The 117,744-nt window shown below is 46.9% G+C and overlaps 3 protein-coding genes across 6 annotated transcripts; 2 read left to right on the forward strand and 1 right to left on the reverse strand.

Annotated features, from left to right (window-relative positions):
• Window positions 1-27,930: 27,930 nt before the first annotated feature.
• GSC2 (goosecoid homeobox 2) lies at window positions 27,931-44,319 on the reverse strand. 3 transcript variants are annotated; one of them, XM_082203502.1, is made up of 5 exons: window positions 44,127-44,319; window positions 37,907-37,993; window positions 34,889-35,230; window positions 31,100-31,347; window positions 27,931-28,259 (listed from the first exon to the last, which is right to left on the reverse strand). In XM_082203502.1, the coding sequence occupies exons 3-5, from the start codon at window positions 35,199-35,201 to the stop codon at window positions 28,155-28,157; spliced, it is 666 nt and encodes a 221-aa protein (XP_082059628.1). In that variant the 5' UTR covers window positions 35,202-35,230; window positions 37,907-37,993; window positions 44,127-44,319; the 3' UTR covers window positions 27,931-28,154. The 3 variants fall into 3 exon arrangements, with proteins under 3 accessions (XP_082059628.1, XP_082059626.1, XP_082059627.1); XM_082203500.1 differs by having other exon boundaries at window positions 31,100-31,350; window positions 44,127-44,318; XM_082203501.1 differs by lacking the exon at window positions 37,907-37,993 and having other exon boundaries at window positions 31,100-31,350; window positions 44,127-44,318.
• Window positions 44,320-44,394: 75 nt separating this feature from the next.
• Window positions 44,395-102,972, forward strand: LOC309520967 (tRNA (32-2'-O)-methyltransferase regulator THADA-like). Of its 2 annotated transcripts, XM_082202991.1 has the most exons (31): window positions 44,395-44,636; window positions 47,073-47,247; window positions 48,387-48,476; window positions 50,747-50,774; window positions 54,065-54,213; window positions 57,132-57,254; window positions 60,270-60,441; window positions 62,060-62,202; window positions 64,246-64,321; window positions 65,592-65,728; window positions 66,875-67,072; window positions 68,721-69,429; window positions 72,011-72,163; window positions 73,231-73,340; window positions 74,123-74,283; window positions 76,113-76,279; window positions 77,247-77,432; window positions 79,731-79,879; window positions 81,506-81,634; window positions 83,204-83,308; window positions 84,460-84,660; window positions 86,536-86,686; window positions 88,152-88,401; window positions 89,560-89,799; window positions 91,083-91,308; window positions 94,194-94,400; window positions 95,928-96,169; window positions 97,916-98,092; window positions 98,703-98,981; window positions 100,701-100,906; window positions 101,656-102,972. In XM_082202991.1, exons 1-31 carry the CDS (start codon window positions 44,410-44,412, stop codon window positions 101,907-101,909), a joined length of 5,820 nt encoding a protein of 1,939 aa, XP_082059117.1. In that variant the 5' UTR covers window positions 44,395-44,409; the 3' UTR covers window positions 101,910-102,972. The 2 variants fall into 2 exon arrangements, with proteins under 2 accessions (XP_082059117.1, XP_082059118.1); XM_082202992.1 differs by lacking the exons at window positions 100,701-100,906; window positions 101,656-102,972 and having other exon boundaries at window positions 44,407-44,636; window positions 98,734-98,890.
• Window positions 102,973-105,955: 2,983 nt separating this feature from the next.
• Window positions 105,956-115,890, forward strand: LOC309521061 (uncharacterized protein). Its single transcript, XM_082203333.1, has 3 exons — window positions 105,956-106,782; window positions 110,044-110,988; window positions 114,598-115,890. Exons 1-3 carry the CDS (start codon window positions 106,662-106,664, stop codon window positions 114,801-114,803), a joined length of 1,272 nt encoding a protein of 423 aa, XP_082059459.1. The 5' UTR covers window positions 105,956-106,661; the 3' UTR covers window positions 114,804-115,890.
• The last annotated feature ends 1,854 nt before the right edge of the window (window positions 115,891-117,744 follow it).

The following is a 117,744-nucleotide window of genomic DNA, read 5'->3' on the forward strand; positions in this document are numbered from 1 at the left end:
TTATTGTTGTTGTGCCTGCCGCCCCTGCCTGCGAAATGTGATGGTTCTGCCTTGGTTTTTATTGTTGTTTTGCCTGCCGGCACTACCTGAGAAGTGTTATGCTTCCACCTTTGTTGTTGTTGTTGTGCCTGCCGCCCCTGACTGTGAATCGTGATGGTTTTGCCTTCGTTGTTATTGTTGTCTGCCTTCTGCCGCTGCCTGCGAATCGTTCTGTTTTTGCCTTGGTGGTGGAGTTGGTTGTTATGCCTGCTGACCCCTGCCTGCGCAGAGCGATGTTCCGCCTTTGTTGTTGTTGTTGTTCTTGTTGTTGTGCCTGCTGCCCCTGCCTGCGAATAATGATGGTTCTGCCTTGGTTGTTACTGTTGTTCTGCCTGCTGCTGCTGCCTGCAAAGCATTATGGTTCGGCCTTTGTTGTTGTTCTTGTTGTTGTGCCTGCTGCCACTGCCTGCGCAGAGCAACGTCCCGCCTTTGTTGTTGTTGTTGTTCTTGTTGTTGTGCCTGCTGCCCCTGTCTGCGAATTGTGATGGTTTTGCCTTGGTTGTTACTTGTTGTTGTGCCTGCTGCCCCTGCCTGCGAATTGTGATGGTTCTGCCTCGGTTGTTATTGCTGTTGTGTCTGCTGCCCCTGCCTGCGAATTGTGATGGTTTTGCCTTAGTTGTTATTGTTGTCTGCCTGCTGCCGCTGCCTGCGAATCGTTGTGGTTTTGCCTTGGTGGTGGTGGTTGTGCCTGCTGACCCCTGCCTGCGCATAGCAATGTCCCACCTTTGTTGTTGCTGTTGTTCTCGTTGTTGTGCCTGCTGCCCCTGCCTGCGAATTGTGATGGTTCTGCCTTGGTAGTTATTGTTGTCTGCCTGCTGCCACTGCCTGCGAATCGTTGTGGTTTTGCCTTGGTGGTGGTGGTGGTTGTGCCTGCTGACCCCTGCCTGCGCAGAGCGATGTCCCACCTTTGTTGTTGCTGTTGTTCTTGTTGTTGTGCCTGCTGCCCCTGCCTGCGAATTGTGATGGTTCTGCCTTGGTTATTGTTGTTCTGGCTGCCGCCGCTGCCTGCGAATCGTTGTGGTTTTTCACTTGGTGGTGTTGGTTGTTGTTGTGCCTGCCGCCCCTGCCTGCGAATTGTGATGGTTCTGCCTTGGTTGTTACTGTTGTTCTGCGTGCAGCCGCTGCCTACAAAGCGTTGTCGTTCTCCCTTGGTTGTTGTTGTGCCTCCTGCCCCTGCCTGCGAAATGTGATGGTTCTGCCGTTGTTTTTGTTCCTGCCGCCCCTGGCTACGCAGGGTGATAATCCGCCTGGTTGATTTTGTAGTTGTGCCTGCCGCCCCTGCCTGCGAAATGTGATGGTTCTGCCTTGGTTTTTATTGTTGTTTTGCCTGACGCCACTGCCTGCGAAGTGTTATGCTTCCACCTTTGTTGTTGTTGTTGTTGTGTCTGCCGCCCCTGCCTGCGAATCATGATGGTTCTGCCTTCGTTGTTCTTGTTGTTGTGCCTGCCGCCCCTGGCTGCACAGGGTGATGTTCCGCCTTGGTGGTGGTTGTTGTGAATTGTGATGGTTCTGCCTTGGTTGTTACTGTTGTTCTGTCTGCAGCCGCTACCTGCAAAGCGTTGTGGTTCTCCCTTGGTTGTTGTTGTGCCTCCTGCCCCTGCCTGCGAATCGTGATGGTTCTGCCTTCGTTGTTCTTGTTGTTGTGCCTGCCGCCCCTGCCTGCGAAGCATTATGGTTTGGCCTTTGTTGATGTTCTTGATGTTGTGCCTGCCGCCCCTGACTGCGAATCGTGAATTGTTTTGCCTTCGTTGTTGTTGTTGTCTGCCTGCTGCCAATGCTTGCGAAGCATTATGGTTTGGCTTTTGTTGATGTTCTTGTTGTAGTGCCTGCCGCCCCTGCCTGCGAATTGTGATGGTACTGCCTTGTTTGTTATTGTTGTTCTGGATGCCGCCGCTGCCTGCGAATCGTTGTGGTTTTCCCCTTGGTGGTGTTGGTTGTTGTTGTGCCTGCCGCCACTGCCTGCGAAGCGTTGTGGTTCTCCCTTGGTTGTTGTTGTGCCTCCTACCCCTGCCTGCGAAATGTGATGGTTCTGCCGTTGTTTTTGTTCCTGCCGCCCCTGGCTGCGCAGGGTGATAATCCGCCTGGTTGATTTTGTAGTTGTGCCTGCCACCCCTGCCTGCGAAATGTGATGGTTCTGCCTTGGTTTTCATTGTTGTTTTGCCTGCCGCCACTGCCTGCGAAGTGTTATGTCTCCACCTTTGTTGTTGTTGTTGTGTCTGCCGCCTCTGCCTGCAAATCATGATGGTTCTGCCTTCGTTGTTGTGCCTGCGCCTGCCGCCCCTGGCTGCAAATCATGATGGTTCTGCCTTCGTTGTTATTGTTGTTCTGCCTGCTGCCAATGCTTGCGAAGCATTATGGTTTGGCCTTTGTTGATGTTCTTGTTGTAGTGCCTGCCGCCCCTGCCTGCGAATTGTGATGGTTCTGCCTTGGTTGTTACTGTTGTTCTGCCTGCAGTCGCTGCCTGCAAAGCGTTGTGGTTGTCCCTTGGTTGTTGTTGTGCCTCCTGCCCCTGCCTACCAAATGTGATGGTTCTGCCGTTGTTTTTGTTCCTGCCGCCCCTGGCTGTGCAGGGTGATAATCCGCCTGGTTGATTTTGTAGTTGTGACTGCCGCCCCTGCCTGCGAAATGTGATGGTTCTGCCTTGGTTTTTATTGTTGTTTTGCCTGACGCCACTGCCTGCGAAGTGTTATGCTTCTGCCTTTGTTATTCTTGTTGTGTCTGCCGCCCCTGTCTTCAAATCATGATGGTTCTGCCTTCGTGGTTCTTGTTGTTGTGCCTGCCGCCCCTGGCTGCACAGGGAGATGTTCCGCCTTGGTGTTGGTTGTTGTTGTGCCTGCCGCCCCTGCCTGCGAATCGTTATGGTTCTGCCTTCGTTGTTATTGTTCTGCCTGCTGCCACGGCTTGCGAACCATTATGGTTTGGCCTTTGTTGATGTTCTTTATGTTGTGCCTCCTGCCCCTGCCTGCCAAATGTGATGCTTCTGCCTCGGTTGTTATTGTTGTGTCTGCTGCCCCTGCCTGCGAATTGTGATGGTTCTGCCTTGGTTGTTATTGTTGTTCTGCCTGCTGCCGCTGCCTGCGAATCGTCGTGGTTTTGCCTTGGTGGTGGTTGTGCCTGCTGACCCCTGCCTGCGCAGAGCGATGTTCCGCCTTTGTTGTTGTTGTTGTTCTTGTTGTTGTTGTGCCTGCTGCCCCTTCCTGCGAATTGTGATGGTTCTGCCTTGGTTGTTACTGTTTTTCTGCCTGCAGCCGCTGCCTGCAAAGCGTTGTGGTTCTCCCTTGGTTGTTGTTGTGCCTCCTGCCCCTGCCTGCCAAATGTGATGGTTCTGCCTTGGTTTTTATTGTTGTTTTGCCTGACGCCACTGCCTGCAAAGTGTTATGCTTCTCCCTTTGTTATTCTTGTTGTGTCTGCCGCCCCTGCCTGCGAATCATGATGGTTCTGCCTTCGTTGTTCTTGTTGTTGTGCCTGCTGCCCCTGGCTGCACAGGGTGATGTTCCGCCTTGGTGGTGGTTGAGGTTGTGCCTGCCGCCGCTGCCTTCGAATCGTGATGGTTCTGCCTTCGTTGTTATTGTTGTTCTGCCTGCTGCCGCTGCTTGTGAAGCATTGTGGTTTGGCCTTCGTTGATGTTCTTGTTGTTGTGCCTGCCGCCCCTGCCTGCGAAATGTGATGGTTCTGCCTTGGTTTTTATTGTTGTTTTGCCTGCCGGCACTACCTGAGAAGTGTTATGCTTCCACCTTTGTTGTTGTTGTTGTGCCTGCCGCCCCTGACTGCGAATCGTGATGGTTTTGCCTTCGTTGTTATTGTTGTCTGCCTTCTGCCGCTGCCTGCGAATCGTTGTGTTTTTGCCTTGGTGGTGGAGTTGGTTGTTATGCCTGCTGACCCCTGCCTGCGCAGAGCGATGTTCCGCCTTTGTTGTTGTTGTTGTTCTTGTTGTTGTGCCTGCTGCCCCTGCCTGCGAATAATGATGGTTCTGCCTTGGTTGTTACTGTTGTTCTGCCTGCTGCTGCTGCCTGCAAAGCATTATGGTTCGGCCTTTGTTGTTGTTCTTGTTGTTGTGCCTGCCGCCACTGCCTGCGCAGAGCAACGTCCCGCCTTTGTTGTTGTTGTTGTTCTTGTTGTTGTGCCTGCTGCCCCTGTCTGCGAATTGTGATGGTTTTGCCTTGGTTGTTACTTGTTGTTGTGCCTGCTGCCCCTGCCTGCGAATTGTGATGGTTCTGCCTCGGTTGTTATTGCTGTTGTGTCTGCTGCCCCTGCCTGCGAATTGTGATGGTTTTGCCTTAGTTGTTATTGTTGTCTGCCTGCTGCCGCTGCCTGCGAATCGTTGTGGTTTTGCCTTGGTGGTGGTGGTTGTGCCTGCTGACCCCTGCCTGCGCAGAGCGATGTCCCACCTTTGTTGTTGCTGTTGTTCTTGTTGTTGTGCCTGCTGCCCCTGCCTGCGAATTGTGATGGTTCTGCCTTGGTTATTGTTGTTCTGGCTGCCGCCGCTCCCTGCGAATCGTTGTGGTTTTTCCCTTGGTGGTGTTGGTTGTTGTTGTGCCTGCCGCCCCTGCCTGCGAATTGTGATGGTTCTGCCTTGGTTGTTACTGTTGTTCTGCGTGCAGCCACTGCCTACAAAGCGTTGTCGTTCTCCCTTGGTTGTTGTTGTGCCTCCTGCCCCTGCCTGCGAAATGTGATGGTTCTGCCGTTGTTTTTGTTCCTGCCGCCCCTGGCTACGCAGGGTGATAATCCGCCTGGTTGATTTTGTAGTTGTGCCTGCCGCCCCTGCCTGCGAAATGTGATGGTTCTGCCTTGGTTTTTATTGTTGTTTTGCCTGACGCCACTGCCTGCGAAGTGTTATGCTTCCACCTTTGTTGTTGTTGTTGTGTCTGCCGCCCCTGCCTGCCAATCATGATGGTTCTGCCTTCGTTGTTCTTGTTGTTGTGCCTGCCGCCCCTGGCTGCACAGGGTGATGTTCCGCCTTGGTGGTGGTTGTTGTGAATTGTGATGGTTCTGCCTTGGTTGTTACTGTTGTTCTGTCTGCAGCCGCTACCTGCAAAGCGTTGTGGTTCTCCCTTGGTTGTTCTTGTGCCTCCTGCCCCTGCCTGCGAATCGTGATGGTTCTGCCTTCGTTGTTCTTGTTGTTGTGCCTGCCGCCCCTGCCTGCGAAGCATTATGGTTTGGCCTTTGTTGATGTTCTTGATGTTGTGCCTGCCGCCCCTGACTGCGAATTGTGAATTGTTTTGCCTTCGTTGTTGTTGTTGTCTGCCTGCTGCCAATGCTTGCGAAGCATTATGGTTTGGCTTTTGTTGATGTTCTTGTTGTAGTGCCTGCCGCCCCTGCCTGCGAATTGTGATGGTACTGCCTTGTTTGTTATTGTTGTTCTGGATGCCGCCGCTGCCTGCGAATCGTTGTGGTTTTCCCCTTGGTGGTGTTGGTTGTTGTTGTGCCTGCCGCCACTGCCTGCGAAGCGTTGTGGTTCTCCCTTGGTTGTTGTTGTGCCTCCTACCCCTGCCTGCGAAATGTGATGGTTCTGCCGTTGTTTTTGTTCCTGCCGCCCCTGGCTGCGCAGGGTGATAATCCGCCTGGTTGATTTTGTAGTTGTGCCTGCCACCCCTGCCTGCGAAATGTGATGGTTCTGCCTTGGTTTTCATTGTTGTTTTGCCTGCCGCCACTGCCTGCGAAGTGTTATGTCTCCACCTTTGTTGTTGTTGTTGTTGTGTCTGCCGCCTCTGCCTGCAAATCATGATGGTTCTGCCTTCGTTGTTGTGCCTGCGCCTGCCGCCCCTGGCTGCAAATCATGATGGTTCTGCCTTCGTTGTTATTGTTGTTCTGCCTGCTGCCAATGCTTGCGAAGCATTATGGTTTGGCCTTTGTTGATGTTCTTGTTGTAGTGCCTGCCGCCCCTGCCTGCGAATTGTGATGGTTCTGCCTTGGTTGTTACTGTTATTCTGCCTGCAGCTGCTGCCTGCAAAGCGTTGTGGTTCTCCCTTGGTTGTTGTTGTGCCTCCTGCCCCTGCCTGCTAAATGTGATGGTTCTGCCGTTATTTTTGTTCCTGCCGCCCCTGGCTGCGCAGGGTGATAATCCGCCTTGGTTTTTATTGTTGTTTTGCCTGACGCCACTGCCTGCTAAGTGTTATGCTTCCACCTTTGTTGTTCTTGTTGTGCCTGCCGCCCCTGCCTGCGAATTGTGATGGTTCTGCCTCGGTTGTTATTGTTGTTGTGTCTGCTGCCCCTGCCTGTGAATTGTGATGGTTTTGCCTTGGTTGTTACTTGTTGTTGTGCCTGCCGCCCCTGCCTGCGAATTGTGATGGTTCTGCCTTGGTGGTGGCGGTGGTGGTGGTGCCTGCTGACCCCTGCCTGCGCAGAGCGATGTTCCGCCTTTGTTGTTGTTGTTCTTGTTGTTGTGCCTGCTGCGAATTGTGGTGGTTCTGCCTTCGTTGTTCTTGTTGTTGTGCCTGCCGCAACTGGCTGCGCAGGGTGATGTTCCACCTTGGTGGTGGTTGTTGTTGTGCCTGCCGCCCCTGCCTGCGAATTGTGATGGTTCTGCATTGGTTGTTATTGTTATTCTGCCTGCTGCTGCTGCCTGCAAAGCATTATGGTTCGGCCTTTGTTGTTGTTCTTGTTGTTGTGCCTGCCGCCCCTGCCTGCGAATTGTGATGGTTTTCCCTTGGTTGTTATTGTTGTCTGCCTGCTGCCGCTGCCTGCGAATCGTTGTGGTTTTGCCTTGGTGGTGGTGGTGGTTGTGCCTGCTGACCCCACCCTGCGAAGAGCAACGTCCCGCCTTTGTTGTTGTTGTTGTTGTTGTTGTTGTTGTTGTGCCTGCTGCCCCTGTCTGCGAATTGTGATGGTTTTGCCTTGGTTGTTACTCGCTGTTGTGCCTGCCGCCCCTGCCTGCGAATTGTGATGGTTCTGCCTCGGTTGTTATTGCTGTTGTGTCTGCTGCCCCTGCCTGCGAATTGTGATGGTTTTGCCTTAGTTGTTATTGTTGTCTGCCTGTTGCCGCTGCCTGCGAATCGTTTTGGTTTTGCCTTGGTGGTGGTGGTGGTGGTTGTGCCTGCTGACCCCTGCCTGCGCAGAGCGATGTCCCACCTTTGTTGTTGCTGTTGTTCTTGTTGTTGTGCCTGCTGCCCCTGCCTGCGAATTGTGATGGTTCTGCCTTGATTGTTACTGTTGTTCTGCCTGCAGCCGCTGCCTGCAAAGCATTGTGGTTGTCCCTTGGTTGTTGTTGTGCCTCCTGCCCCTGCCTACCAAATGTGATGGTTCTGCCGTTGTTTTTGTTCCTGCCGCCCCTGGCTGTGCAGGGTGATAATCCGCCTGGTTGATTTTGTAGTTGTGACTGCCGCCCCTGCCTGCGAAATGTGATGGTTCTGCCTTGGTTTTTATTGTTGTTTTGCCTGACGCCACTGCCTGCGAAGTGTTATGCTTCTGCCTTTGTTATTCTTGTTGTGTCTGCCGCCCCTGTCTTCAAATCATGATGGTTCTGCCTTCGTGGTTCTTGTTGTTGTGCCTGCCGCCCCTGGCTGCACAGGGAGATGTTCCGCCTTGGTGGTGGTTGTTGTTGTGCCTGCCGCCCCTGCCTGCGAATCGTTATGGTTCTGCCTTCGTTGTTATTGTTCTGCCTGCTGCCACGGCTTGCGAACCATTATGGTTTGGCCTTTGCTGATGTTCTTTATGTTGTGCCTCCTGCCCCTGCCTGCCAAATGTGATGCTTCTGCCTCGGTTGTTATTGTTGTGTCTGCTGCCCCTGCCTGCGAATTGTGATGGTTCTGCCTTGGTTGTTATTGTTGTTCTGCCTGCTGCCGCTGCCTGCGAATCGTCGTGGTTTTGCCTTGGTGGTGGTTGTGCCTGCTGACCCCTGCCTGCGCAGAGCGATGTTCCGCCTTTGTTGTTGTTGTTGTTCTTGTTGTTGTTGTGCCTGCTGCCCCTTCCTGCGAATTGTGATGGTTCTGCCTTGGTTGTTACTGTTGTTCTGCCTGCAGCCGCTGCCTGCAAAGCGTTGTGGTTCTCCCTTGGTTGTTGTTGTGCCTCCTGCCCCTGCCTGCCAAATGTGATGGTTCTGCCTTGGTTTTTATTGTTGTTTTGCCTGACGCCACTGCCTGCGAAGTGTTATGCTTCTCCCTTTGTTATTCTTGTTGTGTCTGCCGCCCCTGCCTGCGAATCATGATGGTTCTGCCTTCGTTGTTCTTGTTGTTGTGCCTGCTGCCCCTGGCTGCACAGGGTGATGTTCCGCCTTGGTTTTGGTTGAGGTTGTGCCTGCCGCCGCTGCCTTCGAATCGTGATGGTTCTGCCTTCGTTGTTATTGTTGTTCTGCCTGCTGCCGCTGCTTGTGAAGCATTGTGGTTTGGCCTTCGTTGATGTTCTTGTTGTTGTGCCTGCCGCCCCTGCCTGCGAATTGTGATGGTTCTGCCTTGGTTGTTATTGTTTTTCTGGCTGCCGCCGATGCCTGCGAATCGTTGTGGTTTTTCCCTTGGTGGTGTTGGTTGTTGTTGTGCCTGCTGCCTCTGCCTGCCAATTGTGATGGTTCTGCCTTGGTGGTTACTGTTGTTCTGCGTGCAGCTGCTGCCTGCAAAGCGTTGTGGTTCTCCCTTGGTTTTTGTTGTGCCTCCTGCCCCTGCCTACGAAATGTGATGGTTCTGCCTTGGTTGTTATTGTTTTTCTGGCTGCCGCCGATGCCTGCGAATCGTTGTGGTTTTGCCTTGGTGGTGGTGTTGGTTGTTGTGCCTGCTGACCCCTGCCTGCGCAGAGCGATGTTCCGCCTTGGTGGTGGTTGAGGTTGTGCCTGCCGCCCCTGCCTGCGAATCGTGATGGTTCTGCCTTCGTTGTTATTGTTGTTCTGTCTGCTGCCGCTGCTTGCGAAGCATTGTGGTTTGGCCTTTGTTGATGTTCTTGTTGTTGTGCCTGCCGCCCCTGCCTGCGAATTGTGATGGTTCTGCCTTGGTTGTTATTGTTTTTCTGGCTGCCGCTGATGCCTGCGAATCGTTGTGGTTTTTCCCTTGGTGGTGTTGGTTGTTGTTGTTCCTGCTGCCTCTGACTGTGAATCGTGATGGTTTTTCCTTTGTTGTTCTTGTAGTTGTGCCTGCTGCCCCTGCCTGCGAATTGTGATGTTTCTGCCTTGGTTGTTGTCAGGGAACTGCCATCGGAGGGACAGGTGGTGGAAGGGCTCACAGAGGTTGGGAGGGAGTCAGCAGCGAAAGCAGGGACCAGCAGGGGGAGAGATGGGTCTCTGGAGGAAGGTCTCATGAATGCGGAGAGAGACGCAGCAGCTAAAGCAGGAACTAGCAGGGAAGAGGGAGGGATCAGGGACACGTCCAGTGAGAACAGCGGGGAGGTGTCAGAAGCTCCCATAGGGAGACCCATTCTTCGCCGGAAGCTGCCACGTCGTGAGTCCAGAAGACGCGTTTCCGTTAAGGAGCTTCTTTGCTGGAAGCGCTTCCGCAAACAACCACTGTCGGAATCTACGAGTGACTAGGGCAGACATGTTTGAGGAGCTCTGTCACACACAGAGGTTTGTGGAGTGGCACAAACTCTGAGGGAGCACAATTTTACGCACAAGCAGCTAATCATCCCATCACAGTTGTTATTGTTGTTCTGCCTGCAGCCGCTGCCTGCAAAGCGTTGTGTTTCTCCCTTGGTTGTTGGTGTGCCTCCTGCCCCTGCCTGCCAAATGTGATGGTTCTGCCGTTGTTTTTGTTCCTGCCGCCCCTGGCTGCACAGGGTGATAATCCGCCTGGTTGATTTTGTAGTTTTGCCTGCCGCCCCTGCCTGCGAAATGTGATGGTTCTGCCTTGGTTTTTATTGTTGTTTTGCCTGCCGCCACTGCCTGCGAATTGTGATGGTTTTTCCTTGGTTTTTCCTTGTTGTTGTGCCTGCCGCCCCTGCCTGCGAATTGTGATGGTTCTGCCTTGGTTGTTATTGTTGCCTGCCTGCTGCCGCTGCCTGTGAATCGTTGTGGTTTTGCCTTGGTGGTGGTGGTTGTGCCTTCTGACCCCTGCCTGCGCAGAGCGATGTTCCGCCTTTGTTGTTGTTGTTGTTGTTGTTGTTGCTGTGCCTGCTGCCCCTGCCTGCGAATTGTGATGGTTCTGCCTTGGTTGTTACTGTTGTTCTGCCTGCAGCCGCTGCCTGCAAAGCGTTGTGGTTCTCCCTTGGTTGTTGTTGTGCCTCCTGCCCCTGCCTGCCAAATGTGATGGTTCTGCCATTGTTTTTGTTCCTGCCGCCCCTGGCTGCCCAGGGTGATAATCCGCCTGGTTGATTTTGTAGTTGTGCCTGCCGCCCCTGCCTGTGAAATGTGATGGTTCTGCCTTGGTTTTTATTGTTGTTTTGCCTGACGCCACTGCCTGCGAAGTGTTATGCTTCCACCTTAGTTTTTGTTGTTGTGTCTGCCGCCCCTGCCTGTGAATCGTGATGGTTCTGCCTTCGTTGTTATTGTTGTTCTACCTGCTGCCGTTGCTTGCGAAGCATTATGGTTTGGCCTTTGTTGATGTTCTTGATGTTGTGCCTGCCGCCCCTGCCTGCGAATTGTGATGGTTCTGCCTTGGTTGTTATTGTTGTCTGCCTGCTGCCGCTGCCTGCGAAGCATTATGGTTCAGCCTTTGTTGTTATTGTTGTTCTACCTGCTGCCGCTGCTTGCGAAGCATTATGGTTTGGCCTTTGTTGTTCTTGTTGTTGTGCCTGCCGCCCCTGCCTGCGAATTGTGATGGTTCTGCCTTGCTTGTTATTGTTGTTCTGCCTGCTGCCGCTGCCTGCGAAGCATTATGGTTCGGACTTTGTTGTTGTTCTTGTTGTTGTGCCTGCCGCCCCTGACTGTGAATTGTGATGGTTCTGCCTTGGTTGTTATTGTTGTCTGTCTGCTGCCACTGCCTGCGAATCGTTGTGGTTTTACCTTGGTGGTGGTGGTGGTGGTTGTTCTGCCTGCTGACCCCTGCCTGCGCAGAGCGATGTTCCGCCTTTGTTGTTGTTGTTGTGCCTGCTGCCCCTGCCTGCGAATCGTTATGTTTCTTCCTTCGTTGTTTTGTTGTTGTTGTGCCTGCCGCCCATGCCTGCACAGGGTGATGCTCCACCTTGTTTCTTGTTGTTCTTGTGCCTGCTGCCCTTGCCTGCGAATGGTTATGGTTCTGCCTTGGTTGTTGTTGTTGTTGTTGTTGTGCCTGTTGACCCCTGCCTGCGCAGGGTGATGTTTCGCCTTTGTTGTTGTTGTGCCTCCGCCCCTGCCTGCGAATCATGATGTGTCTGCCTTGGTTGTTATTGTTGTTCTGCCTGCCGCCGCTGCCTGTGAAGCGTCATGGTTCCGCCTTGGTTGTTGTTGTGCCTTCGAATCATGATGGTTCCGCCTTGGTGGTGGTGGTGGTGGTGGTTGTTGTGCCTGCCGACCCCTGCCTGCGAATTGTGATGGTTCTGCCTTGGTTGATGTTGTAGTTGTGCCTACCACCCCTGCCTGCAAATCATGATTGTTCTGCCTTCGTTGTTGTTGTTGTTGTTGTGCCTACCGCCCCTGGCTGCACACAGTGGTGTTTCCCCTTTGTAGTTGTTGTTGTGCCTGCCGCCCCTGCCTGTGAATTGTGATGGTTCTGCCTTGGTTGTTTTTGTTGTGCCTGCTGACCACTGCCTGCACAGGATGATGTTTCACCTTTGTTGTTGTTGTTGTTATTCAGTCTGCCGTCGCTGCCTGTGAATCATGATGGTTTTGCCCTGGTTTTTGTCATTGTTCTGCCTCCCACCCCTGCCTGCACATGATGATTTTCCGCCTTGGTGGTTGTTGTTGTTGTTCTACCTGCCGCTGCTGCCTGCAAATAGTGATGGTGCTACCACAAATAATTTTTATAGTCGTATCGACAGTATATGGATTACTAAGCATATGACAATTAAAGCAGAGAATGCCATAATATTACCAAAAACACTCACACATCACAATCCAGTATCATTAACTCTTAAAGGAAAACAGAAGAAAGGGGGGAGGTGGAGAATGAATGTTTTCCTATTAAAAAACCAAAAAGTAATACAAGGATCCAGAAAGTTGATGAAGGAATATTTTGAAAACAATTGGAGGAAAGGGACAGATGTAAAAACAGTGTGGGATGCTGGGAAGGCAGTTGTTAGGGCATATTTCATACAACAAAACTCAATAGCATATAAGAATAAATTAAAAAAGAAAAGGGAGCTTTTAGAAGAAATTAAAAGGAAAAATTTGCCTATGCAAGCAAAAATAAAGGGAGATTAAATCAAGAAATTAAATTATTGAGAGTACAATACAATAAAATTATAGAACAGGGGGCAGAACAAAAAAATCAAATTTTGGAAATATAAAAATTTTGAATGGGCAAATAAACCAGGAAGATCCTTGCCTGGCAATTAAAGAAACAAAGAAATGAAAAATTAATAAATAAGATAGAAGTAGGAGGACAATAGGGGATATTACAGAAATTTAAAAAGAATTTGAAAAGTATTATAAAAAATTATATCAAAAAGATGAAGTGTCCATAGAAGAAATAGAGGAATATATAAAGAAAAATAAATTAATAGAGATAGCAGAAAAAGACCATAAATGAACCAATATCAACCGTAGAAATTAAGGAATCAATTCAAAAATTAAAAATAGGGAAATCCCCAGGTCTAGACGGCATACCAGCAGAATACTATAAAGAAATGTTAAATGAATTAATTGACCCACTAAAAGAAGTAATAGAGGAAGCGGTAGAGAAGGGGAATATTCCAGACTCTTGGACTCAAGCATATATAACGCTCCTGCCAAAACAAGGTACGGACTTGGAATCTGTCTCTAATTATAGACCCATTTCGTTGTTAAATTCGGATTATAAAATTTATGCAGGATTATTGGCTAACAGGTTGAAAAAAATAATAGGAAAAATAGTACATAAAAATCAAGCTGGATTTGTGGAAGGAAAACAAATAAAGGATAATATTAGAAATATAATAGACATAATGGAATATCTACAAGTAAGAAGAGATAAACAAGCAGCCCTGATTTCAACTGATGCGGAGAAGGCGTTCGATAAAATCTCATGGGAATTTATGAAAAAACTATTAAAAGAATTGTGTCTAGGTGAAAAATTCCAAAAAGGTATAAATGCAATATATAACCAACAGAAAGCAAAAATTATTATTAATGGAGAGTTTGGAGAAGAAATCAATATCTTTAAAGGTACAAGACAAGGATGCCCCCTATCCCCAATGTTGTTTATAATAGTATTAGAGGTTCTATTAAAGAAAATAAGGCAGGACAACCAAATAAGAGGAATAGTAGTTGGTGAAAAAAGATACAAGTTAAGAGCCTTTGCAGACGATGTTATGATCACAACAGAAAATCCCCTACAATGCACACCTAGAATATTGGAATGTATAAACAAATATGGCAGATTAGCAGGATTCAAATTAAACTGTGGGAAAACCAAAATACTAGTGAAAAATATGGAAGAAAAAGATAAAGTGAAATTACAAGAAATTACAGGATTGGAAATTAAAAAGAAAATAAGGTATCTTGGAATAAATTTAACAACAAATACCATAGATTTAAGTAATGAGAACTATGGGAAAACATGGAATGAAATAAAAAAGGATTTGCTAGTATGGGGGAAATTAAATCTTTCCTTACTAGGGAAAATATCGAGGATAAAGATGAACATATTACCAAGGATGATGTTTTTATTTCAAAGTATCCCAATACTAGGAGGAGATAAATGTTTTAATAATTGGAAAAGAGATTTGGCCAAATTTGTGTGGTCAGGAAAGAAACCAAGAATAAAATACAAAATAATGATAGACAAGAGGGAGAGAGGAGGATTTGGCCTCCCTGACATGGAGTTATATCATGACGCGGTGGGTCTGACCTAGCTAAAAGAATGGATCAAATTAGATGAGTCGGATGTATTGGACTTAGAGGGAGTAGAGACGAGATTTGGATGGCACGCCTATCTAATAGATGAAAAAGTCAAAGTACATAAAGGCTTCCTAGGGCATATAGTCAGAAAGTCTATATATAAAATATGGGAGAAATATAAAAGACTCCTAGAACCGAAAACTCCTTGGTGGGCATCGCTGGCAGAAATTGTCACAGTGAAATAATTAAATATGAAAGAAAATTGGGCTACCTATAAAATTGTATTGAAGGAAGAAAACGGAGAATTGGAATTAAAGGATTCTACAGAAATTAAAACTCATATTAGTGACTGGTTCCAATATATTCATATATTCAAATTAAGTATAGATTAGCGAAAGACAAAAAGTTAGGATTTGAAAAATAAATATCAAAATTGATAAATAATACAAGAAAAATCAAAAGATATATCTAAATTGCATATTCTGATCTTAGAGTGGGAAACAAAGGATGAATTCGTTAAAGCATCCATGATTAAATGGGCGCAAGATATTGGGGAAAATATTATGTTTGAACAATGGGGAAAATTGTGGAAAGAAGATATGAAATTCACTATGTGTTATATATTGAAAGAAAATTACCTTAAAATACAACATAGATGGTATTTAACACCGGAAAGAATAGCAAAGATGAATAAAAATTGTAGCAATATCTGCTCGCGATGCAACACTGGAAATGGTACTATGATACATATATGGTGGAATTGTTTAAACATCAAATATTTTTTGGAAACAATATATAACGAAATGAAAAAAATGTTTAGATATTCATTTAGGAAAACACCAGAAGGTTTTCTATTGAGAATAGTACTAGGAAGTCTAAAATAAGAAGACAAGACATTATATTTGTACGCAACTGTAGCCGCTAGGCTATTGATTGCGAAAAATTGGAAAAGTGGTATTATACCGACAAAAATAGAGTGGCTTGCCAAATTATTGGAGTATTACAATACATCCAAAACAATGGGAGAAATTGGGAGGATCTCAAAAGAGAAGATAGACAGGATTGGAAGGTGTTTAAAGGATACTTGCAAAACCATATTGAAAAATCAGAACTCCTATTAGAATAAACAAGTTCCGTTTTAAATACTGAAATACTAAATAAGATGGATAACAATGTGTAATGGAAAAAGAAGCATGAAATTAGGTTAAAGGTGTGTGAAAGAAAGTAATAGAAGTGGAAAGAAATTGCAATTGAGTAGATTGGAAGTCTAACACAAAGGGGTGAGGAGTGGTGGATGGTGATGGGAAAAGGAATTATCTGTGGGACTGAATGTAGGTATGTTTGAATATATTTAAGGATTGTATGAAATGTATGTTTGTATGCTTGTATATTCACAATATGTGTGTATTAATGCTGAATTATTTTAACAATAAAATTTTTTTTTAAAAAAAATATTTTTTTAAAGTGATGGTTCCGCCTGGCTTTTTGTTGTTGTTGTTGTGCCTGCCGCTCCTGCCTGCGAATCATGATGGTTCTGCCTTGGTTGTTGTAGCCTATCCATTGCCAAATATAGGAGATTTATTGGTGAAGGTTAGGACAGGGAAAATCTTCACTAAATTGGACTTGAGGGGGGCGTATAATCTGATCAGAATCCGAGAGGGAGATGAGTGGAGAACCACTTTTACACCCTTCTTGGGTCATATGAGTTCGTAGTCATGCCCTATGGCTTACAGGCGGGCACGCCCACGTTTCAGTCCTTTATACAGCACGTATTGGGGTCACTGCTGTACAAAAACTGTGTGTGTTATTTGGATGATGTGCTAATTTTCTCGGAAATGGAGGAGGAACATGTGAAGCACGTGAAAGAGGTATTGGAGAGGTCAAAAAGGCGTAAGTTGTATGCCAAGTTAGAGAAATGCCAGTTCCATGTGCCAGAAGTGGATTTTTTGGGCTACCGCCTCTCAGCACATGGAAAAAGGAAAGGTGAAAAGTGTGCTGGAATGGAAGCCGCCCAAAAGTCAGTAGAGCATGAGGCTTGTAGGGATCAGATGGGATTACCCTGAGGAATTATAAAATATACATCAAGCCATCGTGTCCACGATGAATGCATTGTGTTGACTGGGTTTGATATATTGACATTAAGTTTCTTTGAAGTAGCTTTCTTATATATTAATCTTAGGATGTTAATCTTAGGGCCAGGAAACAGGTTTCACATTAAGGTGATAACGGTCACTGTCCTCCTGGCCATCCTTCGTATCATGTGTACAGTGGTGCCCCACAAGACGAATGCCTCGCAAGACGGAAAACTCGCTGGACGAAAAGTTTCCCGTTTTGGAGGTGCTTCGCAAAACGAATTTCCTATGGGCTTGCTTCGCAAGACGACAATGCCTTGCGAGTTCCTGCGGGGGTTTTTTCCTCCCCCCCTGTTTCTAAGCCGCTAAGCCGCTTATCAGCTGATCCGATAAGGCGCTAAAAGCCGCTAATAGCGCTAATAGCGCTAATCCGCTAATCCGTCAATGGGCTTGCTTCGCAAGACGAAAAAACCGCTAGATGAAGAGAATCACAGAACAGATTCTTTTCGTCTTGCGAGGCACCACTGTGCTGATTGTTTATGACCTCTGGGGTTGCTGTATTCGCTCCTTTGTTCTTTTCATTCATTTACTCCAAAGTATGCATGCCTAACTAGTGTTTGTAGTTTAACTTTGTCCCCACTTGAGGTTTGTTTGAATGCTCAAAGGAAATCTGATTGGTTCTTATGAGCACTGTGTAAAGGATTCTTTTCCTAATAAAATGGCCTGGTGAGGGGTGTGGTGAAATGCACTCCCTCCGAGAGCCTTGCTGGTCAAAGCCTCGTGTCTCATTTTAATCAGGGTCCAGTCCTTCCTTTGGCCTCAGAACGCAACAAGGCTCTTAATCTCAGAGTTGTGGGTTTGAGCCCCATGTTGGGCAAAGGATTCCTGCCTTGCAGGGGGCTGGACTAGATGACCCTTTTAAAAGACATAAATAATAAACAAATTGATCTTCCTTTCACAATCTAATTAACCTAATTTCATTGGCTATTGTATTTACTAGTTGTTGCCTATGAATTCTTATCTATATTTTGCCTGTAAGCAGTGTAAACGGTGCTGAACTAAGCTTGCTGGTCTATAGTGTATTCTTAAAAAATAAAAAACAAAACAAAAGCAAGAATAAAAAGAAAGAAAGAAAGAAAGGGGGTTGGTTTAGGAAAGGAAGGTGAAGGCCTGTGGTCTTTAACCTGCGTGCCTGGTCTTAACCTAGTTTCATTGGCCATTGGGGATCACTGGTTTTTGAATCTGATTTCTTTCCAAGTGTGGTCAGTTTAATCAATACTGAACTAGGCTGGCTGGGCTAAAATGTCATCTTGTAATGAAGGCTTAATTTTAAAAGGGAAAGACTCAGGCTTGCGGGTCTAAACAGTGCCCGGCCTGCTTGACCAATTTGCACAATTAAAGTTTGGAGTACAAGGGTTACTGTTGCGGCCGATATAATGGCTTCCAAGAGAACCCAACAGGAGCAATCTTCTGTTCCTCCCCAAGAACTCCCCAATATAAGTGGGTCCTGTGTTCAGGACGGGTCAGGGTAGCCTCCTGTGCCCTGCAACCCACAGGCTTTGTCGCAGTTTTTCTCTGCTTCGAAACCTTTTACCAACAATTCAGGCCCATGGTCACTGCGTCCTCTTCCCAAATAGTGGGTACACCTGATTGCATACCCGTTACCTGCGCTTCGGAGGCTTCGCGTTGCTTTCGCTGAAGCCAGGAGAGTCTGGTCTTTGAGGCTGGCGGTGGGGGAAAGCAGCGCTTCACCCCACTGCCAGCCCCACAAGCTTGGGGGGGCAGCGGAAAGGCGGCACGCTGCCTTTGCGCTGCTTGGTCGAAAAGCCCGCAGGAGCCGCGTGCTGTTTAAAGGGTGCGCGGCTCCTGTGGGCTTTTGCGGGAGATGGGGGAATTCCTCCACCTCCCGCAAAAGTACGCAAAAGCCGTGCGCTCTTTAAAGGCTGCGCGGCTTCTGTGGGCTTTTCTATGAGGTGGGGGAATTCCCCCACCTCGTAGAAAAGCCCGCAGGAGCCGCACAGCCTTTAAAGAGCGCGCCGCTCTTGGGGGCTTTTTCCCAAGGAGGGAGAAGGGACTGAGTGGCTGAGTCGGTCCCTTCTCCCTCCTGTGGCCTTTTGCAGGAGATGGGGGAATTCCCCCACCTCCCGCAAAAGCAGGGGGAAGGTCTGGGAGAAGCGCGCAGGCTGCATGCAGCCTGTCCGCTGCTCCCAGAGCTGGGGGGGGTGGTCATATTTTTTTCCTTGTTCCCCCTCTCTCTGAAAACTAGGTGCGCCCTATGGTCAGGTGCACCCTATAGAGCAAAAAATACGGTATAACCTTTCTGCCTCTCAGTATACCCCAGACTTTCCCAGTATTCTACAGGGTTCACAACCTCAACCTTTACCACGGAAGGGGCCTCCGAAACATCATCGGAGGAAGAGATGCAGGGGCAACAGGAAGTGTTGGCGGCTGCACAACAGCACCAGTCACCAATGATGGGCTAGGGAGAAAGAAGTCTAAGAAGAAGCATTTGGCCAAGAAGAGCAAGAGAAATAAGCCTTCTGATTCCGAGGAAAATTGAGAAATGCTTCCCTGCTGCCCACCACCTGCTGGGACTTGAGCGACCAGAATTACTGGATGGAGCACGGGGGTCTCTATGTGGAAAAGAAGCAGCCAGATCCCTCTAAGCTTGGAAATTTGAAGCTAAGCGAGTCCCTCACCATGAGGTTTGCTGGGAGTACAACAGGGGTGTGTGCCAGGGGCCAAATTGTAAGTATGTGCATGAATGTGAAAAGTGCCTAGGTAACCACCCAGCGACCTCATGTTTTAAAGGTAAACAGCTTACACAGGTGTAAGCGGCTCCTGTCTGGTTGGCTGCTTTAAAGCGAGTGTTCTCTGTCCCTCCCTCCTCCCCGCTCAGCTCGCTAAATAGCAGCAAAGCTTTTCAGCTCGCTAAGCCGGGGAGGAGGGAGAGAAGAAGAGCCTGCTTGTTTTAAAGGAGCAAAGCGGGAGAGGAGGGGAGCCTTCTCCCCTTATCTTCTGCATTATTAGCAGCATCCTTCTCCACACACCCCATGCGTGCTCCTTGTCCCTTGAGTGCTTTTCCTTCCCTCCCCACTTAAAATGTGGTTACAAAGCACGGATCCACATGGATACTCAGGATTTTTGCATTGGGTCACCCCAAATTCACCATCAGATCACATAGCATGTCCATGGCGACAGCCTGCACCAAAAAAATCAAGCACCCACAGTTTCATGGGGCCACAATGGCGAAAAAATGTGGTTTCAAAGCATGAATACACTTGGATCCACAGGATTTTTGCATTGGGCTACCCCAAACTCACCGTCAGATCACATGTCTGTGGCCACAGCATGAACCACAAAAATCATACATCCACTGTTTCGTTTCGAATATTTTTTTTCTTGTTTTACTCCTCTAAAAACTACGTGCGTGTTATGGTCAGGTGCGTGTTATAGAGCAAAAAAATCCAGTAATTCAGCTGCAAACCGGTATTAATTTGGCCCATGGTTTTGGCGTTCTCTTCTGTTAAGCTCTCACCTCTTAGATCCCTCCTAACTCAGGGGACCCCCTAAACAAACAAACCAAAAAAAACCAGTTAGAGAAATGCCAGCTATTGCAAAAAGAAAATAAACAAATAAATTCTGGCTGGGAGGGTGGCCGGCCCCTTCAGGGAGCCACCGATAGTGGGTTTACACATTTCACCTTTAGGCACCGTCCCTAAAAAGACTCCAGGAGAGTATCGTATGATCCACAACCTATCCTACCCTAGAGGTGGCTCAGTCAATGATGCAATGCCACAGGAGCCTTGTTCTGTGAAATATGCCTCCTTTGATCAGGCTTATAAAGCTTATTCGTAGGTTCAGCTAAGTGCGTCATTGAGTCGGCCTTCCACCTCCTGCCAATTCACCCAGAGGACTTTCTGTGGCCAGGTTTTAGGCTGAGGGCGCTTAGTTCATAGACAAATCTATGCCGATAGGGTGGTCAGTAGCTTGTGCAGCTTTTTTTAAAAAAATAATATATTTTTATTGCTTTTTTCCAGATATCATATCAAACAACAAAAGAAAGAGGGGGAAAAAACAGAAAACAGAAAACAAATGAAATCCAACTTTCAATTACTTTTTTCCATGACTTACTGGACTTCCCCACGTCTCCCTCACCCTGCTTTCTTAACAATAAAATGTCAGCAAATTAATATCTTGTTTCGTGTGTTATTAATACTTTCAAATAATTCTCTTTTAGGTTCAAAATACTTATTATCAATTTACTTTACTTTAAACTAAACACAATATTATTTTAAACTTTAATCCTCTCCTAATCATATCTTAATTTCCAATATACCAAATCTTATTGCTGGAGCTTAGTTTTTCAGTTCATGCAAATTATTGACAATCATATAACTTATAATGTTTTTGTAAATAGTCCTTGAATTTTTTCCAGTTCTCCTCCGTTGTCTCTTCTCCCAAATCCCGGATTCTGCCAGTCATTTCGTCCAGTTCCATATAGTCCATCAATTGCATATGCCACTCTTCCAGTGTGGGCAAATTTTGTGTCTTCCAGTGCTTTGCGATGAGTATTCTTGCTAGTAGCTTGTGCAGCTTTTGAGTCATTTAGTACAATTTTAGACTGGGCCCTTTGCTTTAGAACTGGTTCTGAAAGGGCGACCCATTACCTCGATAACTTTTCTCTCATCACTAGTAATAGCCCTGATTGCGCTTCTCTTTAGAGGCTTTCACCTCCCTGGCTGAGGAGCTTGGGGTACCTTTGGTGGCAGACAAAACAGAGGGTCCAGTTTCGACCATAACCTATTTTGGGTAATGAATTGGACACAATCGCACGGACATCAGCCTACTGAGGGAGAAGCTAGCAGCACTTAAGGAATTAATTCTGCAACTTCTTCCTCTCAAGGTCACCCTTGGGCAGAGTCAATCACTCTTGGGTCACCTCAACTTTGCATGCTGGGTAGTGCCCCCGGCTGCCCTTTTGTGGGTGATTGGCTAAGCTGTCACGGGACTGCATGCTCCTCAACACAGAGTGCGCCTCTCTAAAGTGATCAAGTCAGACCTGGAGGTCTGGTTAAAGTTCCTGGATAAGTACAAGGGCATTTCTTTGTGGCAGGACAATTTGATGCTGCCTTCAGACTTTCAGGTACAGTCTGATGCAGCTGGTTCCCTGGGGCTTGGTGTCTACTTTAGGGGGCGCTGGTGTGCTCAGCGTTGGCCTACCAGCTGGCAAGGAAAACCTATCACGCGTGACCTCACCTTCTTAGAATTTTCCTATCGTAGTTCCGGTGCACTTGTGGGCTGATGAGTTCAGGAATCACCAGGTATGCTTCTGGACTGACAATGGACTTGTCAGTGTCAAGCGGTCATCAGTGTCCTGTCTAAGTAATCATCGCACTCTCCTAGGGTGTCAAACCTGCTCCGGTCCTTTGTCCTTTTGGGCTTAGAATTAATCACCTATTTCTCTGCCAAATTTACACTTAGGGTTAACAATGACATCGCAGATGCTCTGTCTCGTTTCCAGATGGACTACTTCCGCCCATCAGCACCAGAGGCGCAGCAATTGCCACAGCCATTCCTGGAGCACTTTGGGAGCTTTGGGAACATGATGTCCTGAAGGGAGTATTGGCTTCAGTGGTCCCGTCCACGCTCAAACATTATAAAAAGGCTTGGTCGGACTTTATGGAGTTGTAAGGCAAATTAAAAAATGCTAGGCTTGACACACCCCCTACCAAGGCTGAAGTTCTGCAATACTTGGTACATTTGAGGGAGCTGGGTCGCGCAGCAAAGACTCTTAAACATCCAGTCAGCTGCAATCTCCATCTTCTGAAAGGCTATTTACTCCATAGACCCTTGGACGGATTTCTTAGTGTGAAGGGCACTGGGGGGCTGGCGCAGGCTGCAGCCTCCCAGCAGTGATGGTAGAAGGCCCATAACTCTATGCCAAATCCAAATAATAATAATAACAATAACAATAATAATATCAATAAAATCCAATAACAAATCCAAATAGTAATAGTAACATCAATAATAATAAATATATTAATAATAATAATAATAATAATAACAATAATAATAATAATAACAATAATAATAATAATAATAATAATAATAATAATAATAATAATAATAATAATAATAATAATAATTTAATTCGTATCTGTTGGTCCGAGCACAAGGCCCGGTTATTTCCTTTGGTGCTCTGCGCGTTGGCGAAGTGGTTTGTGAGGGCCAACAAGATTCCGTTGCCTGGGGAAGTTTATTGAGAGACCTGACTTTGTCCAGATCTAATTTAGTCCTGCATGTCTGATGTTCCAAAACTGATCAGCAGGGAAAGGAGGCCCTTACTCGGCTCCAAGCAACTACCGTATTTTTCACTCTATAGGACGCACTTTTCCCCCTCCAAAAATGAAGGGAAAATGTGTGTGCATCCTATGGAGTGAATTCAGGCTTCCGGAAGCTATCCGCAAGCCTTCAGAGCGCAGCCGGAAGCCGGAAGCCCGGGGAGCGCAGTGCTGCACACCCCGGGCTTGGGGCAGCTATCCGCAAGCCTTCGGAGCCCGGCAGGAGTTCCCGCCGGGCTCCGAAGGCTTGCGGATAGCAGCAAGCTCCAGGAGTGAAGGCAAGGTTGCGTGCCGCTCCCGGACCCGTTCTGGGGGCTGGGGTTGGAGGAAGGTCGGGCCTCCCCCGCCCCAGCCCCATGGCTAAAAAGGAAGCCGCTCGCTGTCTTGGCTTCTGCCAAAGCCGCATGCAGCCTCTCCTGGCTGGAGAGGTTGTGCGTGGCTAAAGAGGAAGTCTGTCTTGGCTTCTTTGCTCTTTGGGGCTGGGCGGGGAAATAATTTTTTTTCTTTATTCCCCCCCCCAAAAAAAACACCTAGGTGCACCCTATGGTCTGGTGCGTCCTATATAGAGCGAAAAATACGGTAGTCACAATGGGCCATGCCCAGTAAAGGGCACTAGACATTTCATGTACGTGAGACCAACTGTCTCAGGCCCATTCCTCATAAATTTGGATGGCTTCCGCCTTACATGGCATCAGTTCATGCGCGCTATGCAAAGGGTGATTGCTGCCTGTGGTTTACCCCCGGCTGAATTTGCAGCCAACTCCTTTCGGATTGAGGCCGCTACCACAGCAATGCATTTGGGACTCTCAGCTGAATGGATGGACTTGGGGCGTGGAAGTGTGATACTTTTAAGGGATATATTCGTAAGACCTTGTGATTGTTCACGGTATACCTGACCTGGCTTTGTTACCTTCTTTTGCTTTCAGGAAACGTTGTGGTGCACATTTGGATTACAGGCCACAGCATTGTCCACTGGGCTAGTAACCGTGCCATCAACTGTGGCCTGGGGTGCACTATAAAAATGAAGTTTCCCGAATCGCACGGAAGGGGATGCGCTGGGCGGAATTTATGCCTGCAGTGAAAGCCAGAGCCACTTTGGAAGGTCCCCTCATGCTCTGGTTATTCAGCTGGGGGGAAATGACTTGGCCTATCGGAAAGGCGTGGACTTGATGTGGCACATTTACAATGACTTCAATGAACTGATTGCCTCATTGCCAGATTCAACCCTAATTTGGTCACCACTACTGGCGAGGCATGTATGGAGGGACTGTCAGTGCCCATTGTGATAAACAAAGCCAGGAAGCTTTTGGTACATTTGGCGGTGCGTAGAGTGGCAGCCCTGGGGGATTGGGTCATTGACCACCCCAACATCCAGTTCAGCTAAGTGGCCCTCTATCAAGGGGATGGCGTACATCTTTCCGATGTGGGAAACGATGTGTGGTTGGCGGATATGATGGCTGGGATTAGGGATTGGTTGCAGGTTTGAGGGTATTGGTGGCGAGCTTTTGCTCGAGTGGCGGTTAGGCATTGGTAAGGGTATTGTTATGTAGATGGAAGGGGGAAGGAAGTGCCATCACCTCCCCCGCATATTGAAGGGTAGTCCGGTAAAGGATTCCGGGGGCGTGGCCCTGTCCGAAGCCTATGGAGGTGTGGGCCTAAGGCACGCCCCCAAGTGGTGACCCCGGGGGAGCTCCTAGTTGATGTGCATCAGCAGGACTCCCCCTACTGGTGGTTAACCCTTGCCGGTCTTCAAGCAATCAGGCTGAAGCTGGTTAGACGATAGGACCAATGCCTAAGCCAATACCGCTCAATTCCTGTAATCAATAAAGTTGTGTCCTATTTTCGCCCATTAACCTAAAATACTGGTGTCCTGTGTCTTTATTTCCAAGGGGGAGGTGGGAACTCGCCACGCAACTGCAAACCTTCCCTGGGGTCCGGCTCATTTATGACACGGGGCAATTGTTGAGCTTGTGTGACCTCACAACTCCCCTACCTCATTGTGACATGATGATGATGTATCAGTGATGTATCAATGATGGTTCTGGAAATGTACAGTGGTGCCCCGCAAGACGAATGCCTTGCAAGACGGAAAACTCGCTAGACGAAAGAGTTTTCCGTTTTGGAGGTGCTTCGCAAAACGAATCTCCTGTGGGCTTGCTTCGCAAGACGAAAATGTCTTGCAAGTTCCTGTGGGTTTTTTTCCCTTTCCCCCCTTTCTCTAAGACGCTAAGCTGCTTATCAGCTGATCCGATAAGCCGCTAAAAGCCTCTAATAGCGCTAATCCGCTAATCCGTCAATGGGCTTGCTTCGCAAGACAAAAAAACCGCTAGACGAAGAGAATCACAGAATGGATTCTTTTCGTCTTGCGAGGCACCACTGTATTCTGGTCAGGAGGGGAGGTCTTCAAAGAGCTTGCAACCTATGTTCGGGGTTCTTACTCTGTGTGGGGACCTGTTGCGCAACAATAAAGATTGTGGTCTACTCACCACTGTTCCATCGCCATCTTAGAACCGCCCCTCTCAGCTAGGCATTTCTTCTTGTGCCCTGGCAAAGCATTTCTTCCTGTAGCCTGCACTTAGGAAGGCCCCAGCCCTGCAAAGTCCTACTGGCCACAGGGCCTGGCTCCTGCACGCACTCCTGACACCCGGGATTCTTCACCCTGGCCGGGCCTTCTGCGCCCTGGCTAGATCCTCTCTCTTCCTGGCTGCTTCCTTCACTGCTAGCTGGCTGCAAACCTTCTCTGGAGTCTGGCTCATTTATGACACGGGGCAATTGTTGAGCTGAGCTTCAACCTCATTGTGACATGATGATGTATCAATCAGTGATGTATCAATGATGGTTCTGCACATGTATTCTGGTCAGGAGGGGAGGTATTCAAAGAGCTTGCAACCCATGTTCGGGGTTCTTACTCTGTGTGGGGGCCTGTTGCGCAACAGTAAAGATTGTGGTCTACTCACCACTGTTCCATCGCCATCTTAGAACCGCCCCTCTCAGCTAGGCATTTCTTCTTGTGCCCTGGCAAAGCATTTCTTCCTGTAGCCTGCACTTAGGAAGGCCCCAGCCCTGCAAAGTCCTACTGGCCACAGGGCCTGGCTCCTGCACGCACTCCTGACACCTGGGATTCTTCACCCTGGCCGGGCCTTCTGCGCCCTGGCTAGATCCTCTCTCTTCCTGGCTGCTTCCTTCACTGCTTGCTGGCTGCAAACCTTCTCTGGAGTCTGGCTCATTTATGACACGGGGCAATTGTTGAGCTGAGCTTCTGTAACCTCACGACTTCCCTACCTCATTGTGACATGATGATGTATCAGTGATGTATCAATGATGGTTCTGGACATGTTTTCTGGTGGGGAGGGAAGGTCTTCAAAGAGCTTGCAACCCATGTTTGGGGTTCTTACTCTGTGTGGGGGCCTGTTGTGCAACAATAAAGATTGTGGTTGTTGTAAACAAAAACTGCCCTTTTTCCCTTATGGGGTATCCAAGAGCCCATATAGAGTCCTTACATAGGTTCCCTATTGGTAGGAGAAAATAACAGAGGCCAACCAGAGAATATTGAGAAGCAAAGCAGCTAGTAAGCTTGATCTTTATTGATCTGTTGCAACAGGGTGCTCCCCTCACTCGCAGGAAAGGAGGAGGACCCAGAAAAATAGTGTGCAAGGCCTTATAAAGACTTTTGGAATTGCCACCCTGTAGATCAAGACCACCCCCAGAAACATCATACATACATCACAGAAGGGGTGTAACCTAAGACCACCCCCGGATACATCAAACCTACATCACAGAAAAGTCGGTCTAACACAGAAATTTGAATGTTGTTTTTTCCTGTTTGCCAGGTTACCTGACTGCCTTTCCTGATAGTCTGTCACCCATTAAAATGCTGATTACTCAATTCATGAGACAATAGGAAGGCTCCCTGACCCGCCCACTCCCCTCCCTCCTTGCAGGGAGAACATTTGGTCAGTTTGGGAATCAAAATGGTTTCAGGTTGGTCTTCCTACCTGGCTTGAGAGCAGTACATGTGAAAAGGATCTAGGAGTCTTGGTTGACCACAAACTTGACATGAGCCAACAGTGTGACGCGGCAGCTAAAAAAGCCAATGCAATTCTGGGCTGCATCAATAGGAGTATAGCATCTAGATCAAGGGAAGTAATAGTGCCACTGTATTCTGCTCTGGTCAGACCACACCTGGAGTACTGTGTCCAGTTCTGGGCACCACAATTCAAGAGGGACACTGACAAACTGGAACGTGTCCAGAGGAGGGCAACCAAAATGGTCAAAGGCCTGGAAACGATGCCTTATGAGGAATGGCTAAGGGAGCTGGGCATGTTTAGCCTGGAGAAGAGGAGGTTAAGGGGTGATATGATAGCCATGTTCAACTATATAAAAGGATGGCACATAGAGGAGGGAGAAAGGTGGTTTTCTGCTGCTCCAGAGAAGCGGACACGGAGCAATGGATCCAAACTACAAGAAAGAAGATTCCACCTAAACATTCGGAAGAACTTCCTGACAGTAAGAGCTGTTCGACAGTGGAATTTGCTGCCAAGGAGTGTGGTGGAGTCTCCTACTTTGGAGGTCTTTAAGCAGAGGCTTGACAACCATATGTCAGGAGTGCTCTGATGGTGTTTCCTGCTTGGCAGGGGGTTGGACTCGATGGCCCTTGTGGTCTCTTCCAACTCTATGATTCTATGATTCTATGATTCCTGTGCTGATCTATGTAAGTGCTTGGTTGGTACACCTATGAACATTACCATATATCAAGACCTAAAATTCCTACCACAATACCATATACAGTGGTACCTCGGGTTAAGTACTTAATTCGTTCCGGAGGTCCGTACTTAACCTGAAACTGTTCTTAACCTGAAGCACCACTTTAGCTAATGGGGCCTCCTGCTGCCGCCGCGCCGCCAGAGTATGATTTCTGTTCTCATCCTGAAGCAAAGTTTTGAACCTGAAGCACTATTTCTGGGCTAGCGGAGTCTGTAACCTGAAGCGTATGTAACCTGAAGTGTCTATAACCCGAGGTACCACTGTACTTTCTATGGGAAAGCGCACCTTGGTTTTGGAAGAGACTTCTGGAATTGATTAAGTTTGAGGACCAAAGTACCACTGTACTTTGAAAGGTGGGGAGGGGTCATGGTTTGGTGGCAAAGCACACAATTTGCACACAGAATGTCCCCAAGTTTGATATCTGGCATTCAGTTAGATGGGACCCTGGGCCAAGCACTTTCTCATAGGCCCCTCCTCTGACACTGGACCCTAGCAGTACCAGATTTCTGCAACGAGCTGCCCTTTGTGTTTCCCGCAATGCCCCCAATGTAGCCTCACTCCTGGGGCATTGTGGGAAATTAAAATGGCGGGGCTGTACGGCTGCCCAGTGCTGTTTGCTGTTTGGTCCCTTGTAACCCTACCTGGAGATGCCTGGGCTCAAAACAAAGGGCTGAATTAAATAGAAACAGGAGAGGTTGTTTTATATGGAGTCAGATATTGGCCCATTCAGCTCAAGATTGACAACACTGGCTGGCAGCTGCTGCTCTCCAGGATTTCAGACAGGGTGTCTTCCCAGCCCTACACCTGGAAGTGTCAGGGGTTGAACCTGGGCCTTCCGAATCCAAATCAGGTGCTCTAAGCCGCACCCTTACTTTATGCTTTCAAAGATCAAACATGTCTCGGGGATCATTTATTTTATTAATGTTTGGTTACAGTGGGTTAAGCACATTATATTCCGGCCCCCCCTTGAAAATATACCATCTCTTCTTTCTCCTCTTAATAAATTGTGAGGATTCCTCCCCGTTTCGCATCGCCGTTCCGTTTCTCCTCACTTTCTTCCGTCGAGATGCTCAGAAGCCAGTGGGACCTTCAGCACTTGTCAAATCCTGCCTTCACTCCCAGCCGTCAGCAGTTTCCCTCAGAAGACTTCTTGGCACCTTGAAGGACGAGCGCTGAAGTCGAAGCTCTCTTTTGATGCCGCCACTTGGCTCGCCGATTCTTAAACCAAACCTGTGCGTTTCGTAAAAAGTGCCCCCGCAACAAAGAGAGGAAAAATTGGTCCACAATCCAACACGTGATTTTCCTCTTTAAATGATGCTGTGGGTTTTATCCAGTGTTAGAGTGAACGGGCACAACTAACCTAGGTTCATTAATTTCAATGGGCCATAGCAAATGTTAGCACTGCTCAAAGTAGACTCAATAATAATAATAATAATAATAATAATAATAATAATAATAATAATTTATTTATTATTTATACCCCGCCCATCTGGCTGAATTTCCCCAGCCAATCTGGGCGGCTCCCAATCGAGTGTTAAAAACAATACAGCGTTAAATATTAAAAACGTCCCTAAACAGGGCTGCCTTCAGATGTCTTTTGAAGATAAGATAGCTGCTTATTTCCTTCACATCTGAAGGGAGGGTGTTCCACAGGGTGGGCGCCACTACCGAGAAGGCCCTCTGTCTGGTTCCCTGTAACCTTACTTCTCGCAATGAGGGAACCGTCAGAAGGCCCTCGGTGCTGGATCTCAGTGTCCGGGCTGAACGATGGGGGTGGAGATGCTCCTTCAGGCATACAGGACTGAGGCCGTTTAGGGCTTTAAAGGTCAGCACCAACACTTTGAATTGTGCTTGGAAACGGACTGGGAGCCAATGCAGATCTCTCAGAACTGGTGTTATGTGGTCCCGGTGGCCACTCCCAGTCACCAGTCTAGCTGCCGCATTCTGGATTAATTGCAGTTTCTGGGTCACCTTCAAAGGTAGCCCCACGTAGAGCGCATTGCAGTAGTCCAAGCAGGAGATAACTAGAGCATCCCTCTGGTGAGGGAGCTGGCACCACTCTGGTGAGACAGTCTGCTGGCGGGTAGGGTCTCAGCCTGTGTACCAGATGGAGCTGGTAGACAGCCGCCCTGGACACAGAATTGACCTGCGCCTCCATGGACAGCTGTGAGTCCAAAATGACTCCCAGGCTGCGCACCTGGTCCTTCAGGGGCACAGTTACCCCATTCAGGACCAGGGAATCCCCCACACCCGCCCGCCCCCTGTCCCCCAAAAACAGTACTTCTGTCTTGTCAGGATTCAACCTCAATCTGTTAGCCGCCATCCACTGAAATTGATGAACCTGGGTTGTATAATAATAATAATAATAATAATTTCCCCAGCCACTCTGGGCGGCTTCCAACAAAAGATTAAAAATACATTAGTTGTGCCCATTAATTTCAAAGGGCCATATGCAATGTTAGCCCTGCTCAGAGTAAGCCCATTGAAATTAAAAGACATGACTGGCTTAGGTTCATTCATTTCAATGGGCTGTCTCTGGGGCTAGCCTTACCCCGAGTAGACACATTGAAATTAATGGATGTGAGGTCTACTCTGGGCAGGCCTTGCATCAGAATATTACTCAGAGTAGCTGGATACAACCCTATTTGACCCCAAAATGCAAGTTGAAAATGCCCTCCCACCAGATGTCAAGGAAATAAACAACCATCTGACTTTTAGAAGACATCTAAAGGCAGCCCTGTTTAGGGAAGTTTTTAATGTCTGCTGTTTTATCATGTTTTTAATATTCTGTTTGTGGTGGCTGGGGAAACCCAGCCAGATGGGCAGGGTATAAATATTATTATTATTATTATTATTATGACATGAGAATATACCAAATAATATGAAATATGTACAAAACGAAGCCAGTAATGGCTATCAGTCATGAAGGCTATATATCAGTGGCTCCCAATTGGTAGTCCGCAAACCCCAGGGGGTCCGCGGCACCATTCACATAAAGCCATTTCCGAGCTCGGGAGGAGAGGGGGTTGCGGGCTACCCCCTCCCACACACGCGGGGGCTGGCCTTTTGCCCCCGCGAGATCCAGGGAATCCCCGGGCGTGTCTTCGAGGCTGGGAAGGCGTGGCCTAGCCTACTTAAGGCCAGGCACGCCCGGGGACCACCCTCTTTCCCCTTTCCAGCTGAGCGGTTTTCCCATCCCACCTTCCCTTAGGCTTAGCTAGTTATGACCTTGCTATGGACTCCGGTTGGTCGCCTCATGGGGCCTGGTAGGAATTTTTCCAACTTGGCGCACTTTTAGCCTTTTGGTTTTTTCGCCTACCTCGTAGCAAACGTCACAACTTCCGCGGTATTGGCGGTTAGGCATTGGCAGGGGTTAATGTTATGCAAATGAATGGGGGGGGAAGGAAGCGCCATCACCTTCCCCCAAGGAAAAGGGTAGTCCGGTAGAGGACTCCGGGGGGCGTTGCCTTGTCCGAAACCTAGGGAGGTAAGGGCCTCCGGCACACCCCCAAGCAGTGACACCCGTGGGATCCTAGTTGGCGTACTTCAACAGGACTCCCACGGCTTGTGGATAACCCTTCCCGGTCTCCATGCCAGGTAGTCGATAGGAGCCAATGCCTAAGGCCAATACCTTTCAATTCTGTAATCAATAAAGTTGTGGCCTTTTTATGCCCATTAACCTTAAATAGCATGTCCAGTGTCTTCATTTCACATGGGGGAGGGGACTTGCCACGCAACAAAAACTACCAAAGAGGTATCAAAATTTTCAAAAGTTTGGCTTGGCTTTTGAAAAACAGGGGGTCAGCATTACTTAGCCTATTGGGGACCTCTGCTATAAATTATGATGGATGCAGCAGAATGAGAGGCACAATGAATTTCCAGTCACTGGGGTCAACAGCTGGGCAGATTTATTGCTTTCATGCCCAGCATTTGGGCTCCGCAAAGCCATCTGGTTGTCCACCGTGGGAACAGAATGCTAAACTGGATGGACTTTTCCTTTCTGATGCAGCAAGGTTCTTGCATTCTTAAAAATTTATCCCCAATTGAAACCAAGTTACCACTTTAGTTACCTCCACTCTCTCTTCCTTCAGGTGAATCCGGTTAGCCAGGTGCTCTCTGGTAATGACATCTGGGTACTGGTTCTGGTGGAAGAGGGCTTCCAGGGCCTGCAGCTGGTCGTCCGTGAAGATGGTGCGGTGACGGCGGGTCCGGCGCTGAATCTGGTGGAAAGCTTGCAGCTCGCTCTGGCTCCCGCGAGGGTTCTTGCACGGCCTGCCGACGGGATGGAAAACCCGCATGGGCCAGGGAAACCTTGCGTCTGCTAAAGGGAAAGTTTGGGATTCAGCAGGTTTGACTTTTATCAGAGGCGTAGCAAGGGCAGGTGGTACCCGGTGCGGAATTTCTTTTGTCACCCCCCCCATTGACACTGGTGGCGCTGTGGGTTAAACCACAAGAGCCTAGGGCTTGCCGATCAGAAGGTCGGCAATTCGAATCCCCACGACGGGGTGAGCTCCCGTTGCTCGGTCCCTGCTCCTGCCCACCTAGCAGTTCAAAAGCATTTCAAAGTGCAAGTAAATAAATAGGTACCGCTCCGGCGGGAAGGTAAACGGTGTTTCCGTGCGCTGCTCTGGTTCGCCAGAAGCGGCTTAGTCATGCTGGCCACATGACCCGGAAGCTGTACGCCGGCTCCCTCGGCCAGTAAAGCGAGATGAGTGCTGCAACCCCAGAGTCGGCCACAACTGGACCTGGACTTTACCTTTACCCTCCATTGAAATTATTAAAAGAAGGAAAAACATCATACTTACAGCTGCAGGTGCTATTTTCTGGTTTATTTACTTAACATTGTGAGCATAAACACTTAATCCCCCCCCAACTTTGTTCTCACACCCCACCTCTCCTTCTATGTGTTCCAGGGTTTGGGTCCTGATTGAGGGAGCTTTTGCTTCTCTCCTTTTCTCCCCCTTCCTGCCTCCTTCCCTTCCTCCCTCTGCCTGCCTGCCAGCCTCCTCCAGCAGCCCGGGAATGCGGGGCAATGGCGCACCGCCCGCCCACGACGCCCAAGCCTCCCCCGAGCTGTCAAAACGAAGGGGGAAGGGGGGAAGGCCGCCAGCAAAGTGGTGCAGCTCCCCCCTTCCCCCCACAGCTCAGGGTAGGCTTGGGAGTCGCAGGCGGCCGGCGCGCCAAATGTCACCCCCCTCAGCGATGACACCCAGAGCAGTCCGCCTCCAACGCACCCCCCTTCCTACGCCTCTGCCTTTTTTGGAAAAAGCAAAATGTGTACATATTAATGACCTGGTCCATCGTGTTATGCCAGACAGGGCAGAGGCCCTGTGCTTGCCTGGCCTTAATTCCCTCTGGAAGGGGGTGGTTTATTGGCATTTTGCAACACTTGCAAATGGGCAAGTCGAGCAAAGGTAGAGATGCACGGCTTCAAAACTCCCCAAGAGAGAGGTGGAGTCCACCACCCACATTTCAGATCTCTAGGCTGGCGCTTGGGAACCTTTGACTTTCCAAATGTTTTTGGACCACATCTCCCATCATCCCTGGCTACTGGCCATGCTGGCTGGGGCAGATGTGAACTGGAGTTCATCAATATCTGGAGGACAACCAGTTCCCCATCCCTGCTGGAGTTAGCCAGCACCCTAAAACGTTTACAGAACCGAAATTCTGTTTGATGTATCTTCCCGTGCAGCTTAACTGCAGTTTCTCAGTAATACTTTCATCTTCATGGTTCATATTCACCAGCACCATGATGTATGTAATGATCCCAGTTCCTTTTCCACTTCTATATAAAGATTTTGACAATCAGTCCTTATTATTTCATCTAAGTGGTTCTGTCAGGGAACTGACATCGGAGCTAGAGGCGGAGGGAAGGCTCTCAAATGATGCTGGAGAAGGGCCCAGCAGGGAGAGAGGCAGTTCCGCAGATGGGGAAGCAAATCAGCGCAACACCAGGGATAAAGGGGGGCAGGTGGGGGAATCGGCGAGAGGGCTCCAGGACTCTTCACCGGACACCAGCGGGGAGAGCACGGGCCCTCCGCTACCCACGCCCACCCTGCGCAGGAGACTTCCGTGCAGAGAGAGTAGGAGGAGACTGGGTGTCAAACAACTTTTATGTTGGAAAAGATTTAATAAACGCCCACTGACTGATTCTGCTAGCGACTGGGGCAGCCACGAAGTGAAGGGCTGTCCAGACAGAAAGGTTTAGCAAGGCAACAAAGCCTGGAGAGGTGGCAACTTACGCACGAGCAACCCATACACATTACAGGTTCACAACCTATATTCCTAAATATTTTCCATTTTGCTTATGTATCCATGTGGTTTTCCTTGCTTCCATAAGATCTTTAAAAAAAAATTGTTTGTGATATTTACCCTGAGCCATTCTGATTCATCATCAATTATTTTATAGCCTGATACCTTGCTACACACCCTCGTAACTTCTCTATGAGATTTTTCAGGGGAAGATATTGTCAGTACTACGATATCTGCGTACAGCAATATTTTTTGTGTCTATGGGGCCACATTGCACCCCTTTTATATCTATATTCTACTTGGTAGCTATTGCCTCAAAAATGAACTGCAGTTTCTCTTCATTAACAGATACTGGGTGCCTCCAGGCTGTTGCTATTTTCAGGTGGGAGATTTAATCTCATACCAGCAAATGTAGCTTGCTTATTTATAGTTGATTGGGAGGTCTTGCACAACAAACCTACTTTCCCCAAGAGATCAGAGTATTTGTGATACGGAAAGTGAGGGAGAAATGCCCTGGAAAGTGTGGGATAACAACACAACATCTAACCTCTCTGTAAACAAATCAGAATGAATGCATATTAAACAGGCAACATCATCTAGTCTCCCTGCTAACAAATTGGGACGAATGCTCAACAAACAAGTCAAAGGCACTCTGTACCGAGAGAGCATTTTCCACCCAACTTTCCCCTCTCCCAGTAAATTCTACACATTTTGGACTGATTTTTGCCCATTCTAAAAAAAAAACCAGCTTCTCCCTGGTGGGTTATAAAGTATTGTCGGTTTCACAACCAGCCTTCCTCTGCCCTCCAGTGTGGCTGACAAATCCATTATTTGTGAGAGGTTTCCAACCTTGTCAGTTTTACCGGAGAGAAGAGGGAAAGGTTAGAATGATTTTATCGGATTGCAATATCCCCTGTACGTCAGCCTGCAGCGGATCCATGATAACATTTAAAGTAGGGGAAAAGAAAAGTTGTGAATTGCAGGAAAGAGCATTAACTGAAGTAGAGGAGGGGTCTTGACTGACAAAGAGCTCTAAAATGCACAGGCCATTTACACCCCATATGTGTGATGGATAAACCAGTTTATCTTTGTCTCTCCCTTTACCCATGACTCAAAGTTCCCACCTGCACTGTACATATGAAGCACTCTTGCGTGATGACTCCCCCCAAAGAATCTTGGGAGCTGTCTTTTGTGAAGGGTGCTGGGAGTCATCAGCAGGCCCCGATTCCCCTTTACAGGGCTACAATTCCCAGTGTGGCTTAATGATCAATCCCCTTTCCCAGGGACTCCGGGAGCTGTTATATAAACAAACACACTTCTATCCATTTTACAATGCAGTTCTCCTGAATTTCGAAGGGCTGCTGCGTTCCTGTTTGGGTATCGTTTCGGAAGCTGCACACTGGAGAGGTGCGAATTCAAACGCAAACTGAATGGAATTTCTCCCGCACCCTTAGCTGACCCTGTGACCCTCTCCCAAACCTCTCTCCCCCTCCCACTCTACTACACAGAGTAGGGCAAATGCATCCCAACAAAGACCAAAGTTCGGCTGACAGCTCCCAGCAGCAGCCAGCCTCAGGCTTTGATCACAAGCAAACAGGGATACTCACTGAGCCAGTTTGCAGCCTCCTGCCAGGAGTAGGGACCGCTGTGAACACAGCAGCAGCAGCCGCAAGGCGCAGCCTCCACCTCTGCCTCTTCCACCTCGTCCTCCTCCTGCTGCAGGGGGCCAGCAGCCATGCCCCCCAGGGAGCGCAGCCCCTTGGGTTCACAGTCCAGGATCCCTCGGAAGCAGAACGGGAGGAGGACAGGGGGTCTTCGCTCGGCCGAGCTGGAGAGGATGTTCTCGATGGTGAAGGAGCACGGTTTCTTGAGGGTCCTCTTCCCAAGGTCTACTACGCCTGAAGGAGCTTCGGCAGACATCCTGCTCAAGGGACCTCAGCCACGCCGTCCTGCAAGAGACAGACCTGACTTTTCAGGAATGGAACGGGGAAACTGGTTTTCAAAACGACGACAAAGGGGAAATATGGGGCAGAACTAAGGTTTTGGCTTCTTGGAGAGGTGTGTGTGTGTGTGTGTGTGTGTGTGTGTGTGTGTGTGTGTTTGTCTGGGGGGAGCTCAGCTTCTTATCCAACCTCCTGGGCCATTTTTTATTATATATGCTCACAGACAAACAAGATCACATGCATATATATCCCAGAACCAGCCCCCTGTCTGCCCACCTAAGCGAGCTTGCTTGATAACCGACGGCACCCTAAATATATATGTATATATCTATATAATCCTTCTTGGAAAGGAAGCCATAAACCCCCTGCTGGAATAAAATAAATTCTAACTAATCTTGACAGCTTTGTGAAGGGTTAGTGTGGATCTAAGATTTAGCTAATCCTACAGAAATGACTCTGGAAAGAAATCTGATTTCTCTATCTCAAGTGTAGATTTGAGGTGGTTATGAGGTCCATTGTGTCGGAATCCTCCCGTTCAAGTCAGGGGGAGAGAAAAGCTTTTTTCTCAGGCCCAGAAATGGCCCAGAAGGATTAAGTCCTTTTTTAAAAAGAGAGAGAGAAAAGCAAATTATCCTTTTCTTTGGCCAAATGAAAGCTTTCCCATCAAAAGGGAACTGTCATATCGCACAATATGGAGCGGGATTGGAAGCGAATGGCAGGACAGAGGGAGAGTTTAGCTTGACGATAGAAAATCGGCACCAGCAGCCAAAACACTTTGCAAGCCAAGGTATTTTCCCGAAAGCCAGTTTATTTCCCCATCCCGAGAACTAGAAAAGTTGTCAAGTTGTGGGACGTTTTCCCAAAATGATACAGGTTGTCTTTTTAATACATAAATATCCAGGCAGTCCCGGATAGATTTGAACAGTCTTTGCATCTAGCCGGGACCATCTGTGCTTTGGGGGACAGTATCAAAACGTCACAACTTTTCCTGACACCCTCAGGATACCTGGGACTTTTAAAATACTTTGCATTCTGGCGGTTCCCTCATTGTGAGAAGCAAAGCTACAGGGAACCAGGCAGAGGGCCTTCTTGGTAGTGGCGCCCGCCCTGTGGAACGCCCTCCCACCAGATGTCAAGGAAATAAACAACTATCTGACTTTTAGAAGACATCTGAAGCCAGCCCTGTTTAGGGAAGTCTTTCATGTTTGATGTTTTATTGTGCTTTTAATATTCTATTGGGAGCCGCCCAGAGTGGCTGGTTAAACCCAGCCAGATGGGCAGGGTATAAATAATACATTATTATTATTATTATTATTATTATTATTATTATTATTATTATTATCATCATCATCATCATCATCACCATCATCATCTTAACACCATGTGAAATGTAGAGCTATGCTTAGTCCCAGAATCGCTTTTAAGACGTTTAAAAAAAATAATCTGTTTGTGGGTTTGTCACACTGGGCTCCCACCGGGAGGAAGGGTGGGATATATATTGGAAAAATTGAAATAATCAACAAATGGTGGCATGTTGGCTGCCATGTGCATACATCTTCATGTCTTTTTTAGTGTTTGACAAGCTCTTTTTATTATGCCTTACCCAGAGATGTCTGCTGCAGGGGGAATAAATACAAAACTGGGGGAGTAAACAATTCAACCATGGCAATTGTTGGAAACTATGCCCCCAGACAACAAACATCCCCTTTGAACTATTTTTGTGTCCTAAATGAATGAATGAATGAATGGGGGGCAATCGTTGATAATCATGAGGGTCGTGTAGGGCTCTGCGCTGACAGATGGAGATCAGCAAACCACTGAGGCATAGCTGTCAACGTTTCCCTTTTTTAAAGGGAAATTCCCTTATTCAGAATAGGATTCCTCAAAAGAAAAGGGAAAAGTTGACAGCTATGCACCGAGGCTGTTGGGTATGAGGACCAGCAGAACCTTCAGGACCACTGGAGGGCTTCTGTGATCAGAGCCCAGACCCTCTCGTTCGCCTTCCCTTGAGGAACCAAGCACCTCCCATGAAATGAGGTAAGGTAGTCACCTCAGGTGGCAAATCTGGTCTCCTCCATGCCCACTGGCCACCTCCTCTACATCTGCCCACTGCTGCCACCCCCATTCCTGCATCTGGCTAGTGATAGGTAGCAATGGGTGTGTGTGAAGGAAGTGGCCTTCTGTGACAGGTGAGGTGGAGGAGGCTGCGATGGAGCCAGACACAGAGGAGAGAGGTGGCAGCAGGCAGCACACAAGGAGGAAAGAGATGGTGGCAGGGAAGAGTGGCAAAGCTGCAAAACATGTTGGCCTGGCCCTGGGTTATGGGATGGAGAAGTGCCCATCTTCAGGCCAGAAAGCTGGCCCTTTAAGGCTTTGAAGTCCTAGAAGAGGTAGTTGGAAGACAGAGGCTTAAAACATGGGTATGCAGACTAAGGACCAGGGGCCGGATCCGGCCCAATCACCTTCTAAATCTGGTCCACAGATGGTTCAGGAATCAGCATGTTTTTACATGAGTAGAATGTGTCCTTTTGTTTAAAATGCATAGGAATGCATAGGAATTCGTTCATCTCCCCCCCAAAAAAAATAGTACGCCCCCCCACAAGGTCTGAGGGACAGTGGACCGGCCCCCTGCTGAAAAATTTTGCTGACCCCTGGATTAAAAGGTCTCAGTCTGCACCTCACCTCTGCCAGAGCAACTTGTTTGTTTTGGAGCTGTCCGTGGTCCTGAAACTTCTATCCAGTCTTGCCCACCCATCCTTGCTGCTTTCTCTGTGGGACCAGAACAGGACAGTGGGGATAAGGGGCAACAGATGAGATAGGGTTGCCTAAAGGCTACCAGAAAAGCTGGATACAGTGGTACCTCGGGTTACATAAGCTTCAGGTTACAGACTCCGCTAACCCAGAAATATTACCTCGGGTTAAGAACTTTGCTTCAGGATGAGAACAAAAATCATGCTCCCACAGCACAGCAGCAGCGGGAGGCCCCATTAGCTAAAGTGGTGCTTCAGGTTAAGAACAGTTTCAGGTTAAGAACGGACCTTCAGAACGAATTAAGTTCTTAACCCGAGGTACCACTGTATTCAACAATAAACCAGTGTGGAGGGACTACAGCTCTCCAGGTATTGCTGGACTACAACTCCCATAATCCCTGGCCATTGATCATCAAGGTCTGGCTGACAGGAGCTGGAGTCCAACTGGTTTGCCATTTATCTCCTTGACATCTGATGGGAGGGCCTTAAAAAAGGATGGGGAGAATTCATGGAGGCAAAGGCTATGGATGGTTATTAGCCACCATGGCTGTGCTTTGCCTCCATGGTCGAACACAGTAATGCTTCCGGAGGGGGGCAGTTCCTGGGAGCTACAAAAGGGAAGAGTGCTTTTGTGCTTGGGTCCTGCTTGCGGTGTAGCCTTATTAGACTTCACCGATTGGTGGGCTCTCCGTTGATCCCGGACGGGAGGAAGGAAGTCAAATGACACCGAGGATTGGTTCAGAGAAAGAGTTCTTTAATTCTGCTCTTCAGAGCAGCAGAAAGGCACTTGCATGGGCAGTCCACAGCAAGTCCAAAGAAATGAGAAATTTCATGCAGTATATATATCCAGGCACCCTCTCCCCCCTTCTCCAGGAATCCAGCCACATCAGCTTGTACACGCAGGTTGACATCACAGATGTTCCTGCTCCGGTACTCTTAACCATAAAGGGGTTTTCCTTCCTGTACTTCCGACCATAAAAAGGTATTCCTGTTCCTATACTCTTATCTTGGAGCAAGAGGTCACCAACTCCAAGAACACACTCTGGCGCTGTTCCCGGACTAAGTCTGTGCGTCAGAGTGTGGTAAGATAAGACTCAGACATGTCAACCCTACTCCACTGGAACAGCCAAGGTCATCCATTGCCGTGACTGATAAAGGAGAGAGCTTTGTTTATACAGCTGTGTTCTTGTTATGCATTTGCTCAACAGCTTAAGTTAATGCATTTTAGAAATGCTCTCTCGGAGAAAGAAGAAAAGGGGGGTCTTGGGTCCCGTTTCAAACTGACTGCACAGAAACCCAATCCTTCAGCGGGTTTCCCACAGGCATCCGGCTGGCCACCGTGAAAACACTGGCCCGATCTAGCAGCCGCTTCTGAAGTTCTTCGTTGGGCCTCAGAATATGCCTGCAAGAAATGCCATTCTGGAGAGACCGCAATGAATTGAATAAATAGGGATGGAGAGGGAGAAAGGATACTTTGTTGAAAAGCAGCCTTATCATATATGGTGGAATTGTTTAAACATCAAACAATTTTGGGAAACAACATATAATTAAATGAAAAAAATGTTCAGACATTCATTTAGGAAAACATCAGAAGGTTTTCTATTGGGAATAGTACCAGGAAGTCTAAAGGAAGAAGACAAGACATTATATTTGTACGCAACAGTAGCCGCAAGGCTATTGATTTTGAAAAAATGGAAAAGCGGTATTATACGGACAAAAACAGAGTGGCTTGCCAAATTATTGGAGTATTACAATATATCCAAAACAATGGGAGAAATTGGAAGGCTCTCAAAAGAGAAGATAGACAGGGATTGGAAGGTGTTTAAAGGATACTTGCAAAAGCATATTGAAAAATCAGAACTCCTATTAGAATAAACAAGTTCCGTTTTAAATACTGAAATACTAAATAAGACGGATAACAATGTGTAACAGAAAAAGAAGTAGAAAATTGGTTTAAAAGTGTGTGAAAGAAAGTAATAGAAGTGAAAAGAAATTGCAATTGAGGAGATTGGAAGTCGAACACAAGGGTGGGGTGAGGGGTGAGGTATGGTGGTGGGAGAAGGAAGTATCTGTAGGACTGAGTGTGGGTATGTATGAATATTTTAAAGGATTGTATGAAATGTATGTTTGTATATTTGTAATATGTATGTATTAATGTTGAATTATTTTAATAATAAAATATTTGTGTTAAAAAAATTAAAAGAAAAGAAAAGAAAAGCAGCCTTATCACCCTACAAGTATGAAGGGGGAAATTGGGGGGGGGGAGCCGGCCCAGTTGGCGGGGGTTGTAGCAGCCGCAGTCATACAACCTGAAACAGATTGATTCCCCCCTCTGCACGCCTGCGCATACGCACATCACCTGCAACCAAGATTTTCTCCCGCACGCATGCCCCCAATCACTAGTTTGCCCTCCCCACCTCCCTAACCATACAAGGTCCTATACACTTAGCCTATTAGTCCTTCTGCTGATTGCTTTCTTTCATTCTCCCCATACCTTTCACTTTGGGCAAAATAGACTGGTAATGCTTCTTTTATCAAAGAATTATGGGATTTAAGACCCAGATTTCACAAAGAGGACTTTTGATAGCAGCCGGTAATCAAAACCCAATCGCCAGGCGCGTCTATGCAACCCCTGGTCCCTGGAAAAGGGCAAATAAGTAAGAGGGGATTTATATTGATGTTGTGTTTACCGAGATAAGATCTCCCGGGTTATTCCATATTAGAAAAAAAAAGAGAAAGAGAGGGGGAAATAAAACAAGGAGGGGGAGAGAGAAGGAGAACTGCAGACAAGCCGGAGACAATGCAGAGATATGGATAAAGAGAATAGAAAAGAGGGGCCTTTATCGTTTTCGTATTGGGGAAAAGAGATTCTAAAACCATTATAAGGATTAGCAAACATAAAAAAAGTTAATCTGCTTTAGCTGTTCGTTTGTCAAAAGTGAATTCACAGGGTTGGAAAATCCTTCCTGTGATGAAGCTCAAGTTGCCCCCCCCCCAAAAAAAATTCCATTCTTCAGCAACAGGGTCCTCTGAGCCTGAGGAAAAGAAAAAGACCTATGTATGTGTGTTTTCTCCAGAGGAGTCAATTCAGAATAAAGCAGAGCCTCGACCCTTAAAGAATAATTTGAAGAGCATTCACCTAACCCAGGGTTGGGGGACATTTTCCAGCCTGAGGGCCACACTCCCTTTTAGATAACTTTCCAGGGGCCACACAGAGTGGCTGCAGAAAGCCACTTAGATGGACAGGCTATTATTATTATTATTGAATAGGATGTCCCTATTTCCCTCAGAGAAATGTTGGCGGGTACGGCATCCATGCGTAGAAGAGGTGCATGAAGGAATCCTGACTTTTAAAAGACATCTGAATGCACCCATGTTTAGGGAAGTTTTTAATTTTTGATGTTTTATCGTGTTTTTAATATTCTGTTGGGAGCCACCCAGAGCGGCTGGTAAAATCCAGCCAGATGGACGGGGTATAAATAATAAAGCATTATTATTATTATTATTATTATTATTATTATTATTATTATTATTATTATTATTGGGACGTGGGTGGCACTGTGGGTTAAACCACAGAGCCTAGGACTTGCCGATCAGAAGGTTGGCGGTTCAAATCCCTGCGACAGGGTGAGCTCCCATTGCTCAGTCCCTGCTCCTGCCAACCTAGCAGTTTGAAAGCACGTCAAAGTGCAAGTAGATAAATAGGTACCGCTCCGGCGGGAAGGTAAACGGCGTTTCCGTGCGCTGCTCTGGTTCGCCAGAAGCGGCTTAGTCATGCTGGCCACATGACCCGGAAGCTGTACGCTGGCTCCCTTGGCCAATAAAGCGAGATGAGCGCCACAACCCCAGAGTCGGTCACGACTGGACCTAATGGTCAGGGGTCCCTTTACCTTTGTTGTTGTTGTTGTTATTCTCCTCTTTGCAAAAGTATGACTACTGGGCCAGGCAAAAGGCGTTCCTGTCAGTGTATAAAGCCCTTACATGTTCACCTTAAATGTTCACTTGCCTGCTTCGATCTGCTGAACTGGCACTATTGCAGGTGCTACATGATGCTCAACCCACGCTTGAAAAAAAGAAATATTTCAGTATGTCACCTTTGACTTTGGGCAGGCACCTTTGCCGTAACTCTTCTTCAGCACTTGCTTTAAAAAACGGTCATGACTTCAGAGGGATGTAACCATCAACCCCCTTTTCCCAGGGAACTCTGGGAATTGTAGCTCTGTGAAAGGAAGAGGGGCCTCTTAAGAACTCTCAGCACCCTGAACAAACTACAGTTCCCAGTATTCTTTGGGGGAAGTCATGGCTGTTTAAAGTGGTAGCATCCTGTTTTTAACGAATGGTACTGATGAAAACTTGTATTAATAGCAGCCAGGTTATAACAATAGCCAAACGATGGGGAAAACTTAAGAGGACAATCTAATGAATGAATGGTATCAGCAAATGTAGTCCATTACTTTAATGGAAAAATTATCACTGCAAATGAAAGACGGGAAAGCTTTAACAACAACTAAGAGGCCGTTCCCTGACAGCATGATTCAGTTTTATCATTTATGTTGCACAGAAGGAACGTGATCCTCCATCTACACATGGACTTCTGTGGCAGGATTTGTTGTTTAGTCGTTTAGTCGTGTCCGACTCTTCGTGACCCCATGGACCAGAGCACGCCAGGCACTCCTGTCTTCCACTGCCTCCCGCAGTTTGGTCAAACTCATGCTGGTAGCCTCGAGAACACTGTCCAACCATCTCGTCCTCTGTCGGCCCCTTCTCCTTGTGCCCTCCAACTTTCCCAGCATCAGGGTCTTTTCCAGGGAGTCTTCTCTTCTCATGAGGTAGCCAAAGTCTTGGAGCCTCAGCTTCTGGATCTGGCCTTCCAGTGAGCACTCAGGGCTGATTTCCTTCAGAATGGAGAGGTTTGATCTTCTTGCAGTCCATGGGACTCTCAAGAGTCAGGATATTATACGATAACTCCTATTAATAAGAAAGCCTGAGAGGTGCAGTGGTTTCACTGTCAGACAAGGACCTGGGAGACCAGGGTTGAAATCCCCACTTGGCCATGAAACTCGCTGACTGGCCTTAGGCAAGTCACTGCCTCTCAGACTAAACTACCTCACAGGATTAAACGAGGAGCGGGAGAACCATGGTGTGCTACCTCAATCTCCTTGGAGAAAGCACAATGAATAAAATAATAAGACTTGACTAATTAAGCCAAAATATAATATTTTCACGCAATATATTGCACGCTTTGGGCTTTCTATGTACGCTCAAAAGAAATGACAGCACAAAACCAACGACAATAATAATAATGGAAAGGTAAAAAGGTAAAGGTAAAGGACCCCTTGATGCTTAAGTCCCATCAAAGGCGACTATGGGGTGCGGCGCTCATCTTGCTTTCAGGTGGAGGGAGACGGCGTTTGTTCGCATGTGGCCAGCGTGACTAAACCACTTCTGGCGCAACAGGACACCGTGATGGAAACCAGAGCGCATGGAAACACCGTTTACCTTCCCACCGCAGTGGTACCTATTTATCTACTTGCACTGGTGGGCTCCTGAACTGCTAGGTTGGCAGGAGCTGAGATGGAGCAACGGGAGCTCACTCCATCGTGGGGATTCGAACCGGCGACTTTCTGATCGGCAAGCCCAAGTGGCTCAGATCACAGCGCCTCCCGCGCCCCAGAATTCATGTATACAATCCCAGCCAGGCAAAACTCTGCCAGGGAACCAGGTAGAGGGCCTTCTCGGTAGTGGCACCCGCCCTGTGCAACACCCTCCCATCAGATGTCAAAGAGATAAACAACTACCTGACATTCAGAAGACATCTTAAGGCAGCCCTGTTCAGGGAAGTTTTTAATGTGTGACATCTTAGTGTATTTTTGGTTTTTGTGGAAGCCGCCCAGAGTGGCTGGGGAAACCCAGCCAGATGGGCAGGGTACAAATAATAAATTATTGTTGTTGTTGTTGTTGTTGTTGTTGTTGTTGTTGTTGTTGTAAGGTGGAAAGCAGAGCTTGGGAGAGATGTGGCCTGCGGAGGCCAGATGTGTCTGGGGAAAGTTCCAAGGGCCAGATATAAATACTTGGAGGGCCAAATGTGGCCCTCGGGCCTGAGCTTCCCTGCCCACAGTGCCACCTGCGTCCATAATAAAGGAAAGGCTTACTTTGAAAATTGAGAAGGGTAGAAATTCTGCTTTGCATGCAGAAGGATCCCAAGTCTGGCCCTCGGTCTCACCAATATATTATTCTCCGCCTGAAACTCTGGGGAGCGGCTGCAGCTTCTGCTGCTGCCAGCCCGTGCAGGCAACACTGAACTAGGTGGACCATTCGTCTGACGGCAAGGCACCTTCCAACGGTAGGAAGAGCGGCCAGGAGCAGAGCTGCCGTGCGAGCGCTAGATGGCGCTGGAGAGCCCCCGAAGTGGCTCCGCTCTGTGCTGCGCGCTCTATGGCAGAAGCCTCTTCCTGCTTGCTGCATGCTGGAGTTTTTGCAGATGTGCCAAGGGGATTCCTGAGATCAGCCTTGGCTTTTCCCGGTCCCGCGAGGACCATGAGCGCAGAGCAGGAGCTGGAGAGCTGCTTGAGGCATTATAAGGCTCTGGGGCAGGAGGAAGGCGCCAGGAGCATCTGCCAGGCTTTGCTTTTGGTCGTGGAGAAACTCAAGCAGTTTGCAGGGTAAGTAAGGATGCACGTGGCTTTTTGCAGAATGTGTGTGTGTGTGTGTGTGTGTGTGTGTGTGTGTGTGTGTGACGTATAAGCATAGCTGTCAACTTTTCCCTTTTCTTGCGAGGAATCCTATTCGGAATAAGGGAATTTCCCTTTAAAAAAGGGAAAAGTTGACAATTATGCATATAAGCTAAACAAGCTATAGCTTCGGTCCCCACTCTCTAGCCCCCCCCCCAAAAAAAAGGTAAAGGAAAAAAACACCTGGATGTACATTTTCAAAATTTAAGATAAAAACCAAATAAAATAAAACCTACGTACAGTGTTGTAAACAAAACTTGCCCTTCTTTCCTAATGGGGTATCCAAGAGCCTGTATAGAGTCCTTAAGTGTGTTCCCTATCGGTAGGAGAAAATAACAGAGGCCAACCAGAGAATGGGACACAGGTAGCGCTGTGGGTTAAATCACAGAGCCTAGGACTTGCCGATCAGAAGGTTGGCAGTTCGAATCCCTGTGACAGCGTGAGCTCACGTTGTTTGGTCCCTGCTCCTGCCAACCTAGCAGTTTGAAAGCACCTCAGAGTGCAAGTAGATAAATAGGTACTGCTCCAGCGGGAAGGTAGATGGCGTTTCTGTGCGCTGCTCTGGTTCGCCAGAAGCGGCTTAGTCATGCTGGCCACATGACCCGGAAGCTGTACGCCGGCTCCCTCGGCCAATAAAGCGAGATGAGTGCCACAAGAGCTCAAGACCACCCCTCCATACATCATACATACATCACAGAAGGGGTGTAACCCAAGACCACTGCCCAGAAACATCATACCTACATCACAACAGTGTAGGTTGTGTGTGACGTATAAGCTTTACGTATAAGCTAAACAAGCTATAGCTTAGGGCCCCACACTCTTGGCCCCCCCCAAAAAAAAAATGTAAAGAAAAAAAACACACCTGGATGTACATTTCCAAAATTAAGATAAAAAACAAATAAAATAAAACCTACATACAACAGTGTAGGTTATGGCAAGTTTCTAGAGACTAGATTATGAGTCTTTGTAAATTGTGTTTGTTAAGGAACTTTTGTTATTGCCAAATGCCAATGTATTTGCATGATTAAGCTTGTTGTGAACTTAAAAATCATTTTAACTTAGATCTTAATAATGATTTCACTATTAATGTACTTCTTAATTGTATTTCAGATCAACAATTACTTTGATGAAATACATATTTTGTTATGTGCAAATGGCTTTAGATACCTATTAGGTGCATAAATTACCATATAGCATATATTCAACACAAAAAACAGCACCAATTTGTTGTTGGCGAAGGACAGCTGGGCCCCATTACCTTCAGTAGCTTAGGGCCTCATCAAGCCTAAATCTGGCCCTGTGTGTTTGTGTGCACGTGCAGTAACAACAACAACAAGCATATTAAAAATATATTTATTTTATTTTATTTTATTATAAACATCTTTACTGAAAGGTCAAAAAGTACTGTACATAATTACATGTGCACTAAACACGGTGAGACGTAAATAAAAGAGAAGAAGAAAAGAAACAGAACCCGTGTAGAAAGGAAAATAAAGGGAGGGGACGCCTAAACTGTATACTGTACTTTACAAGGAACAAGCATATTAAAAATGTTATTTACTGACCTTTTGCAGGGGATATGTCATCGTGTAACACTAATGTCTCACAATGAATGAAACTGATCTGTAGAAAACGCAACTTAAAAAAAGAGACAGTGCATGTGATTTTGTAAACTAAGAAATCTTTAATAAAAATATATTTTAAAAACATCATGTCATCAAACCGTGTAAGGGTTTTAAAACTAGAAATGAGCTTTTTATCATTATTTATGCTGATAGTTGCATATACGTATCAGAGTGGTTAGCAGCAGTTGTATGCAAACCCATACAATAAAAACCATACAAGAGTTATAAAATCAGCAATGAACTATTGTTTATGTATTGATTTACCACTGCTGATGAGAAACGTATCAGAGCGGCTTGCAACGGTCTATACATAAAGCCATAGAATAAAAATACCGGTAAATAAATTGGAAATTGGTTAACTGCTATGGAAAGATGTATTCTTTAGTTGCCTGCAGTTTTGAGCAGGCGTCTGAGAGCAGGAGGTGCTTGCTGAATCAAGTGGCAGGGAGTTCCACAAGACTGGGTTGACGACACTGGAAATTCAGCTTGTGGTTGTTCAGTGAGCCTTGCCAAATCGGAGAACGACCAGCAATCATGATGAGTATTATTGATTTGAACTTTTTAGTTGCTTGTTAAACTGACTTGCAACATATTTAAAAGCATAAAAACACAGGTAGAAAATGTGTCATCATAAGAACACATCACGCAAAGCGCACTTGTGTAAAATGCATGCCATTTATAAAGCTTGCGGACACACGCACACACACAGCTGCTAATCATGCTGGTCTTTGATATTTTTCAGAGGCTCTGTGAAGAGATGTCGAGAGAAAAACCTGGAGGAGGCTTTTCAGCAGTTGGTGCAAGCGAGCAAAGGACTGGGGGAACTGAGCTGTGAGGATTTTCTGCCTCTGCTCCGCTGCGTGCTCGCTTGTCAAATGGAGACGGCGGGCTCCAGCGCTTTCCATCGACTTGAGAAGGTGTGTTCATGTGCAAATCAAATTCATTGGCAGCACAACCCGTGGATGAATTGCGGAACCCCCTGTCATGAGAAGTTGGGATGGACTCCACGTTGAACAGCTTTAAAAGAAAGACCAGAAGAGCTGGCCGGATCAGGCCAATGGCCTATTTAGTCCAGAAGGCCAAGAGCCCTCTCTCATCCCATGGTTTCCAGCAACTCGGATTATGATTATTATGATTATTTTAGTCTCTTTATCTTGCCCAGAACCTAGTAGCCACTGATAGTCCTCTCCTCCAGGAATTTCCCCAGTCCTTTTAAAAGCCATCCTTCTTGGTGTCTGTCGCTGCTTCCAGTGGGAGGGAGTTCCACAGTTTATCTATACGCTGTGTGAAAAAGTCCTTTGTTTTATCTGTCCTGAAACTTCCAGCATTCAGGTGCATTGGATGTCTCTCAAGTTCCTAGTTTAAGAGAAGGAGAAATACTTTTCTTCTGTATACAGTGGTACCTCGGGTTACATACGCTTCAGGTTACATACGCTTCAGGTTACAGACTCCGCTAACCCAGAAATAGTACCTCGGGTTAAGAACTTTGCTTCAAGATGAGAACAGAAATTGCGCAGTGGCAGCAGGAGGCCCCATTAGCTAAAGTGGTACCTCAGGTTAAGAACAGTTTCAGGTTACAAACGGACCTCCGGAACGAATTAAATACGTAACCAGAGGTACCACTGTACTTTCTCCATGCCGGGCATAATTTTATAAACCACTGTATAGGTCGTTTTCTTGCTTTCAGCCAGCCATTGGACAGCGGACCCAGCTGTGCCTCTTGCCCTGCCGTCTTAAAATGGCCAACGAAGCGTCTAGGAACCTGGCAGCCCTAGATGATGGAGGGGGAGAGAGGAAGAGATAATGACCCTTGACCTCAAAGAAGCAGAAATGTCCCAAGACATTCCCCTCCCAGAACTAGAATTCCTCTTCCCAGGGAACTCTGGGAATTGTAGTTCTGTGAAGGGAACAGGGTTTGGTTTTTTTTATAGCAACTCCGTGCAATCAGAACAAACTACAGCTACCCTAATTCTTCTCATGGCTGTTTAAAGTGGTATTGTAGTGCGTGTGAATGTGGCTATAGTATGTGCACGACTGGTTCCCTCTTTTCCCTTAGATTGTTGCAAAACTGTCAGAAGGCAACAACGGATCCTTGGTCACAGAGCAGCTGAATAGGTGCATGGCCAGCCTGGCTGAAGACAAGGAGGTGAGAGAAAGTTTTGTTTCACCCTCTTAAAAATATCGCCTTCTTCGGGCGTTGTTTACTTCATCATCATCATCATCATTATTTATACCTCACCATCTGGCTGGGTTTCCCCAGCCAATCTGAGTGGCTCCCAACAGGATATTAAAAACACAATAAAACATCAAGCATTAAAAACTTCCCTAAACAGGGCTGCCTTCAGATGCCTTCTAAAAGTCAGATAGTTGTTTATCTCCTTGACAACTGATGGGAGCGCATTCCACAGGGAGGGCGCCACTACCGAGAAGGCCCTCTGTAGAGGAAGAAGAAGAGGAGTTTGGATTTGATATCCCGCCTATCACTCCCTTTAAGGAGTCTCAAAGCGGCTAACATTCTCCTTTCCCTTCCTCCCCCACAACAAACACTCTTTGTGGTGAGTGGGGCTGGTTCCCTGTAATCTCACTTCTCGCAAGAAGGGAACTGCCAGAAGGCCCTTGGTGCTGGACCTCAGCGTCCAGGCAGACTGATGGGGGTGGAGACACTCCTTCAGGTATACAGGACTGAGGCCGTTTAGGGCTTTAAAGGTCAGCACCAACGCTTTGAATTGTGCTCGGAAACGTACTGGGAGCCAATGTAGTTCTTTCAGGACTGGTGTTATATGGTCTCGGCAGCCACTCCCAGTCTCCAGTCTAGCTGCCGCATTCTTGATTAGTTGTATTTTCCGTGTCACCTTCAAAGGTAGCCCCACATAGAGCACATTGCAGTAGTCCAAGTGGGAGATATCTAGAGTAAGCACATACAGTGGTACCTCGGGTTAAGAACTTAATTCGTTCCGGAGGTCCGTTCTTAACCTGAAACTGTTCTTCACCTGAAGCACCACTTTAGATAATGGGGCCTCCTGCTGCCACCGTGCCACCGGAGCACAATTTCTGTTCTCATCCTGAAGCAAAGTTCTTAACCTGAGGTACTATTTCTGGGTTAGCAGAGTCTTTAACCTGAAGCGTCTGTAACCTGAAGCATATGTAACCCGAGGTACCACTGTACTTCACTTGATTAAGGTCACATGGAGAAAAAGCAGGTCTGTGGCTCTCTGGTCAGCCAAAGAGACTTGAGCCACCACAGGCCATGCAGGCAAGAATGCCAGTAAGAGAAGATCGGCCTGGCTCCAACTACAGGCTTCCCCAACCTGGTGCCCTCAGTATGCTCCAGCACCCATCAGGCCCAGCTAGCATGACCAATGGTCCAGGATGATGTTCTCCCATCGCTTGTTTGGGCAGGGCCATATTTCCCGAGCAGGACATCTGTTTTGCATGCAATTTGTCCAGGTTTGATCCCTGGCATCTCCAGGTAAAGGCTGGGTGAGAATTCTGGAAAGCTGCTTCCCATCAGCGTAGACAATATCTTCTTCTTCTTTGGCGATCACTCGTAGTCAAGTAAGATTGTCTTCTATGAACACGGTCTTAACAGCGAGTCCGTAAGTGACTGTGGAGGCCAATTCTGGATCCACATGTCTTTCTACAGTGAGGACATAGGTTTCCGGGCAGGAGTTGATCATGGTGGGGGTTTGCCAAGTGTGCCTTCCTCTTAGCACATTTCTCCCTTGCGTCCTGAGTTCGAGTGTATTCAAAGCCCATGACACCTTTGGTAAAGGCTGTTCTCCAATTGGAGCGCTCGCAGGCCAGTTTTTTCCTGTTGTCTGTGTTTATACTACTTTTTTTTTTTTAGATTTGCCTTAGAGAGTCTTTAAGCCTCTTTTATTGACCTCCAGCATTACGCTTTCCATTGTTAAGTTCAGAATACAGTACAGTGGTACCTCAGGTTACATACGCTTCGGGTTACAGATGCTTCAGGTTACAGACTCCACTAACCCAGAAATAGTGCTTCAGGTTAAGAACTTTGCTTCAGGATGAGAACAGAAATCGTGCTCCAGGGCGCAGTAGCAGCAGGAGGCCCCATTAGCTAAAGTGGTGCTTCAGGTTACGAACAGTTTCAGGTTAAGAACGGACCTCCGGAATGAATTAAGTACTTTACCCGAGGTACCACTGTAGTTGCTTTGGAAGACGATAATTGGGCATCTGCACAACATGACCAGTCCAACGAAGCTGATGTTGAAGAATCATTGCTTCGACACTGGTGATCTTTGCTTCTTCCAAGTATGTTGGCATTAGTTCGTCTGTCTTCCCAAGTGACGTGTAAAATTTTTAGGCAATATAAAGCTAGGTGGACCAGTGTTTTGACTTGGTTTAAGGCAGCTTCCTATGTTTTTGGGTAACATGCTTGTTTCCTTCTTTCAGCCAATGCCTCCCGGATCGCTTCAGACAGGTTAGTTTCCAAACTCCACCTACCCTGTGCTCACTGCTGCCCTGTTTTTTTGTACCAGAGGGACACAGCCAACTAGGGCATTTTGTCCCTGAAGTGCTCGATTTGCATGTGCCGGAAGCAATTCAACGGTCATGCCGGGATGTGGTACAGTCCCCCGCTCAGACTCGAGGACTGTACCACATTGTCTTATGTACAGTTTAAATTGGATGAATGAACAGACCAATATAATTCAGTGCAGGTGCTCCCAATTAAGGTTCCCTCTAGTCACTTCCGCCCTCTCGTCTCCTAGCCGCCTGATCCCTCAACCATTGAGCCTTTTGTGAATTCACATTATCTTATCTCCTAGTCTTGAGAGGCTGCACATCTTCCAGTGAGAGAGAGTCAGCTAGCTTACTCTCTTCTTCTTCTTCTTCTTCTTCTTCTTCTTGCTGTTCGCCTCCCAGTTCTGCCCAACTATTGCCTTCTGAACTGTGCCCCTCGGCAAACCATTGTTCCAAATCAACACTACTCCCCTGCTCCTGTGGAGTTTCAGGATCCTGGCCATGAACAGGTGGAGCGGGAGGCCGCCACCGTTCCTCATCAAAGTTGTACTCCTCAGCCTGGTCTCTGACAGTCGGCCACTGTGAGAACAGGATGCTGGACTAGATGGGTCGTTGGCCAGCCCCCTCAGGACTCTTGTTCTTAAAATCAGATGACTAGTTAAAACAATTAGAAACAGTGGTGCCTCGCAAGACGAAATTAATTCGTTCCGCGAGTTTTTTCGTCTAGCGAATTTTTCGTCTTGCAAAGCACGAAATCCCATAGGAATGCATTGAAATTCAATTAATGCGTTCCTATGGTCAAAAAAAGTCCAAACAAAGCCAAATGTGGTACAACAAGAGTTTATTGAGTGCTCTTTAAAGTCACACATACTGTAAAGAGCATTTCAAAAATTGAAGGAACAATAAATTAAGTTTCTAAACATGACAGAAAAACATTTAAAAATCAACAAAGTGTACAGTACATTTTCTAAGACTCTGGGGGACAACTCGAAGAAGGTTCCTCTTCCACTCTTTGCTTCTTGCTGAAGAACCCCCTCCCCAACTGTTCCCCCAGCCGCCCACCACACAGAAATTCAAATCCAGATTTTTTTTAAAAAAACAGCAGAGTGGCCCAATGGTCACAGAAAATCATAAAAATGCAGAAAAACACACACACAAGCTTCCAGATTCTTGCAAACCCCTCCCCAACACCGTCCTTGAATTCCAAACACCCCAACCCAAAATCCAAACCCCCCCAAAAAAAGTTTTAAAAGTTTAAAAGAAGTTTTGGAAAAGCTTCAAAAATCACCAAAGTCTTCAAAAACCTCAAAAAAGGCTACCACACCGCGTTTTATGAGTTGCTCCTCGAAGCCAAGTCGCAACTGTATTAACGGTGTTAAGAAAAAGGAAACAAACTTGCAAGACGTTTTCATTTTTCGTCTTGCAAAGCAAGCCCATAGGGAAATTCGTCTTGCGAAGCAGCTCAAAAAACGGAAAACCCTTTCGTCTAGCGAGTTTTCCGTCTTGCGAGGCATTCGTCTTGCGGGGCACCACTGTACACAAACGCCTTGGTACTCAAACACCTTGGTTCTCAAATGCCGGAAACCCGGAAGTAAGTGTTCCGGTTTTCAAACATTTTTTGGAAGCTGAATGTCTGATTCAGCTGTCAGGTATTGTTTCCGGGGCACCTGCACCAATCAGAAGCTGCGCCTTGGTTTTTGAACATTCCGGAAGTCAAACGGACTTCTGGAACAGATTAATTTCTGTTTTTGCTATTTATTTTGCATTTTTGTTTTTGAGGCTTTTTTAGTTAATTTGTTTTTGTGACTGTGTGGAACTCAGTTCAGCTACTGATTGATTGATTGATTGATTGATTGTGTGACTGTGGAAATGGATAAAAGCCCCCCATCCAAACAATGACTATCATCAGTGCAGGTACGAAAAAAAATATAATTTTAATTTTTATCATCTACAATACTGTCTTATTTATTTTATTTTGTTTTATTTTATTTTATAGTACAGTACATTGATTATTGCTTTCATTTTATGGATCAATGGTCTTGTTAGAGAGTAAAATTCATGTTAAATTGCTGTTTGAAGGGTTGTTCTTAAAAGTCTGGAATGGATCAATCCATTTTGCATTGCTTTCTATGGGAAAGCGTGCCTTGGTTTTGGAACGCTTTGGTTTTGGAACGGATTGAGTTTGAGAACCAAGGTACCACTGTATCTGGAGACTCCTAGAGCGATTATAACCACAGGAAGTGGCATAATTTAGGCCAATATTTCTTAGGCAGTTGTTAAGTCTTTGCCCCTAGCACACTCCTTTTTGTAGACTTTCTCTGGATTAATTTCGCCGGGTTTAATTTCCACCCCATTAACTTCTGCTGGTTGAGCCCCGACTGAACCGGGGCAAGGGACTTGCACATGCGTATCCCCAGCTGAGTCCCAGCTCAGCTGAGAAGGCCCAAGATCCACCAAACCCAAACTCTTTCATCCCGGCGTATCTTGGGCATGCTTGTGCCATTAACGTCTGCATGTGTGAAATTTCTTTAATTCAGGGGGGCACATTCAAAATCAAAATCAAATATCTTTAATACGGTCAGTGACCAGGAAGCAATTTATAAAATATGACATTAAGAGTAGTATTGTGCTACAAGTAGCAGTAAAAATATGGCCAATTCTCAGAATTGGTGCTTATATTTATGACCAGGTTTCGAGTTTTAAGTTTTTAAAATTCAATTCAGGAGTCGCTACTGTTTATTATCGTTCTTTCAATGTTTACAGTTTGAACTCCTTTGTAGACATCATTGCTCGTCTTATTCTTGTTGCAATGTAGCAGTACTTTGCCACGGACCTGTTAATTTCGGGCTCTTTGTCGGCTAAGAGGTGTCTGATATAGGTGTCGTCTGTGCTACGAGGTATTTTCCTCAGAATCGGTTCGATCAGCTCTTTTCTTGAGTCTCGATATAATGGGCAGTATAAGATGACATGCCCAATGGTTTCGATTTCATTGCTGTTACAGGGACATAATCTTTGTTTGATCAGTGTTTTATTGTATCTTCCCTCTAGAAGAGCTGAAGGGAGAGCGTTGAAGCGAGCCCTGGAAAATGCCCATCGGTGTTTAGCGTTGTCTAGAACTTTGAGATAGTTTGCTAGATGGGGCCTTTGGGAATTGTATAGAAGTTTATAAGTTATCGGAAGGGGGGCACATTTTAAATGGATTCTTCTAAACACCCAACCAAGCCATAGCGGTGGTTCCTTATTCTGCAGTGTGCATGTTTGTCGAGGGGAGTGTGGTGGGACGATGCTACTGGAGAAGCAACCTGGTGACTCTCCTGAGATGCGTCGCTGCCACGTTTGATGTGATCCTGCAGGACCAGGTAGCAGGGAATGAGGAGTGGCATTACGTCACCGTGAAGGTAAGGAATGGGGCTTCACTCCAGTGCTTTAAGCTGTCATCCTATATGTCAGGGTTTTTCCAGCTGTTGTTGGACTACAAATCCCATCATCCCTGACCGCTGGTCCTGCTAGACAGGGATGATGGGAATTGTAGTCCGACAACAGCTGGAGAACCAAGTTTGCATTTCTTAGTGCAGAAAGTATTGATCCGATGAGTAGAGATCTTTCCGATTCTAATTAATTCAAGAGGGTTCTGGAGGCTTCTCTGTGTGAAAGAATCAAGCAGAAGGTTTGTGATGTTTGGCTTATTCCTTCAGAGAAGCTGAGTACAGCTGGCTTAAACTGGTTCCGTTATCTCTTCTGTCAAGGTCACGCTGACTATAATAATAAGGCCAGGAGGAGCCTGGATTCCACATTATCTTTCTATCTCTTATTTCTGGTGTGGTGTTCTGTACCCAGTATGCTATAGTGTTAAGGTTTAGACTTGTTATAAGTTATTGTAAGTTTAAGTTAAGTCTTCTGTAACTGGATTTCTTATGGACTGTGCCCATCCTGAATGTATTGGATTTGGAAACCAAGTGACACGTGACAGGGGCAGAAAAACAAAAAAGTTAAAACTCGGAGAATCTGACTCATTGGGCACGAGGAACTTTTTCCAGCCAGGTTCCCCTGCAAACCTGTCCAGCCACGTTGCGAAGGAAGAGCCAAGTTGTTCCAGGCAGGGCTTGCTGTCGCTTTCAGCAGTGACAGCAAGCCCTGCTTGCCAATGAATATTTAGGAGCACGCTTTCAAGGCTCCCGATTCTGCCTTGGCAGTCACTTATGACGTCACGTGTTGGGTAGGTGGTGGAGGTTGAAATTGAAATATTAAAATCCTTTATTGTCACTTGTACAATTTGTATACAGTGAGATTACATGAGCACGCCCCACTCAGCTCTCTTAGTCTTAATTCCCCTCGTTTACTGATGCACACCCACCAAACCCAAAAGTCAGTGGCCCTGTTGTTATCTTTTCATTCAGCAGCCTAACAGCCCACGGATAGAAGCTGTTCTTTACCCTGTTGGTGTGACTAATCATGCTTCTATATCTTCTGCCTGAGGGCAGGAGATCAAGAAAGTGCCGGCCAGGGTGTGAATCATCCCTGAGAATTTCCCTCACTCTCCCATGGCAACGTTCTTCCACCATTTCATCCAGCAGTTTCACGGGACAGCCCATAATATCTTGTGCTGTATTCACCACCCTCTGTAGGCACTTCCTATCAGATTATGTCAAACCAGCATACCACACCGTGATGCAGTCTGAAAGGACACTTTCTATTGTTGACCGGTAGAAGATCAGCAGATGTTGATTGATATCATTCTTCCGCAATACTCTGAGGAGATGGAGTCTCTGTTGGGCTTTCTTCACTACCTGGGTTGTATTGATTTTCCAAGTAAGGTCTTCACTGAGATAAACTCCTAGGAATTTAAAGGAAGAGATCCTCTCCACACAGCCCTCCCCGATGTACAGCGGGGCTAGTTCTCCTCTCATCCTCCGATAGTCCAACGCCATCTCCTTTGTCTTGCTGATATTAAAGTGCAGGTTGTTCCCTAGGCACCATGTAGATATTTTTTGGACCTCCCCTCTATACAGTGGTGCCCCGCAAGACGAACGCCTCGCAAGACGGAAAACCCGCTAGACGAAAGGGTTTTCCGTTTTGGAGGTGCTTCGCAAAACGAATTTCCCTATGGGGTTGCTTCGCAAGACGAAAAAATCTTGCGCGCCCCCGCGGGTTTTTTTCGCTCCCCCCCTTTTCCTAAGCCGCCTATCAGCTGTTCTGCTGAAAAACCCGCTTAACAGCTGATCACGGAAAGCCGCTAGACCGCTGTAGCGCTAATCCACTAGGCTGTCAATGGGCTTGCTTCGCAAGACGAAAAAACCGCTAGACGAAGAGAATCGCGGTACGGATTCTTTTCGTCTTGCGAGGCACCACTGTACGCTGATTCGTCTCCATCTGTTATTAAACCCATTATGGTGGTGTCATCTGCAAACTTAATAATTGCAGTCGACGGGTCAGATGATACACAATCATACGTATACAATGAATACAGGTAGGGACTTAGCACACATCCCTGTGGTGTGCCAGTGCTGATTTTTAAGGAATTAGATCAGTGTTTCCCAACCGGTGTTCCGCGGCACACTAGTGTGCCATGAGACACCGGCTGGTGTGCCGTGGGAGGGAGGCGGGCGAGTCGGGCGGCGAGAGGCGGCGGCGGCGAGGATCCGCGTCGAGCCGGGGGCGGCTCCGCGGTGGTGGTGCCGAGCGGCGGGGCAGCGCACGCAAAAGGGAGGAGCGCGAGACAGCGGAGGAGGAGGAGGCCGGCATGTCCGGGCAGCAGCAGCAACAGCAGCAGCAGCAACTCCCGGCGACGGGTCCTCCTCCGCCCGCTATCGCCGCCACCACCACAACAGCCGCCGCCACCTCAGCTGCCGCCGTCCCTCAGTCCCTCGCTCTGCTGCCTCCTCCCACCCCGGCAAGGGGAAGGGAAAAAACTTTCACTTTTGTGCGTCCCTCCCGGCGTGACGCTGCGCGCTGACGTCACGGGGCGGGGCTTTAATGGTGGTGTGCCGCGAGATTTTTTTCCGGTAAACAGGTGTGCCGTTGCCCAAAAACATTTGGGAAACACTGAATTAGATGTTACATGTCCAATCCTCACTGTTTGTGTCTGATCTATCAGAAAGTCTGTTTTGGTGGGGAAACAGCCTCCCATGCCAAATTAGGGCTCGGGCCCACCCCTGCGAATAAGAAACCTAGCCTGTGATCTTATGCATCCCGTTACCTGGGTTCCAAGCCCCATTGAGCGCAGCAGGGCTGACTTCAGAGTTCAATATGGATTGGATTGAGCAGAAGCAAACAAGCCATCCTGATACGCTTTGTGCTCTCTGTTTGTGCTCTCTAGGTGTGCCTGCAGCTTTTCAAGTGGATGCCGGAAGAGATTTTGCCCCTTGTGTGGGAAGGAACCGAGAACAGCAAAACCCTTCAAAGGATTTTGAGCTCTCTGCTGCAGAGCATTGTGGGAAAGGTGCCTGTTTATGAACCGGTCTGGCTTTTAGTCCTGTGCGGTCTCCTTTTTTAAAAACCGAAACCCAAATAAAACGTTGTTGTTACTTGCCTTTCACACTCAGGTCGCAGGGTGGGTTAAAGGTAAAGGGACCCCTGACCATTAGGTCTACTTGTGACCAACTCTGGGGTTGCGGCACTCATCTTGCTTTATTGGCCAAGGGAGCCAGCGTACAGCTTCCGGGTTATGTGGCCAGCATGACTAAGCCGCTTCTGGCAAACCAGAGCAGCTTATGGAAACGCCATTTACCTTCCCGCCGGAGCGGTACCTATTTATCTACTTGCGCTGGCATGCTTTCGAACTGCTAGGTTGGCAGGAGCAGGGGCTGAGCAACGGGAGCTCACCCCGTCACGGGGATTTGGACCACTGACCTTCTGATCAGCAAGTCCTAGTCTCTGTGGTTTAACCCACAGCGCCAACTGCGTCCTTGTGTTACACCTGGATTACACCAGTTTAAAAATTCAGTTATTAAAAATAGTTAAACCTCAATCATGGGAACAGAGACCTGTCTTGCAAACCTAGATCTCAGTTGTCAACAGGCCAGAGTAAAGAGATAGACCACTCATTCTGCATTGAACATCCCCCTAGTCAATCAAGGCGTGCTTTACACACACGCTTCAATAGAACCGTGTCAAATGATTCATACAATAAAATACTTAAACACTAACCCATGTACATAAATATAAATAAAATCAGGGAGCATTACAAGGCAGCATAATGCAAAGCACCAGTGAAGAAGAGAAGAGTTTGGATTTGATATCCCGCTTTATCACTACCCTAAGGAGTCTCAAAGCAGCTAACATTCTCCTTTCCCTTCCTCCCCCACAACAAACACTCTGTGAGGTGAGTGGGGCTGAGAGACTTCAAAGAAGTGTGACTGGCCCAAGGTCACCCAGCAGCTGCATGTGGAGGAGCGGGGAATCGAACCCGGTTCACCAGATTATGAGTCCACCACTCTTAACCACTACACCACACTGGCTCTACAGCACCACACAGTCAATACAACACTACCTGCATGGTGCAGTGGTTCGAGTGTTAGATTAAGATCTGGGGGACCAGGGTTCAAATCCCCACTTGGCCATCAAGAAGGTCACTGGGTGACCTTGGGGCCAGTCACAGCCTCACAGGGTTGTTGTGGGAGAGAATTATGTATGCAGCGGTAAATGCATACTTGGGTCCGTTAATTGCATTGGGTCTACTCTATGAGTGGGATTTAGTTGGCTACAACCCCTTTATCTTTGCATCAAGTAAGTTCAGCATTAGCAAGCATTTTTAAATCCCCTCCCTCAAGTCTGCAATTCTAAAAGTTGTTTGGCTATATCTGTAAAAGGAGGAGTAGACAAGAAATTCTTGTTTTATGTACAGTGGCACCTCGGTTTTCGAACGTAATCCGTTTTGGAAGACCGTTCGGCTTCCGAAATGTTTGAAAATCAAGGTGCAAAGGCAGAATTTCAGTTTCAATGGAGAAAATTGAAAATCACGCAGCGGAAGCCATGTGACTTCCAAGGCATGCTCAAAAACGTAAGCATTTACTTCCAGGTTTTCAGCGTTCGAAAACCAAAACGTTAGGCTTCTGTGACTCTCGAAAACCAAGGTACCACTGTATATAATTTTTATTAATTTTTCTGTTTTACAATTTAGAATATTCATTTAAACAACCTTAAAATATCAACGACTTCCCTTTTTTTCTTTCCATGATTCATTTTGCATAACATAAATCCCTGCATATTTTACATAAACTAAATCATTCAGTATTCCATTATCACATCCATCAAAACTTATTTACATTGTTGAATTTATCTTACTGCTGCCAGCATTTTCAATGGTTATTCTGTGAACCACCCAGAGACCCCTGGGTATAGGGCGGTATATAAATTCAATAAATAAACTAAATTCCCCCCACCATATATTCAATAAACATTTTCCAATCTTCTTTAAATGCATCTTCTTCTTGTTCTCTTATTCTAGATGTTAGGTCCACAAGCTGCACATATTACATCAGTTTAAGTTGCCACTCTTTTTTGGTTGGGGCCTCGCTCTTTTTCCATTTTTGGGTTAACAAAACACAGGCCTCAGTAGTAGTATATATAAATAACCTTTTTTGACACCTGGGAATTTCCGTTCCAATGAAAAGGACTCTGTTGTTTTTTGGGGGGGAAAGTGCTTTTACACATTTTTTTTCAATTCATTATAAATTATTTCCCAATACTCTTTTGCCCTTTTGCAAGTCCACCACATATGAAAGAACCTCATTGCATCTCCAGCACTTATCTGATTCAGTCTTATACATCTGAGCAAGCCTACTTGGAGTTAAATACCATCTACAAATCATTTTCAAGTAGTTCACCTTCAAGGAATAACATGCTGTAAACTTCAGATTGCTCTTCCAAAGTTTTCCCCAGAAATTAAAATCTATATTATGTCCTATATCTATTGCACAGTGTGTCATAGAGCCTTTGAAAAGCTTTTCTTTTGTTTCCCAGTCTAATAACAGATCGTACATTTTAGATATTGGGATGCGGGTGGCGCTGTGGGTTAAACCACAGAGCTTAGGACTTGCCGATCAGAAGGTCAGCGGTTCAAATCCCCGCAACGGGGTGAGCTCCCGTTGCTCGGTCCTTGCTCCTGCCAATCTAGCAGTTCGAAAGCACATCAAAGTGCAAGTAGATCAATAGGTGCCACTCCGGTGGGAAGGTAAACGGCGTTTCTGTGCTTGTTCTGGTTCGCCAGAAGTGGCTTAGTCATGCTGGCCACATGACCTGGAAACTGTGTGCCGGCTCCCTCAGCCAGTAAAGCGAGATGAGCGGTGCAACCCCAGAGTCGGCCACAACTGGACCTAATGGTCAGGGGTCCCTTTACCTTTACCTTTACATTTTAGATAAAAAAGTTTTTCTTTATTTTGTATAAGCTCTTTTTCAAATTGTGAGCTTTGGTCCAAGAAACCATTCTTGCTCACGGGGCTTACCTTCGCCACAGGAAACCTGCAAGGATACTCGGCTGCTGGCTGCTACTGCTGTGAGCATGCTGGTCAACACAGCGCCAGAACCCCAGAGAGGAGCCATGGCCGTCCTGGGTCTCTATCAACTTCTGGACCTCAGTGGTTGCTCCGTTGCGCAGAGACAAGATCCCAAAGCAGCCGGCCACCAAGGTGCGTTCAGACGTCGCTTTCCTTGCTGCGCAAATCGCTCTGTGTTTCAACTTGTGCGCCTGCGAGCTTGTCTTGATCTGTTTGACTGCAAATGAATCTCCCAAGTGTCCTGTGTCTGTAAATAAAATGTGTTTAGCGCTCGTTTCTGCATTTTCTTCCAGAAAAGAAGAAATGTTTGCAATAAATGCAGAAAGGAGCAGTAAACTTGTGTCATATTCCACTAAGTGTTAGGGACCGGGCAGAGGAGGAGGAATGGCGGAGACCACCTCCGCATCCTGACCCTTCCTGGGAGTGGGAAGAGGAAGACGGTACAGTGGTACCTTGGGTTACAGATGCTTCAGGTTACAGACTCCACTAACCCAGAAATAGTATCTCGGGTTAAGAACTTTGCTTCAGGATGAGAACAGAAATTGCGGCGGCAGCGGGAGGCCCCATTAGCTAAAGTGGTGCTTCAGGCTAAGAACAGTTTCAGGTTAAGAACGGACCTCCAGAACAAATTAAATTCTTAACCCAAGGTACCACTGTATAAATTTACAACAGGGGTTTGAGGGGGGTCACAGCTCAGAGGCAGATGAGCGGAAAAGCTGGGAAATCATGGGAGAGTCGGAACAACACCTGGCTGACACATTATCACTAGAAAGCATTCCAGTCTCTTCATCTCCCAGAACCCGTCGAGCCTTAAAAGTAGGAGAGCAAAGAGCTCAGAGGGCTCATAGCAGCCCCCGTAGAGGAGATGAATGAGGAAGTGGGAGAGATGGGGAGTGGAGATTCACTCAGAACAACGGCATTATCCATGAGACTGGGTTCTATATCCTCTCTCTCTAATATTGAAATATAAAAGGATGGTAAGAAACTTTCCCTTGTCTTAATACTTTCCCTGGGCAACCATCCGGGATCCGCTGACAGCATCCTGACACGCTGTTTCCGGAAGTGGCTTTCAGATCGGTTAGTTAGGGGGATGTCAGGGGAACAGAACAGCCTGCCTTGTGAATGTAGCCTTGGTCAAATCACCTTGTTAATGGCGCAGGAACCCAGCACAGATAATGCTGGGGAGAGAGACTTTGTGCTGGACACCAGGCAATGGCTTTTTCCACCTTCCTTGCCCCAACCCTAGAAGCCTGTGCCAGACCATGACTCTAGAAATTGTAGAATTAGCTGGGAAGAGAGGAGTTAAGGGATATTTTAAAAAATAATAATAATAATTTTACTGCTCAGCTTGTATTGTGTTATTTCATGCGCTGCGACTCGATGTTATTTTTTATTGATTACACTTTAGAAAGTAGTGTAATTGTTAAGAGTGTGTTTCTGTTTTAATTTGCTGATATTTGATTTTAATTTTGTACTATTATATTCTGGTGGATTATTGAATATTACTCTATTTGATATAAGTTGTTTATTTTAAAGTTATGCTTTTTATTACGACGTTTCTGTCATGGGTCAGATCGTTCTGAGGCGCGTGACCTTTCTCGGTTCCTTCAGCTTGTAAAACGCCTTGTGTATACGGAAGGGCGGTGTGCAAATTAAAAGTGGAACGAGGTGGAAATGCCGCTCTGTGAATCTGAGCTGACGTGAGGACAGATTCCTTTGACTGACTGGAGAAATTTCTTTCTGTGACCAGGAGAAAGCTGGTTTGGCACGCTCCGTGTGCCCCGACCGCCTTGGAGCCCAGATGGACTGGAGAGGGTGGTACTCACCCGGGGCTTGTTAGCCTGTTGCAAGAAGGAGATCCTAAGCTGCCGGCTGGATGATACCACGCAAGAGGTAGGCTTGAAGAAAGAACTTCTGCTCTTCCATAAACCCAGAGGCAAAATTTGGTAAGCGTCAGGTGCTTGGGGCAAGAGTGGTCCGTCTTGGGAGAGTTAAGGCCAGCAACCCGTGCAGTGGCAAAGAAGAGTCTAGGGCAGGGAGGCCAGCGTTTGAATCCTCACTCGGCCATGAAGCTCACGGTGTGGTGGATTAGTCACTGCCTCTTTCTTTTTAGGGACGTGGGAGCCGCTGTGGGTTAAACCACAGCACCTAGGACTTGCCGATCAGAAGGTCGGCGGTTCAAATCCCCATGACGGGGTGACCTCCCGTTGTTCGGTCCCTGCTCCTGCCACCCTAGCAGTTCGAAAGCACATCAAAGTGCAAATAGATAAATAGGTACCGCACCGGCGGGAAGGTAAACGGCGTTTCCGTGCGCTGCTCTGGTTCGCCAGAAGTGGCTTAGTCATGCTGGCCACATGACCCGGAAGCTGTACTCCGGCTCCCTCGGCCAATAAAGCGAGATGAGCGCCGCAACCCCAGAGTCGGTCACGACTGGACCTAATGGTCAGGGGTTCCTTTACCTTTACCTTTCTTTTTTATGTAATAATTTTTATTAATTTTAAATTACCATCCAATAATAGCAATACCAAATTATAATAAAATTACTACCACCAATCATTCAAATACCGAATTGTATAATTTAGGTGACCTCCTGCATGCTAGAATTGATGGTTTGATTCCCCCCCCCCTTTATTTCTGCGTTCCAAAATCTTACTAATTTCAATTACATTCCGTGTAAAGATCCCTTATACAACAAATGCAATATTAATAACATCTATTTGTGTTGACACATTAAATTTCTAAAAACTACAAGTGAGGCACTCAAACTATATCCTTGTTCTTCCTGTGTTTGGCAATTATTCTGTCCGTGGTGTTTCTTCTTGTCCTTGTAAAATATTATGTTTCTCTTTTCCCGGTTGTTGCTGTTCTCCTTCATGCCTTGGGCGGAGCTGATATCCCATTGCTGTTTCAGAAATTTCTCCATCGCTCCGTCCCGTGCTTCGTTGTTTTGCAACTTTGACAACAGCTGCAAAAACCACTCTGTCCATAGACAGAACCTGTTTTCACCATTTTCCCTCTCAGCCTGGGAAGGAGAGTGCTCTGTCACTGCCTCTTAGCCTCAGGGTTCTTGTGAGGATCAAATACCAGAGAGGGAGAACTGTGTGGATGCCAGTTTGCAGGAACTGTATGTGGTGTAAATGTAACAATACAGTGGTACCTCAGGTTACATATGCTTCAGGTTACATACGCTTCAGGTTACAGACTCTGCTAACCAAGAAATAGTGCTTCAGGTTAAGAATTTTGCTTCAGGATGAGAACAGAAATCGTGCTCCGGCGGCGCGGCAGCAGCAGGAGGCCCCATTAGCTAAAGTGGTGCTTCAGGTTAAGAACAGTTTCAGGTTAAGAACGGACCTCCGGAACAAATTAAGTACTTAACCTGAGGTACCACTGTAATTAATATTTTTTTAAAAAAACAAGTGTCTTATTCTTAAAACGCCCTGTGTTTTTTCTCGTTTTGAGGCTTTTTTCTGCTTCCTTCCATGAGAGACATGCATGATTCTTGTTGGCTTTTCTTAATCCTGGGCCTGAAAAAATATACAGTGGTACCTTGGGTTACATACGCTTCAGGTTACATACGCTTCAGGTTACATACGCTTCAGGTTACAGACTCTGCTAACCCACAAATATTACCTCGGGCTAAGAACTTTGCTTCAGGATGAGAACAGAAATTGTGCAGCGGCAGCAGCGGGAGGCCCCATTAGCTAAAGTGGTGCTTCAGGTTAAGAACAGTTTCAGGTTAAGTACGGACCTCTGGAACGAATTAAGTACTTAACCTGAGGTACCACTGTACTGTGATTGCTTCCCCCCCCCGCCCCACACACCATTTCCCCCCTATAGAATCGCAGGAGTGTAGACTTGAGAAGGGACCCATCTCATCCTACTGCCTGCAGTGCAGGAAATGCAGCTAAATCACAGCCCTAATACCCTCTTCCGCAGGCTTGCCTGTTGCTGGATGTCCTGTTCCCAGCTCTTTTGGTCCTGATGGAGGAGCCGGATTGCTACTGCTTCCAAGGTAGGTGGTTTGCCCTGAAGTCCTCCATCCAATTCAGATGGTCGCAGCCAAAGGAGACCCAATTCTCAACCAGGAAAGAAGCATCTTAGTCTCATAATAATAATGATTATATTTTTTTATATAAATAATTTTTATTACATTTTCCATTTGAACAATCCAATCACATTAAATATTCCAAATTATACAAATACATACTATATAGTCCAAATATTCCGCCAAATTATAATTTTTTATTGGGACTTTCCATGCTTCAAGTTCTGTGGGGCTCTGATCATCTTATATCTCTACAGCCTTGAGTTACCAATATTTCCTTTAAATCTTCCTGTTGTTACCCTCTCTTCCTTCTTTCATGGCCTCTGAGTTGTTTCCACAGGCGAGTTGAAGTAAACAATGATATGCTCATAATAATAATTTATTTTATTTTTATTTATACCCCGCCCATCTGGCTGGATTTCCCCAGCCACTCTGGGCGGCTCCCAGCAGAATATTAAAAACACGCTAAAACATCAAACATTAAAAACTTCCCTAAACAGGGCTGTCTTCAGATGTCTTCTAAAAGTCAGATACGTAGTTGTTTATTTCCTTGACATCTGATGGGAGGGCGCCACCACTGAGAAGGCCCTCTGCCTGGTTCCCTGTAACCTCACTTCTCACAGTGAGGGAACCGCCAGAAGGCCCTCAGAGCTGGACCTCAATCAGTGGGCTGAGCGATGGGGGTGGAGACGCTCCTTCAGGTATACTGGGACGAGGCCATTGGAGAACCAGCGACCCGCCGGAGTTTTCTGGACTACAACTCCCATCCTCCACTGGCTCTGCCAACTGTGGCTGATGGGAACTGGAGTCGCAGCAACATCCAGAGGGTCACAGGTTACCACTTTTAAATGCTTTTAAAGCATTGCGAATTCAGAACGAGGAAGTGGTAGTCATTGGTGTGATTAGCCTGGACCTCCGTTTACAGTGTTTTCTCTCTTTTTTTTAAATATATTTATTAAGCTTTCAAAATTTATACAAAAAAGACAAAAAACAAAAATTAAAAACACATATAATTTCATTTCACTTATTTTCCTTTAACTCAATTCTCGGACCTCCTCATACCTCCCCTTTTTGTATTCCAGTTCAAATTATTCATTCAGCAAATCCTCACCCTCAATTTTCACTTAATTTTACACCTTTCTTTCTTCTTTCCCCCCCAGTTATCTTAATCATTACAGCTGATAACCACTTAGATTCAGTCCAACATCAATCTAACATTCACTAATTTCGTTTACAGTGTTTTCTCTATGGCTTCGACGCGTCCGAGAAAGTCTGGAGGAGATCTGGGAAGGGAAGAGGAGCCGGGTGCTGGCGGACCAGTCTAGACTTCTCGAAAGGCTGACCCAGTTCCTCTGGAACAATGCAGAGAGCCCGGTAATGGTACCTTTTTCATTTCACCTGGACCTTCTTGTATCCTCTCAAAGCTGCACCCGCAGAGGAGGCTTAACGTTAAGAAACCCAAACGCCTAGATTCCACAAAAACAACCTCGTGCAACAGCAAGAGCTAAGCAGACCAAAAGTCAAGGGTACCACTCAGATCAGAGGGTATTCAATGAAGGGCCCTCCAGATGTTTGACTGCAGCAGGGTGGATTTGATTAAATCAAATAGATTTAAATCACTATTTAAATCATGATTTAAATCACAAGTCAGTAAGACTTGATTTAAATCATTTTTCCCCAGAAGGACTCATTCTTGCTGGTATAATTTAATATTTACAACCAGATAAAGGTTTCATTTTTGGAGAAATAAATTTTCAGAGTAGTTTTTACAGTTATATCAAAACTACTGATTTGGTTATACTATTAGAAATACATAGACAGATAATTATGAAATTACTGTGAGGTTTAATAAGTTAATTGTTTATATTTGGACAACTTTTCTGCTGTACTTTATTCGAAGGAGAGAAATAATCATGTCCTTAATAGAAGTTTAACAGTTAATGTAACTAGAACAATAACATTACAGCATATGTATCCATGTTTGTTAACTGATGTGGGTAAACAATTATTATTTTTTTAAAAAACCTCAGACTGAGTTTTAGCACACATGAAAAACTTAAAACAAATCCTTATTTCCTGATGAATAGCCTTTGGACTATAATGTAACTTAACTAGAAAACTATAGAAAGATTTTTCCTCCAAAAGCATTTTATTTTAAAAATCCAATTTAAAAATTTAAAAATCTGATAAAAAAACTTATTTAAATTTTAAAAATCTGATTTAAATTTTTAAAAATCTAAGTAAAAAAATAATCCTATTTTTAATTTTTTAAATTAAAAAAAATCATTGATTTTTATCCACCCTGGACTGCAGCAGGGGATAGCTCAGTCAATAGAGCACAAGACTCTTAATCTCAGACTGTTAGAAAGTTGTGGCTTTGTGCCCCACGTTGGGCAGAAAGATTCCTGCATTGCAGGGGGTTGGACTAGATGACCCTCGTGGTCCCTTCCAACCCTACGATTCTATGATTTGTACATAATAACGTTACTTTCCCACCCCTCCTCTGCCCACACTGTTCAGGTGGAAGGGGTGTCTGATTTCATCCACAGCTCCTTCCAGCTCCTCTTGGAGATCTACAGCTTAGAGTGTGATCGCTTTGAGGACCTGGAGAGACCCCTCTATGGGCACTTCCTCCAGAGAGTCATCCTCATGCCCTGGCAGGCCAGAGCCCGGTATTTTCCTCTCATTTCGGTTCTGCCCTACCTGGGTCCTGAAAAGGTAAGGGGGGGACGGCGTTGGTGTGTGAGTGCGGAGCTCAGCCCATAATACTCTGAAAACAGATAGGGTCAGGTAGCTGGAGATGGAAATTGCCCTCTTTGTTAATTTCTTAAAAACAAAACCCACCAAAACCTTTTTCTTTTTTTACTGCTTTTGTACGTGCCATAATACGAGCCGATTTCACCTCTGTGTGTGTGTTTTTTAATTATTTTTATTAAGATTTAAGAACACCACCACCACCAACCAACAAAAACATCACATCTTATTACATATATCCCATTTTATGCTCCATAGAGCTGTTGACTTCCGTCCTTCCCTTCCGCAAGTTTTCTTATTCCCATCTTTAGTTCACAGTTTCATGGATTAAACATTACACCATGACGTAAGATTTAATTCAATCCTGCCAACGTTTTCATATTTCTACAGTTCTCACTTATATATACCATAAATTTACTCCATTCTTTTTGGTACTTCGTCTCCTCCTGATTGCGAATTCTGTGTGTCAATTTTGCCATTTCAGCGTATTCGACCAGCTTTATCTGCCATTCCCTTACATTCAGAATCTCCTGTAACTTCCACTTCTGGGCTATCAAAACTCTGGCTGCTGTTGTTGCATACAGATATAATCTTTGATCTGACTTCTTAATATCTTCCCCCACCAAACCTAGCAAAAATTCTTCTGGCTTTTTTGGAAAAGTGTATTTAAACATCTTTACCTGTGTGTTTCTATGCACCAGTGCTGTAACAGATTATACAGTCATACCTTGATTTTCAAACGCCTTGGGAGTCAAACGTTTCGGCTACCAAACGATCAAACACCAGAAGTGATTGTTCCGGTTCTTGAACGTTCTCTGGAACCCGGACGTCCGACACGACTTCCACAGCTTCCGATTGGCTGCAGGTGCGCACCAACCCCTCTCACTCTCCAGGCTTCAGGAAGCTATCCGCAAGCCTTGCGAGCCCGGCGGGGGTTGCCGCCAGGCTCCCTAGGCTTGCAGATAGCAGCCTGTTCTGGGGGCTGGGATCGGGGGAAGCTTGGGCTTCCACCGCCCCAGCCCAGTGCCTGGGGGGGGGGGGAATTAAAAAAAATTATTTATTTCCCCCACGAAAAACTAGGTGCACCCTATGGGCCGGTGCCCTATAGGGCAAAAAATACGGTACATGATAAGAAAGATGGCCAGGAAGACAGTGATCATTATCACCTTCAGGTGAGATCTGTTTCCTGGCCCTAAGATTAACATCCTAAGATTAACATATCAGAAAATCTACATCAAAGAAAATGCCCACTGTCTTTGATGACCCAGGATGCCTGCCTGGGCAACTGGCAGTGTAGGTGACTGGTCAAGAAAGAGAAATGGAACAGGGATGCGGAGGTGTGGATTGATCAAAAATCATATCAAAATAGTTCAAACCCAGTCAACGCAATGCTTTCATTGCTGACACAGATGGCTTACTCTATATTTGTTATACTTCCTCATAGCAATCCCACCTGATCACTACATCTTTTTTTGCCAGCACTGAGCAAGGGCCCGGCTCAGTAAAAGGCAACTTCCTGCGTTTCGTGCCGTTTGGTGACCTTCTCTTGTGTTTGTGCAAAGACCCCTGACATCCTGCCGTCTCCTGAATCTTCCCTTTCCGTTCTGCTCAGGTTCTGGATGCATACAAAGATCTCCCGCAGCACCTCTTGAACTGCCTGTCGACCAACCACTTGTGCCCTGCCGCCTCCGATTTGTACAAAACCATCCTTCAGCTGCAGCGCAAAGTTTGGGCCGAGAGGCGGGAGCAGGTCCTAGAGGAAGAGCTGGCTCAGGAGTGGGGCCACTGCTGGCTTGCGGTCCTCTCCAGCGCCTTGACCTCTCCCTCCCCTTCCCTCCAGAGCAACGCCTCCAACTACCTTCTGGGCTGGACCTTGCGAGTTTTCCCTGCCTCTTACTCTTTGTTGGACGAGAATTTTAGGAGCTGGGAGCCCTCTAAGCTGCGGGCCTGGGTCGCCTTGCTGAATGCCCAGAGGACCATCTCAGGGGCCTTCCCCTCCAATGCGGAGACCCTCCAAAGGCTCCCCTCCTGCCTCTTCTCCAAGGAGGACAACGTCCGCTTGGCGGCGCTGAGCCTCCTCTGCTCCGCCCCCAAGACCAACCAGCCCTTGTCCGAGATGGAGGCCCGGCTCCTGAAGGAAGCTTTGCCGCTGAGCTTGAACTGTGATTCCTCGTCTTTCCGGCAGCTCCTCCAAACCATGGTTAAGAAGGCCCTGGTCAGGCTGAGGGACAGCTCTCTTGCCCTGCTACGGAAGCAGGAATCGGACAAGAAGGAGCGCAGTGGCGGGAAGGATCCGGAAACGGCTTTGGGGCAGGCCGTGGGTGAGTTGACCCATTCTCCACACACCTATTGTGTAAGAACAGGATGACAGACCAAATGGGCCCCCTGCTCATCTCACGTTTTTAAATACAGTGGTAACTCGGGTTGCATACACTTCAGGTTACATATGCTTCAGGTTACAGACTCCGCTAACCCAGAAATAGTACCTCGGGTTAAGAACTTTGCTTCAGGATGAGAACAGAAATCGTGCTCCGGCGGCGCGGTGGCAGCCGGAGGCCCCATTAGCTAAAGTGGTGCTTCAGGTTAAGAACAGTTTCAGATTAAGAACGGACCTCTGGAACGAATTAAGTACTTAACCAGAGGTACCACTGTACAGGCAACTCCCAACTCGCATGTGGTTGGTGCCGCGAAATCAGTAAATAATTCAGTTCCATCCCAGAAGTGGCGGGATAAAACTGGAAAGTCCCTGTGGCTTGTGAGGAGACCCTCCCTAGAGCCCAAAGAGTCCAGAAATAAAGGCTTAAATGGCTTTTTAAAAAACCACTAACACCCTATGGGCTCCAAAATGGCACATGGGAGCTCTTGCTGCTGTTGCTGCTGTGCTACTCCACTCCACAGCTGTTGGGCAGGAGACTGAATTGCAGCTGGCTTGAATGCACTGTTTGTTGCTCTTTCTGGCAATCTGGAGACAAAGGCACCATAGAAAAGAAAAAAGGGTATGGAGCGTGATATAAAGGTGGTCTTTGGCTAAGGGGCCGGGCAATTTCTAAAGCAGGCATAGCCAAACTCGGCCCTCCAGATGTTTTGGGACTATCCCTGACCACTGGTCCTGTTAGCTGGAGGTGATGGGAGTTGTAGCCCAAAACATCTGGAGGACCGAGTTTGCCAAGCCTCTTCTAAAGTTTTATAAAGTTCTTGAACGCCTTTGTTCTTAATCCTCACCTCCTCGTGAAGTGGGGGAGAACTCTGTTGAAACAGGAAAATAAAGATCTTCCTTGCTTGTCTTCTACTGGTTCCTGCTTCCATCCATTCTTCTCTGACCGATCATGGACTTAGGGGACTCAAGAGTCTCTTGGGGAGTTGGGCTGCAAAAGCAAACCTCAAATTTTTCTACAACAAGAGCAGGTTAAAAAGCAGGCATTTAGAGGGTGCTTGAAGATCATTTCACTCGGGGGGGGGGCTGGAATGTAACCCCCACGTAAGTGAGGAGTTGTCTGTAAAATAATTGCCACCCTCTTTTCTTTTCTTTTCTTTGCATTTAATTTATTTATTATTAATGTTGCAATACGTATATGAAATCTTTACATATTGATACATATACGTTATATTCGTTAATTCACATTTTCCCATTTCATTATGTACCCACATTTATCCATTTCTTATTTCTTGCCCTGTGTCTTCCCTCCACCCGTGCATGACTTCCTTGTTATTATTTTGTAACTTTATTATTGAGATTGTAATTTTATATCTTAATAATTAAATATTCAATCTTATATATCTGCTTAGCTTAGCTTAACTTAACTTTGTAAAATCAGTCTATACATATCAATAAATTCTTTTTGGAGCATCTTTTGGTCCTGTATTCTTCTACACATTTCCATTCTTGTTTGAGATTTTGATTAGATTGCATTCTAGTTGTTGCTGTCATTTTTTGCTAATTCAGTCATTTCAAAAAAATTATTTTGCCAATCTTTCAATGTTGGTACTGTAGTACCTCAGGTTAAGTACTTAATTCGTTCCGGAGGTCCATTCTTAACCTGAAACTGTTCTTAACCTGAAGCACCACTTTAGCTAATGGGGCCTCCTGCTGCTGCAGCGCCGCCGGAGCACGATTTCTGTTCTCAACCTGAAGCAAAGTTCTTAACCTGAAGCACTATTTCTGGGTTAGCGGAGTGTGTAACCTGAAGTGTATGTAACCTGAAGCGTATGTAACCCGAGGTACCACTGTACTTCTTCTGATTTCCAATTTTTTGATTTCCAATTGGAAATTGGATTGCAACCCTCTTTTCTTAGGCTGACCTCTGCCAGAGAAGGGACACCAATGTTTGTGATGTGGTGCTTTTCTCCTTCGCTTCCTTCTCCTGATGACTTCCAAGCCCTCCTGCGTCCCTGCCTGTCAGGGACGGGGCAGAGGAGGAATGGAGGAGACCCCCTCCCCATCCTGACCCTTCCAGAGAGGAGGAAGAGGAAGACAGTATAGATTGACAACAGTGGTTTGTGCGAGGTCGCAGCTCAGAGGCAGATGAGGAGGAAAGTTGGGAAATCATGGGAGAGCCGGAACAACACCCGGCTGACACCTTGTCATTAGAAAGCATCCCAGATCCACCATCTCCCAGAACCTGGCGAGCCTTAAAATAGGAGAGCAAAGAGCTCAAAGGCAGAGGGCAGGTAGCAGCCCCCGTAGAGGAGATGAATGAGGAAGTGGGAGAGACGGGGATGGAGATTTATTCGGGACAATGCCATTATCCAAGAGGCTGGGTTCTATGGACTCTCTCTGTAAAGTTTGAAATAAAAAAGGACTGTAAGAAACTTTTCCTTGTCTTTATGCTTTCCCTGCAACCAGCTGGGAGCTGCTGACAGCATCCTGACACCCCCTCGTTAAAAATCTATTTCCCACCATAGATTTCGTTGAGTGGCTGCTGCAGCTGTGCATCTCCTCCTTGACGTCGGGCTCCAACTTCCAGAGGAGGAAAACCGCCCTTCTTCTCCTGGCGGCCATCATGGAGACCTGCACAGACACCTGGAGCCCGGAGAGAAAGAAGGGGCAGCCTCCTCGTATGTTGATGGGGAGCCTATGGGCTTGTGGACGTTTCTTGGTCTCCAGTTCCTATCAGACCCAACCAGCAGGGCCAAATGGTCTGGGATGATGTGAGCTGGAGTCCAATAGCATTTGGAGGACCTCAGGTTCTTCCTCTCTATTTTATGCTCTCCTACCTGTCCTGGCAGGGACGCAGGTGGCGCTGTGGGTTAAACCACAGAGCCTAGGACTTGCCGATCAGAAGGTAGGCGGTTCGAATCCCCGCAACGGGGTGAGCTCCTGTTGCTCGGTCCCTGCTCCTGCCCACCTAGCAGTTCGAAAGCATGTCAAAGTGCAAGTAGATAAATAGGTACCGCTCCGGTGGGAAGGTAAACGTTGTTTCCGTGCGCTGCTCTGGTTCACCCTGCCCTGTTCCGGCATTCCATGTGGCAGGGCACTAATGCCTGGTGGAAGTTTCAGGACCACGGAGAGCTCCAAGCGAGCCAGAAACCAAACCGAGCCATTTCAATCATTTGTTCCCACTCCTCTGCCCCCTTTCTGGAAAACGTAGTTTCTTAAAGGTTTCTTTAGCCTGGTTATCTAATTTGATTTCATAAAAAATTATTCCGTGCAGATAAAGAAAAAGTACTTCCTCATGCAGTACAGTTAAAACTGTGGCATCCCCTCCCAAAGGAGTCAGTGGTGGCCGCAAACTTGGATGCCTTGAAAAAAAGAATTGGGCAAATTCCTGGGATAGCTCAGTCGGTAGGACATGAGACTCCTAATCTGAGGATTGTGGGTTGGAGCCTCACGTTTGGCAAAAGATTCCTGCATTTCAGGGGGCTGGACTAGATGACCCTTGTGGTCCCTTTCCAACTATGATTCTATGATAATTTGTGGAGGAGAAGGCTATCAGTGATCATGATGGCTGTGTTTTACCACCACTACCAGAGGCAGTAATGCTTTTGAACCCCAAGAAAGCAACCCCAAACAGTCTAGTCTTCCACCAGTTCTTTAGAGCATGCATTTGGGGGAAATACTTTGTTCCTGTTATAGTCCTTGAGGTTTCTCCTTGCTTTCTACCCCCACCCCCTGTACTGTGCAGGCAATATGGCTGCGCTACTGAGCTGGGCAAGAAGCAAAGGCTGCTGGGACTTTTTCTCGAGAAGCAATACATTGGCACTGCTGAGCTGCTTGCAGGACAGTACGAACGAGGTGCGTCGTCCACCCATCCTCCCCTGACTCCTGGGCATGTTTGTCTGTGAATGGCAAGAATTTACAAGTGGGGGTGGGGGGAGTCACCAGAGTAGCACTTGGAGGCACACTGGCACCACCAAGGTCTTGCCCCGAACACCCATACCCGCTCACTTGACCCTTAATCATGAGGCAGTGAGAGTGGTACCGTCTCTCCCACGAAAAACACATAGAGCTGAAGGAGGAAGTTGGGAAAGTGACGCTCTGTCCTGCTTCCTCTTCCAACTCTATGTGCTTTTCAAGGCTCAGATTAGTTCTATTGGATCTGACTTTACTGATTAATGGCCAGAGGGGGTGGTCTGTGACACTTGCTCAAAAATCCAGATGTGCACCCCATCCTAAAAAAAAAAAGATGTACCCTCAGCTTCAGAGTCTGGTGATTTTCCTTCGGCACAGTAGGAATTTTGGACCTAGCATCTTTCTTTGTGCATAGGCCAAGCCAGTGTGGTGTAGTGGTTAAGAGCAGTAGTCTCGTAATCTGGTGAACTAGGTTCGATTCCCCGCTCCTCCATATGCAGCTGCTAGGTGACCTTGGACTAGTCACACTTCTTTGAAGTCTCTCAGCCCCACTCACCTCACAGAGTGTTTGTTGTGCGGGAGGAAGGGAAAGGAGAATGTTAGCCGCTTTGAGACTCCTTAGGGTACTGATAAAGCGGGATATCAAATCCAAACTCTTCTTCTTCTTCTGTTCTGAACATTGCCCATTGTCCTTGTTTGACTCTCTCTCCCCTCTTCCATGGCAGATCCGTGATCTGGCATCTGAGCTGCTCGTCCGCTACTTCCCACCTGCTTTCCCAGAATCCATTGCTGTGGCTCTCTTCGAACGGGCACAGGAAGCCATGTGCAGCCCCAGAGTCCCAGAGGCAGAAGCAGGAGCAGTGCTGATGAAAACCATCCTCCAGAAGTAGAATATTTGTTCTCTGAACCTTTTTTTACGACTATTTGAGCCTTTTACAGAATTTAACCCTGTTTGGGGTTGGAAGTTTGGGAGGGCTATGAAGGAGTTTGGCTCACGAGGGTGTGTTGGACTAGGGTTGGGCGATGTATCAATAATATCGTCCCAAACTGAAATCCATATCGTGATAATGGTTTCGTAATTTTTGACCTGGCAATATATCTTGAATCATGATATGTTAGTGTGTGCGCACGCTATGCAAAAATCACAATGTGGGGGAAACCATGGAGCTAGCTGATTCCCGAGAGCCAGTGTGGTGTAGTGGTTAAGAGCGGTAGTCTCGTAATCTGGGGAACCGGGTTCGCGTCTCCGCTCCTCCACATGCAGCTGCTGGGTGACCTTGGGCCACTCACACGTCTCTGAAGTCTCTCAGCCCCACTCACCTCACAGAGTGTTTGTTGTGGGGGAGGAAGGGAAAGGAGAATGTTAGCAGCTTTGAGACTCCTTCGGGTAGTGATAAAGCGGGATATCAAATCCAAACTCTCTTCTTCTCTTCTGTTAACTCTGCCGACTCTGCTCTCCCCTGCCTTATGCAGGGGGGCAACGAATCACAAGAGCAGGCGCTGGCAAAAATCACAACGCAGGAAAAACCATTGAGACAGCCAGTGCATCGCCCCATAGCTCCATCCCTATTTCAGACATTGTGATATATTGGTACAGTGGTGCCCCGCAAGACGAATCCCTTGCAAGACGGAAAACCCGCTAGACGAAAGGGTTTTCCGTTTTGGAGGTGCTTCGCAAAACGAATTTCCTATGGGCTTGCTTTGCAAGACGAAAATGTATTGCGAGTTCCTGGGGTCCCCCCCCTTTTTCCCAAGCCGCTAAGCCGCTTAACAGCTGATCCGCTAAGCCGCTTATCAGCTGATCCGCTAAGCTGCTTAACAGTTGATCCGCTAAGCCGCTTATCAGCTGATCCGCTAAACCGCTTATCAGCTGATCCGCTAAGCCCGCTAAGGCACTAATAGCGCCTATCCGCTAAGCCGCTAATGGGCTTGCTTCGCAAGACGAAAAAACCGCAAGACGAAGAGACTTGCAGAACGGATTCTTTTCGTCTTGCGAGGCACCACTGTATATCACAATGTTTAGCATGCAGCGTTCAAAACCAGATACTGCCCAGCCCTAGTGAATGCTAGAGAGGCCTGGAAGTTTGTTTCCCAGTCTATGGCTGCCCCATCCCGGTTTGGAGTTATGCTTTTGTTTGTTACTCAGCCTCTCCTTGTCCAGAATACAGACATACCTTGGAAGTCAAACGAAATCCGTTCTGGAAATCCGTTCGACTTCCGAAACATTAGGGAACCAAGGCGCAGCTTCCGATTGGCTGTAGTAATATCCTGCAGCCAATCAGAAGCTGCGGAAGCCCTGCCGGTCGTTCGGCTTCCAAAAGAACATTCGATAATCGGAACAATCACTTCCGGTTTTCGATCGTTCAGGAGCCAAAATGTTCGGCTCCCAAGGCGGTTGAAAACCAAGGTACAACTGTACAGTGGTACCTCAGGTTAAGTACTTAATTCGTTCCGGAGGTCCGTACTTAACCTGAAACTGTTCTTAACCTGAAGCACCACTTTAGCTAATGGGGCCTCCTGCTGCCGCCGCGCCGCCGGAGCACCATTTCTGTTCTTATCCTGAAGCAAAGTTCTTAACCTGAAGCACTATTTCTGGGTTAGCAGAGTCTGTAACCTGAAGCGTATGTAACCTGAGGTACCACTGTATTTTAGTTTTTGAAGGAACAGCTGCTCCTTTTCCTCTTCTAACTATCTTCGCTGTTTTTCCTCCACCAGAACAGACAGTCTTGCGTTGAAACGAATGTTGCCGCGGGCAAAGGAAGATCCGCCTGAGACATGTCTCTACCGGGCCTTCCTCAAGCATCTCCTTGGCGATCTGCGTACACATATCACCAGGGCTGCCCACGACATGTTACTGGCAGCACACACCTCACCGATACATGGTCAGCGCCTTAGGGGTTGGGGGTTTGCTTGAAGCAGGGCAGGATTGCTTGGGAACTGAGTGAGAGAGGGAGGGAGGGAGGGGTTGCAACAGGGCCTTCTCTGTGGTGGTTCCCTGTTTATGGAATGATCTCACCTGCGAACTGCGCTTGATCCCTCTCGTTATTATCCTTTAGAAGGGATTTCTTAAAGCATTCCTTTTCACCCAGGCATTGGGTGGCTGAAACATACTCAGTTGCAGCCATGTAAATTTTACTCAGAGTAAAAAATGGACCTAAGTTATCCACGTTCATTCAATGAGTCTGCTTTGAGTAAGGCTATTGCTGGATGCAACCCATTGTTTCTGGCAATGTTGGAATGAGAAGTTGTCCTAATATTTGGCTTGCTTTTAAAAATTAAAAAAACCCATTATTTTCATTGTTTTTAATGTGTTAATGTTACTACCAGTAATAACAATTTCCTCACCGGGCCACAAAGATCACTGAATAACCTTGGGCTAGTGTTCTCTCATAGGCTACTCCTAGCTCACAGGGCTGTTGTGAAAATACTGTGGGAAAACTTTTGCATACAAAATTTAAAATTTAAGGGGAAATACCCCTATGGAGAACAGACCCCCTCCTGGAACTCATGGGGGGCATGGAATATTAACTGACAGTTGTGGGGGGGGGCTCTTAGACCCCATTTGTACTAGACATTCAAAGCAGTGTTGTACCACGTTCACCAGTCATGGCTTCTTGCAAAGGATCCTGGGAAGTGTGGCTTGTTCAGAGTGCTGAGAGTTCTTTGGAGACCCCTCCTCCCCTCACAGAACTACATTTCCCAGAGTCCCCTAGGGAAGGAGGCAGATCTGTTAAGCCACTCTTCCCAGGATTCTCTGGGGAGAAGAAGTCATGACTGTTGAAAGTGGTATCATACTGCTTTAAATGTGTGTGCGGATGTTGCCTTAACCAGCATGATTTGTCCCAGCAGGGGTGATTTCTGCTTTGAGGCAATGTCTGCTGGAGGTCCCAGAGGTGGCAACCTCAATGTTGAAGCCAGAGCAGGCGGAGAGCTGGCGGCTTTTCCTTAGCAGTTTGGTGAACACCGTGAGAGATGTCAGCAATTTGCTTTTGGGAGTGTTGCAGAGCAAGCGGCCCTCGAGCTTAGACCAGCAAGGTGAGACCAGAAAGATGCGAAACAACCGCCAGCCCATTTGACTGTAAGCCTTTCTACGCAGGTCTTCAAAACAGTGTGCAGAGATCTTTATGCTCTCCCTCCATCTGGATGGCCGACCCCATTTTTAATCACCTGTTCCCTTCCCTTCCTTCCTTGGTGCCAGTGTGGTGTAGTGGTTAGAGCAGGGGTTGGCAAGGTTTACCGGCTATGGGCCAGATCACTCCCACGGAGATCGTCCGTGGGCCAGACTGGCACAGTGCAACGCTGGAAATCGTGTCTGCGCATGTCCGTAGCACTGGAAATCGCTTATGAGCATGCCCAGACGCCGAAAATCGCACCTGCGCAGAAGTGATTTTCAGTGTCTGGACATGCGCGAAAGCGATTTCCAGTATCTGCGCATGCGCAGACGCAATTTACAGCACCGTTCGGCAAGTCCCCGCGCTGTGCTGCGCCAGTTTAGCGCAGCATGCCAGGGACTCGCCGAGTGGGCGGCTCAGTTCAGGAGCGGGTCATGGGCTGGTAAAACGGTCTTCGTGGGCCGACCCCTGGGTTAGAGTGTCAGACTAGGACCTAAATAAAAAAATTATAAATTGTCCGGTAGCACCTTAGAGACCAACTAAGTTTTGTGTGCATGCACACTTCTTCAGATACACTAAACAGAAGTCACCAGACCCTTATATATAGTGAGAGGGTGGGGTGGGGGTTTTCCTCAAAAGGGTAGTAGGAGATGGGTGATTGACTGAACGGGTATGGTAAACCTGTTGACGACTGTTAACGACTGCAATCAGTCCTACAGGAAAAAGTAAGGGATAGTATGCAGATGACCAAAAAGCTTTAGCATATGTAATGAGACAAGAATCCAATATCTCTATTCAGACCAGGTCTCTCTATAGTTTTCAGTTTAGTAATAAGTTGTTATTCAGCAACTTCTCTTTCAAGTCCCTTTTCTGAAAGTCTTTTTGTAATAAGACAGCTGCTTTGAGATCCTGTACTGAATGTCCTGGAAGATTGAAGTGTTCTCCTACTGGCTTCTCTGTCTTGTGATTCCTGATGTCAGATTTATGTCCATTTATCCGTTGGCATAGGGTTTGGCCTGTTTGTCCAATATAGAGAGCTGAAGGGCACTGTTGGCATTTGATGGCATACACAATGTTAGAAGATGAGCAATTAAATAGGCCTGAGGTGGTATGTTTGATGTTGTTGGGTCCAGTGATAGTGTTGTCTGGGTGTATGTGGCAGCAAAGTTGGCATGTGGGTTTATTGCAGGCTCTGGTACCAGTGTCCATGTTACGTCTGGTCTCTACCTACCTGAATCTAGACTAGGACCTGGGAGGGGGGGGAGGAAAAAAACCCACAGGAACTCACAAGACATTGTCGTCTTGCGAAGCAAGCCCATAGGAGATTCGTTTTGCGAAGCACCTCCAAAACGGAAAACTCTTTCATCTAGCGAGTTTTCCGTCTTGCGAGGCATTCGTCTTGCGGGGCACCACTGTAATTGCATCGGTTCTCCTATGAGTAGGAGTTAGTTGGTACATATCCCAATCATGCATGAAGCTCATTGGTTGTGCTCTCTCTCCCAACCTAGCCCCTACCTTGCACGGTTGTAGTGAAGATGAAATGGAAGAAGAAGAACTGTGTGTTCCATTTGGAACTCTTTAGGGAGAGGCGAGATATAAAGATAATGGATGGATCAATTTAAAAGGCGTTACCACATGGTGTCATAACCATGGCTAGTAAGAGTGTTGCCAGGGGAGTTGATTTGATGAGATAAGCAGCTCAGTTAAACCCCCTTCACACACACACCCAGAGCCATGGTCCTTATCCGGTTCAGCTCTCCTGCACCAATGGAGGCATTAAATTTTTAAAAGGAGGACTTGCTCACAAATTTATTGACAGCTGCACAAATTATTATTATTATTATATCCAGAAAGTGGAAGGGGCAAGTAGAATATAAAATGGAAGAATGGTATAAAGAGGAGTGGGATATAGCGGTTAATATGCAGGAGAAATGATTCTGAGGAGATATGGAAGGTGTTTGTGGAATTTGTACTGTTAAAACAGAAAGGGGGTCAGACCATCACAAGAGGTGTTGACATTTTGGGAGGTTGGGTAGTTACAATGGAATGGTCTTGGGGGTGGGGTGCACATTTTTATTCTTACTTATTTATGATTATTACTTTGTCATAATATAAATAAATAAATAAATCGGGTTTCTACTGTGTTTTAAATGTATAACTTGGCTGCTGTTTCTCCATATTCTTAGCACAACTTCCTAACCCCTTCTTGGTTTTATCGCAGCTGCAGCTCCTTCATTTGCCGACATGGGGAAGGCGATCAGTTTCCTTATCCGTGTGGGGCAGGATCCTGGGCTGCCTAATGAGGACGATTCAGTTCTACTCTCGGAGGAGCACAGTCTGATCCTGACCTGTTGCTGGGTCTCTGTGAAAGTGAGCAGTTTTGAGAGTGTTTCAGGTTTTTAAACATGGCAGGGGCTGGGGGGGGGGAGTTGGGTTAAATTCGTAGCTGATGGTGGGCACCTCCAACATCAATTAACCGAGCTGGCTCGACAGCTGGAAATGTTCTGTTTCTCAGGGAACTAAACCATTTTTCAGGCCGGTTTCTGTGAGGGAAAGGGACATGGTCAGTTTGGCTGGGGTCGGAACCACAGAGAGGAACGACCCAGTACGTTGTGAAGATAAGCAACAAGGAGCCAAGAGGCAGGAGAGCCGATAGCACCATAGAGAGTAACAAACTGACTCAGAAAAGAAATCTAAAGAAAGGGGGAGGCGAATAAGGCTTAAGGAATAGGACAGAGAGGAGAGAAACTGTAGCATAGTGAAGCTAATGGAAACTAGGCTTTGAAGGAACTTCACAGCACTTTAAATGAGGAGGGGGTGTTTCCTACAGGGGGTGGGAGACAGGTGAGGGGAGAGACTCCATCAGGCAAGCCCTCTTTTCACCTGCCTTGCCCCACCCTCGGGTTTCTGCTTCTCAATTTGTAGTGTCTTATTTTATGTACTGTGGCTTGCCGTTGTTTTATTGATTATACAGTGGTACCTCGGGTTGTGAACGGTATCCGTTCCGGAGGCCCGTTCGCAACATGAAAAGAGCACAACCCGCAGCAGCACGTCTGCGCACGCGCGGGTTGTGATTTGCCACTTTTGCGCACGCATGGGTTGTGATTCGCCACTTCTGCACATGCGCGTGACGTCATTTTGCACTTCTGTGCATGCGTGAGCGGCAAAACCCGGAAGTAACCCTTTCCAGTACTTCCGGGTCACTACGGGACGTAACTTGAAAGAATGTAACATGAAGCAAACATAACATGAGGTATGACTGTAGTTTAGAAATTATTTATTGTAACTGCTGAGTGGATTTCTGTTTAACTTTTATATGTTATTATTATTATTTAATACTATTCTAATGATTGTTGAATGTTACTTTATTGATATGTTACCTATTTTAAAGTTACGTTTTATTATCACATTTTTGTATTGCATTAGATTGTTATAAGATGTACTTTTTTTGTTTCTTCAGCTTGTGAACTGCCTTGAGTATTGTAAGATAGAAAGATGATATACAAATTGAAAATGAGGAGGAGGAGGAGTATTAGGGAGGTTGATCACAGGGCTGAAAAAAGTAGGACGAAGCAGAGGACCAGCTGAAAAGGACCATACAGTGGTACCTCAGGTTACATACGCTTCAGGTTACAAACTCCACTAACCCAGAAATAGTGCTTCAGGTTAAAAACTTTGCTTCAGGATGAGAACAGAAATCGTGCTCTGGCGGCGCGGCAGCAGCAGGAGGCCCCATTAGCTAAAATGGTTCTTCAGGTTAAGAACAGTTTCAGGTTAAGTACGGACCTCCGGAACGAATTAAGTACTTAACCTGAGGTACCGCTGTATAGGACCATAAAGCTTAACACTGCCACCCAAATTGCGAAGGTATCATGGCACTCTCTGGGGAATTAGATGCACTGGACGCATCCCCAACACAAGAGAAGAGAGGGCTACCTTATTCGTCAGACTTCTCCCCTCCCAATCTCACAAATTCTATTCTTTTTAACTACCAAGGAAATCGGGCTGCTTTTGGGAGGCCTAGCAGAGAAGATCCTGCCCCTGGCAGGCTGTCTCCTGCCGCTCCAGGTTGTAAAGATGGCTGCTGAGGCGTTTCAGGAAATCTTGCTGACGTGCCGCCATTGGGTAAGGCTGTCTTCCTGCTGGTACAGCTGAAGTCTAAACGGGCTCTTCAACGCCTTGCTTAGATTCGTGTTTTGTACTTTTACAAGTGTCTTATAGCAGCAGCAGAGCACACAGCACCAGTTGCTGGTAGCTGCCATTTTGTTTCACCCCAGAATGCCTCAATTCGGTATAATTCGGGGGTTGGGGGTGGGGTGTGTGGAGAGGTGGATACAGCCAAAAATAGGGGCTGCCATGCTTTTTGTGCTGTCTGCCATTGTGCCCCTCAACATACTCCCTGGTCACATCCTTTATGAATACAAATGAATGAATGAATTTATTAATATGGTCACAGACCAGCATCAACACACACAATATCACAGATCATGAAAAAAATATATCAGAAATACAGAGGACAATTTGAATATAACAAGGATTTAAATATAAAAAATTAAAATTAATTATTAGCGTGCCCCCCTGTAATTAACATTTAGGGGTTTGGTCATTATGGGATACCACTTGCTTCCTGCGATTAATTGCAGACGCAATTAATTTAATGTAGTCTTGGGATTCTTGTCCTCTAGCAGTAGTTTTAAACTATGGTGTTCCGATTCTTTCCTGGACTTTTGCAAAACAGGTGTAATAAAAGTCAAACGTATATCCTCATAAAGACGACAACGTAGTAGTACATGTGAAGCAGTTTCAACTTCCAGCGAGCCACAAGGGCAGACCCGTGCTGTGTATGGTTTACCCTCAAATCTGCCCTGAAGTAAGGCAGAAGGAAGAACGTTGAATCTGGCGAGGGTAAAAGACCGTCTGTATTTGGGTACCTGAAGACCTGACAGATAGTTAGCTGGTATGAATACAAATGGCTTCCCCCAAAGAATTCTGGGAACTTTGTTAAGGGTTCGGGGGGGGCATAGCTCTGTGATGGGCAAGCGACACATTTCCCATGAGTCTTTGGAGGAAGCCAGTTACGTTAAATGTATGATGTGTACTGTGACCCTTAATTAACAAGGCTGGTTTGTGCCCCATTGGGGGGAAAGCAAAATGGTGGTCGCTAACAACGGCTGTTCATGTCAGCTCTGGCTTCTGCTGGAGGCAGCTGGCATTTCAGGAGGCCTGTTAGATCCTTGCACCAAAAAATAATAATAATTCAGTTGTAGCATACTCATTGCTGTACATCACCCTGATGTTCCTGGGAGTTGTAGTTTGTTAAGGGTGCTGAGAGTTGTTAGGAGATCCCTAACAAGAGTCGCAATTCCCAGAGTTCCCTGTGATGAAGCATGGATTGTTAAACCACTCTGGGCAGTATAGTTCTGATAGGGGAATAGGACCCTCTTAACAACTCTCAGCACCCTTAACAAACTACAGCTCCCAGGATTCCTTGGAGGAAGCCGTGACTGTTTAAAGTGGTATCATATTGCTTTAATATATGATGTAGATGTGGCCTTCTTTTGTCCCCTCTCCTTCCCATCTTTTTATCCTCTCACTTTCCACGTGTCTCGGTATTGCCTGGATTTTTAAGGTTGTCCGTTGGCAGCCTTCTACTGACCAGTAAGGTAGCTGACTCGTTCGTTTTGTATTCTCTAGGGAGCAGTGGAAGGCTGCAGCCTGGGATTCACAAAATTCTGCGCCACTTTGCTAAGCCACCCGGACCCAGAGCTCCAAGATATACCAAGGAAAGCTCTGGAGCAGGTACCTTGGCGGTTAAACATCCCATCTAGGTTAAAAACATAGGAAGCTGCTTTATACTGAGTCAGACCACTGGTCCACCTTGTGCAGTATTGTAAGCACTGACTGGCAGTAGCTCCATCATAATAGTAATAATAATTTATTACTTATACCCCGCCCAGCCACTCTGGGCGGCTCCCAACAGAATATTAAAAACACAAGAAAACATCAAACATTAAACATTTCCCTAAACAGGGCTGCCTTCAGATATCTTCTAAAAGTCAGATAGTTGCTTATTTCCTTAACATCTGATGGGAGGGCATTCCACAGGGAGGGAGCCACCACTGAGAAGGTCCTCTGCCAGGTTCCCTCTAACTTCACTTCTAGGGAACTGCCAGAAGGCCATCGGAGCTGGACCTCAGTGTCCGGCCTGAACGATAGGGTGGAGACGCTCCTTCAGGAATAGTGGGCCAAGGCCGTTTAGGGCTTGAAAGATCAGCACCAACACTTTGAATTGTGCTCGGAAACGTACTGGGAGCCAATGAAGATCTTTCAGGACCGGTGTTATATGGTCTCGGCAGCCTCTCCCAGTCACCAGTCTAGCTGCTGCATTCTGGATTAATTGCAGTTTCCGAGTCACCTTCAAAGGTAGCACCACGTAGAGCGCATTGCAGTAGTCCAAGCGGGAGATAACTAGAGCATGCACCACTCTGGCAAGACATTCTGCTTGCAGGTAGGGTCTCAGCCTGCATACCAGGTGGAGCTGGTAAATAGCTGCCCTGGACACAGAATTACGATAAGAGTAGTTCCAACAGTGGAATGGTCTCCCTCAGGAGGTGGTGGACTCTCCTTCCTTGGAGGCTTCTAAGTAGAGGTTGGATGGCCGTCTGTCATGGATGCTTAGCCTGATATGACCTGCATTGCAGGGGGTTGGACTAGATGACCCTTGGGGTCCCTTCCAACTCTACAATTCTGTGATTCTATCCCTGAACTACCTCCACGTTCAGAGGCAGCAGTGCTGTTGAGTACCAGTTTGCTGGGAATCGCAGGAGAGGACAGTGCTGTGGTGCTCAGGTCTTCTGGGCTTCCCTGACAACATCAGGCACATCGCGGCCTGTTTTTGGGTCATTTAACCACTTGTCAACTGGGTTTGGGGGGCTTCTTTTTCTTTCCAGGGTTTGGCTTTGCTAAGCAGCCCCAGGAACTGCTCCATCACCCGCAGGGCAGCCGGCTTCCCCATGCTCTTCCTCTGCATCGTGGTTGGGGAAGACCCCTGCAAGACGCGTCCTCTCCTGGCGAACTGCGTTCAGAGGGTGCTGGCTTTAGCCGGCGAGCCTCTCCCCGGAGATTGGGACCAGACGGTGGACTTGCCTCAGGTAAAAGAGAACAAGTAATGGAAGGTCAAAGAATGGCGGGCAGGTTTTTGGCAGGGAAGAATCTGTTCATTGATTTCATCACTAGCCAGGAACCTGGAAGGGTCAGTTCCAAGTAAACAGAAAATGGTTTGGCCTTTTTACAGCATCAGTCAAAGAGGGGTTAGATGAAGTAAGAAAAATTTGGCAGAAATGACTGGCAGAATTCGAGACCTGGGAGAAGAGACAGTGGAAGAGGACTGGAAAAAGTTTAAGGACTATCTTCAAAAACATTATAAACTGTATGAATGCTAAGAAGATGCAGGATAAAAAGCAACATGGCACCAGCAATTTAGTTGAAAGATATATGAGAATAAGTGATGTTTAAGAAAAAGATGAAATTGGGTGCAATATTATGTTTAAATTAAGTAGTTAAGTATTTGATAAAAATATTTAAAGTCGGAGACATAATATTTGAAAATTACAAAATAAGAATTGAAATATGGTAATAAATTGCTGCTTATAATTTTATGATTGGGAACGCAGGAAAGGGAGATGTGAGGAAGTCCAAAAGGTTATGGAAGTATGATTTACAGACAGTTGTTTTTGTTGTATTTCTTCTATTCTATGTTTATCTTTTTGCTTTTTTTCTGTTTTTCTTTGTTTGTTATATCTTGGTGGTGGTATTTTATTTGTTTGGTGATTTTATTGTTTAAAACCTTTAATAAATATCTTTTTTAAAAAAACAGATGAAGTAAGAAAAATTGAAATGCGGATCCGAGTAGTGGAGTAATTCGTTTTGATTTATAGGTCACAAAGAACACCATAAAAGAAAAATTAGTAGATTGAAAACAGTGGTACCTCGGTTGTTGAATGTAATCCGTTCCGCAAGACCGTTCGACTTCCAAAACGTTTGACCACCAAGGCGCAGTGGGGCAGTCGGCAAAATCCATTGATAAAATGGAGAAACGCACCTCAGAAGCTGCTTGAACTTCCAAGGCGTGTTCAAAAACAGAAGCATTCACTTCCGATTTCTGGCGTTCGAAAACTGAAACCTTGGGCTTCTGAAGCATTTGACAACCGAGGTACCACTGTACTATGTTGAGCAGAAGATTTGTAAAATATATTGTGTTTTAAATATCCTGAGTCCTGAGGTGCTGTTCACGGATGGGAGGAAAGTAATTTGTGTCTGTATATATAAAAAGTAAAGGGACCCCTGACCATTAGGTCCAGTTGTGACCGACTCTGGGGTTGCGGCGCTCATCTCGCTTTACTGACCAAGGGAGCCGGCGTACAGCTTCCGGGTCATGTGGCCAGCAGGACTAAGCCGCTTCTGGCGAACCAGAGCAGCGCACGGAAACGCCGTTTACCTTCCTGCCAGAGCAGTACCTATTTATCTACTTGCCCTTTGACGTGCTTCCGAACTGCTAGGTTGGCAGGAGCTGGGACCAAACAACGGGAGCTCACCCCGTCACGGGGATTCGAACCGCCGACCTTCTGATCGGCAAGCCCTAGGCTCTGTGGTTTAACCCACAGCACCACCCGTGTCCCTTCTGTATATATATTTATACCCTAATTGACATTGCTTTTGGTCTTGGAACATTAAAAAACAAAATGAAGCGCAGGAGATTATACGCATAGATGCTGAGCGCATAATAAAACTTGCACTGGTTTTGTTTTTAAGGTGAGGGAGCAGAACGCCCCCCCACCCAGAAAAATAATTTTTAAAATGTTGTGTTTCTTTTGTAGCCCCAGAAGGGGTCCTGGGCCCGATTCACTTAGGAAAGATGTTAGTAGCTGCTGGTGTGGTGGAACAGAGCAGCACTCCTAACATAGCACCACTGCAGGTTCCCTGAATGTTAAGCTGCAAAACAATCTCTCTTCCTTTTTCCTGCGTAGGTTTCGGCCCTCCACGTGCTCCAGACCCTGGTCCGTGGCTCCGGTCTTGGCACAGCCCTGAACCAGTACGTTACGCCCATGGTGGTGTTATTTCTCGAGGCGCTCCGCTCGCCCAGCTGGGCCATGAGAAATGCAGCCATCCAGCTCTTTGGTAGGCAGTTCCCTTCCCATTACCCCAGGGGTGAGAGCCTCTGTGCTGTAGTGGCTGCGCTGTCGGCCTCGCATTAGCCAATGGCCATAGCAAGAGTAAAACATTACAGAATACACAGAAAAGGAAATTTGATATAAGAGCACAGTTTAAAGTCCTGAATCAACCTCAAGCATTGACAAAAGATTATTATATCTGATTAACTGCCTTTATAAAGACACTGTGCTGAAAGTGCGTTGCTCTACAAATGGCCAACTTACAGGATCTGTACCAGCCACAAAGGGAGTCAAGCAAAGATGAATTTTAGCTCCAGCACTTTTTAACCTATACTTAAACGACATGGTCCAGTGCCTAACATCTCCTGAGTTCCATGCCCCTAAACTGGCCTCAAAACCAATCTCTGTACTATTATATGCTGATGATGCAGTCTTCTTATTCCAAACAAAAATAGGCCAGAAAAGATTGATAAGAGAATTCTCAGTGTATTGCCAGAGAGAACACACCTGGTCGTAAACTATCAGAAAACCAAAGTTATGGTTTTCTCAAGAAAATGTAGGCCCCACAGTTGGCGTATGGACAATCAGGCAATGGAACAGGTTGAAGTTTTCAAATATTTGGGCCTTATCTTCCAGTCCACGGGGTCATGGGGAGCACACCAAAAATGTGCAAAAGAAAAAGCATCCCAAAGTGCCAAGACATTGACTTGCTTTTTCCATACAAAGGGTGGCAAACATATACCATCAGCCCTAGAAGTCTTCCAAGCTAAACCCCTAGCACAGCTACTATACAAGGCTCAGATTTGGACTGGTAACCAACTTAGCGCTTTGGAATCTGTTCAATGAAAGTTTCTAAGGCAGATTTTTTTCTGTACCGCCATGCATCCCAAATGCATCATTGAGACTGGAGGCAAGTCTCCCTTCAGTAGAAGTATGGACTTGGTAAAGAACTCTTCTGGCTCTGCCTAAACTCAAATCCCCCCGGTTTACTATCCCTGGAGATATATCTATTTAAAAAGGTAAAGGGACCCCTGACTATTAGGTCCAGTCGTGGCCGACTCTGGGGTTGCGGCACTCATCTCGCTTTATTGGCCGAGGGAGCCGGCATACAGTTTCTGGGTCATGTGGCCAGCATGACTAAGCCGCTTCTGGCGAACCAGAGCAGCGCATGGAAACGCCGTTTACCTTCCTGCCAGAGCAGTACCTATTTATCTACTTGCACTTTGACGTGCTTTCAGACTGACTGCTAGGTTGGCAGGAGCAGGGACCAAGCAACAGGAGCTCACCCCGTCGCAGGGATTCAAACCGCTGACCTTCTGATCAGCAAGTCCTAGGCTCTGTGGTTTAACCCACAGCGCCACCCGCGTCCCATATATCTATTTAGGTACAGATAAAAGACAAGGTTCCTGGTGCCATCACTGGATATAACATGGCTCTGTGTTCTTTTCATCCTGCTGTTATTTTCCCCCCAGGTGCCCTGACTGTCCGTCTGCTCGGTCGGACGCGGAGCTGGGACGATGGCTGCGATCAGGACGGAGTAAGCCCTGAGGCCCTTTTCACCCGCTACCCTCAGCTGAGGAGCATCCTGCTCAAGGAGTTAGTCGTGGCTGCTGAAGAGTCCACAGGGCCCCAGAGAGGGAGGTTTCGACTCTGTCCGTCCCTCTACGCCATCCTCACCTTTCTGGCAAAACTCCAGCCTGGTGGCACAGATACGTGGAATAGGTAGGCAACTCAGGCAGAATCTTGCCCATTGCGGGAAGGAGGCACTAAAGGCAGTGCTGGATTTACGTATAAGCTAAGCAAGCTTTAGCTTAGGGCCCCAGTCTCTTGGGGGGGGGGGAATGTAAAGGGGGGAAAACTGGATGTTCATTTCCAAAATATAAGATAAAAAACAAATAACACAAAACCTACACAGCAACAGTGTTTTGCGTTGTGTAGGCTCCTATGATGTAAGTAATGGGCCCCACCTCCTAGCCTGCTCCCTAAAATATCACTGGTTTGCTCCTTTCTATATGGCTTTAGATACCTATTAGGTCCATAAATTACCACATAGCATATATTCCACACAAAAAACAGCAATAATTGGTTGTTGACAAAGGACAGCTGGACATATAAAGGACCCCATTACCTTCAGTAGCTTAGGGCCTCATCAAACCTAAATCCAGCCCTGACCAAAGGTGATTGGACAGTCACAGTCGGGTTTTGTGCAGGTATTTTTGCTTGCACACCAAGGCACATGGATGGAGCTCAGCTCAGGGTTGTGGGTCAAGCCCCAAGTTAGGCAAAAAATAATAATATTCCTGCATTGCAGAGGGTTTTATTCAATGACCATTGTGGTCCCTTCCAACTCTTCGATTCTGTGATTCTGTGGTATCGGATCGAATATTTATTGTTATGACTGGTGACCTGCGTTAAAGAAACAAAATAAGAAATACGTTATCCGGAGGTGTGAGTAGCCTAGAGTGAAATAAGATTGGCATGAACACTTGAAAAGTAAGGGTCACATCACAAACTCTAGACCTGGTGAGTTTTGCTTGCTGCAGCAAAGTACTTGGCCATACTGAGAGTGATAGATGCATTTTGGTTCAAAGGCATAGTGGGACTCGCACACTGAAAGCTAGATACGTACACTTCAGGGGCAAAAAGCCTGAGGGCCTGTAGTTTGTTAAGGGTGCTGAGAATTGTAGCTCTGCAAGGGGCAACCTGTACTTCCCAGTATTCTTTTGTGTTGGAGGTAGTAAGAAATGTGCTTTAAATGTATGGTCCTGTGCATTTAAAGCACATGGCTTGCCCTGAAGAATCCTGGGAACTGTAGTTTGTTAAGGGCACTGGGAAACCCATTCTGAAAACACTGCCTTTCATCCGTTCCTTGTTCTGCAGTGATACCAATGCCTGCTTCCTGGAGCCCCTCGTCCGGCTTTCCGGAAACCCCATACATGCCGTGAGGGTGATGGCAGCCAAGGCCTTGGTCCCGTTAGTTCCTGCGACGGAATATGGAGGTGTCCTCTTCCGACTGGCCTCGGGTTTGCCGCTGCCGGGGGATGTGCTTTGCCACAACGCCCTGCATGGCAGACTGCTGCAGATCCACACCGTCCTGGCTCAGGCCCTGAATGCAAAATGGTAAGTAAGAGTGGCTCTCTGGTAGTGCCACCCCTAATACTCAGCTCTTTTCTTTTCAAAAATTTTATTGGTTTTCACAAAATTATAAACAGACAAACAAACATAAATCATGACCTTATTAAAATTACACTTACAGTGGTGCCTCGCAAGAGGAAAAGAATCCGTTCTGTGATTCTCTTCGTCTAGCAGTTTTTTCGTCTTGCGAAGCAAGCCCATTGACGGATTAGCGGATTAGCGCTATTAGCGGCTTTTAGCGGCTTATCAGATCAGCTGATAAGCGGCTTAGAAAAAGGGGGGAAGGGGGGGGAAACCCGCAGGAACTCGCAAGACATTTTCGTCTTGCGAAGCAAGCCCATGGGAGATTCGTTTTGCGAAGCACCTCCAAAACGGAAAACTCTTTCGTCTAGCGAGTTTTCGGTCTTGCGAGGCATTCGTCTTGCGGGGCACCACTGTATTAACTTTGTTAAGTGACTTCCTCGCTTCCCCTTGGTTGAATTTCAATGCATGTCCTTTTAACGGTTTTCCAATTCAGAGTTCTTGTACACTTAACTTAATCACTTAACATCATTCTATCTTTCCAATTCAAAATTAAACATATTAATTCATCACTTAACTTATATAAAATCCTAAGCCGATCTAATACTTGCAAGCCATTTCCAATTAATTTAACTTAACAAATACTTACCTCCTTTCAGAGGTAAGTCATGCCGGGTTCGAGGGAAGCTTCCTCCTGGGTAAGCGTCTGTGGAATAGCAGTCTAATTCTGCGTACATAACCAGACCTTTTTAAGGACAGGGTTTTCCCCCAAAGAATCATAGGAAGTGTGGTTTATTGCTCACAGAGCTACAATTCCCGGCACCCTTAACAAACTACAGTTCCCAGGATTATTTGGGTGGGTGGTAGTCATGTGCTTTAAATGTACGGTGTAAACGCGCATTTTTGTTTCATTCGAACGACTTCTGCCTGTAGCTGGGTTTAAATTCTGGGAGGTTGGATAGTTAGAATGGAATGGTCTCGGTGGTGGGGTGCACATTTTCATTCTTGTTTATTTATGATTATTACTTTGCCAAAGTAAAATAGATAAATAATGGAGTCTCCTTCGCTAGATACCTCCCCTGTGATCAAGGTTAGCCAGTCACGCAAGAACTACTAGGGAACTCTCTGAGATTTCTGTAACCAGCCAGTCCAACCTAAACACATCACAACGCATGCAAGCGTTTACAATTTCAGTGAATTAAATGACTGCGCTTAACACTAATATGGTGGTCTTAACTTCCTTTCAGTCTTCCCCCCGAGGTGCTGTTCTCCATCGCTGGCCAGTTGGAAGACCATCTCTGGTTGCTCACCCCCACGCAACCATGTCCCCTCGTTCGCACGGCCTACCTCCAAGCTGTTTCCCTCCTGATTGGAAGCTGTTCTCGAGATTTTGAGCAGCGAGTTCGAGAGGTGGTGAGCAGCGAACTGGCCAACTCCGAGCCCTTAGTGAAGCCTGGTACATCTCAGGTTCAGGTATATTTTTTAAAAAATATATGTTTAATCATTTTTTCAATAGAAACAACAACCACAAAAAACACGTACAACAAAAACCACAATAACACTAATAACACAATTTAACAATTCAGATTTGAGTACTGATATACCTATGACTACACCTTTCTAACAATATTTCCCCAACTCTCCTCTCCCTACTTCCCACCACTGCCCACCTTATCGCTTAAATATTCCTTCCAGATTTCTTCATATTTATCCATTCTTAATTCGCGTCAACATGCAATTTGTTCGTATGTAGCTAGTCTGTCCATATTATCAATCCATGTGCTCAATGGAATCTTTTTGCGTCTCTTCCAATTCATCAAAACAAGTTTTTTTGCTTCTAATATGGCACAGTACATCCATTTTTTTTTACCCCTTGTAATCTCCCACGTTTCCAGTATATAATTTAGAATAAAATTCAATTCCCCTAAATAACAATTTCTTTTTATTATTCTTGCTATATATATCTTCACCTCGCACCGAAATGATCTTATCATCAGGCAGTTAATCATCATATGTACTAAGTTTGCATTTTAACTCCCACATCTCCAGCAGTTGTCTGAATTTGTTATTAGGCTGAGGTATATTTTACATCTGCCAAGGCCGGCAGAACTGACAAATAGCAGCGGGTGGAAGCCAGGAGTCCAGCTGGAAACGCTCCATAAAATTTGGAAGGATATTAGATGGTGGTTGACAACTTTTGGGGGTCAGTGTGGGCACATTTTGGGGGTTTTTTGTTCCGCGGGGATGGGCTGCGGGCGCTGGTCACAAAATGGCTGCCATGGGACCTAACATAAAATGGCTGCCCTGGGGTGTGTGGCACAACACACGGCCGTATCCAAAAGTGCAGGAAAAAGAGACTGGGATGCATAATGGTGCATTGTGTGTGTAATGGGAATTGTAGTTGCTTGTGTGTAAGTCACCGACTTCTCTAAACTGCTTGTTTGTTTAAACCTTTCCCTAACTGAAGCGCACTCCTGTGCGTCTGCTTCAGTCGCTGGCAGAATCCGTTAGTGGGTGTTTCCTAAACTTTTCCAACATAAGAATTCCTTGACAGCCAGTCTCCGCCTAGCCTCTCTGCGCGGAAGCCTTCTGCGCAGAGTAGGCGTGCCCAGTGGTGGTCCGGCACTCTCCCCGCTGATCTCACTGGAAGAGTCCCTGAGCCTTCCCTCCAAAGTGCTCTCATTCCCTCCTTCCTTCTTGGTGTCCCCTTGATTCCCTTCCCCCTCGGAAACCCTCTCTCTCTCCTTGCTGGTTCCCTCTCCTGCACTATCGGGGCGACTTCTCTCTCTGCTGGTCTCCGATGTCAGTTCCATGACAGTGTGGTTTTTTAGAGGGGGATAGTTACCGTATTTTTCACTCTATAAGACGCACCAGACCATAAGACGCACCTAGTTTTTGGAAGAGGAAAACAAGAGGGGGAAAAAATCTGAATCCCATAAGCCAGGACAGCCAGCAGGATCGCTGCGCAGCGATCCCGCTGGCTGTCTTGGCTTATGGGATAGCTGCGCGCAGCCTCTCCCGGGCAGCAGGTTAAAGGCTCCCCTTTCCCGAGAGGGTCTGCACAGCTAAGGCTCCCCCAAGAGCCGCGCTCCCTTTAAAGAGCGTGCGGAGTGTGTGTGGCTCTTGGGGGCTTTTCCCCCAAAAAGGGCTGCCCTTCTCCCTCCTCAGGGAAAAGCCCCCAAGAGCCGCACACACGCTCTATGCGGTTCTTTAAAGGGAGCGCTGAGCAGAGCCTCCCGCCTGCATTCGCTCCATCAGACGTACACACATTTCCTCTTACCTTTTAGGAGGGGGAAAGTGCGTCTTACAGAGCGAAAAATACGGTAATGGGATCCTCTGCAAGCATGCTTTTGCAGGGACATGCTTGTAGATGCTGGACTGGCATTCCCTATGCGAGGAATAAGGATGAAATCGGTTTTGAAGGCCCCTGCAGAGATGCTTCATCGCAGCAGATGGTGGCAAATAAGACCAAAACAATCCGTAACAAATTTAGGGTTGCCCCGTTGTTTCCTGTACTATTCGTTTGAGTGCTGACACCTACACATTTTTCATCCTCTATCCCTGCCTTCTGCTGTTATTTTTTTACAGAAATATTTCTTCATAATTTCACCGTTCCTCCGAGGAGCTTTGGGGCAGTGTGCGTGACACTCTCACTCTCAGTTTCGCAACAACTCTGTGAGGTAGACCTAGGGCCAGTGCAGGGAGCTTCGTGTCTGAGTGGAGATTTGAACCTAGGTCCCTGCAGTCCTAGTCCAGCAACCTAACTGCTACACCAAACATTTTTTTAAAAAAATAATATTTATTGAATTTTCACAAATTATATAAACATACTCACTACAAACAAACACAAAAACAAACAAGTATAATTTCAAAACCTTATTTTCTTAAAACTTACTTCACCGACCTCCTCATACCTCCCCTTTCTGCATTCCAATTTCAAATTTAATTCAGCAAATCCTCACCCTTAATTTTATCCAGTTGTATTCTTTTCTTTTCTTTTAACTTAATCTTTACAGCTGTAGTCCACTTACTTTCTATAATCATAACATTTTAACACTCATTAATTTTACAATATCTCTTAAGATAGATTTTAAATTTCTTCCAATCTTCTTCCGCCGTCTCTTTCCACTGGTCTCGGATTCTGCCAGTCATTTCAGCCAGTCCCATGTAGTCTGTCACCTTCATCTGCCATTCTTCCAGAGTGGGTAGATCTTGTGTCTTCCAATACTTTGCTATGAGTATTCTTGCTGCTGTTGTAGCATACATAAAAAATGTTCTATCTTTCTTTGACAACAATTGGCCGACAAACAGGGCTGTCTGAACACACCCAAACACTGCTGTTCTTGCTTCTCTCCCAGATCGGTTCTGCCACATTCTGCCAGCATGCGGCCTGCTTCCTTTGTCACGAGGCCGCGAGATCAGGAGCTCCTGAGAGAATTGGCGAAGTTTGCTTGCTCCTGCAAAGGGGGAACGTCGATGTGCAAGTAGCCATTCTGACCTGGGTGACTGAAAAGGAGGAGGAAAACTGTCTGAATTCTAGCAAGGAGTTGCAAATAGTGTTACTGGTGAGCCTTGGCTTATTTTTTATTTATTGGCTTTACGATATATACTGCCCTTCCTCACAAGATCTCAGGGCAGTTCACCGAATAAAATACAGGATAAAGGTAAAGGTAAAAGGACCCCTGACCATTAGATCCAGTTGTGGCCAACTCTGGGGTTGCAGCGCTCATCTTGCTTTATTGGCCGAGGGAGCCAGCATACAGGTTCCGGGTCATGTGACCAGCATGACTAAGCTGCTTCTGGCGAACCAGAGCAGCGCACAGAAACACTGTTTACCTTCCCGCCAGAGCGGTACCTTTTTATCTACTTGCACTTCATGCTTTCGAACTGCTAGGTTGGCAGGAGCAGGGATCGAGCAACGGGAGCTCACCCCGTCGCGGGGATTTGAACCGTCGACCTTCTGATCAGCAACTCCTAGGCTCTGTGGTTTAACCCACAGCGCAACCCGCATCCCAAAATACAGGATAAAAACAAGTAAATAAGTAAAACCAAACAGTGAAACAATAACCCCCCGCCCTTCCCACAGACACATTTAAAGGATGTAGGATATTAATCAGCCAAAGGCCTGGTTGAAGTTTTTGCCTGATGCTGAAAAATATATAGTGAAAGTGCCAGGCGAACGTCCCTGGGGAGAGCATTCCACTGACGGGGAGCCACTGCAGAAAAGGCCCCGTTTTTGTGTTACCACCCTCCGGACCTCACGTGGAGGATGTACACGAAGAAGGGATTCAGTTGATGAACGCAGAGTATGGGGTGGTTTATATGGAATGAGGCGGTCCTTCAGGTATTGCGATCCTGAGCCGTTAAAGGCTTAATGGTACTATTAACAGTACTATTTATTAAATTTACAGATCACTTTTTTTTTTTTACAGGTCTCATGCTTGACCAACTGAGCTGTTATTGAACAAATTTGTTTCTTAATTTTTGGGCTGCAGAGGCATGTAGGTTGGTTCTCTGTATTGGGAGGCTAACCTGTGGTCCTCCAGAGTTTGCATGCTACAATTCCCATTGCCCAAAATGTTGGCCATGCTGGTCTTTTGGGCTGATGGGAGTTGTAGTTCAGCAACATCTGGAAGGGCACAGGTTTCTCCCCATCATGTCCTAGGTTATAAACCTTATTAGGTAAAGGTAAAGGAACCCTGGACGGTTAAGTCCAGTCAAATGTGACTATGGGGTTGCAGCGCTCATCTCGCTTTCAGGCCGAGGGAGCTGGCGTTTGTCCACAGACAGTTTTCCAGGTCATGTGGTCACCAGGACTAAACCGCTTCTGGTGCAACAGGACACCGTGACAGAAACCAGAGCGCACGGAAACGCCGTTTACCTTCCTGCCACAGTGGTACCTATTTATATACTTGCACTGGTGTGCTTTCACAACAAGGTTGGCAGAAGCAGGGACAGAGCAACGGGACCTCACTCCATCACGGGGATTTGAACCACCGACCTTCCGATTGGCAAGCCCAAGAGGCTCAGTGGTTTAGACCACAGCGCCACCCGTTCCCAATGTGAAATATCTTTCCCTTCTGTTGAATTAGGAGAAACTAGGTCAGATGCTGAAAGGAGGAGCCAACAACGTGCTTCTGAAGTTATACCTAGAAGCTTGTGTGCACCTCTGTAGCAAGCTGAGCTTTCAGAGCCCAGCTTCTTCTCATGAGCTGCGGGGAGCTGTGCTCGCAGAGACCAAGAGAGACCTGCTCTCCATGGTGGGGAACGATCATCTCAGCCCAGAGCTTCTGGGACATGCGCTGTGTCTTACTCCTTTGCTCCTGACTCCAAGGTAAGTAGATTAATTGCCAGAGGAGCCAGTGTGGTGTAGTGGTTAAGAGCGGTGGACTCGTAATCTGGGGAACCGAGTTCGCTTCCCTGCTCCTCCACATGCAGCTGCTGGGTGACCTTGGGCCAGTCACACTTCTTTGAAGTCTCTCAGCCCCACTCACCTCACAGAGTGTTTGTTGTGGGGGAGGAAGGGAAAGGAGAATGTTAGCCGCTTTGAGACTCCTTTGGGTAGTGATAAAGCGGGATATCAAATCCAAACTCTCTTCTTCTTCTGAATACCTGCAGATCGCAGGTGGGCAGACTTCTGTTGTGCTCATGTCCAGTTTACAGGCTTTCTGCAAACATCTGTTCAGCCACAGGATGCTGGACTAGATGGTCCATTGGCCTGAGTTAGCAGGGCTCGTTCTTAATATCTTTTGTGTCTGGGGTCGGGAACCTTGGCCTCCCAGATGATTCTACACTGCAGGAATGGCAGGTGAAATGGATGGAAAATGCAGGAATGGCTAAATTAACTGATAGAATCAGGAAGAAAGAGTATTTAAGGAAGATTTGTAGAATATCTGGAAAACTACAGTAAACAAAGACATTGGCAGGTTTAGAATAAATTCAGCAGTATATAGTTAACTGAGATAAGACTGAAAAAGAAAAGCACACAGATTGAGTAGAATGTGCAGCAAAAAAAGGTGACCAAAACAAACCATGGAAGGGGTGGAAGAGAAGTCGATATTAAATGTATGATATGTGTTTTGGTGACCATAAAAGTTTTTTTTAAAAGAAAAGATATTTTATTTTATTTTATTTTCAAATTTTTAAAATTAGTTTTCCAAATTTATAACAAACATATCCACAAACATAAAAAGAAAACAAACAAACAAACAAACATTTATCCTAAATGTAATAATTCCACTTTTGTTATCATTGTTGGGTGAATTCCTCGAATCCCCCTGGCTGAGTTTCCATATAAATCATTGTAGCAGTTTTCCAAAACTATTTTACTTGGTCCATTAACATCTTTCTGTCTTTTCTTTTTGACTTTTGTCCATAATACCCTACAACATCACATATTTAGATCCTAGGCCAATCTGATACTCTCAAGTAATTCTATTTAAGTTATCTTAACAAATTTAACCAAATAATCTTTGACTTTCTTCCATTCTTTATTTTTTATTTTTTAAAAATGTTGCTACACTACAGCTTTTATCATCCCTAGCCATCTGTCATGCTGACTGAGGCTGATGTGAGATTGAGTCCAGCAATGCCTGGAGTGTCACGGTTTCTCGGCACAAAAATATAAAGGTTCTCCCTGTTCCCAGCACAAAAAAGCCCAAAGGCAAGGGTGGCATGGAACGAACTTGAGGGGTGGTTTGCTTTCAGTTTTCCGCAATTAACATACAGTCGTACCTTGGAAGTCGAACGGAATCCGTCCGACTTCCAAAATGTTCAGAAACCAAAGTGTGGCTTCCGATTGGCTGCAGGAAGCTCCTGCAGCCAATCGGAAGCCATGGAAGCCGCGTCGGACGTTCGGCTTTCAAAAAAAGTTCACAAACCGGAACACTCACTTCTGGGTTTCAACCGTTCGGGAGCCGATTTGTTCGAGGCCAAGGCGTTTGAGATCTAAGGTACAACTGTACTGGAAAAATGACCTCCTGGCATCGTAAGGGCAACGTGCTAGAGACAGACGCTTGGAAGTTAATTAGTGTTGGCCTTCGCTCTCGCTTATTACAAATACTCTTTCCTCCTGGGACAGTACTGAGGATTATCCTTTACTGGAACAGTGGTGTGCAGTTATCGACCAGTGCAGCAACCCCCTGTCTTCAGAGGTGCTCAGAATGGCCGTGGCAAAGTCGCTGAGAATGTCTGGAGCCGATGTGCTCTGGAGAGCCCAAGCATCCTCCAGCTCGTCCCTTCGTGCCCTGGCATTACGGTACGTAGCTATGGGGCTAGGGGGCCAGCATCCTAGGGAAGCTGCCAGGGCCATAGCTATCAACTTTCAGATTTGAAAATAAGGGATCAGCAGCCTCGAAAATAAGGGATCAGCAGCCTCACCTGTCCCGGGGACAGTCTACGGGATATCTAACAATCCGGGATAGCAGCGGGAAACAGCGCTGGAATAAGGGAATTTCCCACAAAAAAAGGGAAGGTTGACAGCTATGGCCAGAGCACGGCCAACACCTCTTTGCCCTGCCTCTCCCAGCAAATGCCCTTTAGTAAGCCCGCCCCTACCGCCAGCCAATCGTGACGACGACCCAATCGTGGGTGACGACTATTAATGAGAATGGGAATCCCTGAGTCCTGCGGGGCTGGCACCAGCCCCGCGAGAATGTAGACGGGGGTGTGAGCCCGCAACACCACCACCCCTCCTTAGGTCGGGAGTGGCTTTCCCCCACAATGAAAACTCCGACCCAGTGTCACTGTGGGAAATCAGGTCAGCTTTCTGTTCATTGCACAGGGCTGAGTTCTTTTGAGACCTCGCCTTCCTGCCGCCCGCCAAATCGATTTTGTTTTGATTTGAATTTCACTGCCTGATTTCACAGCCTGATTGGTGTGGCCGTTTGCCTGCTTCAGGACGAAGACCACGAAGTGAGGCACGAGGCCTCCATCTTTGCCAGCCTTGTGGCGCAACGACGGCAAGCGGCCTCGGGGGTTCCGCCTCAAAGCGGCTGCATCTTGCTTCAGAGCAACAAGGGCCTGGTTCTCCTACTGCAGTTCCTGCTGGAGAAGTTTGGGGATTGCCCAGAAGCCTTTGCATCTCTGGTGTGTCACCTTCCCTCCGTGGACCTCGGAGACGCCTTGGCAGAGTTAGAAGCCAAAGGGTGAGGAACAGAAGGAGCCATGGAACTGGAAGGGGGATAGAGAGATTTGTTGCAAACAAGGAAGAAGGTGCTTTATACTCTGGTTACCAATTTTTTTCCAAAAAAAATTTTTTTAAGCTGAGGAGCAACAGGGAGTCAGTAGTGGGGATGGTGAGGCAAAAGACCCTGGGCCCAAGCACACATAAGGTAAAGGGATCCCTGACCATTAGGTCCAGTCGTGGCCGACTCTGGGGTTGCGGCGCTCATCTCGCTTTACTGGCTGAGGGAGCCGACATACAGTTTCCGGGTCATGTGGCCAGCATGACCAAGCTGCTTCTGGAGAACCAGAGCAGCGCACGGAAACACTGTTTACCTTCCCGCTGGAGTGGTACCTATTTATCTACTTGCACTTTGACGTGCTTTCGAACTGCTAGGTTGGCAGGAGCAGGGACCGAGCAACGGGAGCTTATCCCGTCGTCGTGGGGATTCGAACCGCTGACCTTCTGATCAACGAGCCCTAGGTTCTGTGGTTTAACCCACAGCACCACCCATTTTTGACTGATCGGGCAGGCTCGGGAGTCACGGGCGGGCAGGCGGCTGTTGCCCAGGTTTTTTTTTTTTAAAAAAAACTGCACATTAATGTTTCACAAGGTGCAAAAGAAGGGCTTTGCACCTTGCCTGGCAGAAAAACCACGTGCCTTGCACCCCTCCTGGGCAACGCCCACCCGTGACTCGCAAGCCTCTCCTGATCTGTCAAAACAAAGGGGGCAGGGGGAAGAAGATCTGTACCGCCAGACGTCCCTGGTTCCCCTTCAGCAGCGGCGGCGGCAGTGAGCAGCTCCTGAAGCTTGCCAGAGCCAACTGCGCTACCAGGCTGGCTCTGGGCTGCTGAGGCTGCCACTGCCACATTTCCCAGGGACAAATTTGCAAATCTGGGGACATTCCGGGGACGGAATTTGTCCAGGAACAGATTTGCAAATCTGGGGACGTCTGGTAACCCTGCTTTATATTAAATTAGACCAGTTGGTCCATTCAGCACAATTTTGTCTACCCTGGTGGGTAGCAACAGGGTTTGGGGCAATTGCTGGGACCACCACAACCCTTCTGGTGAAGGGCAGTTAATAATCTAACCACCACCACAAGGACTTCCGTATGTTATTGGACTGCGGTTTTCATCACCCCGATCATTGGCCGTACTGTTGAGACTGATGGGAGTTGGAGCCCAACAACATCTGGAGGGCACTGAGTTAGGGAAGGCTGCTCTGGAGTATGACCCAATGAATTTATTTGTTATCTTGCTTGGGATTTGCTAAGGAAGGCCATATAGCTCAGTTTTAGAGGGTGGCGCTGTGGGTTAAACCACAGAGCCTAGGACTTGCCGATCAGAAGGTCAGTGGTTTGAATCCCCGCGACGGGGTGAGCTCCTGTTGCTCGGTCCCTGCTCCTGCCAACCTAGCAGTTCGAAAGCACGCCAGTGCAAGTAGATAAATAGGTACCACTCCGGCGGGAAGGTAAACGGTTTTCAACTATTGTTAAAGATGGTCAGTTGTAATGAGCTGATGTGGTAATTATTGTGGATTTTTTGTTATTGTTGAATCTTAAATAAAGTATTCAAAGAACAACAACAACAAAATAGGAAGAGAAGAAAAATGTTATTTAACTTGCTAAATCAAATACAGTGGCTTTTAAGCACATCTTTCTTTCTCTCTCTCTCTCTCGCTCGCTCTCTCTCTCTTTCAGGGTCGTCAGTCTTTACAAAGAGGACGAGCCCAACGTTTACGCAGAACCAGTTATCTTTTCTCAAACGCTGCTGCCTTTTCTCCTCCAGCTGCTTGGCAGAGCATCCACCTCCCTGAAGCTTTGGGTACCAGTGCAGGACTGGCTAAAAGCCACTGGGCCCGGAGTCTTCTCAAGCATCCATCACTGCAAGCTGTGGTGGAGCCAAGGTGAGTTTGAAACCTGCAGGGCAGTTTTTATTACTGATTATTCAATTTATGTACCACCCTTCATTGCAAGATTTCGGGACGGTTCACAGAATAAAATGCAAGATGAAACACAAGTAAGTAAATAATTAAAACAAAGACTACAAAACAGTAAACCCTCCCCTTCCCACAGTCACATTTAAAAAGCCATAGGATATTAATCAGCTGGGAACATTTTTGCCTGGCACCTAAAATATATATACCACCCCCATCGTTCAGCCCGGACACCAGGGTCCATCTCAGAGGGCCTTCTGGTGGCTCCCTCACTGCGAGAAGTGAGGTTACAGGGAACCAGGCAGAGGGCCTTCTCGGTAGTGGCGCCCACCCTGTGGAACGCCCTCCCATCGGATGTCAAGGAAATAAACCACTATCTGACTTTTTGAAGACAGCTGAAGGCAGCCCTGTTTAGGGAAGCTTTTTATGATTGATGTTTTGTTTGATGCTTTATTATTATTACTATTATTATTATTATTAATTAATCACATTCTGTTGGGAGCCACCCAGAGTGGCTGGGGAAACCCGGCCAGATGAGCGGGGTATAAAATAATAATAATAATAATAATAATAATAATAATAATAATAATAATAATAATAGTTGTTGTTGTTGTTATCATCATCATCATCAATGGGAATTGCCACCCCAAATGTCTTGAGGGCACTCAGTTGGGGAAGGGCTGGCATCAGCGCTCAAACATGTCTTCTGCATCTTTCAGCTGACAGCGCTTCTCTGCACCTGAAGGCTCTGGGTTGTCCAAAAGTCCATGTTGCCATCGCAGCACTGCTGGTCAAGGCTGTCCTTGTGGCAAACATGCTGGAGGTCCTGGAAAAGACGAGTGAACCAAACGTCGAAGGGATTGACTTCACTGCCCAGAAGCTGAGATGCGTGACTTTGTCTACTCAGAAGCTGCTGACTCAACATGGAATAACTCTTGCAATCAACTTAGAGACAGGGCAAGACTCATTCTGATTTATTTCTTTACTGACTCACCAAGGGCTTTTAAACAAAAACCCATAAAGGAGAAAGAGGCTGCTACTTGGGAAATCACTATTGCATCCTCTTACACAGAATAGAGGGATTTGCTGGCCCAAAATCTAAATTTCCGTTGATGCAGGTTGCTTCCAAATGGCCAGGACCAAATGGAATATCTTTCCTTCCACCTAACAATGTTTTGGAGGTTTCTCAGTGTTAAGTTGTGGGTGAACATATCAGATGACACAGTGATTCTTCAAACAGCTCTTGTTTATTCACAGGTCAGAACAGAACTGAACTGAAGGGTTCAGCCAGCCTGCTTATATAGAGCTCCACTACAATGCAACTGTAACACTTTCTGCAACTACCCAATCACTGAATGTCACTTTCAATCCCTTCTTTGCATATGTGGACCTGAGTGAAAACTATCTACAGTATCCCCCTGCTGGCCCAGGGTGAGAACTTCAGTACATAACACTCAAGATGAAAGGCTTGCGTGTCAGAGCTCAGCTATAAGAAGCTATTGGGCAGGAGGTGGGAAGTCAAGCCAGGAAAGACCACGCAACAGACAGGAAGTCTCTATGGCTCTTCCTGTTGAGGCCAGTCAGTAGCCTTGGTGGGTGGAACCATGCCAGTGCCTTGCGATCCTCTGCTACAGGCAACGAGAACTGTTGGTGCTCCAGGTGTATTGATAAACTACAACTCTAGCCCCAACAAGCATGACCAATGGCCAGGCATGATGGGAGTTGTACTTCAGCAACATCTGGGGGTGTGCAAAAGTTTCTCCTTCCCTGCCCTAAACAGTGTTGGCTTCCCCCTTCTCCCCCCCCCCCCCAGGTAAACGTTGTGCTTTCAGGGTAAGGAGGACAGTCTGCAACTTAACAGTCTGCCCTACTGTGGGGTAGATTTTTACTGTGAATGCAGCTCAGTTTTTTTCTCAGCTGGCTGCATTTTACTGCATCCGTTTTCAAGGCTCGCTTCTTTGCTCTTGTTCTAAAGAGCTCAAGATCCCGCTAGAGGGCTGAGGAAAATAAACTTGTCAAGCGGAATATGAACAAAATGAGTTTGTACCAGATTATCTCATTTTAATAGAGTGGGATTCTTTAAAAGGAAGGAAGGAAAGAACGAACATGAATGTTGTTAATTCCTATGAATTGATTTTTGTGTGTGTGTGTGGTTTTCAGTCAGTTAAGAATGGAGACATTGACATAGTCATCATGACTTACTGGCTCCCAGTACGTTTCCAAGGACAATTCGAAGTGTTGGTGCTGACCTTTAAAGACCTAAACGGCCTCGGTCCAGTATACCTGAAGGAGCGCCTCCATCCCCATTGCTCACTGAAGTCCAGCTCCGAGGGCCTTCTGGCGGTTCCCTCCCTGTGAGAAGTGAGGTTACAGGGCCTTTTTGGTAATGGCACCCTCCCTGTGGAACGCCCTCCAATCAGATGTCAAGGAAACAAACAACTACCTGACTTTTAGAAGACATCTGAAGGCAGCCCTGTTTAGGGATGTTTTTAAGGTTTGATGTTTTATCATGTTTTTTAATATTCTGTTGGGAGCCGCCCAGAGTGGCTGGGGTAACCCAGCCAGATGGGCAGGGTATAAATAATAAATTATTATTATTATTATTATTATTATTATTATTATGCGGGACTTGACATCCTTCCGCAGGGCCTGCAAGACAGAGCTGTTCCACCAGGCCTTTGGCCAGGGCACAGCCTGACTCCCTCCCTCGGCAATCTTCGCAGAGCTCTGGCCCAATGGTTGCTAGTGGCTTGAATTAATTAATTTTTATAATGAATGATTTTAGAATGTTGTTTATGTTGTACCTTTGTACTGTTTTATTGTTGTTAGCCGCCCTGAGCCCGGCTTCGGCTGGGGAGGGCGGGATATAAATAAAATTTATTATTATTATTATTATTATTATTATTATTATTATTATTATTCTGTGAAAAATTCACAAACATATGGAGTCCGTCTTGTGGAATGCTCTGCCAACAGAGATTCAGCAGGAGCCTTCTGTTTCAACTTTTAAATGCCTGCTAGAAAAAAAAAATCTATTCTGTCAGACTTCTGCAGGCAATTCAGAACACACCTTTCCATAACAGCTGGTTTTCCATTTTCATATGCTTATTACTGGATGGGTGGCACTGCTTTACAGTGGTTCCAGTCCTACTGGAGAGCCAGTGTGGTGTAGTGGTTAAGAGCGGTAGACTCGTAATCTGGTGAACCAGGTTCGCTTCCCTGCTCCTCCACATGCAGCTGCTGGGTGACCTTGGGCCAGTCACACTTCTCTGAAGTCTCTCAGCCCCACTCACCTCACAGAGTGTTTGTTGTGCGGGAGGAAGGGAAAGGAGAATGTTAGCCATTTTGAGACTCCTTTGGGTAGTGATAAAGCGGGATATCAAATCCAAACTCCTCTTCTTCTTCTACTTGGATGGTCGTTTCTAGAGGGCTATGCTTGGGGAGTGCTTTTTGGCCCCATGGAGCCTTCAATGTGCGGCTCCTCAAGGTTCGACTTTATCCCCCATGATGTTCAACATATACATGAAACCGCAGAGTGGGGTCATCCGAAGTTTTGGAGCACCTTGTCAGCAATATGGTGATGACACACAGAGCTCTACTTCTCCTTTGCATCTGCAGGCATCTTGCCTCAATAATGGACTGGATTATTTAGCCAACAAACTGAAGCTCAATCCAGATAAGACTGAAGCACTGCTAGTGGGTAGTTCCCTAGACCAGATGGATGGGAGGTTGCCTGCTCTTGACGGGTCACGTAGCTTGCAAGTACTCCTGTATCCTTTGTTGTCAATTGAGGCTCAGGTGGCCTCAATGGCCCAGAGTGCCTTCCATCAGTTTCGGCTGGTGGCCCAGCTGCGCCCTCTATCTGGACAGGGTTAGCCTGACAACCACAGAGCCTAGGGCTTGCCGATCAGAAGGTCGGCGGTTTGAATCCCCGCGATGGGGTGAGCTCCCGTTGCTCGCTCCCTGCTCCTGCCAACCTAGCAGTTCAAAAGCACGTCAAAGTGCAAGTAGATAAATAGGTACCGCTCCGGCGGGAAGGTAAATGGCGTTTCCGTGCGCTGCTCTGATTCGCCAGAAGCGGATTAGTCATGCCGGCCACATGACCCGGAAGCTGTACGCCGGCTCCTTCGGCCAATAAAGTGAGATGAGCACCACAACCCCAGAGTCATCCGCGACTGGACCTAATGGTCAGGGGTCCCTTTACCTTTACCTAGGTTAAATTACTGCAGTGTGTTACCATAGAACTGTAGAAGATGGAAGGTACCTCAAGGGGCATCTAGTCCCGTCGGTGCAGAATTAAGCAGCCAGGTTGCTCACTGGGGCAAGACAGTTTAATACTAATCCCGGCCCAACTGGACTAGTTCCCAATCAGTATCCAGGACCCATTCAAAGTGCTGGTTTTGACCTATAAAGCCTTAACGTTGTGAACCACACAGATCTTCGGATGAACAGCGGTGTACGAATTTAATAAATAAATAAAACAGCTCAGGACTGCAATGCCTCAAGGACCGCCACTCCCCATATAAACTTACCCAGACCCTGTGATCATAATCTGAGGCCCTTTTCTGTGTGCCTCCAAAGGGCAGCAAAACAAGAACAGGGCCTTTTCTGCGGTGGCTCCCTGTTTGTGGAATACTCTTCCCTGGTGCTGTCATTACATATCTTTAGGTGCCAGGCAAAAGCATTCCTCTTCTTCCATGCTTCAGCTAACAACCATCTATGGCCTTTTAAACTGGGTTGGGGGTCGGGGGAGGAGGTTTATTAATTTTTTCCTACTACGGTACCTATTTTTGTGACTATATCATAAACCACCCTGTGGTCCTCTGACGAAGGGCAGCGTAGAAATTGAATAAGTATCTAACTGGTTTTACATAACATGGCTGTTGCAAAGCACTCTGATATTTTTATGAACAGAAATATGCAATTTTTTTTTTTAAAAAAAATTTGCCTTAATTTAAAAAAAGGAACACCAAACCGTGGAAGGAAGAACACACGAATTACGGATTGTTGTGGGGATTAAATGGCTCCTTGGTGTAATAAAAAAAGTGGGGCATAAATGCAAAATAAACAAGCAAACAAGATTCATTCCTTTCAATGGTTCTACTGTGGGCAGTTGTGTTGCATGCGCCCCGATGGGTCTACTCTGAGTAAATGCTAGACACGTTATTTTTTAAGGCTCCAGCGCACTGGCTGAGGTCAGTTCTCCACGTCGTCGTCCAGGCGGTGACGATCCGGTGCCTTGAGCAGCGGAGGGTTAACCCGGACCCCCACTTGCCTGCCCCCTTTGCAGAAGGAGTCCCAAAGGCGGATCTGGGCTGCTGCGCCCGCACTGCGCTCCGATGGCGCACGGGCGAAGCCTTGCGCGCTCCTGCGCTTGGAGCCGCCTCTCTCCTCCGCCGCCTCCTCGCCCTTCTCAGACCAAAAAGGTGGGAGAGGAAATACCATCGAGCGAGAAAATCTAAGGGAAATACCGCGTGGCTTTCTCCGGAGCCATTTCCTCTCCCTCCTCCCTTCCCCCCCCCTGTGTTATTATTATTATTTGTATGGTTTGTGGCTATCATTGCTTTTGCTGTCAAAAACGACCGGGACGGGGTCCCCCTCCTGCATCCTCGCCACCGGTGGCACCAGCACTTTGCACATGCTCAGGGGGCGCTGCCTTTAGCTCCAGAAGTTGCGGTTGGTAGGAAGTGGTCAGAAGGGAAGCGGGTAGGGTGTGTGTGTGCGTATGCGTGTTTGGCTGTACACACAACACACAGACACGCAACGCCCCTTGTTCTTCGCTTTGGAGCGTGTGATGAGGACGAAGGAGACGCGAGAGCCCCGAAACCCGGCGGGCAGGGAAGGCGGTAAGTTGCAGGCTTGCTTCCTTGTTGTGTTGTTGTTGTTTAGTCGTTTAGTCTGTCCGACTCTTCATGACCCCCTGGACAGAGCACGCCAGGCACTCCTGTCTTCCACTGCCTCCCGCAGTTTGGTCAAACTCATGCTGGTAGCTTCGAGAACACTGTCCCACCATCTCGCCCTCTGTCGTCCCCTTCTCCTTGTGCCCTCCATCTTTCCCAACATCAGGGTCTTTTCCAGGGAGTCTTCTCTTCTCATGAGGTGGCCAAAGTATTGGAGCCTCAGCTTCAGGATCTGTCCTTCCAGTGAGCACTCAGGGCTGAGTTCCTTCAGAATGGATACGTTTGATCTTCTTGCAGTCCCTGGGACTCTCAAGAGTCTCCTCCAGCACCATAATTCAAAAGCATCAATTCTTCGGCGATCAGCCTTCTTTATGGTCCAGCTCTCATTTCCATACATCACTACTGGGAAAACCATGGCTTTAACTATACGGACCTTTGTCGGCAAGGTGATGTCTCTGCTTTTTAAGATGCTGTCTAGGTTTGTCATTGCTTTTCTCCCAAGAAGCAGGCGTCTTTTAATTTTGTGACTGCTGTCACCATCTGCACTGATCATGGAGCCCAAGAAAGTAAAGTCTCTCACTGCCTCCATTTCTTCCCCTTCTATTTGCCAGGAGATGGTGGGACCAGTGGCCAGGGACGCGGACTTATAAAAAATATTGGGGGGGCCCGGGAAAGCTCGTGAAATGTAAATAAGCTCATGAATATGCAAATAAGCTCATGAATATGCAAATAAAGTGGCGCCGCCCCCTCGTGAGCGAATAGGGGAGAGCGTGCTGCTGCCTATTTATCAGCTCCGGAACAGCTGATATGCGGGAAACCTGGGGCTAGAGGCAGGAGCCCCGCCCCCGGGGATTCCCTAATCTCGCGGGGGACGGCCGGGGCTCTCCGGCTAGGGCGCGCGGCTGGCTGGCTGGCGAGGGAGCAGGTGGGGAGGAGGCGGGGGACGGCGGCGGCGCCCGAGATTATTGGGGGGGCTGAGCCCCCCCAAAATTTTTTTTGAGGGGGCTCAAGCCCCCTCAAGCCCCATGGAGTCGGCGCCTATGCCAGTGGCCATGATCTTCGTTTTTTTGATGTTGAGCTTCAGACCATATTTTGCGCTCTCCTCTTTCACCCTCATTAAAAGGTTCTTTAATTCCTCCTCACTTTGTGTCATCTGCATATCTGAGGTTGTTGATATTTCTTCCGGCAATCTTAATTCCGGCTAGGGATTCATCCAGCCCAGCTTTTCGCATGATGAATACTGCATATAAGTTAAATAAGCAGGGAGACAATATACAGCCTTGTTGTACTCCTTTCCCAATTTTGAACCAATCAGTTGTTCCATATCCAGTTCTAACTGTAGCTTCTTGTCCCATATAGAGATTTCTCAGGAGACAGATGAAGTGAATCAGGCACTCCCATTTCTTTAAGAACTTGCCATAGTTTGCTGTGGTCGACACAGTCAAAGGTTTTTGCATAGTCGTTGAAGCAGAAGTAGATGTCTTTCTGGAACTCTCTAGCTTTCTCCACAATCCAGCACATGTTTGCAATTTGGTCTCTGGTTCCTCTGCCTCTTCTAAATCCAGCTTGCACTTCTGGGAGTTCTCGGTCCACATACTGCTTGAGCCTGCCTTGTAGAATTTTAAGCATAACCTTGCTAGCGTGTGAAATGAGTGCAATTCTGCGGTAGTTGGAGCATTCTTTGGCACTGCCCTTCTTTGGGATTGGGATGTAGACTGATCTTCTCCAATCCTCTGGCCACTGCTGAGTTTTCCAAACTTGCTGGCATGTTGAGTGTAGCACCTTAACAGCATCATGTTTAAAAATTTTAAATAGTCTGGAACTCTCTAGCTTTCTCCATGATCCAGCGCATCCTTGCTATGTAATTCGGTAAAATTTCTTTTCTAAAGCTATCAGGGCACTCTCAAGACATCAGTGTAACAAAATCACAGTCAGGCAAACCGCAGTGCTGGGAAGTGAGCCGAAAACACCAGCAAAACGGCCAGCGGGAAGACCCACGCAACTGATCGTACGTGTGAAACAGCTTGTGAAAAGTTACGGTTTCCCAGAGAAGAAGGAATTGCTCAGAGGCAGAGCGTCTGATTTGCACGCAGAAGGTCCCAGGTGGCACCAGCACTTTGCACATGCTCAGGGGGCGCTTCCCTTTAGCTCCAGAAGTTGCGGTTGGTGGGTTCAATCCAGGAGATGCTGAGTCCCTGGAGAGCAGCTGCCGGTCATTGTGGGCAATAACTGAGCTAGATGGGCCAATGGTCTGGCTTCAGTAGAAGGCAGCTTCCTATATTCATAAAGGAGAGGCAGTGTAGTGCAGTGGTTAGTGTGTTGGACCAGGACCTGGGAGATCAGGGTTCAAATCCTCCACTTGGGTGATCTTGGGGCAGTTGCTATCCTGATGTATCTCACAGGGTGTTGTGGGGGTTAAATAAGGGGGAGAACTATGTGCTCCAGTTCCCCCCTGTTTTGTTTTTCGGGGAGTAGTTAAGTTCACTGGGACGCCGGACAAAGTGAGTGCGAGATTGGAACAGTGATTGTGTATATTGTGTCGTGAAAGAGGCCTTCGATGATAACACTTCCTGTTTTGTCAGTTACTTACTAATACATCTAAAGCATGTGACACCCCCCCCCCAAAAAAATAAAAATAATATGGGAACTGTAGTTTAAGGGGATTTTTTTAAGAAAGCAGGGATATTTTTAAAAAATGATTATTGAATGATATTCCCTCCCAAAAAAATTCACAACATAAAATAACAGTAAAGAAAAGAACAACTTAAGTGAAGCAGCAAGTATCGTAAAATCATAGCAAATAAAGCGGGGCACAGAATGGAAAATCAGGCAATATTGAGCATTACACTGAACTTAAGCTAAAGACTGATATAAGAATTAGAGACCCCAGGTGCATATTGTGATTTGAATGTTTTAATGTGTTGTTTTAGTTGCATTTAACCTCTTAGGTGGAATGATCTGGGAAAAGTTTTTCTTTCTGTGCAAGAATCTTGTGGGTCTCCAATTTACAAGCCTTTTGCTCTCTAGTCCATAAACAAGAGATTTTATCTATCCCTGTGAATGCATAAACCTAAAGAGCCTCAAAGAGGTTGTTCTTAAGACTCTCCAGCGTTAGCAACTAGGGTGTTAATAAGAAATCCTGCATGGATCACGTTCGCAACCTGAGCATCCACTGTACCAAGATTCTGCTTGTCTTTTGAACTGCAGGAGCCAACATGGCAACGGCCAAGGCGAAGAGGATCAAGTTTTCTGATGAGGAGAAGTTCCTGATCCTGGAAGGATTTGCTCTCCGCAAGGACATCCTGATCCCGAAGAGCGGCCGCTACAGCAACACTGCTGCCCGCCAACGGGCCTGGGAGGAGATCGCTGCGGCCGTCAACTCTCTGAATCCTCTCATTCAGCGCACGCCGCAAGAGATCCTCAAGAAGTGGAAAAACATGGTGGTGGACGCCCGTAAAGGTCTAAGCGTGGAGAAGCACCCTCTGCTGCAGAGGCAGCCTCGGGAACGCCTCTTCCGCGATATCGTCGCTCTCCTCAATAAAACAGACCCCACGCTCCCCAGACCGTTGCTTTACGGTCCTGACTTGAGAACTGAGTCTCCGGGCAGCCCCAGAGGAGACGCATCGCCAACAATCCACGCCGAGGTGCTCTCAGGCTCACCTTGCCTGTCGTATCTCCGCAGCGACAGCTACTACCGGCAGCCTTGCCGGATTGAGGCTCCCGGAAACCCCAAAGCCAACGGGGGATCGCCGCAGGCAGATTTAGCAAGGCAGAACTTTGCCAGCCTCTCGCAGTCCGGGGACGACATCGAACGACGTGCAGAGGGCACTCGAGAGAGAGGGGGAAAGACGTCACCGGAGCCCTGCAAGGGGGTCTCGTTGAGCTACGTTCATCACTCAGATCAGCTGCACTGTGCACAAATCCCCAGGGTGCTTTTGCCCCAAAGGGGGGAATCTGGGCGGTCCAGCGTTTGTAGAATGCCAGACTCTAGTACCTGCTCATCAGACTTACCTTTGTCATGTAAGCTTGAGTGCCCGTTAAGCCACCAGCTGGAATGTCCTTGTCTGGGAACTACCTGCAGCCCCTTGATTCAAAACAGCGGCATTGGGAGTTCTGGTGCCAAAGGCACCCCCTCTGCCCTCGACGATCACGGTGAGGATCTCTTTTTTTATATATATATAAAATTTTTATTAGGATTTTCTCATTTTTTAAGACAGACACACAAAAACATTACACACAGAAAACACATATAATTTCAAAATCTTATTTTCTTAACCACTTTCCCGGACTGCCCCCACCTCCCCTTCTTGCATCCCCATTCAAAATTTAGCCCAGCAAGTTCTTTATACCCAAATTAGTCCCTTATTTATATTTTCTTTAAATCATCTTAATTAACCATTTTCAAACTTCTATACCTTATTTTAACACCCACATCAACCTCTTTTTCTAAGATCGATCCACATTCCCTTTCACGAAGTTCCCAATTGTCTATATTTACAAAAAATCTTAACAAATAAGAGCATATACTTGTAACCCTTTGGATTCTAAAACTTCTCCCCCCCTTCCCCCGGGTTCGATCCCCAAAGAGTTGTCCTTCTATCTGGCAGTTCTCAGCCTGGATCTATCACGTCCGAGGCCTTTAAATCTCTTTCAGTCCCTTTCAGCCGGTTTTGTTGACAGTCCTTTATGTTGAACATCCAATCTCGGAGCATCTTTGACCCAAAAGGGTCCAAATTTTTTCCAACCAGTCCTCCATATTTAAAAGAAGAGTCCAGATCTTGCTTCTTGTTCTTTCCAAGTCCAAATATCCCGAATGCCTCAGACGTTCCAATTTTCACCTTAACCAAATTTGTAATCCGTAAGTCTTTTGGACTCCCCGTGGGGAAAAATCCCCACTCTTCATTCTCAATTTCAAACCAAATTTTTGCCATCCGAACTTTATATTCCATATATCCTGACCCTAGAGGCCTCTGGTTGTCCTTTATCCTTTATCACTTGCCTCATTTCTGCTCCTTCTTCACTTTCCTCCAAAACAGCACATATTTCTTGTTTCCCAGCTGTAGATTCTTCTTGGGTCAAATCCACCACTTCCGCAGAGTTGTTTATTTTAAGATTCAAGGTTGTCAGATTCATAGCCATAACAAAACTCTGTTCTTGCAGCTTTCCCAAAAGTTCAAAGACCCTATCCAACTCTGTTTGTAATTTTCCATCTGCAGCCATTGTAGTGTCCCAAATCCCCTCTAGAGGGATTTTGGTTACTGAGTGTTCTTTTTTCAACAATCCGGATACTTTGTTATTATTGCCACTCTAATTTTAAAAGCTTACCGTCCAATGTAGCAAAATAACCAACACAAATAACAAAAAACAGAATTTCTTGACTTTGACAGCTCAATTGACAGCTGTCAAACTCTATAGGTATCTTCACAGCCTCCCTTGCGGGTCGCTCCCTGATCCAGGGGGGGGGGGTTGTACTTCAACTCTAAAGATCAGTTCAAATCCTCCAGCAATAAACTTATAAGTCCAAATCGTGAAATTAAGGATTTTATCTCAAAAGAAGAAAAACGGTCTTTCGATCTTAGTTGTTTAATTCTTGCTTTAGATTGCCTGCAAGGGGGGGGGGAGGCAGACTTCCTTTTGGCACCTCCCCCGGTCGTACCGAATTCAGTTAGAAAGAATTTTTAATTCCGAATTCCGAGTTCCGTATTACTCACGGGTTGTTGCATTTTGAGTCCAAATGTACAAGGAAAGAAGTCAGCGCTATCCAACCATGGCATGCGGCTTCACTTCGTGGAAGAAGCGGTCTACTCACAGCACCACGCCGCTCCCCGTACCCTCTCCAAAGCCTTTAAAAAGGCTTCTTTGTGAGTCGGGGGGGCACAAATGGTGCCCACCGAGTCACCAGGTCCACAGGCATCCAAAGGCCAGACCAGGCTTCCTCAAATTCAGCCCTCCAGATGTTTTTGGCCTAGAACTCCCATGATCCCTAGCTAGCAGGACCAGTGGTCAGGGATGATGGGAGTTGTAGCCTCAAAACATCTGAAGGGCTGAGTTTGAGGAAGTCTGGGCCAGGCAGATAAGGCTAGAGAGCCCAAGGTTCTTAACCTGAAACTGTTCTTAACCTGAAGCACCACTTTAGCTAATGGGGCCTCCTGCTGCCGCCGCCCCACCGGAGCACGATTTCTGTTCTTATCCTGAAGCAAAGTTCTTAACCTGAAGCACTATTTCTGGGTTAGCGGAGTCTGTAACCTGAAACGTATGTAACCCAAGGTACCACTGTATTTTAATGAATGCAATTATAGTCCACCTTTTCTTCAGAGAACCAAAGGTAACCTACAAGTTTTTCCCCGTCCTCATTTTTTCCTCACAAACAGCCGTGTGAGGTAGGTTCAGCTGAGAAATGATGACTGGCCCAAGGCCACTGAGGGTGCATTCAGAGGCAGGGAATATTGTGTTTGTATTCCTGATTATAATACTGGTGCTCCTGTCTCGTTTTCAAATTTATTTTCCCCCACACTGCAGCATTTCTGTTCAATCGTAATTCCCCTGTCAAAACAGCAGGAAAGAGTTTCATGCCCCAAGACTCGCTACTTATTTTCCAGGTGAAATAGGCTGCCCACAGATTCTTTGTGGAATCAAATAACCTGGAAACGAGTGATTGACGTGCTATTTACCGTCAGGAGATTGAATACACTGCTGTGTGAATGCAGCCCTGGTGAACTTTGTGGCCAGGTGTTTAGTATGCGGGGTCAAATGAGGGAACTTTTTAAAAAACTGTTTAATGTACAGTGGGTTCTGTTGGTTGCATATGCTGGAAGTACAGTGGTGCCTCGCAAGACGAAAAGAATCCATTCTGTGATTCTCTTCGTCTAGCAGTTTTTTTTGTCTTGCGAAGCAAGCCCTTTGACGGATTAGCGCTATTAGCGGCTTTTAGCGGCTTATCTGCTGATCGGATCAGCTGATAAGCGGCTTAGCGGCTTAGAAAAAGGGGGGGGAGGAAAAAAACCAGCAGGAACTCGCAAGACATTGTCGTCTTGCGAAGCAAGCCCATAGGAAATTCGTTTTGCGAAGCACCTCCAAAACGGAAAACTCTTTCGTCTAGCGGGTTTTCCGTCTTGCGAGGCATTCGTCTTGCGGGGCACCACTGTATGCATGTGCTGGCTTGAGACTGTAAAACCCATGATGCAGTGCAATCATGAGTGATAGGACACCTGCATTGGGGGGGGGATCCATGATCTGTAAGTAAAGCAAGCAATTATATATAGTCAGTATGGGAGTGGGGACACGGGTGGCGCTGTGGGTTAAACCACAGAGCCTAGGACTTGCCGATCAGAAGGTCGGCGGTTCGAATCCCCGCGACAGGGTGAGCTCCCGTTGCTCGGTCCCTGCTCCTGCCCACCTAGCAGTTCAAAAGCATGTCAAAGGGCAAGTAGATAAATAGGTACCGCTCCGGCGGGAAGGTAAACGGCATTTCTGTGTGCTGCTCTGGTTCGCCAGAAGCGGCTTAGTCATGCTGGCCACATGACCCGGAAGCTGTACGCCGGCTCCCTCGGCCAGTAAAGCGAGATGAGCGCCGCAACCCCAGAGTCGGTCACGACTGGACCTAATGGTCAGGGGTCCCTTTACCTTTAAGTATGGGAGTACAGATGGGCTTAGTTGAAGTTTTGACTGTTTTGTCTAAGTTGCACCTTGCTGGCGTTTCACACAGGTTGCCCTGGCTCTCTGCTTTAACCCTCTTTTTCTTGGGCTTCTGTTTGCTTGCAGCTGAAGCTTTGCATCCCAGCCAAAAGGGTTGCAGCACGCCAACCAGAGGCCCGTCCAGAGAGCTTTTGGAGAGGCAGAGCCAGCTGCAAACCGAGGTTCTGGAACTGCAGAAGGAGACCCTCCAGCTGCAGAAGGAAAAGATCCTTCTGGAGAAAGAGAAACTGTTGCTGGAAATCCTCAAGCTCCGGCGTGAGCTGGGCACATGAGAACAGAAATTCTTCTCTGAATTTGAGCTTTACACCAGGAACTTGATACATCTCAGAGGGAGGGCTGGACTTGGAGCCAGACTCATTGTGGGTGGGTGTGAAATCGTCACCACCATCACTGTGCCCTTGAGCATGCACAAAGTGCCTTTCTCATCACCAAGTGCCCGCAAATCCCCGATTGGTTTCTGGGCTTAGGAACAGGGCTTTCAGATGAGTCTGGCGACTCCAATCTCTTTGCCCTTTTCTTATACAGTGGTACCTCAGGTTACAGACGCTTCAGGTTGCAGACTCCGCTAACCCAGAAATAGTGCTTCAGGTTAAGAACTTTGCTTCAGGTTAAGAACAGTTTCAGGTTAAGTATGGATCTCCGGAACGAATTAAATACTTAACCCAAGGTACCACTGTATCCCGGGTGGCGCTGTGGGTTAAACCACAGAGCCTAGGACTTGCCGATCAGAAGGTCGATGGTTCGAATCCCCGCGACAGGGTGAGCTCCCGTTGCTCGGACCCTGCTCCTGCCAACCTAGCAGTTCGAAAGCATGCCAGTGCAAGTAGATAAATAGGTACCGCTCTGGCGGGAAGGTAAACGGCGTTTCCGTGCACTGCTCTGGTTCACCAGAAGCAGCTTAGTCATGCTGGCCATGTGACCCGGAAGCTGTACGCCGGCTCCCTCGGCCAATAAAGTGAGATAAGCGCCGCAACACCAGAGTTGGTCACGACTGGACCTAATGGTCAGGGGTCCCTGAACCTGAACGACTGTATCCCAGTTGGCCCTCCAGATGTTGATGGAACACAACTCCCAACAGCAAGGGATGATGGGAGTTGAAGTCCAGCCACACCTAGACAACCACACATCTCCTAACCCTGCCATTTGTCAAAGAGATACTACAGATTCAGAGCATCTTTCTCATTCACGTAAACGGTGAATTGTTGAAGTTGGCGAACATCAACGTTTTCCTTCCTTACAGGGCCGGGGAACCATGAGGGCCTCATTCCCCATCTGGGGAGCCTTCCGAGGACCATGTGATTGTGGGCGGAGCCAGAGGCAAAAGTGGGCGAAGCAACAGATTCCGCTTCCACCTGGTGCATTCCAAACTACAAGAAAGAAGATTCCACCTAAACATTAGGAAGAACTTCCTGACAGTAAGAGCTGTTCGACAGTGGAATTTGCTGCCAAGGAGTGTGGTGGAGTCTCCTCCTTTGGAGGTCTTTAAGCAGAGGCTTGACAACCATATGTCAGGAGTGCTCTGATGGTGTTTCCTGCTTGGCAGGGGGTTGGACTTGATGGCCCTTGTGGTCTCTTCCAACTCTATGATTCTATGATTCTATTTGTGCCTCATCCTTCCTCCTGGAGTGTCTTCTGAGGACCGCACGGCAGGGATGGGCGGGGCCAGAGGCAAGTGGGCGGAGCAACAGATGCTGCTCTCACTTTGCATGGCAGGGACAGGAGCCAGGGCCAGATCAGTACAGTGGTACCTCGGGTTAAGTACTTAATTCGTTCCGGAGGTCCGTTCTTAACCTGAAACTCTTCTGAACCTGAAGCACCACTTTAGCTAATGGGGCCTCCTGCTGCTGCCACGCCGCCAGAGCACGATTTCTGTTCTCATCCTGAAGCAAAGTTCTTAACCTGAAGCACTATTTCTGGGTTAGCAGAGTCTGTAACCCTGAAGCGTATGTAACCTGAAGCGTCTGTAACCCGAGGTACCACTGTAATAACTCAGGTGGTATCAGTGAAGCGAACTATGTATTCAAAGAAACAAACAGCTCAGGCGGCCAGACTTAGCACAGCAACTCTTCCCAGAAGATCTTGCCCAAGGCGGCAGTTGTGAGGACTGAAGGTCCCCCTGTCTTCCCTCGGCTGCCTAAGCCCCCTCCTCTCCAGGGTTTCCCCCAAGCAGTCATAGACAGCGATTGCGCATAAACAACCCCATGCTCTGCACTTTCCGTTTGCGCTGTGTTCCGGTTACGCAAAAAGTCTTCTTCGCACCCGTGCCCAGCTCTCCACCCAGGCAAGCAAGAACCATTGTACACAGACAAATTCCAGCCAGGTTTTTTTAAAAAAATAATCACTAAAGGAGGGCATGGAGCCAACGTCAGCAAGAGGCGTAGCCTGTGGGTGGGTTTGCGGCCCAGGGAGAGTCTCGTGGGACCGTTGGAGAAACCTGGAAAACACTGGGTCCCAGGTTCCCCACCTTTGCTTTGAGCTTTTTGTTGTTGTTGTTGTCGTTGTTTAGTCGTTTAGTCATGTCCGACTCTTCGTGACCCCCTGGACCAGAGCACACCAGGCACTCCTGTCTTCCACTGCCTCCTGCAGTTTGGTCAAACTCATGCTGGTAGCTTCAAGAACACTGTCCCACCATCTCGTCCTCTTTCGTCCCCTTCTCCTTGTGCCATCCATCTTTCCCAACATCAGGGACTTTTCCAGGGAGTCTTCTCTTCTCATGAGGAGGCCAAAGTATTGGAGCCTCAGCTTCAGGATCTGTCCTTCCAGGGAGCACTCAGGGCTGATTTCCTTCAGAATGGATAGGTTTGATCTTCTTGCAGTCCATGGGACTCTCAAGAGTCTCCTCCAGCACCATAATTCAAAAGCATCCATTCTTCGGCGATCAGCCTTCTTTATGGTCCAGCTCTCACTTCCATACATCACTGCTGGGAAAACCATAGCTTTAACTATATGGATCTTTGTCGACAAGGTAATGTCTCTGCTTTTTGAGATGCTGTCTAGGTTATCATCACTTTTCTGCCAAGAAGCAGGCATCTTTTAATTTCGTGACTGCTGTCACCATCTGCAGTGATCATGGAGCCCAAGAAAGTAAAGTCTCTCCCTGCCTCCATTTCTTCCCCTTCTATTTGCCAGGAGGTCAACAAATGGGCAAGATAGTTCAATAGGCTTGTCCACCTGCTTAGGAACCTTAATCAGGATTCCCCACTGTGTGGAGAA

This window comes from Podarcis vaucheri (assembly GCF_965113315.1).
Source record: "Podarcis vaucheri genome assembly, chromosome: 16".
Taxonomy (NCBI): Eukaryota; Metazoa; Chordata; class Lepidosauria; order Squamata; family Lacertidae; genus Podarcis; species Podarcis vaucheri.

What these genes read in the sequence shown, in the direction of transcription:
- GSC2 (XM_082203501.1), bottom strand. Translation starts at nt 35,201, where the DNA reads ATGTCTGCCGAAGCTCCTTCAGGCGTAGTAGACCTTGGGAAGAGGACC. An exon ending in GGAGGCTGCAAACTGGCTCA is followed by an intron (nt 31,351 to 34,888) that starts GTGAGTATCCCT and finishes CTTTCCCTTTAG; the next exon opens with CAGACGCAAGGTTTCCCTGG. An exon ending in TGAAGGAAGAGAGAGTGGAG is followed by an intron (nt 28,260 to 31,099) that starts GTAACTAAAGTG and finishes CGAAACGCACAG; the next exon opens with GTTTGGTTTAAGAATCGGCG.
- LOC309520967 (XM_082202991.1), top strand. Translation starts at nt 44,410, where the DNA reads ATGGCAGAAGCCTCTTCCTGCTTGCTGCATGCTGGAGTTTTTGCAGAT. An exon ending in CAAAGCAGCCGGCCACCAAG is followed by an intron (nt 60,442 to 62,059) that starts GTGCGTTCAGAC and finishes TTCTGTGACCAG; the next exon opens with GAGAAAGCTGGTTTGGCACG. An exon ending in ATGAAAACCATCCTCCAGAA is followed by an intron (nt 74,284 to 76,112) that starts GTAGAATATTTG and finishes TTCCTCCACCAG; the next exon opens with AACAGACAGTCTTGCGTTGA.
- LOC309521061 (XM_082203333.1), top strand. Translation starts at nt 106,662, where the DNA reads ATGCGTGTTTGGCTGTACACACAACACACAGACACGCAACGCCCCTTG. An exon ending in CCCGGCGGGCAGGGAAGGCG is followed by an intron (nt 106,783 to 110,043) that starts GTAAGTTGCAGG and finishes TTTGAACTGCAG; the next exon opens with GAGCCAACATGGCAACGGCC. An exon ending in CTCTGCCCTCGACGATCACG is followed by an intron (nt 110,989 to 114,597) that starts GTGAGGATCTCT and finishes GTTTGCTTGCAG; the next exon opens with CTGAAGCTTTGCATCCCAGC.